This window comes from Chelmon rostratus, chromosome 4, assembly GCF_017976325.1.
Source record: "Chelmon rostratus isolate fCheRos1 chromosome 4, fCheRos1.pri, whole genome shotgun sequence".
Lineage (NCBI taxonomy): Eukaryota > Metazoa > Chordata > Actinopteri > Chaetodontiformes > Chaetodontidae > Chelmon > Chelmon rostratus.
The window spans coordinates 20,078,876-20,221,408 of NC_055661.1; the positions used below are offsets into that span (position 1 = coordinate 20,078,876).

General features: G+C 43.6%; 7 protein-coding genes across 10 annotated transcripts in view; 3 read left to right on the top strand and 4 right to left on the bottom strand.

Moving 5' to 3' along the window:
- Positions 1 to 7,212: 7,212 nt before the first annotated feature.
- On the bottom strand, positions 7,213 to 72,232 carry trabd2b (TraB domain containing 2B). Of its 2 annotated transcripts, XM_041935566.1 has the most exons (8): positions 72,140 to 72,232; positions 71,803 to 72,010; positions 68,707 to 69,276; positions 33,893 to 34,039; positions 27,850 to 28,024; positions 11,433 to 11,529; positions 8,662 to 8,937; positions 7,213 to 8,088 (listed from the first exon to the last, which is right to left on the bottom strand). In XM_041935566.1, the coding sequence occupies exons 2-8, from the start codon at positions 71,914 to 71,916 to the stop codon at positions 7,854 to 7,856; spliced, it is 1,614 nt and encodes a 537-aa protein (XP_041791500.1). In that variant the 5' UTR covers positions 71,917 to 72,010; positions 72,140 to 72,232; the 3' UTR covers positions 7,213 to 7,853. The 2 variants fall into 2 exon arrangements, with proteins under 2 accessions (XP_041791500.1, XP_041791501.1); XM_041935567.1 differs by lacking the exon at positions 71,803 to 72,010 and having other exon boundaries at positions 72,042 to 72,205.
- Positions 72,233 to 88,374: 16,142 nt separating this feature from the next.
- On the bottom strand, positions 88,375 to 98,566 carry lpxn (leupaxin). Of its 2 annotated transcripts, none has more exons than XM_041935036.1 (9): positions 98,439 to 98,566; positions 96,147 to 96,232; positions 95,877 to 95,944; positions 95,369 to 95,465; positions 94,855 to 95,109; positions 94,503 to 94,676; positions 93,975 to 94,056; positions 93,710 to 93,858; positions 88,375 to 90,711 (listed from the first exon to the last, which is right to left on the bottom strand). In XM_041935036.1, exons 1-9 carry the CDS (start codon positions 98,446 to 98,448, stop codon positions 90,445 to 90,447), a joined length of 1,188 nt encoding a protein of 395 aa, XP_041790970.1. In that variant the 5' UTR covers positions 98,449 to 98,566; the 3' UTR covers positions 88,375 to 90,444. The 2 variants fall into 2 exon arrangements, with proteins under 2 accessions (XP_041790970.1, XP_041790969.1); XM_041935035.1 differs by lacking the exon at positions 98,439 to 98,566 and adding an exon at positions 97,291 to 97,364.
- Positions 98,567 to 98,907: 341 nt separating this feature from the next.
- On the top strand, positions 98,908 to 105,983 carry scyl3 (SCY1-like, kinase-like 3). The gene is made up of 14 exons (XM_041935876.1): positions 98,908 to 99,181; positions 99,315 to 99,499; positions 100,012 to 100,197; positions 100,433 to 100,546; positions 100,695 to 100,751; positions 100,845 to 100,947; positions 101,049 to 101,160; positions 101,255 to 101,332; positions 101,648 to 101,787; positions 101,889 to 102,079; positions 102,610 to 102,781; positions 102,957 to 103,127; positions 103,219 to 104,027; positions 104,799 to 105,983. The coding sequence occupies exons 2-14, from the start codon at positions 99,335 to 99,337 to the stop codon at positions 104,859 to 104,861; spliced, it is 2,361 nt and encodes a 786-aa protein (XP_041791810.1). The 5' UTR covers positions 98,908 to 99,181; positions 99,315 to 99,334; the 3' UTR covers positions 104,862 to 105,983.
- c4h1orf112 (chromosome 4 C1orf112 homolog) lies at positions 105,518 to 125,615 on the bottom strand. The gene is made up of 25 exons (XM_041935875.1): positions 125,478 to 125,615; positions 125,104 to 125,232; positions 124,748 to 124,787; positions 124,568 to 124,656; positions 124,119 to 124,223; positions 123,839 to 123,979; positions 122,949 to 123,111; positions 122,740 to 122,824; positions 122,476 to 122,614; positions 121,889 to 121,978; positions 121,711 to 121,775; positions 121,457 to 121,605; positions 120,688 to 120,817; positions 118,373 to 118,559; positions 116,645 to 116,727; positions 116,420 to 116,471; positions 109,796 to 109,885; positions 108,889 to 109,074; positions 107,822 to 107,941; positions 107,633 to 107,728; positions 107,427 to 107,540; positions 106,902 to 107,006; positions 106,726 to 106,806; positions 106,516 to 106,650; positions 105,518 to 105,916 (listed from the first exon to the last, which is right to left on the bottom strand). Exons 2-25 carry the CDS (start codon positions 125,197 to 125,199, stop codon positions 105,707 to 105,709), a joined length of 2,751 nt encoding a protein of 916 aa, XP_041791809.1. The 5' UTR covers positions 125,200 to 125,232; positions 125,478 to 125,615; the 3' UTR covers positions 105,518 to 105,706.
- A 4,221-nt stretch (positions 125,616 to 129,836) lies between these two features.
- Positions 129,837 to 130,820, bottom strand: si:dkey-51e6.1 (uncharacterized protein LOC558617 homolog). The gene is made up of 3 exons (XM_041935883.1): positions 130,613 to 130,820; positions 130,135 to 130,259; positions 129,837 to 130,054 (listed from the first exon to the last, which is right to left on the bottom strand). The coding sequence occupies exons 1-3, from the start codon at positions 130,818 to 130,820 to the stop codon at positions 129,962 to 129,964; spliced, it is 426 nt and encodes a 141-aa protein (XP_041791817.1). The 3' UTR covers positions 129,837 to 129,961.
- A 3,084-nt stretch (positions 130,821 to 133,904) lies between these two features.
- The window catches only part of LOC121605442, a 15,066-nt gene continuing 6,437 nt past the window's right edge, over positions 133,905 to 142,533 (top strand). The window contains exons 1-14 of the mRNA XM_041935354.1: positions 133,905 to 134,156; positions 134,281 to 134,359; positions 134,463 to 134,867; positions 135,054 to 135,158; positions 135,264 to 135,455; positions 135,573 to 135,761; positions 135,882 to 136,070; positions 136,222 to 136,428; positions 136,560 to 136,739; positions 136,847 to 136,976; positions 137,078 to 137,127; positions 138,926 to 139,321; positions 140,892 to 141,071; positions 141,718 to 141,746. Coding sequence (XP_041791288.1) covers positions 134,154 to 134,156; positions 134,281 to 134,359; positions 134,463 to 134,867; positions 135,054 to 135,158; positions 135,264 to 135,455; positions 135,573 to 135,761; positions 135,882 to 136,070; positions 136,222 to 136,428; positions 136,560 to 136,739; positions 136,847 to 136,976; positions 137,078 to 137,127; positions 138,926 to 139,321; positions 140,892 to 141,071; positions 141,718 to 141,746 — 2,334 coding nt within the window. The 5' untranslated portion in view covers positions 133,905 to 134,153. The remainder of the gene's footprint in view (positions 134,157 to 134,280; positions 134,360 to 134,462; positions 134,868 to 135,053; positions 135,159 to 135,263; positions 135,456 to 135,572; positions 135,762 to 135,881; positions 136,071 to 136,221; positions 136,429 to 136,559; positions 136,740 to 136,846; positions 136,977 to 137,077; positions 137,128 to 138,925; positions 139,322 to 140,891; positions 141,072 to 141,717; positions 141,747 to 142,533) is intronic.
- Positions 138,516 to 142,026, top strand: LOC121605633 (L-selectin-like). Of its 2 annotated transcripts, XM_041935629.1 has the most exons (9): positions 138,516 to 138,652; positions 138,737 to 138,789; positions 138,926 to 139,321; positions 139,405 to 139,509; positions 139,736 to 139,840; positions 140,892 to 141,071; positions 141,297 to 141,386; positions 141,487 to 141,508; positions 141,718 to 142,026. In XM_041935629.1, the coding sequence occupies exons 2-9, from the start codon at positions 138,762 to 138,764 to the stop codon at positions 141,761 to 141,763; spliced, it is 972 nt and encodes a 323-aa protein (XP_041791563.1). In that variant the 5' UTR covers positions 138,516 to 138,652; positions 138,737 to 138,761; the 3' UTR covers positions 141,764 to 142,026. The 2 variants fall into 2 exon arrangements, with proteins under 2 accessions (XP_041791563.1, XP_041791564.1); XM_041935630.1 differs by lacking the exon at positions 139,736 to 139,840.

Consider the following 142,533-nt stretch of genomic DNA (forward strand, 5'->3'; position numbering starts at 1 on the left):
TCTGAGCGGCCACGGTCTGCCCCCAAAACTCCATCTGTCTGTCTACTGTGCCACGACTGCTGGCGCCCACACACCCCCCGCCTATCTGTCTGTCTGCCCGCCTGTCTGTATGTCTGTCTGACTGTGATCTAATAAAGCCAAGTTGTCTCAGCAGTTTCATCAGCTTAAGCTTCTATATGCTGCTCGGCCACCCTGTCCTCCCTGCACGCAGGCACACTTCAAGATTTCAGGCAGGTGGTTTGCTGATAGTGATGGGTAGGAAAATATTTGATGTCCCCGGCTTGGCCATTTAACATTCTCACCCTGCGCTCTGACCTTAAAGAGTGTGCATGCATGCATACAGCGTGCATGGGTTTGTGTGTGTGTGTGTGTATTTGTCTGTGTGTATTTTGTGCTCTTGTGGATCAGCACAGTGCATCTCTGTGTGTTTGTTCGCTTAGCTTTTAGCCCCAGTTAGCCGGTCAGACCCCCACACCCATTTTCAGACCCACACACACACACACACATACCGTCCTATTAGTGGGACTCATCAGAGCCCATTTGACCTCCACCTTCTCCCTGACCTCTAGGAGGTTTAGGTCTCCATCCCTTGAGAGAGCGGGTCAGCGAGGCGAAAGTGTGTGTGTGTGTGTGAGTGTGACAGGATGGGGGGGCTGCCCTGCTGTCTGACTGTGAGCAAACACTGATGGTCAAACACATGGCCTCCTCCACCCCTCGTATTCTCTGCCCCTCTTTCCATCCTCCTTCTCAGCGACTTCACCTGTTTTAGTGTGCCAAGTGTCCAAGCAAATGCAATCTATGTTAATGTGGACATGGGATGCAGCATTGTGATAAAAACTCAAGATGCTAACAAAAAACAAAACAAAAAAGGCACTCTGTGGCGTTGTATGCCTACAAATGTTTACTGTTCTCAGCTGTAGGTAAAACCAGATCACATTTTCTGCCAAGAATCCTATTTTAGCAACTGAATGCTGGTAAATATGTCATGAGATTTCATTCTGCTTGACAAAAAATGGCAACTGAAAGTGGTTTATGACCATGTAAACTCCTCCCAGCCTCCTGTAATATTTACCCTGACGGGATCCGCTCCCAGCCATGCCTTGCTCTTCACATCCGTCCGCCATGCCACCTCTTCTCCCTGTTGCTCTCTGCTGTCTCCCTCCAGGTTACTCTCATGGGATGTCTCTGTCTTTATCTGCAGAGAGACCACTAGGACTCCAAAGCATAAATTGTACCTCATTCATCTCCACCGAACCCGCTGCCAAATTTACCATCCATCCAAATCCGCCCCACTCACCATCTTCCAGCACAATCATGCAACCATTTCCGTTTTCAAAAAGGGGAACTGACGATGTGTCAAGCTGCGGCCCCCCTCTTGTGAACTTTGATTTGTTTCTCTGGGTAATACAGTATCTGGCACTGTTGGAGCTTGACTGGAAAATGCAAGCATATTGCTCAAATTTCCATTGTGTAAACTTTAAACATAATACTTTCCTTTAAATCTCTTACCTCCCACAATCAAGTTACCAGTTTTTCCACAAATGGGACTTCTGTGGCGTTCGATAGAGCCAAGTGTTTGTGCTGCGGAGTTAGCTTTGCAGTCCAGATTGGGTGAATTTCAAATCCGGAAGAAAATATCTGCAGCTGCGAAGAAAGCTGTTAGAGCAACAGAGCACAGCACGTAGAGCAGTCTCTTAGGAGGTCTTTTTTTTTTCCACACTCCTCCATCCTGTGTTCTCCAGCAGACAGGGTCTTCTATTGAAAGGGAACAATAGGGTTCTTAATCAGCAGACCTTTCCCCCCTCGCCAGTTCCTGGGTCAACTGATTGCCCATGCTGCTTTGTAGCAAGTGAACAGCAGAAAATATATGTTTATGAAAAGGAGAATTAATCACACTAGGTATCTTTGGATAAAGTCATATTTGTTGTTTTTTTTTTTTATACCCTTTCTCCAGCTCTGTCTAGGAGGGCTTTCATGTGGCTGTAATTACCATATTTCATTAGCGTGTGGAGTGTCACCGCTGGAGCATCAAAGCGGTTGGCTCTTCGCATGTGCGGCAACCACTGCCAGGGAAGTACACAACTATCTGTTTTTTTCCCAGAATAAATTCGCCCGCGCCTGTTTTTGAGTGCACTCTCTCCCTCAAGCTGCTGTCGATATCAAAGAGAACCCATTCCGCATGTGAAGTGCCCCTTGTGCAGAATAATAAAGCAGTGCATCATGGCAAAAAACTGTGAAACACAACACTCTCACCGCCATCTTTCAATGCACACACAAGGACACACATGCACGTATACACATGGACACACAAGCACACATGGTATTCCTCTCTCCTTTGTAGCTACTTTACTCTCCTTGGTACACATTCACTCCCTCTACCTCTGCACTCAAAAACAAACTATTTTGCCCTACTGTATGTTGAAATACAGGAGCGGCAGAGCAGCATAGCTGGATTTACTCTTCTCCCACCATAATTACAAGTTTATTTCCAAAGCAGCAATGCATGCAATTTTCATTTGCTACAGTACATGAATTGGGGATGAGGTTGGGATTATCGTTTTATTGTCACAATTACAGCCTGTTCATCGTAATGAAAGTATAAGTCACCCGATGCACCGGTATGGCCCTGTTATGCGTGTTAATGGTTTCTGGATAAGATTGGAAGTTATATGGCATGGAATTACAATAATTGTTAATAAAAATGAATTGTTGGTTTTGGTATCTTCAGGGGTTTGATACGAATAAAATAACATCATCTTATTCTTGAATTATTGCCCCTTGTTCCATTTTTAAATCAAGTTTTAATCATCAAGAGGAGGCTCACTGACACAATGAATGCAACTAAGCAATATCAGAACTACACAGTATAATATGGCCGCTTTATTATGGGCAGAGCTTTGATACACCTTCACCAGACGCCGTCCTGCCTGGGAGACTTGCACCTGACCTGCGTCAAGGCACTACAAGGCCACAGGGCTCAATCCTACGGCTCAAAGCCACACATCTTCAATAGGACTCTGGACAATGGGAGAGAATAATGTCTCAACCAGCACAAACACAGATGAGCCGTGAGTTAGCAGAGCTCACCAAACAGCACCGCTTCGCCTCTCACTATCAGCAGGATTATCTAGAGGGAGAAGAGCTATCTGCCCCGGGGCTAAACACACTTTTGTTTTCCCAAAGCTTTATGGCTTCCCTCGGCTAGACAGAGAATCAAAGCTTTCAGCGAAATATGTGGTAACGGTCACCACACAGGACATGGTTAGGGTAGACAGACGTTCCCTGTAGCACACAATTACAGATCTGGAGTTAAAAACAAACAAACAAACAAAAAAAACAGACATTTTGAAAACATCCTTCGGCAACTGCCCAACAAAGCCGCCGCTCCTTGCGTGGCTTTCAGAGCCTACGTGTGTTACTACAATAGATATGATAAGCTGAGAGACAACAATGCGTTGTGTTGGCTGAGTGATAACAAACTCGTGTGTTATTGCTGTGATCGGTGTGCGACCTGCAGCTCAACAATCAAAGCAGCGCACACTTGAAATGCTCTTAACAGCTCCAGCTGCTGGAGATCGATGTTCACCTTGGCTCCGGTGACTTTCCCTCTCTGAGCTATTGATCAAAGATGAGGCCACAGTGCTGAAATGTGAAAACACTACACACGGTTCCTTTCACTATTGTACATTTCTTTTCTTCTTCTTTTGTTCCAGCTATTTACTGCGCCACATTTGTCATATACATTGTAAAGTATATGTCAATAGAAGAAGCTTCTAGGTCCAAGACCTTGAGAGAAGTTAACAAACGATCCCTTATCTTGCTTCTATTTCTTCCTCCCATCACTTCAGCGACACGCTGTGAGCACCTTAATGTCCTGTCAAGGCAAACACATGCAGTTTGATTCTTAATCCTTTTACCAGAGTGGATTTTTAACAACTTCCTGGTCTCCTTTCAGTCAAGTCAATGGGTCTGAAGCCTGATCTACTGCAGAGGCTTCCTCAGGCCCAGTAAGCTTTAACCTTGGAGCCCCCCACTCCCCAAGAGGCCCGGGCCAACAGGGAAGGAGACTTGGGGGGGAAGGCAGGCCGGAGGTGTGTGGAGAAACCAAGGGCCTGCCACATTATATGCTTTAACATGACTGGCAAATCCACCACGGTTAAACAAACTTAACCTTCATTTGTGAAACGGTGCAAATCAAAGGGCAAAAAACGACTTGTGCAAGTAATTACCACCGGGGGAGAGCAACAGGGCAAAGGAAGGATGGAGGGGAGAGAGGTGGGAGGGATGGGACGAGGCAGCGGTGGTGGGGTCGTGGGGGTGGGGTGGTCGGTCTCAGGGACAGCTAGGCGTTAACAGGTTGAATGGAAGGAAATGGGAATCATTTAAGGTGAGGGGCATTTTTAATGAGTTTGCTCAGAAATTGATTTTTCCACTGTAATCTTTTATTTATATGCGGCTGGCGGCGTGTCCCCGGCAGAGTGAGGGTCAGCCCTCGGAGCGCCCTGTCAAGGCCCCCACTCCTTCAAACAACACCCCAAAGTCCAGGGAAAATGGTATTCTAGCTAAGGCAAATATTGTCCTGTCTTGGCTTAAGGGGCGAAAAAGCTGTTTGTTCTAAAAAACTTGCTCTTCACCGTTTAAGAGGAGACTGTTTAAGAGGGGAAGGCTCTCTCCGAAGATAAGTGTTCAGTTAAAATTGAAGCAAAATTTGCTGTGTAATTATTTATTCTGTTCAATTAATATTGATTAGAAGCATTTAATTTAAACATCTTAAGAGGATTTCGTACCATTACCGGTTCAAAGCTATATCAAAATGAAACTTAATGTACTTTAGACATTAACCTACATATTTGGCTCATTTCACTTCATTTTTACTCTTAAGTGTCCAATAAGTGTCCTTACAAGTTAAATCTGTGGGATATGTTTTTCTTATGGGGTTGGAGACATTTACTTACTCTGCTTTTTTTTTAAATATCGACATAGATCTTTTAATTCTTTATTTTGTGAATAAGTTTGCATATCACAGCCACACATTGTAGTCAGTAAAATAGATTTTAATAATGCTAAACTTTTAATGCATAAATATCAACTGAGGGTAAACAGAAACGATTAAAAACAAGCCATAATGTTTCTTCCATTTTATTATTATTTTATGATTATTGCGTGATCAAATATAAAATAATATTTCTTGTTCTGAAGAGACATGAGCTGAATTGGGATGCCATACAATATATCTTAGAAATATTTACCATCTTTAAAATTTTCTTGCAAAAGCACAAACTGAAACAATAAATAAGTTTTTGTTTTGTTTTCTTTGATATTTTCTGACCTTGATAATGTGTTAAATATCCGAAAAAGCATGTGGTTAATTAAAACACTTTTTTTAATTTAGAAATATTTGCAAGTACACTTATGTCTGTATTTTTGTAACGATTTAAAAATACAGTATGATCAGTATCTTCTCTGAAGTGTGTGGACTGCCAAGACTAAGTCAGACCAGACGGAGCAGTTTTCATCGGCTTATCTAAACTGTACAATGAAATATTATTTATTGGATTAATTATTACCTGACATATGTTGTTTATTTTTGGGTTAAAATGCGTCTGCATGCAGATTCAGTATTCATGTATGGTATTCAGAAATCAATGCCTACCTCTGTTTCTGCATGTCTTCAGTCTCAGGTCTGGTTATGAGGCCTTTAAACAGTACTTTGCACCATTTGAGCTGTTGCTGAAGATCTTTTGTGACTGTGGCGCCACTTAGTGGTTAAAGTGCTAATTACAGCAGTGCAACAGTTACTTTGTGTGTTTTCAAAATAACCACTTGTGTTTTATATATGAATTGTCTGAGTGGTGAGGGACTCTATGTTGACACTACAACGTATTTATTCATTTCTAATGCTGAACACATGGATTGATTCTATACAACCAAAATATTCTGCCTTTCGTCACTAAGCAGTTCAACTGGAGCATCTTGGGGTCAAGAGTCTTGCTCAAGGGCAGCTGGATGACACTTGTAAGTGGAGAGCATTCATCTTTCACTTTACTGTACTTTCCTGCGGACACTTGAACAGAGACAGCTACTCTCCACCTTTGTGCTGCTTGTAGGCTGACTAGTCAATGCGGATGTTTTGTTGTTCTTTGCCACATTTCTGTGGCTACTTTTACAGTAGACACATCATCTCTTTTACCTTAAAGAGTGCTGCCGTGTTTATGCAATGTGAAGCATCAGAGCAAAAACTGTGGAATCGGATTGGCCTCAATATTAATGTATGTGCACAGAAAGATTCAGAAATGCATTTTGTGATGTATATATAAATCACTCTCTCCACAAAAGTATTTCAAATGCAGATAAAATATTTATTGTTGTATAGAAATATAGATATAATAGATGGTCCATGATTTAATATGTCTGAGTTATGATGATATAGTGATGTGGCATTTATCACTAGCGTTAGCTAACAAGTTAGCTATGTAATGCTAATAGACAACCTAAGGTCCTCGGCCATTTTTAGTTAACTGAAATCTGGAATTTGAAATCATCCTTTTTCTAGTAATGAACTTTCCCTGAGACACAAGAATGTACAAACAAACTTCATCATAAATATATTGCTTACAATGAAATTCATCATCAGACGTTCAGTTGTCAGACAGAATAATCTTACAACATGTCTCACAGTCCTCTCTGTCCTAGCTCTCTAATGCGACTATAGCAGAGGCAGAAAGTGAGTGGTGGTTTCTTATTTTAGCCAGCAGGTGGCAGATTGAGATCACCTGTTGCACATGTTTCCTCTTCTGCGCTTATGTTCAACTAAAATGCTAAATAACATCCAACGTATGTTTTCAGTATATCATTAATGGGTATTTACGCATCTTAAACTTCATAATCTGCCAATTTGTCATGCACACATGCCACTAAATTCAGCCTAACATTGGCACTTTTACCCTTTGGTTCATGATTTTTTCATTGTGCTTGTCAAATAAATAAATAAATGAATAATTGATGCCACATGATCCAGGGAGAGCTTGCTGTAATTACTCAATATTAACATAAATTCTATAATCTCACAAATAGTAAGAATTTACATGGAAAGCATGTTTATGCTGTTGATTTATTCTATTTGATTCTGTTTTTCCTCCAAGACTTCGCCGTGAACGCCCCGTGAAAATGATCTGGAGAAATGAATCTTGAAACGTTTTGACAGTTTTCAAGTTTATTTTTTCATTCGTCTTCAAAAAGCAAGAAAATATACTCTTTTCTTCCAGAAATAATAAATATACAATATTTCTTTATGAACAAAATGCACAATTTACAAAAAGTGGCAACTGAGTGCTCCACCTCCTACACAGTACTGTCTGACTGTATGCATTCAACTCATTTATCACAGAGTTACAACAGTTATTAGTATGTTCTATTCTCATTATTAGTGTCAGTCTTATTTTTCTATACAGTATTACAGTTTTTTTTATTAGGTAGACGATTCCACGCTTCAAAATTACAGGTCTTCAATGTGGTATGAGTTTGTTGGTCTACCATCATACTTGCATTAGGTTTGAAGACCCCACCCTTTAAAGTCCAACGCACTTGTTGCTTGTGTCATGGCTGAGAGCTTATTCCACACATTTTGAGACGTGACAAGTTTGTGAAGACTTTGCATTGCGGCAGGCTGGAGGTGATCGATCCCTGTTGGTGGAGGCCGACAGCAGGATCGTCCTGCCTCAGGACGTCGTGTCCTCCATCTCTTTTCTGCTTGTGCTGACGGTCATTCCTTGTTTATCAGGTACATTCCACTGCTCCGGTGTGGACGCAGCGGTGTCTTGAGTGTTTGTCTGTGCGATGACGCTGTCCTGTGGTCAGGAGGTGAACAGCATGTGTGATAACAGCCAGGTTAAAATACAAGACAGCGTGAGCGTGCTGTGGACTAAGGCTGGCTGGGCTGAGCTGGGGTTAGGCGGAGTGGAGGAAGCCGGACTGGGTCGTCGCTCTGTGGTGTAGATCTTCATCTGTCTGCGCTGCTCTTGATGGGTCAGCGGAGGCTCCACTGTCACGTAGCCATTAATGATCCTCACACTAGGTGGTGGAGTAGTGCTGGAATAGAGAGGACACAAGAAATGTCATTTTTAAACAAAAAATGCCCCAAATTCTCTGGTTCCAGCTTCTCGAATGCAAACATTTGATAATTGTCTTTGGCTAATATGATGTGATATGATACTGAACGCTCATCAGGACATCTGGAAACTGTCTGTGTGTCTATAAAGGTGTTGTTATTCAAACATCTTTTGCAGGGAAACTTCAGTTTAACTATAGTTAAATGCAAAAAAACACTAATATCAGAAGATGATGTTTGTATTAATCTATAATGACCTGAATCATACATCAAAAATAGATGCCAGACATGTGGTTGCCACGTTTTCTACAAGTGCTCCAACATATCTATTAAATTTTAAGGCAACGAACCCCATAATGATCCCTCAAACACTTATTTTAAATTAAATACTCGTAAAGCACATTTTTAATCAAATATCTATGTCTTTGTTGATCTTAAAGTCACTCAGCAGCTACTTCCCAAAAATCCTAACACCTAAGGCTACTTTATAGAACTGAATACCTTTAAAAGAGCTGAAAATCACTATAATAAATGGATCATAACAGATATCTCACCTATCCCCAATGCGAACCCACAGGTCACTGAAGAGGCGGGGTCTGCCATGGCCGCGGTGAGCTTTGCGGGGCCTTTTGTGTCGTCCGAATTCCTCCAGCTGGCTCAGGCTGTCGGGGAGCAGCATGTGGGGCAGCTCCTCGTCTCCGAGGCCGGGCATGATGTCTGGTTCCTCCAGCTCCAGCTCCGCGTCCGGTGGACCGGTGAGCCAGCTGGTGGGAGACGTGTCAGGGTTCTCCTCGCTGGACCCTGCTGCAGGCTCCTCAGCTGGTTTACCCCTGGAGCAGGAAAAAACAGATGGACAGGATGTGGAGGATATGGAATTATTCTTCTGACCATATAAGTCCTTGGTGTGCTGAACGGTATCTCTCTTAAAGATAGGAAAGAAGCTTTTTGTGAATCTGAGCTGATCATTATTGAAAATACAGGACTGCTTGGCTTGTCTAAGCTTTCAGAGTGGCTGCTGGCGAATGTTATTGTTTGTGGTTCCTGACCACTGTATTGCTTTCCACTTACAGCTCTTGACTTCAATCAAGGACACGAACACCACATAGGGCGCCTTGCCCTATAAACGCTGTACTGAGTGGCAGAAATACCCAGCAGGCAGCATTACAGGAAGTTGTAACTCTTGTGGCCGTACTGTTGCGTCAAAACTGACATCTGCCCAAAGCAGACCACCCAGAATCACCGGCCTCTCCTTGAGAGCATTTGCCATGCTCCTCTTTCTTCCACTCATTACTCATACTTTCTCTTCTCGTTCCTGTCGAAATGGCTCTCATGCGACTTTGTGTTTCAAGGTGGAACGTCAGACAGAACCCACTGCACACATCACGCAAGGGTGCTGCGCCGAAACAAGCAGAAGAAAATCAAAACGTGCAGCGAGTCAGAGTTTGAGATCACGGACTCAGATTTCTGAACATGATATAATGGATTGTATGATGGATCTTACTCATGATTTCCACTGCTCACTCATAATTAGTTTTGTCTGTCCGGTCATCATAAATTTGATGTCTGTACTTCTACTCTTACAGGCTTGAACCCCCCCCCTCGGTCATGGTGATGATAGCTCCAGGCCCGCGGTCAAGCTACTGTGGAGCCAAACCCAGCTGCTCTGTCTGTCAGTCATATAATCGCTCTTGAAGACCCTTTGCCAATTGACTCTGGTCTGAGGCTAACGGCTTTCATAAACACCTCTCATTCAGCCATCCTGTGGTGTTTTTGCTCGCCTGTCATGTCACCTTGTATCAGGGTGCAAAAAGTGTCTGAGTGCGTGCACACGTGTGAGTGTGTGGTTGGGCGTGTGTGTGTGTGCAGAGTGTTTTGTGACCACAGTAAGTCAGTCCACTTGTCAGCTTAGAAAACCAGAACCACTGGCTAAAGCCCGCAGCTCTGCAAACAGGGCGGAGGGAGATAGAGAGGCTGCGTTTACAGTTCGCAGTGAGACGTTTGTAGTGTCCCTGGCTGGACGGACGGACGGATGCTGATGTCTTCGCTGCTCTTGAAGAGATGCCCTTTGTTTTGCCTTGTTTTTCCCCTTTTCACCCTGATAAAAGTGGCTTTTGTTGCTATTTTATGGGCACATGGATCAGCCCCCGTGGTGAGAGGGGAGCTGCTCTGTGCCAAGGAATGGGGGTGTACACACACACACACACACACACACAGATATTAAGAGGGATTGTAGAAAATGCTGCAGGATGCCAAGCCTCTGTGTGAGTTTGAGTGTGTGTGCAACCTTGGCACCGTGCATCGCTTCACCTCCCCCACGCATGCACATGTGTACGTGTGTGCGTTTGTGTTGACCGTGGCACCAGCGGCTGCTGAGAGCAGGGCCGAAACACCACTGGAAGCTCGCCTTTGGCAGCCAGGAACGAGAGGGAGAGAGGAAGGAAGGGAGGCAGCAAGGGAGGAAGGTGAGGGAGTTGATGAGGTATCAAAGGATTCCTGCATAGCTGAGCTTTATTTGTTACAGAGCAAAATTTGGACCGTATCTGTACTGCGCTTCAATAAATCTACTGAGGTTAAATAGCTCCACTCCAGTGGGAATAAGATGGAAGCGGGCTGGCTGAGTTGTTTCTTTCTTTCTTTCTCTGTTTGAAGGGCTCTGTTGATGTATGTCCACGTGTATCTGCACGCCTGCCAAACACCAAGAGTGTGAAAATGCTCTGTTTTGTGGCCGTATTATCACAACATAATAGCGCGGATGCTCGTCCTCTTCCATTTATTATCTTGTCAGGTTAACGGGATCTCGAGGTTTCAAGTGTGACCTGAGACTGATTGCCCACACGAAACTGGAATCATCCAGTGCTCATAGTTTAATTACAGTGGAAGTGTTTAGCCTCGTGCCATGTGTTATTATCATCTACGCCCTTGGGAGAATCAGTCATATCAAACGATTACTGGAATCAATGTTGTGCATGAACCTGCTGAAAGATTGTGTTCACTTGTTTGAGCTCTTGTTTTTGTGAACTGAGCGTTTGCATCACTCGACTGCGTTGTAGGAAATCTGCAGCCTTTAAAAAAAAGGAGATGTAAATGTGAACTATTTCCTTTTTTTGGGACTGTGAACTTGTGTGAACTTTGAACTGGCTCTCGTGATGTGTGAACCTGCACAGCACCGACTGTAATTCTGTCATCAGATGTATGCTGTTAGTAACCCGAGCAATCGTCCGCTTTTTCTGTTTTTAAACAACAGATTTTCTGTTTGTTTCTTTGTAACCACAGTGCTTTAATCAAATTACATGCTCTGTCATCTGTTTTGGCTCTGCTTACTCACTCTGTGACTGGCTCTTGGTGATCGGCGGACATGTGGACAATCTCGTAGCCCTCCTGTCTCAGGATGTCCAGCACGCTGTGGTTTCCCAGGAAGTGGCCTGAAAGTAGACAGAAAGCCAAAAGTCAGGAGGGATCCATGAGAAGCAACGTGAAAACCAGAAGAAGAGTCAAAACCAGTTCTGTGCTGCAGAGCATGCATTTTGTCTGTATGACTGGTGTTTCATAGAAATGAAAAGCAAAAAAACATGTTGATGCCGATAACAGCAACGTAAAGAATATTAAAAAACACAGTTACGTTGGAAGATATCCGCTTCATACGTCTAACTCCAGCTGAAGTCTCTAATTAACTTCAGCTGAAAAACATTTAAATCGCTTTAGGAAGAGATCTCTTTACTGAAAGTATTGAAAGGTAGAACAGAGGCCAGGGGCTCCAGGGATGGCAATGGTCCAAACATTGCATTGTCCTTGTGAACAAGTTTGCATGCTAAAGTTAGCATTTAGCTTAAAGTAACACTTTCCCTAGGTCGCCTCTGGGCTCCAAAGTGGTTATGCTTTTGTAGGTTTGTCGGTTTGTTTGTTTGTCAGCAAGATAATGGAAAAACTACTGGCCCAGATTTTATGAAACTTGGTGGAAGGGTGTAGCATGGACCAAGGAAGAATCCATTACATTTTAAAGCAGACCTGAATCACAGGGCAGATAGACAGCTTTCATGGTCATTGCGAGACAGGGCTTGTGGTCTTTGCAGAATTAATGCTGTACACCTTAAACTATGTGGCAGTAAACTTCAGTAGTGACGAAACGTGGCCAACTGCAGAAATGCGATGCCTCCGTATCACAATCCACATCACGGAAATGAGTCACCCTCTGGTATAACCGAAACATGTCGCTGCTCAAACTTCATACGGAAAGCAGCTGTCCTGGAGTCCTGTGGGACAGTGGTGTCATGGGATAATTACAGTGCTTGTTTCTCAAACTGGGGCGTGCCTGTGGAGATGTAAATACACGCATATCATGCAACTCATTATATTCTTCCTTTCAACCAAATGTGGATCTGCAATAAATTCCACCTGAGATATTAAGGAAAAAGGTTTACTCAACTCAACTTGATGCACATTCTTAGAAAAGAAATCTCAGATACCCTCTAACATTGGACCCAGTAACGACCCTGGATATGCCCGACAAGCGGTCGACCCCCCCCACCAAAGAGACTTGTTTTATGGCAGCTACAGTCCCCCTGTAGACAGAAGCAAGAACAGGACTGTAGAGCATCTGTGAGATAACGAGGGCTCACTTTTCATCTACTGGGCCCACTTGTTGCTCCGTAATGACCCCATATTGTCGGCACTCAACCTCCTGCCTCCTCTCCGCCCCTCTCCCTCTTTCCCTCACCTTGTGTATGATTCCTTCAGACTAACATCAAACATGCGGGCCCCAGCCCCACGCTGATAAAAGCTTTTTTTTTTATTCCTCCCATCAGCCGATAATCCTGCGTGTCACTCAACCCAGCAATAAGATGTAATGTAGCCTGACATCACCCCCGCTACACACACACACACACGGCTTAACAGAAGAACCCATGTTTGTGCTCACACATATACACAAACCTGCACATGCCAACATTTGCACACACGCAGGAATTCACACACAGCTCAGCTCTCTCCTGCAGCTTATTAACAACACGTTGACAATATTCGAGCCTCTCGCTCGCTTTTTGTCAGGGCCTTCTGCTCCCACTCAGCTCCTCACCCCCTGCCAATTTTATCATTATAATGTTCCTGATCATTCCTGAAAGTCAAAGAAAGAGGCACGCGGTGTTACACTTTCTTGGCAGCCGAGTTCAAAGGCAGCGCTGGGATAGGCTGCGGAGTGAAAGGAGGCTTCTAACAACAGAGTGTCGGCGAGATCAGATGGGATTACACAGAGGGGAGAGTGTGAGTTTTTGTCTGGTTGGAGGTGGGTGTATGTATTTATGTGTGTATGTGTGTGTGTTCTAGATTTGCTATACTTATGCAGACTAAATGTCCTCACAGTTTACAGAAGTGAGGATGTATTTCACATCCTTGTTTCTTTAAGAACTTTCTCAGGGTTATGAGTGTGTGACAAGTGATCTTGTCACTGCTGTATAAAATCTACACACAGAAGAGTTCATAATAGATCCCTTTAATGAAAAAGATATAAGCTATAAAACAAGGTATTTTTTTTTCAGCCACATTAGTCCACACCTTTGGTTATAATATCTCACCAACTATTGGATGGACTGACAGGAAATGCTGCACAGATAGTCAGGATATGAATGAATCCTAATGACTTTGGTGAACTTTTGTGTCTACTGCCACCAGTTTGTCAAGATTTCCACTTATCAAGTGAAATATCTCAACACGTACTGGACGCATTGGCACAAAGTTTTGGACAGACATTCATGGTTCCCAGTCGACTCACGACGCACCTTGATCTGTGAGATCACGCAGCGCGAGAATCCATCTTGCCCGGCTTCAAGTTATGTGCTTGGGGCTGAAGCACAAGCTGGTTTAGACCAATCGGCGTCGTGTGAGGAACTACTGGCAGCTACGGGCATGCTTGTGTCATGTTTGTTCGAAAACAACAATGGCCGCTCCTAAAGAGATTAGATGCTGCTATAGCATCTATCAGAACTGGAGAGTATTTCTTCATTGAAAGATGTGAAAAGAACAGCACTGAAGGCTTTTCTACATGGAAAAGACGTTTTCACTCTTCTCCTGACTGGCTTTGGCAAGAGTTTCACTCTCCCGCTGAGTCATATGGTCCGTTGATCTGATTGGTTGAAGTTAGCCATGGACAGACTGTGATAGATGGTTTATCCAATCACATGCCAAGAGTTTTTTTTTTTTTTTTTTTTTTTTTAAAGTAACTGCCCTTTTCCAAACAGTTTTCATGGTCCGCTTCCCAGACGGGGCGGTCGTTTTTCAGAGTATCACCCATCAACTGTTAGGTGGATTGCCATGAAATTTGATACAGACATTCATGTTCACCTCAAGATGAATTGTAGTAATAACTTTGGTGATCCATTAATGTTTTCTTTAGCGACATCGTAACATCAAATTTTCTATTTGCCCAATACTTTGTTTCATGACTAAATATCTGCTAAACTGTACTTGGTGTTTAGTGCTAATGATTAAATGTTATCCTGATGCTGAACATGATAAACGTTATATATGATTAGCATACTATTGTGAGCATGCTAGCATGCCGGTGCTAGCATTTAGCTCAACATGTCTTAGTACAGCCTCACAGAGCTGTTAGCAAATCTGCTCTTAGTCTTGTTAAAAGGTTAAAATTTGTCCCATTTGGCAAATTTACTTTATGGAGAAACTGCATGAGAAGTAGCTATGGATGATTTATTTTACAACATGACATATACGGTAGCTAGCAGCCTGCAACACTGAACTTAAAACAGAATTATATTTGAGAAAATCGCTGCTGAAATGCACACACTCAAAAAAGTCCCACTACACAAATACCTGCTAAATTACTGCCAAGAATAATTCTTTCCCTCTACATTCTACATTCTTCTCTCTTTTCTTTCATCCCTTTCTCCTAACAAGGCGCAGCGGCCAAAGTCAGCTCATTCAGTGACTGCATGCTGACAGATTCAACCACCCTCATATCTGTGTCAAGCAGCTATTTCATTAATTTCTGCAGGCTGAGGGCAGAGAAGAACACCTCCTGTGTGTTCTGCCGGGTGTGAGGTCAAGCTGACTGTTTGATGTGCTGACTTGATTTCCTCTGCTATGCTGTCATGCATAACACACCCAGACAGAGCAGTGTACGTGTGTGTGTGTGTGTGTGTGTGTGTTTGTTTGCATGATGAAATTGTAGTTTTCCTTCACAACCAGCAGACGACCACATGTTTTCAATTCCTAAGACACACCTGCTGTAAATCTGCCATTCTTTTAAACATTCAAATCTGCTGAGTGTTCTTTTCAGTATAGCCCATTTGTTGTTTCCAGGCTCTCGTAAACATGCACCCACTCCTTAAACAACCTACTGTACACACAAACAAACAGGCAGGCAATGCAAACACTTGTGTCTGCAATGAAGGGCTAAAAGAATAAACTGCAAACAGCTACAAACATACACTTATGCACACGCGCTCGCACACACACACAAACAAACTGTCGTTCTCATTGTGAAAACCGCCATTTCTCAAAATTTGGTAAATTCCCTGTTTGAACTTAAATTGAGGGATTGCACAGTTCCCCATGAGCTGGCACAATTTGTCAAACAAACAAAAATGTTTGTCAGAGGTCCTCAACATGTGGGCTTTCGGAAAAAGCTTATTCACAAGCTTTTCATCTGACAATAGCGGCATGTGTATTGTTTGTTTCTGTGTGTTTTTGTGGTTCGTCCCTTCGTGTGGGCGAGCGACCGACTGGGTACAGAGATAATCGCTCTTTCCAGTGCACGTAACCGTGCGCGTGAGTGTGTTTGCGCGAGGATGGGCTAGTGTGTTTGTTTGTGGAGTATCTAGACAGTAAACAGTGTGGTGCTCGTGAAGCGGAGAGCAGGCCCAGCAAACAGCTCCATTAGCCAAGACGTAATGAGAGGTCAGCTGACTCCTAACCGCTCCCCCGCTGCGTGTTGTGCTCGCAGGTTGACTGCACCGGCAGTACACTGCAAAACATGCTGCTAAACATGCTGCAAAACATGCTGCTGCTGTGGGAAATTCTTACAAGTGACTGATAACATATATGACATTTTGTATCCAAGTAATGAGAAACAGCAACACGGGTCGGTCTGAAATGAATAAAAGAGGAACAATGGAAGTCACGGTGAGCAAAGCAAATTGCAACGTACAGAAACTTGCTGTGTTCAAATGCCATTCTATGTACTGTATTTCTCTGTTTCCAGACATTAACAGAAAATGGACCACATGAGTTTGGAAGGCCACCACCAATTAAACTTAACAATGAGAAAAGAAAATGTTATTCCAAAGATTTAATTCTTCTTCCTCTTCTTTTTTCCCCCCCTTTCTGCTGTATCACCGCCGTTCACATGTTGTTTTGATGTTTTACAGCTGTGAGCGGCTCCTCCATTTCCACGATTAATGTTTTTATGGTTATATTCAGGCACCCATTCGGAGAAGGTTAGGGAAAGATCGCGGTTAAACGTTTAAAAAAGTCAAAAGTGACTTGAAGCATGAGACAGGATGTGTTTACTCGCTCATTAACGTTTAATCAAAACCAAAATCTTTCTGTAACCTTAATCAAAGAGGCTGCGTTGGCTAAACCTCACCACAGGCTGGACTGCACTGCGTAGGCCCACCATTCACCCGAAACGGCCTCTTTATATCTTTATCACGTGCATCTGAACATAATCCAGCAGTGGTTATGTTTTCCCTGAGAAATATAAAGCAAAACAAATGTGTAACATATATACTGTATATATGTCATTTCCAGGAGACCAGGTCGATGAGATGGTAGTTAAAAGGGACAAAACATCAGCAGCGCACTCAAAATCTGTAAGTACTCAAGTTTTTTAATATATTTAATAATCTATACTTGCCTACAATTAATATGTTGCATGGAATTGGGACACAGCTTCAGTCTTTATCATCAGTTACGTCACAGTGTTTAATCTGCCAAGTGATCTGTGGCTTAGGCCGAGACACAAGCAATGTAAGCTGTGGTAATGTGGCTTCCAACCACTTTCAACCACTTTCACATATCACCGAGCCGCCGGCCTTTCTTCCCGCTCTGCTGTCATCACTCTAATAAAGCAGATATGCCTTAAATATGTTCATTGCTTGGGGAAAAAAAAGATTCAGTTTTAAGTGGAAGCAACCGTGACTTTTTGCAGTGTGTACACTACCTTGCAGGGTGTTTCCCCTCCTGTGGCTCCCGAGAGCCGACTTAATGACCCAGTTAGTCCTCTGTTTAATAACCTCTCCATCCTGATTTCCACTTACAGTAGCGACTTGATGTACTCCGCCTCTCCCTCTGTCTGTGTTTACTGTAGCAGCCTCTTGTCTCAGCACTATCTCTTCATCTGTCTGGTATTCCGGACTGAATCGTGTCGCTGTGAAGCATCTGTGCTCGTCTGGTTGTCTTCCATCCTCTGTTTGTTTATTTGCTACTTCTCTCTCCATTGCAAGTCTGTGTATGTTGCAAACAACACATTAGTGTGTGTTGCAGACAGAGGCGTTGCAGCATGTCTCTCTCTGGTTGCCAACCAGGCTCGACTCCAGCCGTGTCAGCACCACCTTACTCACACCAGCCTGGGCCTGCGCCTCTCCCCTGCACTCCATCACAGCCCCAGACTCACCGTGCCTCCCTTCGTGTCTATTCATCCTTTCCTCTCTACATCCTTCTGGACAACCTCCAAAGTACAAAGGCCAGCTGTTAGTAGTGCAGGAGGAGAATGGAAACTGAGATTGATCCAAAAATGAAGAAAACTCACAGGAAGGGAATTATGTTATTTTTAAGCTTTGCACAAACAAATGTGTTTGCAATTATACTGTGTAAACAACGGATCAACTGATGCACACTAGTGGTTTTAAGAAAAAATCCCACATGGCTTACAAGCAGACCACCTCATATGAAAACTGCAATCAGAGCACAAACTGTGAGGAAATGAAGAGAGAGGGGAGTAAAGTAGACAGTTTAGTGGTGGGTTGAGTGCATAAAAAGAGAAAGGTCGCAGACAGGGTAGATGGAGGCCGGATTGTTGGAGTGGATGGAGGTGATGAAGGAGAAGGGCGAGAAGGATGTACATCCTCCACCCAGCCAGAATGCACGCTGGGTGCCGTTGCTACATTTTGATCTAAACAAACACAAGCTGTTGCCCCCAGTGAGGTGAGAAAGAGGAAAAATAAAATCTACCCCATTACTTTATAGTTGACAGGGGTGTGTTCCTCTGTCGAGCTGTTTGGAAATGTGTTCCCCTGCGAGTGTGTACGCAGGCTGACATGACGGGGGAAATTTCCTCTCATTGCCACATGTTTGCGACTGTATGCGTAGGTGTCAAATGGATGACAAATGAAAGGAAAAACTAACATGCGAGGTGTTGGACCACCGTGAGCCACCTGAAAAGCATCAGTGCTGCTCTCTGAACTCTGCTGGACATTTCTGTCATGAAATAATCCTGCATGTGGCATCACAGTCGGTCCAAAATCTCTGTAGCTGTTTAACTGACCATTTCTTCAACCCCGCCCCCAAACGGAGATCGTCCAGTCGTAGCTTCGCAAGTGAATCTCGTCACAGCAGGCCTGCTTTGGAGCTCACCACAAGAAACAGTTTGAATGATACTTGATTTGGAGGGTGGTGTCATATTTAAAGCAATACTTGAGCCAACAAAATCGATGGCCATAGGTTAGAAATAAGAGGCCTGGGTTTGTGTGCCTCTGTGTGAAACTGAAGACCCGTTATTTAAAGAGTTACTGAGAATTGTGAGCGGTGAGTCAATTTTTTAAGTAATTTTTTATTTATATAGCCAAGTATGACAGATTACAACTTGCCACAAGGGGCTCTAAACCTGCCACTGTCATCACTGCACGTGTGCCATGAGACAAGTCTGACAGGACAGTGGGGAGTCAGCTGGGTTGAGATCTGGTGGATACAAAAGCTACATCATTTTCATTCTCGTGAAACAGTTCAGTGACACCTCATCTCTTGTTTAGAAGCATCTTTTGTTTTGTTATGATTCTGTTCAATTTGCCACCTGCTAACCAACCAGTGTATATTTTCTGCTTGTGCATACTTGTGTACCTGCATGTGGGGAAAGTCTCTCTCTCTTTCCCTCTCTGACTTATCCTTCACCACGCTTTCCTTCAACAACACATGAGTAATGCAACAAAGATTTTAACAAGCCCAGCATCCCCGCGCCTTGCTGTGCATTTCCATTTACAGTTTTACAGTACTGGGATCCCTCTATAAATCACACAGCAGCCTTTGGATTAACGGAGCGGAGCCGGAGAAACAACTACCCACGGCACTTCAGAAATACTTGAACCATTGCCTTGAAAACAGAGCACCGCTTTCACTTGATGTGTAACTCTAAAAAAAAAAAAAAAGGCAGGATGGTAAATTCCACCTCTCAGCCCGGCTCTGAGTTTGTTGAAGGGGAATAACGGCAGTCTTTTCCCTCGCCCTCCCTCATCTCTTGCTCATTCCTCATCTCCATAATGACTTCACTTCCTATGCATGCGGCACGACGTCTGTATGTCTCCCTGCACCATACCGAGGCGTTATGAGTGACAGCTGCTGACGGGGCAGTTCGCGTCCAAGCTCTGGTTGACGTTCCGGTCAAATGCGGAGATCAAGGGAGTTGTGGGGGATCAGATCCCGAGGCTGAGTGCTGCGTGCGGTGGGCCAGACACCGCTCCATGTCAGAAAGGCTGGAGGGCGTGCTCCGTGGCGCAGCGTTGGACGCTTCAAAGTGACTCCCCACATTTAAATATTTAGACTGCGCGAGCTTCCCACTGCAGTCTGCAAAGCTCTAATGGAGAGAAGAGGGAAGGTGAAGAAAGTGGGCGAGGCGAGGGAAAAACAGAAGGCTGCAGAGAGGGAGAGAGAGACAGTTGGAGGAGGAATACAAAGGCACACAGAAATAAAGAGAGGAAGGGAGGTGAGCTGAGCTGAGGCAAGTGGAGCTATCAAAATTAGGTGAAAATTGCTCCTGTTGTTTGTTTTTGTTCCTGTCAGCTGTGCTCTTTACCGTCTCTCCCTGCTCGGAGCATTGGGAGCAGCTGGTCAGTGCTGGAGAAAGACTTCTTTCTTATGGTCACACACATATGTGATGGAGGAAGCCTCGGCATCCTCGTGGAGCTCTGTCTCGCTGCGGCCTTTATCTTTCTCATCTCATTCTTGCACCGTCGCTTCATTTCCTCCCCTCCGCCCCTCAGTTGAAGTTGCACAAAAAAGCACAATGAGTTTTCATGCAAGCAGGTAGAAAATAATCACACATTTCCTGTCATTACAAAATACAAACGCTTGTGTGCATGTTGTCCTGTGTATGTGTTTTAACCGAGCGCATATTTGTGTGTGTGTGTGTGTGTGTGTTGCTGGCATACATTACACAGACATGCTGCCCAGCAGGCATGAGGTCAGAGATAAAAGTAAGTGTGTAGGTATGTGATTGTGTACGCAGCCCACGGTATGCACAGTATGTGCATGCTTGTGTCTGACTTTCTCAGGACCAGAGGCCTGGTTTTCATTCTTACCATTTAATCAGGATCTGATTTACACCTGGAACACCAGGTGAATGCAATTAACTACCAAGTAGGAAAACCAGCAGTACTACAGGTTTCAAGAAGGGAACCTTTGTATTCTTTTGGCTGAGCAGTTTTTGCCGTGGTGCATGTAGGGTAATGATGCAAATGCTCAAAAGATCAAAGCGAGAAAGACTAAAGCATCCATGTGTTTATGAAATGTAGCATTAGGCTTATTGGCTCTAAAAAGGCTAAGAGACTTTCTTTCAGTTGCTAATGAAGTGTGTAATCCTCGACCAAGCTAATGAGCTGCACTGAATTAATTAGAGGTAGGAATCCAACCAGTGTAGTTAAGAGTTACCATAAGACGTTTTCAAAGTTACATTCCTGAACGTTTAAAAGAAGAAATAACCTTACATAGGTGCCACAGCAGAGCTAATGCTGTTGCTATAGTGATTAAAAAGGTATGTGTGCTAACTTTTCAAGTCATCTTTGCTTATATGGTGCACTAACTACAATGTTAGGCTGTGGTTTGTCAATTTCATTTCAAATACTTGTGCACAACAAAGATAGTGGGGCTGCTAAAAAGTATACAGCAAGTAACAAGTGTAAAAGTACATGCAAAATTCAGTAAGATAGTTTAAAGTTACATTGTTGTATGCACTGTAAACGTACTGTAGGAGCAGACATAGTAGAGAATAACATATTTGTATGTTTTAATTTCTGTTACGTGGATGGAACTCATCAAGCAGAAAAAACGTTTTTTGTACTTTTATTTTGATAAAGAGTGTTTTGGGATAAGTGATACTTACAGAAGGGTTACTAAGACAAGCATGTGTGTGTATTTGTGTGTGTGAGTGGGACGGGTGCAGCGCTGCTGGGTAGAACATTTTCACCATAGTGGCAGGACAAAAGTAGCCCTGTCTTGGACTAAAGCCCTACACACTATACACTGACACACATACACTGTCACCCTGCAGCAAATAACACTGGCTTGTAGGCCAAGCCGCACTCCTTTTAGAAATAAATTGAAATGTGTGTTAAGCCCAAACTGTCAGTAGGAAAGCACTAATAATATCTCTCTATCTCTGCCTTCTCTGCTGAGAACATGACGCACATAGATGGCATCTGTCACTTCATAAAATGCTTCTGCACTATGCAGAGGGGGAGATGGCATGAGGAGGCAGAGCTAGGCAGCATAGAGGGAGGCCATCCGTTTAATAAAGGCGAGACAGCAGAAAATGTATAAGACTGAGTAGGACGAACCAGTAAGACAGCGGCTTAAGGGAGATAGACTGGAATTAGAGTCAAAGACAAATTGGAGTGCAGGCGGAAATGTAAATGAAAAAAAAAAAGGCTGAGAAAAGCAGATATGCGCTAAGACAGGAAGAGCCACGGAGACAAAGTGACATGCACGCCAAGCAGACTCCCTCCCTCAGTCATCACTTCAACACCGCAACACCACAAACGACTGCAAAACACATGGGCCTGCTCTGCCTGCACAATGGACTATTATAGGCCTGTGCAGCAGAACATGCACACAAAAATCAACTTTCTGCAAACAAATCCAAAGTGGAACAGACTTCAAAACAAACACTACGACATACATGGACATTTTTGACGGCAGCTCCTCTTTTTGGAGCTGAATATCTCTGCTGATCACATGACTTTTGTGTCGCTAGCGTACACAGACACACGTGAAAGTGTGTGCGTGCGTGCGTGTGAAGTGTCTAGGCCGTGGCAGCGTCAGGAAATTCCATGGGATGTTTTCAATAAGGCCGGGCAGCGGCAGCCAGAGAACTGGCAAATGAAAACCTGCTGAAGCACACCACAGAGCTCCAGCTACACACTGCCCCTACGCTCCCAGCACTCGCACACAGACCAAATGATAACTGCCTGCGCTTGTGTATAAAAAATGACTGCGTGTGTTTATTGTTTGCGTGTGATCGAGACGGCGGGCGAATGAGAATGCATATTTTGCCGTGTGAGTGATGGAAAAAAAAGCGCATTGAGGCTCGGATGTGTTTACATTAGCAACAGAACAAGTGTGCAACGAGCGCGCCTTCCCTTTACTGCTATCATCTGGCGTTGCTGTGTCATTCCGTCCGAGGGGAAACAGTGATGCGTTCACTTGGCCTCACACAGAACGCTAACGTCATGCTACAGTGGGTGCCTATGATTGGTCCCAATTACATAATGCTGATAGTAATGGTGAACAGCAGTGACCACAGTGGTGTAAAGGAACAGGATGAGAGACTGCGAGGAGACAGGGGGAAAGAAAATGGAAAAGCTGAATAGCAATTTTAGATAAATATTCAATCAGAAACACAATGTTGCTCGTGTCAGCCAAAAAGAAATAGCTTGACATTTTCCCCTCATTTCCTGCCTTTATGCTAAGCTAGCTCACTGGCTGCCAGCTGTAGGGTCACATTCGGGAGACAGCTACGAGCGTGGGATCAATCTTCTCATCCGTCTCTCAGCAGGAAAGCAAATTGGCTTATTTTGCAGAATGTCAAACAAGGTGACAGATGCACAGCCTAGCATATTATCACATTACAGAGTTGTTGATAGCTAGCGTGTTAGCCAACAGCTGCCTCACACATCCAGCAGACACAGACACGTTTAATTTGGCGTTGTGTTTCTAGTAGCCTCAGAATTGTCAGTGAAAGTCAAATATTCAGTCCTTTTAGCTCTGGTTTGCCTTCTACTGGCTAACTCCTGACAAAAACGGCTTCAGCTGCCAGCTTTCCTCACTAGCTAATCGCTAACTTTGTCTGTCTTAATGTTGCTAACCTGTTAACATACTGAAGACACTGCTGAAACTGCTTGAAAAAGGGGTATTGTGAGACTATGTAACATATGGATCAGCGAGACTGAACCGTATGTTATGTTTTTGGGGCTTGAGACTATAAACCGAATTAACCATCTACTGTAAATTAGGCCGAATAGCTTCCTGGAGTTGAGCAGTTAGGTGAAAAAGTTCATGAATGCGAGTGACATCACATGTAGTCACTTGGATACGATGGCAATAAAAAAAAACTGATTAGCTGAGCTTTGCTGATGTATTGTAGGCTTGCGGTAACGTAAGCTCACTGGATAAGAATTCAGCGATTCAAAATATATCCCGAATTACTGACTGAAACGGAGAGCCTCAAGTTGACTGAGGTGCTTCTGTGGACCATCAATATCATCAAATCTTGGCCCAACATGGAGCTGCTCAGTCCGTCTCTTTTATACTGCCTGGGGTAATTCAATTATTCCTACTGGAGCTCTTTTAGCTCCCTAATTTGTATTAATAACCTGTTGGTGAAAGTGAGGAAAATATAGAATGTCTGCTGCAACATGTGTGCAGGAGGGAAGAAAAGGAAAGAAAGAAACTGCTTTAGCAAGTACAAAAGCATACATTTTGCACATAAAAGCACTTGCGCTGCAGGAAGGTGTAGGTGTACAGCGAGAGGAAGCGGGGAGGCTGGACGGTAAGGTGCTGAGCTGAGCAGAGATGGATTTCCTGCCCGAACCACTTTATATACACGCCGTATAGTTTAATTGCCCTGTGAAAAAACCCCTGGATGGGACTACGACATCGGTAACTCTAGAGGGCCTTGACCTGAGCGCTGCCCCGGCTCTTTCCCGACAGTCCTGTTTTCCTTCTGCTGCTCTGGACGGGCTTCAGACTGGAAGTGAGGGGTCCAAGGGAAAGGCGGCGAGAGGGGTCATTAATATTTATCTCTTTTATGGCACAAATGCGACCTGATAAACGCAAAAACAGCCACTTGACACACACATAAATAGACACAAACAAAGGATTATAGCAACAGGGAGAGCTCCCTGGCCAGTCAGACAAACAGCGCCAGGAGCACGTTATGATTATTCCATTTTATAATCCACAAGAATAAGCCATGTGCTCTGAGCCCGCAGTTACACACGTCATGTTAATGTGATTTTCGAGATCTGACCATAAAGATTGGATTTTATGTGATCACATTATTGTACGCCCACATTTGGCCTGAAAAGGGGCTGTTCTACATCTCCCCAGACTGTATTTATTTTAAAATACGTCTGGACAATCTTAACCCTCACACCTCCTGCCCCCTTTATTTTTCTTTATTACTCAAAATACGCATTGCGGTGAGATTGTAATCAGACTATAAGCAGAACTCCTTTCACAAAGCAAGCCTGACCACTTCCACAACTACTTTTTTTTTTTTTTTCTCAAGGAGCTGCGTGAGCAAAGTCTGGGAGTCCAGGCCATCACTTAATACATCCTGGCATCATTGGATGATAAAATTTCATGGCTGGTTACGGCCAAAGAGAAACGGGGACCAGCAGGAACAGTTACAGGACCGTAAAGACGTGAGTCAGCGTCCAAAAGACGAAGGAAGCTTTGTGATTAGAGCATGGGAGAGGCTGATTTATTAAGCCTCTTGCGTCTTGTTTTTGGTAAATCAGCCCAGTTTGTCATCTGAGAGACAACATGTGTCTCATCAGCAAATTTCATCTCTCTCTTTTTTACATACAGGAGCAGAAAAACTGCTGGTCGGAGACATGACGGATGTTCGGCTGGATTAAGAGTAGGAGTAGCTACACATTTCTGCTGCTATGTAATGGAAACAGTTGAGCCTGTATTCAATACAATTCTGCAGTGAATTAGTTACAAGTTTTAACTCTGTGGTCTTGAAATTTTAATTTGACGTTGATTGTGCTGACATTACACTTTGGCACTGGCGAGAGACACATCGCAGTGGGTGGCTTACATCTTTTGAGGAGCCTTCTCTTCTTGGGGTTTGTTTGAGTTTCCATGAGTTTCTTTTTTATTCCCATACAAGTGCATTGAACTGACTTCCGAAGCCGTTATAAACCTTACTAAAATTATCTTTTGATCAGCATTTTTTTTCCAGTAATAGTTTAATTGCAGCCTTTATAAATGTTTTGAAATACCCCTAGCATGCTGTAACTCATGTATGTATTTTTTTTATTACTAGTGTTTGATTTCAATCTTGAGCTCCGAAGTTCTCCTTGAATGAACCTATAAGGCCGCCCCAGTAACTAGTTTTGTAATTAGCCTCTGCCGTAGTAAATCAGACGCTAATTACATGCAGATTGTGAGTGCAAAATTGGATGAACGTGCAGCATGAATTTTCCCTGCTCTTTCATGTAAATCTGGCCCTCATTCGCTGCTATCTGCTCTGCCTTCTTGAGGCCTTCACTGAGACGTCTGTGTTTACTGTATGTGTGTGTGTGTGTGTGTGTGTGTGTGCCCAGCAGGCTATAACTGTAATGGTTCCTATCACCTCACACTAGCTGTCAGATCTCTCACACACGGCGCTGCAGCTGGTGGGCGACCCGACACACATGTTCACCTCCAGTTTACCCAGGCTAGGTTGGACACGGGGCAGCTTGCACGCGGCTGCCTCGCTGATGTGCTGACATTTAACAGAGGGCAGCGATTTTAATGCTAACGAGCGCAAAACACGGCGCAACATGTTGGTTCCCTTAAATATCCCCAAATGACAAAAAATCACAGTGCAAGTAGCAGAGAGGGATGAAAACGTCAGTTTTATCTAGACCAGTGATGAAGACTCAGCCACAGACACAGTCCCAAATTAATCCGCAGAAGATTTCTTGGCTGAACACCATCCTTTTAGCAAGGGAGTTCAGGCACAAGTGCCTCAGCTGTAGTGCGTTCAGACTTGGGAAAACAGTTTCTTTCACTGTCTTTATCTCCTGGGATTCAGACATTTAATCACCTAACTCCTACTCACAAGTCCAGCTTAATGTTTGCTCTCTGCCCTCTGTGCTTTCGCTTGAACTCAGCTCTCACACAGCAGCACAGTGCTCCATCAAAGCTACAGCTTCGCCTTGTTGGTATACAAATGATGCAGATGTTATCCTGTAAATGATCAAATGCAGCTATAAAGTAACACCTCCCTGATCTTAAAATTACTACTCTGTAGTTTAAGGATATTTTGACAAAACCCAAAAATACTGTCTCCCAGCTGTCAGTCTTACTGCCTTAGAAAAATGTTGTCATCTCCCATCCAGCCCTGTGCATGTATTAAACATAGAAAACATGGCTGTTTTTTCTTTACTTCCTTGCTACTCTGTAGTACAAGTCGTCAGTGCTTTTTTTAGCCAGGTTTGTTGGCATTGTGAGGTTCACACGACTTTCACTGTTTCATAAACACTGTGTGCAACAGGAGAGGGATGCATGCAGAGAAACACCACTTATTTAAGAACTATTACACAAATTCTTTCCTCCATCACAGTCTTAGCACATATGTTAGCTTACAGTGCTCAGTCCATGCACACACACACACATACACGTGCACTGGCACACACATGGCAGCTGGATGGGGCAACGGCAGCCTTGTCCAAACAGCACAAAGAGCAGAGGGAGAAGAAATGCTCAGAGGAAGGACCCAGGCATTCAGCATTAATCATACACTGTTGCACACACACACTTGCATGCACTCACACACAAACACACACACACACACACACACACAAACCCTAGAGGTAGTACCACCCATTTTCAGATGCACAAGCACAGACACACAGTCATACAGTAAACAGACACCCGCCCACCACCTGCTTTTGTGGGCAAACAAACTTTTGCGTATGTTGATGCACACACACACACTCGCACAAACACAGATACAAACACTTCCCTCAGGACACACTACACCATTCAGGAAACATTAGCAGCATTAGCCAGGAATGCTAATTGAAACAAACAGCTCATGGTTTCTTCATTTCTGAGGTGGGAGCTGGCTGTAATTGAGACTTCTGTGTGTATGTGTGTATGAGTGTGTGTACGTGTATAGAGACACAGTTCTCATGCCAGAGATCTGGGAACCATTGTGCACTATTATTGTCCTGCTTTTTCTCCAGTTTTGCTTTCAAACACGAAAGAGAGCAAATTGTTCACCATAAACACACATTAGTGCTGACAGGATCAGAGTTCCAAACCAAAGCAAACCTGATCTCTCTTTCACTTCACAATTACATGCAAACACACACTCTCAGCTCCAATCAGAATGTATTTGGAAAGACCTCATTTGATGCAAAATAGAGATTCAGCTTGGAGCTGCTGGAATGATGGATGCTCATACTGTTTGGCTTGCGGTTTAGAGAGGCATCCCGTAACCAGCGGGTTAAAGGTCAACTGTTGTGGCCAGGCTGAGAAACACTTCACCCTTAGCATCCCCCATGCAGCATCTGAGACATCCTTACCTGCGCCAAAAGCAAAAAAGAACGTCTGGTTGGGATTTCTCTGCAGCAAGGCGGACACGCGGCGAGCCATCCGTTCGTTGCGCTTGTAGATGAGCTCCTGGCGGAAGTAGCTGTCTATCTGCAGGGCCGTCGTGCGGTCGTGAGCCGGCAGGGAGCTGTTGATGAAGTGAGGCAGCTGAGAGGACGAGGGAGGCGGAGAGAAAATTTGAGTTTAAAACCCTTCGTGGCGAAAAATCAAAAGCAGAATATAACGATCATTTACATCAAACACACAAGAAGAAAGAAGTCAAAGAAGCTGAGAGTGACAGAAAATGACGTGGATGAAAGAGGAGGTCTCAGTGGGGTTGCTGGTGACAACTTGGCAAATGCGCGCGCCCATGTGAGTGTGAGACCTGGCAACCAGGAGAGTGTGTGACGCTCAGCTATATGTAGGGTGGTTTTTAAACGAGAAAGCAGAGAAGGAACAGAAAAAGTGTGAACACCATGAGTTGTTGGAGCACAGTTTTTATGCCACTGTGCACACTAATGTGTTTATATATATATGTGTGTGTGTGTGTACCTGAGCGGGCGCACGTACACTATGTGCACCGGCGTGAGTGTGTGTTTAATTGCTGTGTGTGATTTATTTCGAGCCAGAAAGGCAGAGACAGACCACTCTGGCTCCCTTCCACTCTTGGCTGCACCAGTGGATTCAGCAGGCTGTTCATCTGTGAGGATGAGCGGGGGGTCGGCGGTGGGGGTAGCCAGGGTTTGGCGTTGGGGTCTTTGCTGTCCGACTCAGACGCGCACACAGTCTCACTTTCTCTGTCTTTAGTTCTTCCACTTCCTGTCAGAGTATCGCTGTACCTGTATTTGACTTTTTCTGGCTCCTTCTCTTGATATATATGCAATAAAATATGAAATATTGGAGATAGGTGAAATCCCAATACACCAGAGTACGTCCATTTGGTCTGTTCCCTCTTCCTGGCATGCTGTTTGCTGCCAGTAATAAATACGTCTTTTCTTAACTGAGGGCTGTTTATGCTATTGTGGAGCGGGAATTCTTTTCCATATGTTGTACTTTTCATTTTGGACTTGAAAAGATTGACTTTGATCTTTTATCTAGATTTCAGGTTTATACTTTTGTCCAATGCACTTTGTCTTTACATTACTTTAAAAATATCTCGTTTTTTAATCATTATTTTTTTTTATTCCTGTGTTTCCTTATGCACATGGCATACACATGCTTTAGAGATCTGGAAAAGCTCAATATAACGCACAAAAAGTTTCAGAGTGGATTGGTTCTCTAACTGCAATGAGGGTGCAATGGGCCTCATTTCACTCTGTGTTTTTTATCATCCAAACTGACCTCTGAACAGCCCTCCTCTCCCTGTTAATACTCCACTTCCACTTCACGGGTCTGGCTTGTGCAACCAGGAGTACACCTGAGGCTACCCAGCTTCCAGTCTTTCTTCCCGAGTTGGACGGAAAGATTTGGGTTTTAGTGTTACAGTATGTTTTTGTGTCTCCATGTGTGTCAGAGTGCACACGTGCAGATGTGTTTGATCTGGAATTGTATTTGATTGTGACAAGAACACACATTTATATGTACAGTTGCTGTCTGAAGCTGAGTTACAAGTTGACACTACAGTGGAACAGCTGCAAATGGGCATAAATCAGTGTGTGTGTGTCTGTGTGTGTGTGAGAGAGAGAGAGAGTGAGAGAGAACACTGAATGCATGCATGGATTTATTGTACCACATGTGAAAAAGGTGCTGCTCTCCAGCATCCATCCAGAATCTGTATCTGACACATTTTCTTTCATTCCCCCGGCTGCTCTTCCTTCAGTCTGTTTCACATAATGGTTGAAAGGTTCTGTTTCACACCTTCATATTTATCTGTTTCATTTGCGATGTGCGTTAAAGGGGAACTCCATCGATTTTACGCATAGTTTACCGGTCCGGAGCAGCACTACTGCGTGTGTGAGAAAATGTTGTGGAAAGCTTTTTGCGTCTCCAGAGGGAGCTGCGTGAAGGCTGATAAACTGCCTCAAGTGATGTCACTTTGGAGGGATTTAAAGACAAGTTTGAAAATGTGGAGGTGTGGAGTTAGAAAGAAGTGAGGTCATCAGACATCTGTAGCCTGTTCCTCATTTCTGCTTCGAGGCTAGCACGAATCTCTGAAACAAACTGCTGGTGCATGAGTGCATTGTGGGTAATGTAGGCCCCATGTTTTCACTTGGGAGAAGAATGTGTGGAATAAAAACAGATGATATCTGTGCCTCTGCTGCATTTTTTAGACTTTTTTCCCAAAACTGTCCATCGTAACTCGGACAATGTTCTAAAACTGCGAGGCTGCATCATCAAACATCCTCAAATGTGCAGTCAGGTAATGCCAGTGTGTAGGGAGGTGACTTTTTGTCATATAGTCGTGGGTAGAATAGATTATCCCAGTTCTCCTGTATTATTTGCTTGAAATATACCACAAATCTCAGAGTTTTGTGGAATTTTTGGACATTTTTGATTTTTATGACGAGCTTCTGCAATTTGCAAGACAGAAGTAGACAGATTCTTTTTGAATTATCTGTGATCATAATCAAAACTGCTTAACGTTTAACTTTTGTTTCTAATCACAAACCAAATGCAATGAAAAATGGTGTGTTTTTTTTCAATGTTAGCCACAAACTATAACCAGACTAAGTAATGGATGAACAGCACAAACCTTTAGCAGAAAAAGAACCGTGACTTCAGTACAAACATGATGTTATCTGCCGCAGTTATTTTTACTCACATTTGGATGGTTGTTAATTTTAAGATCTAATCAAATCCAAATGATTTTGACATAAGACACATTGCTCACTTTTTTCTACATATAGTTACTCATTGATGAAAGAAAGCCAGAAAGAAAGAAAAGTTACATTCACACAGACATCTGTAGCCTGAAGCCTTGTATCGTCTATCTGTGTTTTTTCAGCGTAAATGACCCGAGTTCATCCGGATTGACGGGCCGTGGTTCATGATTCACTGGTAAAGCAGAGTTGGATGAATATGGAGGAATAAGTTAAAGAGAGAGGGAGAGGTGGAGTGCTTCATCATTACTCTGATGAGCGAAGGACTGCATGAGTGTTTCGCGACAAGAGTAAAAAAGTGTTCGGTCGGAGAGGGGTCAAGATGGGAGTGTCGCGGTGAATGCAGATAACTTATCGCAGCAAAGGCCATTAGCTGCTTTGCATCCCAACCTGCACAGGAAATGTGGAGTGACAGGGAGATATTTCCTCCCTTCCTCACTACCGGTATCGCTCCGTGCTCACTTGCTCAGTCCATCCTGCCAGCAACTTACTCTCGTCTGTTCTTTCTTCATGATTTGGCTCTTTAAAGTCGCTTTTTTTCCCTCTTCCATTCCCGTCTGTTATTCTTTACTGTCATTTCTTTTACATTTCTTTTCATTTCCTTTCTTGTTCTGTCTTTTTCCTTTTCCTGAAGCAGCATCAATTCCTATTCAAATATCAGAATAATCAGGAGTGGAGTTTTTTTAATCTAAACCTTTCTGTTCTTTCTTATCTGTCTCTTTCTCCCTGTCTGTCTGTGACTGTTCATCCCTGAGAGACATGGGACCATTTGAATGTTGAAGAGCGATGACCTGTCCTGCACCCTTCTGCCGGGCTCTGCTCCGGGGGCCCATCATCAGCCTCTTTCTAATGTGATAAAGATTGAACTGGTAGAGCATCAGGGGTGTTGGAGGCCTCTATATTGCATCCTAATCTATCAAAAAACACTTGCGTTTTTTAATGACCCTGAACGTTCACGCACACACACACACACGCATACACGCACACACACACACACACACACACACACACACACACACACACACACACCCAAACCTGCTATAGATCACCAGGAAGCAGGCACCAGTCAGGCATCTGATTGCTCTAGCATGTGCTGGGGAATGTTAATACATGTTATTATGACATGAGGAGCAGGGGTGAACTGGTGTGATTTAATCACTGGAGACGACTGTAGCCTCCACTGCAGGTGAATCTGTGGCTAGCAAGCCCTACATGGCCCCCAGAGAGAAGGAGACGGATGGACAGAGACAGCGAGGGAGACGGGATGAGAAAAAATGGGAAGCGTCTGAACAGTGAGTTTGCATGTGCGTACTTTCTCGTACTTCGTGTGCCTGTGGTGTGAACGATGTGGAATCTCTGCAGTTGAGCGTTGAGTTGAGGTTACATGGTGTGTTGGATTTAATGAGACTTGAGGATCAGCGAGGGAGGTTGACACAGCATAATTGACTTACGAGGAGGGCTTTCGAGTAAATCTGCATGCGAGGTTGGAGATGGAGCGAGAGCTACTGCGCGCTGTGCCCACGTCTGTGCGCCTGCTACGTATTGAGTGGTCTTTTGACAGCTAGCGGAGCTGGGCGTGATGGCTGATGAGGAGGCCAACACTGAAGGAGCAGAGGCTATGTTCGGAAACACAAAGTTAGAGGAGGTCGGATGGTGTATTTACGGCTGAGTCCAGGGCTATTAATGTGTCAGACTATCAAGTAACTTGAGGTTGAGAGGGGATTAAGATGGCAATGTGCAGTTTTGTGGAATTGATGTATAAGCCTAAAAGTTTGAAGTGACGATAGCGTAATGGCAGAGGAGTGGTTATGAGAGGGTCGGCAACTCAAATCGAGGCTCTGACAGGTTTGGGTTATTGAATAGCATTACCAATGTTTTTGGATTAAAGCTTCAAGATGGCAATTTCAGTGAATATTTTACGATTTCAGAAATTTTACCATCATTTTGTCCAACAAAACAAAGATTGGAGTGAAAAAAAGTATACTAAAGCAGACTTGGTTGACCCTGTAAAGTGAATAGAAGAGGGAAAATATTGTTTTATATGATACCAAAGGAGCTGAAGTTTTTCGACACCCAATGTGTCAGATTAGGTGATGACTGAGAGACACGGCAAGCAGAGTTTGCCCCGACCAATCATAGCTGGTCATGTTTTACAACCAGGAACCTTCTTCACTGTCCCAACACACAACACCAACAACACATGTCTACAGTACGCTGACATGTTTTATTAATAAAAAGTCAACCTGGAACCGTTTATTAGTTGATAGTCTGTGATTTCAATGCTGCTGGAAAGAAAGAGGGTGAATGTGTGGGTGCACACACAATGTGCACGGGATGACGCCGTTGGAGCATATATGTTCCCAGGATCCTATGTTTCTCAGTTCAATATTCTGTTAACACCCACTAACCCTAACCCTAACCCCGGGAACATAGGACCCTGGGAGAGCACATAAGTACAACTGGGGATCATAGGACCGTGGGAACATAGGAAGACTCTGACGTCGCCCCTACAGGTGTGATTAATTTGGTATAATCCTCCCGAACCGCATGTCAGGCTTATGTGATGTTTTATTTCACCGAAGTGAAATAAAACATAGTCTTTCTTTCAACTTGCCATGTGTACACGCACATCTCTTCCTTGCTCCAAGTTCCTCTTTAAACCTACACGCACACAAAAAGGTCTCAACTACAAAGTGACCAAACATCCAAAATGTTGACGACTAATGTTGAGTGTTTAAAGAGGGAGTGGGAGGAAGGATTAATGTTACCCAGCACCTGCAAAAAAGGTGTGTATAATGTATAATATATAATGATGTAAATGATGATGACTGCCCTTTTGTTACTGACACCCTCCGCCTGTCAGGCCATTATAAGGCTGATATCGTGTTGTCTGACCCTCACGTGAAAGTAACTTAATGTCTTATCTTTTAGTTTCGGCATACTGAGGCTCAAGAAACTCTTGGGAGTTTAAAGCCAGCAAGACCTTTCCAGCAGATTACTGTTGGAAAACTTTATAAGCCGGAAAATATGCAATGAATATGCTATGAAATAGTTTGGATTTCTGGGAAAGTACTATAATGGCATCAGATCAGTTGTATTTTGCTGAGCAAGCAGTTCATATGGTCTTCATGTTGCCCCATTTTGAAAGCAGCTGTTTGAACTGACATGAAACATTCCTGCAAGTGAGGCCGTCTAAAATCTAAAGGGAGAGGCCAACCTGCGAGGTGTCGTGGTTGAAGATGATGGAGCTGAGGTCTCCACAGTTGTAGTGGGTGATGAGGTCCTCAGTGGTGTAGGAGCCCTGCAGGCTGCCTGCTCGGACGCCCTCGTGCTGCAGCAGCGTCTGGTTCAAGGCGAACAGCACCTGCAGGGAGGGAGAGACAGAGGGACAGGAAGGGTGCTGTTACTTTCTGCATCCACAAACTAAGTTCTCTCCGCTCTGCACGCAAGAGGAATTTGCCGTGAAGGGGGAGAAATCGTGCAAGCACGGCCAGTCTTCCTCTTTAAAAAATATAATGTGGCCTTAATATACAATGAAGCCGTTATTCCTGAGTGTCGGTGAAATGTAAGTTCTTTTGCAGGGTTTTCATTTCGTTCAGGATATTTTCATACACTTTCCATACAGGCTGACTCCAGGTAAAAGCAGACCACAAAAGACATGGCAAAACTCCACAGACTTTCCTCTGAAGGAGGCAGAAAACAGGGCAAGAAAGAGAGAGCTGAAGCAGGAGAAAGAGAAAGAGACCCTTTAAAAATAACCCGTCTTTCTCTTTCACCAGGCCAGGGTGCCGTAAATTTACAGCACCCATTAAAATCAAAAGTAAACCCTCTTTAGAGGGAATTTATAGCGTGCAGCCGCCAGCCAGCCCAATGACTCCACAGCTGTCCTAGACACGAGGAGTTAACCTCCCTGCTCCCGCCCTCTACAATCCCACGCCACCGCTGACTGGCCTCGCAACTGGGACTGAGTTGTCAATCACCTTTAAGCTCTCTTACAGGAACCAGAGGTGTGTTATAGGAGAAGCTTTTTTTTTTTTTTTTTTGTTCTTTCTGCAGACAGCAGATTTAACACAGTTCTACATTGCACCCAGTAGGACAGTTTCAGTTGACTTGATTAGAACAAGTGACTCCACTCATCATATCTTCAACCCACACCAGTCTGATGCATGACTATGATCCTAATTACCAAGAAACCTGACTAGAGCTTCGGGAAAATACTGCAGCGAGGACGTCAGCATCCGAGCCCAGATGATTTGTGGAGCAGCTTAAGGCCGATACAGCTGCACAACTGATTGAGCCCGATGTCAAAAGTCTGCATCGTAATTCACGCAATTAAGTCATGTTTTCACAATCATAAATGCCCATATCGTGCATATTGAATGTTTCAACTCCAGGTAACCTTTACGCTGGGATAATCACAACCAAGCTCTAAGCTGAGCCTTGTGATTCTCTCTCTCGCTCCCTCTCCTCTCTGAGGTCATTGTGTTCGCTAACAAGTCTCGTCGGCTTGTTTTGGCTTTTGCGTGCTTTTTTCATAATGCAAAGAGACAACGGATGAGCTAACGGCATATATTACACTCTCATACACCGCTCTTGTTCCACTTTCGCTTCAGAAGAGTGTCCGTCCTCCCCTCGTCTCTCTGCCAGCGTGGGATCCCGAGCCTTTCCTCTCACCGTGCAACCATGAGCCTAGTCTGATCTTATTTATTATTTTCCACGTTTAATCGAGCGGATTTTATGCCGCGCTCAGCGCTGTCGCCTCGCCAGCATCCAGGAATGGGTCTCAATCAAACCTGTGACCATTTCAAAATATGACTTTCATGCTTTTCTCAGCTTATATAGCCTTCCCAAACCCAGAAGCCCCCTGCTGTTTGAGTAATGACACTATACCTCACTTTGGTTTCTATTCCCATCTCACGAGAGATTCTTTTATTGCTCTGAACTTGAGGTCATGTCGAGGTGTGATGCCAGGCCCAGAGAGGCTAATACCTGTCTGATGGCTAGCTAGCCACAGTAGCTAATTCTGCTTCTGCAGATGCCAATTCTGTGCCAGTAAGTTGCCACTGCCCCCAAGCCTTGACCCACAGGGCTCTCTGCCATGTCTCAAGGGTTTTTCCAAGAGAAACACCAGAGCAGGGCCTGGGCAGAGTCAGGGTCTGGAGCTGGCAGAGCGCACACACCTGCCAGGCGGTTTGTAATGCTGCCAGCTCCAGTAGTTTCCTTTACATGGCAAGCTGTGCCAGACACGTCAGACCGAGGGTGAGTGCAGCAGAGGATGCATGGTAAGAAGGGAGGGTCTGTGTGTGTGTGTGTGTGTGTGTGTGTGTGGTTGGTTGTGTTGTTAAGGGAGTTGTTATTTCAATATTGTCTGTCTCCCGGGGAAAGAACATCTCTTCAGCTGTAACCATGACGCCGGAGTTTGTGCTTGGCTGAATGAAAGAGCATGTCAATCACTTTGGGAGAGGCAGAGGGGGGGAGGAAAAATGCAAACATTCCCTGTGTGTGTGCTTGTGTGTGCGCTTGCATGTATATGCATACGTGTGAATATGTGTGTGTGCACGCACGCATGCAAGTGGAGTGACAGAGTGGGTGTTCTCATGCTGAAGTGGTCCACTCACTCCGACCGACTGGCTCTTTTACAACCAGGCCCTTCCAAAGTAACTAACACTGACACCGTTTACCACATAGTTTACTGCTGCAGGTCTCTCCTCTCACTTCTTTCCCCGTCTCATCTAATACATGCGTGAGAAACTCCCATTGTAATTAAATAAAAGCTTTATAAGAACAAAGCTGGAAGGAGCGGAGCACTCGGATGGGCTTGGAACCTGCGCTCCGAGCGCAGCCCTCCAAAAATTCATTAGTGAGTGCTGGAAGGAAAACAGAAAAAAAGGGGTAGGGCAGGAGTGGGAGCAATATAAAAAAACAGAAATCAGAGAGATCTTTTATGTTTCAGAAAATGTCATTTATCAACATGTGTGTGCATTGCAGCAATTGACCTTGAAGTGCGTTAAATCCTGGCTGTTTGCTAGCAATAGTGTTAGCTTGTTTGAAGGTTTTACAGGTCTGAAGCGTGAGTAGGTGCCGATGACAAGGTGCTGGAACCGAGAGGGCTCGCTCTTGTCGACTACATCACTCCCCCATTATACCTCCTTAAATCTGAATCGGAGAATGTGAGTGATGGATAGAGCTAAAGGGCTTCGGGCTGTGATACAACAGAAGGAAGTGTCAAACTGTGGAGGCCAAAAGCTGAACTCTGGCAAAGAGGAGAAACTGTAATACTCAGGATTACTTTTTACTCGACAGCCGGAGGAGCCGGTAAAAGCAGACGTGCTTCGTTAGCCGTTAATTAAAAGCACACATCATCAACAACAGCATCTAATACACAGATCAAGGAAAAACAAAACACTGTCATGTATCAGCGCTGTTGGCTTTGATCTTTTTCCCTCCCTCGTGTCCACTTTCTCCAGGCTACCCTTTTAATTTCTCTGTACATTACTCACTTTTCTCTAACTTGTAATAAAACAATGAGAAACTATTGCACAGTGAAAGAAGAAAGAAAGAACAAAGGAGGGGGGGTATTAGCAGGAGGAAGACAGAGCAGAGAACAAAAGCCGGAGAGAGTTGAAAGTGTGAAAGAATGGTATAAGACAAATAAAGCCTTGTTCTCTATGAGAGGAGCATGTGTTGCGCAGATGGAGGTGATTCCTTTCGCAATTGTGCAGCGGAGAGTTCATGCTAGGTTGTATACACAGTGTATGGGTATAGGCCCTGGCACGGGTGCTGGGTATAACCAGGCAGTCAGGTGCAAGAAAGCATGGCGGCGCCTGCCAGCATGAGGCAGGAGATCTGAGTGCGTTTCTCCCCTCGCACACCCTCCTCTTCCTCCCGGCTTCACTCAGTTCTCTCAGCAGAGCTGTCCGTCTCTTTTCTTCTGCATGTTTTGTTCATTCAGTTTTGACATCGTAACAGTAATTATCGTCACGTTGGCTGCCAATAGGAAAGCAGATGGATTGCTTTACTGCAATGCTTGACAAACTTTTTGGTTTTGTGACCTTTTGATGCAATGCAGTGATGAAGCACTGTCTATTTTTCAACTTTTAACTTAACTTTTATGTTTCTTCTGTCTTGCACTTGGTTCATTGTAATTTTTTTTTTGCTGTAAAGCGCTTTAAGCTGCATTTCTTGTATGGATGGTGCCCTACAAGTAAAGTGTTTTTATGTGGGACCCCTGGCCACATGTCTGTGAGTTGTGAGCAGGTGATTTTCCCCTCTTTAAACTTTTCAGATTGCTTCATTTGAATCGCGAAGCTATAATTATGCACAGTGGTGCTTTGAACTATATGCTAACATTGGCATGCTAACATTATCTTTGTGACAGAAAGCACTTTTCCTTCTTCTCCTGGGAAGTGTGGTGGTAATTTCCAAAACAAAACAAAACAAAACAAACAGTAAAGATGAAATAGAAGCTATCAATTGAAACATAGTTCTGTGTTTTTGATAATTGCTGCCAGACATATAAATGAGTTTATCAGCAGTCGGTTAATTCTTTAAAAGCCTGGCAGCAGCCCTGAATGCAGACCATCCAAACAGGATGGTAACTGAGCTTTTCTGTGTCTTTATCTCTGGTCATTTAATCAGCCCCTGAATAAGAAAACAGTACAAACAGTTTCAGGGTGGTGCGTTCCCCTTGGCCGCTCTCGTCTCCCTGAGAGCCACTTGTGTTTCATCGCCCAAGAAAGAGAAGAGCTGGACCCCTGACCCGGGACACGCACTGCTGCGTTCCACCGGGCCGAGCCAGCGTCCCCCCTTGGGCTCCGGCTACAGACGACGAGAGGGGATTGGGTTCACAGCACCCTGGGGTGACCGAAGGGAAGGAGGTAGAGAGTTGAAATAACATCCAGGGCGACCCAAGAATAGGAGAAGCGCGATAGCTCATCCCCTTTCCCCACGGAGCAGACCCAAAAAAGGGCGGGTGCCAATTTGTGCAAGTGTGTTCCCCCTTCCTGACCATAAAAGAATTCATTAAAAAACACCTTTGTGTCCATTTTCTTTTAACCTGTGCTCTCTCAGTATGACTTCATGCTTGACTGTACATATAGCAGAGGCTCGGGTATTTTAAAAGCCTGCTGTTGTCTGACCTTTGAGTCCACGCTAGCTCTGAAAAGCACCTTGAATACATTAGGGTGGAAAGATGGTGTCACACAAGACCACATCAAAGTTGTCTGGGCAGCCTCACATGATAGCTAGCTGTTGTCTCCTACAGTTTTATCAACAAGATCCCCTTTCTTTTTTTTTCTCTCAGAGGGAATCATGTAACCTGTCAGGGGCTTTAAAGGCAACATTCGAGCGTAAAAATGCCTCAAACGCGACCTCCAACGTCGGAGCATTGCCAAAATAGTTTTACAGCCCTTCGGCGCCTTTCTGCGTGTATCGTTTGCTTATTTGAAGGTGAGCAGCACTTTCAACTCATCACATCTGGCAGGAGCTGCAGCAAGCCAGAGCTCTGCTTTCTTCCAACTCCTTATCCCTGTTAATACCCACGATACACACACACACACACACACAGGCCTGCACGCTCACAAACACATATACACCCACCCATGAGCACACACGCTTATAATTATACACACCACATTCCTCTTTGAGCAATACCTGTATACAAAACACATATTGTCGAAAATGAAAGAGAAGACATTTCAGATCTTTTCCACTCAGCACAGCCTCATTATTTTGAATATTGTTTCTCTTTTGTCTCTGCAGCTCTTTCTCTTCCTACTTCCTTTCTCTCTCCTCTCATTCGCTCTCTCTCTCTCTATCTCTCTCTCTCTCTCTGCCTCTATAAGTCTCTCACCCTGCCTGGTCTACCTCCTGTCTCATCCTAGGAAATCCAGGGATTACCAGAGGAACAATCCCAGTGGCAGAGGCCTGCTGCTCCCAGCTTCTGCAGAAAGCCTCCTATTCTCCCCCCTCCTTCTTCCTTCCGTCCTGTCTTATTTCCTTTCTGAGGCAGGGGGTCAAGTGATGGGAGATATCCCTCTCTGGGCTTGGAATTGTACAAAAAGAACCTCCAAACATCCACCCGGTCCTTCTTTTTTTCTGTCCTTCTGAACAAAGTTCATTCTCTCCATTTCCACTACTCTCCTCCTTTCTCTGCTTGCTCTTCTCCACTTGTTTATCTTCTGTCCTCCAATAAAACCAGACCTATAGACACCCATATACAATCATACTGTATACACCCCTCCAGTCCCGAGGGCCTCCTCTGTCTCTCCTTAATAAAAGTCTCCAGTGATTGGGGGGGTGTCGCCCCTACACTTGTCCACAAATAAACCCTGCTGTTTGACTTGGCAGCGCTGCCGCTGGGCCAGTCATCCCGGCTTTCCTGCCTGCCCAGAAAACAGAGAAAATAATAAAGTATCACTTGATCCGGAGTGAAAAAACGCACAGCTGGTCCCTCGCCGTGAATGCCCACAAGCAGAGGGTGTGGGGTGTGAAAGAGTGGTGGAAAATTATAGAGGGAAATTCTGCTAATTTTTGTTTTCTTTCAACATCAAGGACCCAGGGTTGTGGAACTGGAAGAAGTCTGTGTGTCGATATATGAGGACAACACAGCTGAAGATTACAGGAGTAATGTAGGTAAAGGTGACCGGTGGAGAGGGGAAAATCAGTTGCAACTGATTTCTGACTAAAGTACTAAAAAAAAAAGCACATGAAAACACAATGCTTGATAAAAGGCGGTAAATTAAAGCTGCGTAGATCAATATTTTCATGTCAGCAGTGAATCAAATGACTCTATACTTTGAAAGGTATCCCTGTGACAAGCCCACAGAGAATTGTCACTAAAGAGCTCTGCACCCAACAGCAGACAAAGTCAGCTTGAGCTGGTGAGTGGTGAATGCTGAGTCAAAGTTTATAGCCTGTTGCACTGCCTCGAAGTGGCCAAAAAAATCCCAATTAATTCAAAATAGTAATAATAAACTTAATTTGTTTAGCACCTTTCATACAAGAAATGCCGCTCAAAGTAATTTACAACAAAGACATTTTATGCACCAAGTGCTTCACATACAAAGTACATTGTAAAATGAGCATAAAAACAGGGATAGAAAACTAATGTGAAATAACATGGAGAATAAAGTCAACTTTATAATAATAATAGTAAAAAATAGGATAAAAATAAGGATGAACATGGAATACAGAGAATCAAAAAGATAGAAAGTAAAGCCCCCTGAATATTATTGTAAAATGAAATTAAGAATAGAGTACAGAGAATGCATAAAATCACAGAAAATACAACATTTTAAAAGTAGTGCAGCAGTGCCAAGTCCAAAGCCCAAAAAAATTTCAGGCCTGTTATCAGGAGAGTCATAGCTGGTTTAAAGCTAAAGTGACAAAGTTTTGCTGTTATTTAGTGAGCTGGCTTACCTGATATCTACAAGTAGTGTGTTCCAGAACTTTAGGGTATAACTGAGAAAAGCTGCCTCCCTGATTGGGTTACTGTACTTAAGGTGTTTGGGATGGTAAAATCTCCTTTGAATCAGTGAGAACTGAAGAAAAACACCATATGTTGGTTTCATAAAGCTTTGCTGTGGTGTGACGTGCTTTGTTTCAAGACACTGTTTTATTTTTCTACGGGATCACTGATGTAAATAAGCTGCACCTGAAGCGAATGACATGATCTCACTCACCATCAGATCCACCAGATTTCTTCACTTGTTTTAGGGAAAATAAGCTTAAAGGACTTTGTACACTAGATCAGGTCACTCCAACCTTATCTCCCTCAAAGATCGGCGTCCACCTCTAACATCGTGGCCTCCGCTAATCCCAACACATTTCACAGCGTGCTTTTCACATTTCCAAGGGAAGAACTCTCGTTGAATTCCATCGGATTTATCCCACTCCCATTATGATGTGTGATGCTATCCAAAACAGATGAGCTGGGTCTTCTCCACGGCATGAGAAAGGAGCAGGCAGAAAACAGCCGAGTATGTTTAAAACATGCCTCCCCAGCCCCAAACCAGGACCTGACCACTCTCTCTTATCTCCCCCGGTCTGCTTTGGTTAGACTAATGGCTTTAGACAGAATAATTCCCAAAGAATGATTTGTCCTTTGCAAAGTTCACATCTGAGGTCCGGCAGAAACATGAGAGCTGCACATAATCTCCTGCATGAACATAAATTGTGTAATGGAGGAAAAACCGGATCCAGATTGAGAAACAGCAAGTGTCCAAACAGTTGAGTGAATTCATTCCTTTTAAAGAGAGGAATCCTTGCAGAAATTTCTGTGTGCGTGCAAGTCAAGCACGCTTGCAGCCTTCAATCATAACACATCGTTCTGCTGATACTCAGATGATGCAGTGCCAACTTGAGTCAAACTCTTTTTTTTTTCCTCAAATAAACCACAATTTCGGTTCAGGTTTGTATGTGCACCTAAGCCAGCATCCAAGACTGAATTGTTCTTGTTTGCACTAATTGACAGCCGGATTGGATTTCCCCTGCAGAGTAGTGGACACTTTAGTAGCACGGGGTAATGCAGCAGAACATAGCTATAAAAGAAAGCATACTTTAATATCAAAGGGGTATGATTGAGATGTTTTTATGTATGAGTTAACATCTGCATGTTGTGCATATGTGTTTTAGTAGGGTGTGTGTCAGCAGAGGAGCAGAAGGTAAATGAAGGAGGAGGAGAGAAAAAATGAAGTGAGAGAGAGGGAATATAGTGAGAGATGGCATGAGAAGGAACAAATGGAGAAAGCGAGAAGAAGAAGAAGTGGAAGAGAGACAGCGGGGGGTGTAATGTAAAAATCTGTAAGAGACAAAAAGAGAGACAAAAAGGACAGATGTTTACAGTTAACCAGGAGAGGTAGAGAGAAGAGAGGCGGCAACAGACCTACTGCCCCTCTCCTCCTCCTCCTCCTCCTCCTCTAACAGGTCTGGAGCACAGCTGGGCAGTTGTGTCCTCCACCATTTCCCTTCATCATCCTCCCAAAGCCCTTCCATCCCTGTCCCCATCCCTCCAAAAACAACTCATGTCTCTTCATCTCCCATCAATTCTCAAACCCTCAATCACCACCCCTCCTCCCTTTCCCCACCCAGGTTATGCGCTCTCAGTGACAAATCTCAAGATTATACAGTTCAGCAACAGCCCTTCATCCCTCTCCCACCCATCCCTCTTGGTCCCATTCTCCTTATTCTTTCATTTGATGGCGGCTCTCCTTCCACCACTGTCACCGATCTCTGTTTATTTAGCTTTCATCTCCTTCCTCCTTCCTGTGCTCCACTTCGTACACGCTCAGCATGTGTGCATGAGCATGCACTTGTAACTCAATGCTTGTGTGCACATGTGCACGCATGTGGGTACTGTTTGCGTTTCCACATGTGTCTGTCTTCACTGCAGAGTTTGTCCGAATTGCACAGTGCTCTGACTGTCTAATAGACTGGAGCAGCAGAAGAAGGAGTAAATGGACCACACTTCCTCTCCCCTCCTCTACTCCCCTCAGTCACGGCTCTATTAGACTCGATGCTGAAGCTAACGCGGCGTAATCCCACACAAGCACACCATTTCACGGCAAATCAGCAGAAGAAATGTTCAATTTCATGCAAGCATATTCAGCCTGCAGAAAAACAGACAGAGACAGAGCAAGATTGTAATGTATACCTTTGAGGCACAAAAGAGACACAGGCGGTGAAGAGGCAGTATGTGTGTGTGAGTGGGTGTTAAATAAGGGTTTTCAGGGGTTGGGAAATCACAATATGAATGAGAGTCACGCCGCTCTGTCATTTCAAAACGTTGTGTCAGCATGTCCATGAGGAAGCAGAGTCCAAATCACCTCCCCCTGAGAGCGAGCTGCCTTAAATGAAGCACGGAAAGGGACACACAAACACGCAAATGAGTTCAACCTCCCCAACTATTGGCAATAGTTGGGACCACCAGAGAGACTTTTTATGTGTCTGACAGATATCAAAAGTATTTTTTAAGTCCTTGAAAATGTTTATTGGCAGCATCTTCTCTTACACTGAGAGGAAGATCAACCCTGTGCAATGCCACAGTCTGTCCTTCATAATTTTACAAGTGCGTGTGTGTAATTTTGTCTCTGTGCATTGGGAGGCCGGTCCAGGACATGTTCTTAACTTTCTGCCAGAAGAGGAGGAATGCACCTTCCAGTAACTCCTTCATTGTCCTTTTTTTTGTAAGTTTTCTTCTTAGCTGGCTAGTTAGCCGCTGACGTTCAGAGTTGGATGGTGTGTGAACCCACCAAACTGTAGGGTGGCTGCTTGTTTTCGATTTCCCTACACGTGTCCTGTATGTTGAATACAGAATGTAGCGTTACGTATCAAACCACTGTTTGTCACATACAAACACTGACATGCGTGCACACCAGATGAGACATCATGCAGCCTTCTGCGTTCCCTCCTTCTCTCTGTCTCCTCTGTTTCACTCTCTTTCTATGTGAATGAAAAGCAGGCCGACACTCAGTCTGCAAGGCTTCGTGTGCTGGACTGACCGGGAAACCTTGGTACACTTTTTAATCCGCTTCCACGGTGTCTGATCACACGGAGAGATATTGCACACTCACGGACATATATACAGCACACACCCACATAAAATAAAAGCCATCCTCACAGAGGCCTTTAAGTGGCAGCCAACAACCTTCACAGGGGAGTGAAAGGCTGCAGCTGGTGATTGAGACCAAACTAGAGAAGGAAAAGTAAGAAGAAACATAAAATGAGAGCTGAGGGAAAAAATGTGTGAGTGTGTAAAACTGAAAATGAGGTATAAAGAAGTGGCGTAATAGGGATTCCTGATGTTATTAAGTGTTTCACTTATCCATACATACATGGGAAAGTCAGTTGTTGAAAAGTGTTGCCTGCAAGAGCTGTATTGTATGAAAAATGCAATCCAGAAGGCAAAAAAAAGAAAAAAAAAAACCCTGGATGCTCTGAAAAGGACCGTTTTTGGTTAACTCCTGCATGAAGAGGTTGTAATGGGGTTGTAGTATTAGGTGAGGTAATTTGTTGAGATGGGCTAAAACCTGCAAAAGCATGGTGCTTAATATGGTTCCCTCTGGAATGTAATAAAAAAAAAACATTTCAGAAAGTAACTGAAAGATGCAAGAGTTTACTGATAGCACATTTTCATTTAAAAAAGCTTTCAAAGCAGACAAACCAGCAAAATTCTGTAAGTGTTCTGACCTTTGTATCTGGTGTAATGGCCCGTTTTCTTAAATACTCAGTGAGCATCAATAAACTTGACCTCCCTTGATCACAAAATGTTAAGCAGTTGAGATTTTGGGGGGGGGGGGGGGGGGGGGACATTAATGAGATTTATGAAGTTAGGACGTCAGCCAAGAGGCTTCTAAAGTGCTACTCTTAATTACTGCGGTTCAGTTTTGGCCTCGCCACACTGCAGTTAATTAAGAACCTGTTCATACTGACAGCTGAAGCAGACGTCAGGCCTGTGCCGAAAATTGAAATGAGGAGGAATTAATCAAGTTTACGAGCAGCCCGTGAATGAGTCTGTCTGCATCATCAGGGCAACCAATCACTGTTGCAGGAGGGAGAGTTGGATTTGTGCAAGTGTGTTTGCTTGTGTTTGTGTACGAGAGACAGCATTTGCACGTCTATGTGGGAGTTTGATGGAGGACAGAGACAGAGGCAGCAAAGCCAACATAGAGACAGAGCAAAACAGACAAACAAACAGACAGGAAAGCTCACAGAAGCACCAAGTGGGAGGCGGTGAAGGGGGAGAGAGCCCAGTGATAGGATATGGGAAATAACTCCTCTATGCTGCCAGTGGTTTGGGGGTGGAAGGCAGAGTCCTGGCGGCATGTGGTGGAGGGTTTACAGTAACACTGGCCATAGATTAGTAGCTCTTCCTCTCGCTGGCCTTGACTAGGAGCGGTGCTGGCCGTCACATCAGAGACGGGGCATTTAACTGCCCTCATAAGACTCTCATTATTTCATAAATCTGCAGTTTAGGCGCTCAGCTCTGTTGATTTGAGCCCACGCCAAGACTTAGAGAATGTTTTTACAATCTCCCTAATTTATTTACAACCTTGATTTGTTTCTGTGTGTCTGCGCACGTGTGTGTGTCTGTGCGTGTGTGTGTGTGTGAGAGAGAGAGAAAGAAGCCGAGAAAGTCAGAGAAAGGTGGCGGATGCAGAGAGATCCAGGTGAAAGTTATAGAGCTCGTTCTTTGTTCGCTCGTTGCTTGCTTGGCTGCTTTATGCATAGTGTGTGTGTGTGTGTGTGAGAGAGAGAGAGAGATCTAATGTGATAATTCTAGCATAGCGCCAACTGGGAATTAAATTTCACCACGTCTGGAGCTCATGAATTTATTCCTTCATGAATCAGCAACATATATTTCTATTACCAGGTCTTAGTTTGCTTTGTCACATTCTTGGCTGTTCCTTTATCTCTGGATTGTCTTTGTAATTGGGTCTCTGGTGCTGTTACTGTATGCTTTAAGTCTGACCTGAAGCCTCTCAGTCTCTGGACCACTGCACCACTATCCTCAAAACCTTGCATATACATAAACACAGATATAGACTTTTAGTATATCAATGCATAAATGCATCTATGCATGTGTGTTTATGCTCCTGTATGAACCACACCATATTTCTATTGGAATGAAATATGCTATTGCAAAGCAACCCTTTCTTTTATGGCTTTCTTTCTTGGTTGAGATGCACATGCACCCACACACACTTCCATATTCATCCAACCTCCAACCACCCAGAGCTCTCAGCCCTGTAGCCTCCCAGGGAAAGTGCTTGGTATGAAGAAATCCAATATGATTAAGACTATGATTGCTGCCTCTAATAGTTTTAGCACCCATACCCTCTATTAAGGAAAACATTGGGTTTGGACCACAGCTCAGCACAGGCTTCTGACAGAGGAGATCAGCCTGTGGGAAAGACCCGTAATTCAGTGTTTGGGAGTGTGTGTGAGTGTTTATATGTGTGTGTACAGGAAGTGTGAGTGGTACATATGTGGGCACATACATCTGTCTACGTGTGTCAGTGCTTTCTCCTTCTGTGTGCCTGTCGGTGGGTGTTTTTGTGCAGCCCACAGTGGCCCAAGGGCAGACTTGGTCAGCCAAGCTGAGGGTTCGCGGTCACCCCGACCGACAGATCACAGGATTGTGGCTTTAAATGGGCCGCAAATCATCAAACAGGCCACACGGATGGAGAGGAATGCCGAAGCAGGCAGGAGGAGTACTGGATAAACAAGATTACAACTTATGCAACTTGTCTTCACTTTGGAAGAAACAGCCAGCAGCAGAAGTAGCAGAGATCAGTACAATGTTTAGTGTGTTATTCAACAACATGCTCCATCATATTTGTTCACGACAGAAACTATTCTGTGACATGCAGGAAAAGGTTTCTTCAATAAATATACTCAGCTCCCCCTTTTCCCCATTTTTGGAAGGCAAATTCAGATATTTTGAGCTGTTAAGCTATAAAGTATTTTGTTTAAAGTGTTTTTAACTTTTAAAGAGAGTTTTAAACTTTCAAAAACTTAAAGTGTGTTTTTTTTAGTTGTTTATCATCTTAGTTTCATCTTCAGCTTCTTCCATTTTGGACTGTCTGCCAAAATGCCACATAAACAAATCCTCTGACTGTGGCATTTCCACTGGAACGAACTGAATCCGCCACAAGATTTAGACATTTGAAGTATTGGTGTGAGCAGTACTTAGAGACTGAGAGTACAGGATTGCAAGTTTACTCTTGGCTACATGTGGACAACTTCCAAATCTAAGTCGGAAAACTGATGCTTGTGTTGTGTTATAGGAAAACACTGATTAAGGGCTTGAGGTGCAGTTCTTTTCAGAAGCCAATCTGATGGTGCCTAGACACAGAACAGTTGTCTGGATGGATGGAAGTGACCGAACATATGCAGCACACCACAACACACTTCATGTGAAGATAGACAGTGCCTATATGCACACACCCTAGAAGGCACATCATCATATTTTCTCCACTGAAGGGCACCCCAGTCATCATGTTTTCTCCACTGAAGGTTACCCTAGAGCAGGCATGTCCAAACTATTCCATAAAGGGCCGTGTGGCTGCAGGTTTTCATTCCAACCAAGGAGGAGCACACCAGGCCAACCAATTAACATCAAGGGATCCCTTAGTTATCAGCTGAAAAAGGAGATCAGCTGATTAAATTAGTCCAGCCTGGTGCGCTCCTCCTTGGTTGGAACGAAAACCTGCAGCCACACGGCCCTTTATGGAATAGTTTGGACATGGCTGCCCTAGAGGGTGCTTCATCATGTTTTCTCCACTGAAGGGTACCCTAGAGGGCACCTCATCATGTCTTCTCAGGTACCCTAGAGGGTACTTCATCCTGTTTTCTCCCATGAAGGGCACCCTAGAGGGCACTTTTTCTCCACTGAAGGGGACCCCAGAGGGCACTTCATCATTTTTTCTCGACTGAAGGGCACCCTAGAGGGCACTTCATCATGTTTTCTTAGGTACCCTAGAGGGTACTTCATCATGTTTTTACGGGTACCCTAGAGGGCACTTCATTTTCCTGGGTACCCTAGAGGGTACTTCATCATTTTTTCTCCACTGAAGGGCACCCTAGAGAGCACCTCATCATGTTTTCTTGGGTACTCTAGAGGGCACTTCATGTTTTCTTGGGTACCCTAGAGGGCACTTCATCATGTTTTCTCCACTGAAGGGCACCCTGGAGGGCACTTCATCATATTTCCTGAGGTACCCTGGAGGGCACTTCATCACATTTTCGCCACTGAACTGCACCCTACAGGGCACATAATCACATTTTGTCAAATGAAACGTACCCCAAAGCACACTTTGTCATGTTTTCTCCACTGACCTGCACTCTACGGGTCACCTCATCACATTTTCTCCTCTGAAGACAGCCCAGAGGGCCCTTCTTTAATCTTCTCGCACACTGGGTCTATGAGAGGTCACTTTATCATGTTATATACCACAGAGGCATCTAAGAGGGCACTTTTGCAACATTTTTCGAACATGGGTCACCAGGGGGGGCAACTGCCACTGATTACCACCCCCTCCACCAGTGCACACACTGCTTCTTTGTGACCCTGGCCTAACCTTAGTGTTATCGCTCTCCTGATCGCTGCCTGAGACTGCGGGCCAACTGTCTGCCTGAACTGGCTCTGGAGCCACAGACACACAAACAAACACAAACACATTTTCACAGTCTCACACACACACACACCTCATCTTAATGGGCCAAGTCTCACCACAGAGGAAATCATTTCCTATCAAAGCTGCTGTGAGTTTCCAGAGCTGTTTATTTAGTCTTTATTGTACAAAGTGATATGCCTTCTATGTTCTGAGCTATAAAATAGAGCATTCTTTCACCAAGTGTTTGGTCTGAGCCTAATCTTTGTGCATTAACATGGCTGAATTGCTTCGCTATGCCCTTGTCTATTTATATGAGTATTACTGGTGGTATTGTCTAAACATACAAGAGGGTTTTTTTTTCCACACCAGTTTCCGTCTCACCACACTCCCTGCTGGGCCAAAGCCTATCTTAATTAACACTGGGATTTTACTAGATCACTGTTGGTTTAATACCAGCTACACATCTTCTTTGACAGTAATTAAGTGCTGAAGTTGAGGCTGCAGTGTGTTACTTAAAATGTTTCGTGTCTTTAAACACACACACACACACACACACACACACACACACACACACACAGACATGACGTTATTGACTTGAGGGTCACTGAAAACAATATCTGTCAAAGTCGATTGAGTAGAAGTGGAGCCACATCAAGCAGTGCCACAGTCTGTGTGTGTGTGTGTCTCTGTGAGTGTTTATGTGTTCCCCTGCATGCATGAGTGTGTGCCAGTGACCCAATCGTCAGGGTGTGGTTACGGGTGAGTAGCCGTGGTTTCAATGGCTACACACACACACACACACACTCACAGAGGGGCTTGCTGACAGATGCCTTACACAGTTCAGGGTTACAACAGAAGAATGGAAAAGAGTGATTGTACTCTGTAGCTCCCGAAAAATAAATACTCTGTCCACCACAGCCATTGTTGTGAAAATACCATAAAAGAAGTAACACACAATCAAACACACACTGGTATAAACATGCATACACATGCAAACATAAAAGGGCATAAAAGATTTTTAAAAAGCCGACGGAAACGCGATGGTGTTTGCAGTCTATAGGGATGGTAAATTTTGAACAACAGAAACGAGCTCAAGAATGTTTACGCCGCCAAAACAAAACTCTTCATTTCTCTTCTCTCTTCCCTTTTTCTCAGGTCACCGTCCCTTTCTCTCGTCCTCATTTCCTCTCCTTCGCTGACCCCCTGCTCTCTCCGTCCACACCCCCCACCCCCATCCTCATCAACACCCCCACCTGGTTCATTTCAGGCCAGAGTGGCAGTGGCCATGGCAACACTCCAGGAAGGTGGGTGAGTCAACAGAGAGCCACAGAGGCCCTTCTCTCAACCGCCCGTCTCTGGGGGGGTGCAGTGAGGGGACCTCAAATTTTACTGCAACGGTCCCGGAATGACTAAATGAGAGGCGGAGAGGGGAAAGGAGGAAGTGGGAGGAAAAGTGCAGAAGATAGACAAAATAATGTAAACACTTCAGAAAAAAGAAATGTGACGTCTTGATCTCAACAGCAAACACTCCGACACATGTGAGTCATATTAGCTTGGATGCCAGTAGCACTCGCGCTATAAAAGACGTCTGGAAATCCAAACTGTTATGTTATTCTAATGTAGGCTCATGCTGCTCTGAAATTTTAAAGCAGCGTGAGCCGACCAATAAAGCTCCAAAGAGGCCAAGTCGTCTGAAATTGTAATTTATTTAATAAGTTTGGAGAAAGATCTCAGATAGTGTGACAAACAAACAAAGGTTTGGTGGAATCGCCATAATTGAGGATTAAATCGCAGAGGAACAGTACATTTGTGCTATGCTTTTGTGTTGGGGGAGGGGCCCTAGCCAGACTAGAACCAGGGATGGTGCATTTACATGGTATGCATATAGACCCCTGATGTCTTGAAATTTGCACCATTAGCTGCAAACCATCTTGTCTGTGCCAAGTCCAAAATAGCCAGTAGCCATCACAGAAGCAGTGTCTTGCAAGCTCTCACTGCGCTCAAGTGTTCAAGATGTGTTGTCCACTCCCGAGGACGTAAGTGAGCAGCAAGCTGGAAGGCAGGTGAGGACAGGCCTGAGGGAGCAAAGAGGCGTAGAGAGGAAGAGGAGATGCAACGCTTTGCTATCTGGCTCTGGTGTTGCGTTTAGGGTGTGATGGCTTGTGTCAGTTAGCGCTCGCGCGGTACGTCTCTCCTTCCGTTGCCAAAATGGTGGACGAGGTGTCTGTGTGTGTGTGTAAGTGTGTGTCATCATCTGCGCTGTCAGTGTCAGGAGTCAGAGTGTCTCTAACTGTGAAGACACACACACACATAAATAGCACAGAGAGTCCTGGGATGGATGACACAGACACATGTTTATCATTGAGGAGATTGGCTGGATTCCTTTCATCTGAAAATGGCCGACTGTTCCCTCGCTCCCAGCCTGACCCCTCGGCTGCCTTTATCTCCCTCTCGCCCTCACTTTCTCCTTAGCTCTCTCTCTCACTCTCTGTCTCTGTGACCTGTGTGATTTGTATGTGCCTTCTCTCTCTCTTTCTCCCCGGAAGGTTTCTCTTAAGCACTTTCTCTCCTGTCTGGCTCCGACCCCTCGTCCTTCATGTGACTTTACACCCATTTTATCCCTCCTCGTGTCGTTCTTTCTGTCTCTCTTTCGCTACCCTCTGACCCATCTGCTTTTCATCTGAGCCCACATCGACAGAGCGGGGAAAGCTGGCGGTTGATGGAGTTAGGTGGGGATGGGGGAGACACATCCTTTATTGCTGACTGATTGATGCGTGTGGACCGGCTGTGTGTTTGTGTGCGGCGGAACGCCCGTCGTCACGTGTGTTTATGCGGGTGCATTCCTGCATGCGCGCGTGTGAAAAAATAAGTGCGTTATTAAGCTTCACCGGGGATGTTTGCCTTCTCATAGTAAATGCACACAGATATTTGGCACACTCTGACACCAACCCCCCAACCCTCACACACACATATACACACAGCAGTTCTCAGTGCGATGAGCTGTCAGTCCCTGTTAGGCTTGGCATTCTCGTTAGCACGCGGTTTGGATCCGCTTTCAGAGGAACTGAACTCAGGACCTTTTCCCCCTCTGTATTCCAGAGAGCAGCGAACAAGAACGAGAGACAGACAGGAAGTGAGAGCCAAGGACCTTTCATGATATCGGAGAGCTTGTGTTTAATCATGTGTTGAAATATGCTGCGTGAGTTTTAAAATTCACAGTGCTCCTAAACAATGTCAAAGCCCGTGCCCGAGCTCGAATAATTGTATCATCATCGAAACTGCTGCGGGATCACCCTCGGGTATATCAAAGGCCAGCTGCGGGACAGACGAATCAAGCTTAGCGAAGCACATTTACCTTATGAATAACTTTACCTTAAAGTTTCAATTGCATTCCTTCCAAATGAGCCCCCAAAGAACCCACGGCTGATTAAAAGGAATTTATTTGTGTTTCTCTGGGAGAGAAATTGAGTTGCTTTTTACAAGAGCCAGATCAGCAGGTCCTCCTGGGTGGGCAGTGCTTCCCCAGAAAAGCTGAACCCAAACCAGACATCGTTCAAAATGATTTCATCCGCAATCACGGCCGCACTGACGACTGCAGCCCATCCAAGATAAGCACTCGGTTTTTTTTTTAAGAAGAGTGAGAAAATTGCTTGAAGCGGAGGGGATTGTTCACCATTTCAAGACACAATTTCTCCAAAACTTGGCGGCCTCCCAACCGAAAAACTCCCGCCTCTGCGGTCTGCGCCATCCCAGGTTAGCCCGAGTGAAGACGGATGGAATTCCTGGAACATCTTGCAGACTTAAACCAGACTTCACACTTTCTGAATTCTTTTTGTTTTCCGTCAGAGACGCTGCTGATGGTTTTGACAAATAATCCGTCCGTCCTGGGGGAGTGTGGTTGGGGTGCGAGTGTAGGTGAGGTGTAAAGAAGAGCAGCTTAAATGCCGTGTTTGGTGCCACGGGGTTTAGCGGTTTGGGGGCCTTGGGGGCATTCAGTGATTCAGGGTTTGGTCTCTCCATACAGACAGACCACTACAGGTTTGAATGAATGAGTAAAAAAATGCTTGACTTGAATATCGGTTCTGCTTTTTTTTTTGAGTCAAATTTAAGATTTCTGTCTTTGCTGAATGAATTGCCTGATGTGATGCAGCCATAGCAAACATTTCATGATCAATTAGTGATACTTTTTTTGCCAAGCTTTGGGGTGTGTTCACTTCAATGCCCAGAGTGACTGCTTTAGCAAATTCTACATGGTACTTCCTACCATACACAAGTAACAGAGAGAGTGAAACTTTCAAAGAATTAAATATGCATAAGTCTTTTAAAGATACATATGAAAGTAACACAAACACACACAAAAGAAATACCCAAGTCACAACTCATACAGTCCGACACTACAGATTGGACAAAGTGAAGAGACGCTACAAGACTGTTTGTTTTACTCTTTGAAAATTATGAAAAAGCACTTTTTAATCCCTCCATTTGTTTTTCTTTCTCCCCTTTCACTACCTCCTGTAATTTCGTTCTTTCTCTTTCCCCTCCTCATCATTCTCATCTTCTCTTCCCATGGTTTCCAGGGAGCCGTCCAGCTTTTGTTTGAGTCAGGGGCCGTTTTGTGTAAACAGCAGCCGGGTTGAGGTAAGATAGTGAAGTTCTTGTGGTTTATATGACCTGACCAGTTTCTTACATCAGTATTCCTCCTCTGACAAACACGATGGAAATGGATTCATGCTCTCTGTGGTTTTTCATATATATATATATATATATATACACACACACACACACACAGTATGTGAACTGATGCAGTACATCGCTATTCATTACATATGCTATTTTTATGACACCAAATTCAATGAACTGATCTATAAAATCCTTTGCTGTTCAGTCAAAGAGTAAGTGCTCATTTATTGAAACCTTTTGGACGCACAAGTTTGACTTCTCCAGCAGCCACAATAGACTGCCTTTATTTGGCTTAACTTGCCTCCTTGGCAATGCAGCACAAACCTAATCCATTACATGCGAGTGACAGAACACACAAATTACATTCTGTGCTATTTGTAGAGCTAGCATTCCATTTTTTATTATGAAAACCTATTAGTGGAGGTCAAAGGTCGTGGCTTTTTATAAATACGATAAATGGTTCTCGTAGGCAGGCTCAGCAGTCGTATACTTAGAAGCACAAATGTAGAGAAATGGACACACACACTCTGTTTTTTTTTTTGGTTTTTTTTGCCATTAGTCTTTTAAATCGCTGATGTTCACAGTAAACAGTCATATCATGTGTCTCCAGAAACTGGTCAGACGACCAAACAATGAAAGTAATTTTGTGATCATTGCACTCCTACGCTGGGCAAGGCAGAGCTATTGTGGTGGATGGCTTTTGTCTTGAGGCAGCTGTAGGAAAATGTAAATCAGTGCTGCAGTCATGATCAGCTTTGTCAAGGCCAAGACCAAACAAAAGTCAAGGCCAAGTCAGTGCAAAAACAAGCCAATACCCTCCTTCTGACACTGCCACAATGTGGGGTGCAAATTTGCAAGGATTGTTATTGAGAGTGTATTGGACTTTTTATTATGCTTGTTTTGGACGGCATTCCTCAACAGCATATAAATTGAATTTGAGTGAGTGCATAATCAATAGCCAGCTGGACATCCATCTATAGATAGTGGAGCAATAAAGGCAATTACGCCTGTGATTTCCACATAATTGAGACTTCATTTGTGTCAGTCTCGGGAAAAATAACAAGACCTCAAGAAAAATATGGAGACGCGACCAAGATAAATGAGGCTGGAGACAGAGGAAAGACCGCAGCTTTAAAAGCTGCGATCGGTAACAGCAAGAACCCCAGACTGCGCTCGAGTCTGCAGAGAGGGGAGTGGTGTTGCAGTAGTGGTCAGCTGGGACCTCGCGTCCAAACATTGTCGTCACTCTCATCCTTTCTCCATCCCTCCCATCCTTCACCATAACCCTTCATCCATCCCAATAAATACCCCGGCTGTTAGCAGGCATTAAAAAGCCATTCGCACTGCTCTCGAGTGCTTGGGTTGGCCGTCACCAGAGCTGACTACAGAGGCTTTGAGGTGGCCTCTCTCTCTCCATCTCTCTCTCTCTCTGCGTCTCTCATGCGCTCCCCCCTTTGCATCTTGGCAAGCTGATAAAATAGACTTGTGTTTCCATTCCAATACTCACTCACTCTCCGTGAGCTCTGCACAAAGATCTAGCTTTTGGCTGTCAACAACGGCACGCATGCCTGCGCTGTCTGTCTATCAGGCCTCCGTCAGCCGCCCGAGGTGCTGACACTATTACCTGAGAGAATCGACAGCAGAAAAATCCATCAAAAACATGGGATTTGTTCACGTCGATCTAGAACAAGGCTTGGCCCGCTCTGCGCGCAGTCCATATTTTTCATATTATCAGATTCTGTAAAATTGCAGCGTGACATGAGACGCCGAGGGCCACATCCGTTAGAGACCAGTGGCAGGGAAACATCTCTCTGGAGCCCTCTCACCACTGGCGAAAACACACCATCACAATAAAGTCTGGAAGAACAGGGACAGATGCCATGCATGACAAAACCACATTCCACTGTGAACTATGAGGACGCAGCCAGACAAAACCAGTGGAAAAGTGACCTCTTAAAAAGTGATTTGCAGATGCTACAGGACCTTGATTTAAAGTAAGAACATCTTCTTTGGTTTATTATTTGATGTCTTTGAAGCACCAGTGGTCTGACACTGCGGCCAACCCCTCAGACAAAACTGAGACAACTGCTCCCTATGTATAATGTACTCTATGATTGAGTCAGTTATTTACTTTAGTTCTTGAGCCCTGTTTTTTTTTTTTTTTTTAGCTTATATTAGTTTACTTTTTGGCCAATTCGCAATGTTAAATTAGCTATTAGCTTTTTGCAATGTACCTATAGATGCACAGACAACTATCACTGGATTACATTGACACTACGCATTGGAGATATCCTCCAAAAGTCAATTGGTCCTTAATGGCAGCTTACACTGCAAGCATTTCTCTCCATATGCAAGAGAAAATCAGTGTGAATATGAAGAATTATTTGGTTGCACTGTGGCTGACACAGTTATGACACCTAGGTTGGCAGAATACTTGAATTTTTTGAACTTCAGCGAAAACAGAGGTGTTATCTCTCCTCTCTTGTTAGCGAAAAACGAAAACGTTGCAGCATTGAGTCACATCAGCTGCAACTGATTAATGCTAATTCTTTGAGTAAGTTGACGGCCGGCCAAAATACAGCTTGGCTGTTGTCTTGTTTGTCTGTGGCCGGTGTCTCTTCTCTTGCTAAGATGGTTCCTAAGGTAAAAAAAGCATCACACAGTGACACTTCTGCACAGCCACGAGTGGACCAAGTGGTTCTGTAGTTCTCACATCTCACAGAGTGATTCGCCTTCTCTCCAGCTGCTTGTCTCAGGGGTTGCATTCCTCCAGTTAAACTTTCATTCACATCGTATCAATTTATAGTTTTGAATCAGGACACTCAATTGTCAGATACATATTTCAACATTTGAGTACGGACTCTGTATCAGCATATACCCAACATTAGAGGATTTGGATAGTGATCAGATTTCTCTGAGTTTTGACTTTCTGAAGGTTTGCGGATTTTGCCACAAACTGCAGCTCATGTTTCACATCTCCCCAGGGGGGCGCCTGACAGTCTGAAAACCTTGACTGTAGACCTTCTACATGCCAACCAACAAGCATTCTCCATCCTTCTCCCCTTCACAACTCCTCAGTATCGGATGCTTTAGTTTTTTTGTTTTTTTTTTACAGTGTTCTAGTTATGTACAGAGTTGATGTACAGACATGATTCCAAAACCCTCAAAATATAAAGCTAAAGTCAAGGCTGCCATATCAGTAAATGCTACCAGAAAACCAAGAAACACTAAAAATGTGATTAAGATATTTCTATCCTGTGCTAGAACGTGATACATATGTGCAGAGCATAAAGGGGTTGGAGTATTTCAGGGCAAAACATGGTTGCCATCCACACTGGGTGGTATATTACAGGATACTGTTAGTACTCCGTGGCAGGTGGTTTGGCACGGAGCTGTCAGGGGCATCAGAAACCAATAACTGTGTCTGCTTACACACCGACTTTCTTCTGCCAAGTTAAACTTACATATCTTTCTGTTCGCAGAGTCAATTTCAGCCGAGAACACTACTGTGCTTTAGCATAATGACACAGCTTCTTTTCTGTATTTAAACCGTATAATGACATTTTAACAATGAAGATGTGGGTTGCTATTTGTGTCAATTTTCTATTTCAAAATGTGATTATTTTTTGATGAAAATACTGTCTTTTCAGAATACCTTGAAAAATCCTCACAGGAATCTCAGGAAGAAAAGAAGTCTGATGTTTTGGGAAATCCACTTATTTTTCGCTTTTTCCGTTGGTTGTCTGGCAACATCAAGGTGAGGCCAAGACTCCAAAAAGTCACTCCTCCCAGCCAAGAAATAGTCTGGCGTACAACCCCCCGTGAAAACCAAAAATTATTGTATTGTTTACTTTTTCACACTCAAACGTGACACAAATGAGGTATAACGTGTTAGTTAGTGAGCTTTAGAGCCAGGCTGGATGTTTCCCTCATTTCCAGTGTAAGCTAAGCTGATTGGTGCTGACTGTAGTTTAAAAGTGAATGAGTGTATTTCCTTTTAAAACTATATGGACACCCCTTATAACATGAAAAAGGTGTAAGCTGGTGTGTGTGAGCTTCACACTTGCGAGAAGTTTTAGAAATACCAGTGTGATCACACAGTGAGCTTCAGTTGCGCGTGTGCAGTGGTGCAGCACAGCCAGGCTTTATGGCAGAAACCAACACTTGTATCCTCAAGTGTCCTCAAACCGCACTGAACCTCTGGAATATATGAGCAGAGCGCAAACATGATTTAATTTAGCGAATGCAAATGAAGCATTGAAAGTCTGTCTGTCGATGAATGTGTCTGCATTCAGTGTGCGTAACTGCACAGAAAGGCTCGAGCTCTAGACGTTCCCCGCGTGCCCACGAGAACAAATTTGTCTGCGACAAAGTCAACTTCCCCACCTGTTCACCATTAATATAGGTTTTACTCCATCAAGCCATTTCCCACACAATCCCACATCTGTGATTCGCACAACACACACATTCACCTCTGCAGGCCCTCAGGCTGACATGTTTCCCTGCTAATCTGTTTGCACAACTCTGGTGTGACCACAGGCCCATTACACATCGTCACATGATGCACACCCACAAGAGAGAACGAGGAAGAAAAATGAGAAAAGAGCCACCCACTGAGAGCCCCGCTTTCTTAATTTCTCCCCACCTCACCCCTCTTTTCTCCCCCACGGACTCTCTCCCCCTTTCTCCCTCTCCTCCTGGCTCTCTTACTTATCCCATCCCCTCCGTCTCCAGCCCTCCCACTCAGTTTGTGGCTGTAATTACAGCTGCCCATCATTTAGGCTCTCCCTAAACAACAGCACCCCTCAGAGACCACGGTCCTGCTACGACTCTCTAAGCAAATTTGATTTCTCATCTCATTTACATTCCATAAACTCCGCCATATGTTTGATATTACATTTAAACTGCTCCAGTGGACGCCAAGAGAGTGTGTGTCTTGGGAAAGGTGGAGGAACCGTGTTGGAAAAACTGCACTGCTGAATGACAGGTGAAATTGGTCATGATGTGAGAGGGCAGGAGGGGGGAAAAGAGAGAAAAGAGAGAAACTTCACAGCAGCATCCCTTTTTTTTATTGTTGTCTTTTTTATTTTGGCACAGAGGAAACTGTCGAGTGGATCAAGTGGAAGGTTTCCTGTGTTATTGTTGCTTTTGCTCTCTCCCAGTACCACCAAATTGAACAATTTTATTTTCCTCTCCTCCTCTTTCCTGTCTTGCCTGGGTGGCGTGGGGGTTACTCCGCCGCTCCCCCACCCTTTGCTTGTCCCTGTTCCTCCACTTCTCTTTCTCATAATCCCTTTTTATGTTTCTTTTTTTTTCTTTTGGTCCTTTCTCTCGTGGTAGGGATTGACCAGGTCACACGTCAACGGCAGGGCAGCCAATTTTAGCATTATTTTTTATCCTTTTTACGTGCCAGATGGATGGGAATTTTCACAAAGGTCCATAGAAACAGTGCCAAATAGTTACAATAATGTACTTTTCCCTCACTGTCCTGATATACTCATCTTAAAGTGCAAAAAAAAACCCTAAAAATAATCTCCAACCATCCATGCATTTGCTAAACCGCTTATCTCGTTAAAACCGAATTTGCAAAGACTAATTGACTCAGGCCTGTGTCATTACATTGAACTGAAGAAGTCATGTTCAACAGCAGTGCAGAGGGGAGTTGGGGAGGGGGCTGCTGGGGCTTTAGCCAAAGGGATGAGGTCATCCAGAGGGCAGGGACGAGGGCAACCGGCTCCCTCAGTCAATCCGGCTCAGGGAAAATTCTGGGAACTCTAATTTGAAAGGTGAAACAAAGGCCTGACTGCACAAATGCCTGAAATCCCCTGAGCTACTGAGGGGACATGGAGGTAAAACAAATTTATTGACCAGGAGCTGAAGGATTTTCATGAAGGCTGCAGTAACATGAGACCTATTGCCCATGCAGGTGGTCAGCTGCTGGTTTTAAAATGTGGGTCCAATTTGTTGCTGTTTTAATCCACATGAACCTACTCTGGCATTGTGGTACAGCATCCACATCTAGGTTTGTTTCATGGAGACAGGCTCATACATACAGTCAAGAAACAGATCCTTCTGTCACAGGGAGGAAGAAGAACAAAGAGGATTGTGACTCTGAACAGGTCTGCAGTGGGAGGATGAAAGTATGTGCAGGCAGTAACATTTTTCAGATCGGTGACTCGCCTCAGTTTGATCTGTGAAGTTCTGTGTTTGTGCTTTCACTTATCTCTGTAATCTATCCCTGCACAACTGTTTGTGCTGGTACCAGAGCATCTGTGTCCCAAGTCTTGGTAATGGCACCGGAGCCTGTCTCCTGCCGCTTGTCTGTCTGATTGTCTGCCTCACCTCCTGCCTGCTTAATTACCCAGTGATGCTTAGTGTTAGCGCTTGCTTCACTTCTCACCAGCCTGTCTCTCTGCTGGTTTAGCTGTCTGCCTCCTGCACCCGGTAAATTACTGGGATAACCTTTCAGGCACTGCTAATGATTTTTACTAATCACACATGCAGCTACATTCAGGCACATGCCATGGCTTTGCTGGAATAGATGGGACGAGGTGTAGATGGTGGTAATGTGACAGTTATGGATGCCAACTGGCATAAAAGCCATAAACAAGTCACGAATTGCAATACGTCACCAGAGGAGTCCTGTTATTTGTTCACTCCACATGAAATTGTCTTTTATCAGACCGATGTAGCCCTTTACGTGCTTGTCGATGCTACTGCTCTCATTCACAACGCAATTCACTCAAAAGCTATATGCTAGAGTTCGTCCTAACCAGATTAATCTCCATACACGTCAACTTTGCAAGTAGGATGTTAGACCCATATTTGCATTTATTGCTTAGGTGGCCTCTAGTGGCCATAGTAATTATGACAGGAGCAAAGGAGGAGGTCACGTGACATAGCATAAAGAGCAAGAAAGTCTGCATGTGGAGGATGATAATGGGTTAAACAGGCCTAGGAGACCTCAGTTCATGACCAGTGTGAAACTGAAAGTCAATGGGGACCCATTTTAAGTCATGTGTCTGTGTTACATAGGTCACAGTAACATACTTATTTTAACGCATGATCCAAGTAGTTTTGGTGCCTAAACCCAAGCAGACTGCAAACACCTCACAACTTTTGTAATATCAGGACTAAGGTCGCTGGTACTCTCCGTTTTGGGAGTCATTTTCAATTGACCTACTCCATCATTTAGGTAGGATGTGTTGGCTAACATTTTCCCTGGAATGTTACTTCGTCTTCAGTTGGGAAACTGGCAGTACGGATCTCCCTGAATATCGATCCCTGCTCCCATTCACATGAGCCCATGGAGGAAATGTTCCAGAACATTTCAGGGGTAGACTGCATGTGTGAAAGGCGCTTTAGCTGGAGAGGTGTGTAATGGCCCTCGCTCCACCCAGCTGGGGGGAGATAGGACAAATGACAGGATTTATGTGCTCCATAATAAAGTTTACTAGTGGAGCCTTGTGTAAAGAGGTCCAACTGGCAGTTTTCACGTTTGTGAGGGAGTTGGGGACCAGCTTCAGGGCTCAGTCATGCACGCTCAGCTAGTGGTGGAGGTATCTTTCTGCATTAAGGTAGCTGTGTTTCTGAGTAAGCAGGAAAACATTTGTTTTCAAGGCCAAGCAGGATGATCGAGTGCTTCCTGACAAAGAAAGTATAATGTACATGTAATGCAACTCCAGCTCACCTCCTTCACATTTAGAGAGGTGTTTTACTTTGGGCCAGTTATGTCAGTAGTTTAGGCCTTAATGATGCTGGGAATACTGATCATGGACCACGACATAAAAAGAACATGCCATTCCTTGTTGTTCTTCTTCTCAGCTCTCCTGTTTGACAATCACCGACCATCTCGACTCCACACAAACACTGCTACTCAGTGTCCTATTGTTTAATCATGAATAACCTACATTTGACCCAAATCAGCACTTTTTATATGAGACTAGAATCAAAGTGTTCTCATGCAAGACAGATGCTCGACTGTGTGAATGTGTGACACGCAGTATTGCCAAAAAAGATGACGTAAATGTTCCAGACAAGTCTGACTGGATAAATAAACATAAAAAAGCACAACTAAAACATTATTATTCCACTTGCAGGATTAACGCAAGTGAATGGTGTGAAAGTGAAAATGAGCGTGAACGTGCAGGTTTTTGGAGAGGGGGTGGTGTAGGGAGGTGAGATGTGTAAGCAGAGCTGAAGTGCTCCACTGGGTTGTGTATAATGGGGACAGGGCAGAGGGGCCAAGAGAAGACGCATGGGTCACATTAAAACCAGGTTCAGTGAGAGGGCTCCACTAATGCTACCTAATCCCCGACAAGCCCGGCTCACACAACACACACACATGCACGCAGTTGTTCTCTGCTGGCACCTATTTATGACTGTTGGCCAGTGGTGTGTGTGAGGTGTGGTAGTATGTGTGGCTGATGTCACAGGCAGGCAGGGACGCTGAGTTCATCTCGGACCACCGAGCGTCCGACATGGAAAGTTGCATGCCATGGCGTTCTGGCGTTCTTTTTTCCATGTCCGCCTATGCCGGGCGATATTGATACGCTGCATTGTCTGGTCAATGTTGGCTGCTGCTCCTTCACTCTGTGTTTGTTTGTGCTATAAACAGTATTATTATGGCTGCTGTGTGTCGGTGCTCACACTCTGCTGCTTTGTCCCATTTAGCTCCAATTGTCTGTGTCTGTTTATGGGTGAAATTCTTGCTACTGCACTCCCGAGGAAGAGGAACTAAAAACCACCAAAGCAGCACATGCGTGGAACAAAATGAAGAATTATTCAGTCGGTCCTTCAAAATGGCAGCATCAGTTGTTTCAGCCATTGCCTTGAAAGAGATATATGTTTAAATTCAAGTTACAAAGCCCTCTGAAGGATGTAGAAAGCATGGCTGTTGTCCATTAGAAGAAAATAGTGTGATAATGTGAAATGCTCCAAAAACACCTGTTTGGATCATTCCACAGGTAAACAGGTTGATTGGTAACAGGTGATATTATCATGATTGGGTATGAAAGGAGCATCCTGGAAAGGCTCAGTCGTTCACAAGCAGGGATGGAGCGAGGTTCACCACTTTGTGAAACTATTGTCACAGTTCATTTGCAAATGACTGCATTCAGTTTTTGTTTGTTTTACACAGCGTCCCAACTTTTATTGTAATCAGGGTTGTGTTATAGATAGATAAAGGTTAAAGGCTGCATTCCTAACTGCAAAAAATAGTTTGAACACCTGATACAAAGACAACACATATGCAGAAAATGTTCTTTCCAAACGGCCGCGCTGCATTTAAGCCCCATCTTTAAGTCAAAATTGAATAAAACAGATCTAACTGAAGAATGTAATTATGGGCGATGGCGTCCAGAGAAAAGAAGGAACTCCTTCACATCGCAGTGATCCTTGGTCTCAGCAGGGGCTAACCTGGTTAAACAAAGGTTATAAAACAACGTCGTCCCAAAAGACAACAACATTCCAGAGGGGCCAAGTGGGTCTCTGAGGAAATCAGTCAGTCACATTCCTGTCTGTGATCAATCAGCCTCTGGCCCAGACAACCTGAGATTAACCTCCGTCTTCCTGGAAACTACCTGCCCTTCCCACAGAAAACAACCTCCAGCTCCGTACAATTTACCGCAGTTTCCCCTGTTGTGACGAGCAAATGTGTAATATAGAAATATAATGTGTGTGTGTGTCTTTGAGACTACCTGCCTGCAGGGAAACACGCTCAAACACCATTCACTTCACTGCAATTTCCACTGCTAGGATGACAAAATAATTATACAGAAACAGAGTGCAGTTTAGGTGTGTGTGTGTGCTGGTGTAGGCGTGTGCTCAGCAGCTTTGGTCCTCATTTGAAGATGACGATGTGCAGTGAAGATGGATCCACAGTGTGATGTGAGGCTGCTGCAATTGAAGCAGAAAGGAACGCTCATTTTCTCCACCAAAGGGAGAACGTGGGCGAAGGAAGGAGGGAAGGATTTGGCACACCGAACTCCGAAGTATGGAAGAGCGCTCCGACCTGCCACGCTTAACTCACTACCTCAGCGGCACTCAGCTCAGTGACAATGTGGTGGAGTCATTACTGCAGGTCTCTCAGGTACGGAGAGGAGGGATGTGACCGCCGCTGGATTCACTGAATGGAGGCAATGCAGTGGGTTTTTAGAGGAGCACTTGGCTTCCAGTGATGTTAATATTTCACTGTTGATTAATCAAGTGAAAAAATGGAATAAAGCAAAAAAAAATCTGCCATTCTTAGCTTTATTTTAATTAGTTATCATGATATCAGTGTCGACTCAAGCTTTTTTCCAGTTATGAAAGCTACAAGCTAAAATTGTGGCACTTTAAGTGGAACATTTCTTGTAGCTGCACCGTACCTGGTTCCTGTCAGCTCTTGTCTGAAGTTTTTTTTCCTCCCAAACTATGAATCCGGTAAAAGAAATTTTGATTTAATCAAGTGCACAGCGCCCCTGTTTTGTCAGCGTCCGTATCCAGCCTCTGTACCTCGCTCCATCTCGCCGTCAGCCCGCAGTGTTCTGGCCAGCACATAATTGTCTAAGTGCTTCTGGATGGCGGCGGGCTATTTGGTCATTAAAGGGCCTATTAAGTCATTAGTGCAACAGTGGGACTGCCGTCTGCCTGCCGACGGGACCAGATGATCGGCCTGATACGTGTTGCCTCGCAGTTTTCCACATATTTGCGCAGGTAATTACAGCTTAGATGTGAAACACCCTCAGATGTCACGCTTAAAGAGGGGATACACGTCGCCAGCTCACTTTAAAGGTAATCTCCTCCTCCCCTTCTCCTCCTCCTCCGCCTCTTTTTCCACTCGGGGTGTGTGCATGTGTGGATGAGCAGTGGGTTAGCGATGGGACAGCCGGAGCCTCGGGACATGTCAGGCAGAGAGAAAGATAGGGAGCGAGAACGAGGGAGCACAATGAGTGAGGAGGTCAGAGAGAAGAGGAGCAGAGTGCAGACGAAGAATCGCTTTTTTTTTCCAGCAGTCAGCCTCTGCGGCCGACGCGTCCCGTCAAACCCACACGCCTGTCACATAATGTAAATATTTGGATATGAGCGAGGTTGGATGTTACTTAATTCCTCTATTTAAAGATGTCCTGTTTAGGTGAACACGGGCCAAAGAACACAGGGAAAAGTATTCTGCATGATTTGATACGACGCATGAGAATCGTATTTTGATTTCGGCACTGCTGTTGCCCTTAGCAACCCTTGCCCGGCCTTCGGAGACATTCCCTTCTCTGGGCTCACAACATCATGTTCTCCGCTCACCATAAATGCTCATCAAAAAATGCACAGCCAGAAGCCTCTGGATCTGCACGGAGAGAGACATTCCTCCCAGATATGTGCTGTGCTGTATTTTACTTTTACTGTTTTTAAATCATCTTCAAATTGCTGATCTGTATCCTCGAGCTGTGTACTTTCTGACGTCCAATCTGAATTGGAAAACCAAACACAAACACAAATCAAATTTAATATCATATAAAATAATACCGACTTACGGGAAACAGACTGTGTGGGTCTAAACCCAGTTAAGTGTAATGTCTCTGGCCCAGACAGACACTTTATGACCACTGTGTGTAAATTCAGTGGTTGCTGTCCTAGCACCGTGCACTTTTCATTATATATTTTCATGTATGTATTGGAAAAACTCAGTGTCATCACATTTCTTGTTATTTTGCCATGAAGAAGTACCTTACTTTAGCCACATCCCCCGGCCTGAAAATGCCCCACTGTGACCGCAGCATGTGTGAAACTGTCGTGTCAGCACAACAGAAACCCCAGCCTGACGGCCTGTCCAGCAGAGGGATGGCACTCGTGGTTCACTGATTGAAATATAAATGTCAGATTGTCACTGAGGCTGTAAATAGAGCTCACCAAGAGGAGGACGCCCCGCTGAGAGGAAACCAGATTCTGTCACCTACCACCCTCCCATCCGTTAAAACCTTCACCCGGTCCCCTCTTCAGCCCTGGCGTGGCAGCGGCACTCAGCCCCCTCTCTCTCTCTCTCTCTGCTGCTGGAAACTCAGCCTGGTCAGAGGTTGGGCCAGGTACTCTATCAGATTGGGCGCTGCCTGCCTGCTCAGCAGTGCCCAGACTGACCCCAGCAGACTGCCAGTCTCCTTACCGCTCTGCTGCTCCGCGGCTCCACTACCACCTCCCGCCGTGACCCTTGACCCTTGCCCAGGAGACAGGCGCCACCGATATGATGTAATTTCTCTCCGACATGGGCCAGTGGCCTGGGCTGCAACGCGACCCAGGGAAAATAAATATGGGTGTTTATTTGGTGGGAGTGTGAGAGGCCCACAGGCTGGAGCCTGCCCTCGTGTTTCCCAAAAGCAGCTTTGCACCAGGGGCGTTTTTGTTCCACATCTTAACTCCAACTACATACAGTATCGAGGTGAAAATAAGCCATTGTGTTTGGTTTTGTGCACCATCAAGACAATGAAGCGTTGTGATGCTGAGACTGCTGACCAGGGCCTGCTCTGCTGCTGTTTCTCAATTTCAATCATTTTGTCTTTTGATTTATTATTTCTATAGATGGCAGATGCATTTGCGATTGTTTAATACCTGATGCATCATGATGGTAATTCATTGATCCGCCCGTGAGGGAGGACAGTGTATAGGTGGAGCTGTGATTGCGCAGCTCGCACCCTCTGACCCAACTAAGCTTCCTCCAGCCGTTTCCACTCAGCACTCAAAGCATTCATAAAGACTTTGGTGCTGGCCTACCCGCCCAGCTGTCAACCCACATCGGCCTCCAAAGAACTGGAGAAGAACCATGCACCATCCACCTTTGTTTCCACGACCTCTAAACTCCCTCTCACAGAGACATCCACACCTCTCTGTGATCCAAAGAGACCATAGAGAGGTCCCAGACAGACAGACACGGCTCTTGTTAGACCACAACGGTCTAAAGAGGGCTCTGGTGCACTTAACATCCCTCAGTCTCTCCCACGCTACCGCCAACATCACCACTGCAAACAGGAGATAGCTGCGTTAAAACTGAGAGAAGTAGCTCTTTTCATCCAAAAACAACTTCCTCCAAGGACCGCTGCCTCAAAACCACCCCTCTGCCGGCGATGCTAGCCCCACTGCACTGGCACCGCTGGGACCAGGCGCCTATGAGAAGCCTACAGTGTGACAGATGATGAATCACCGGCGTTCACGTTTCTAAGAGCCTCTTGTTGAAATCAAAGTTACAGGATATTGTAAGCAACTACTTTTATTGGGAACAAATAATATGTGGGCCGTCAGGGTTTGGAACCGTTCCCAACTCAGATCTCCCTTTAAGGATTGCTCATGTTTCAGATTAGCGTTAGTCGTGAGACAACGCACATCAGTCTCGCTGCATTTTCAGCCCTTTGCACTTTTTCTGGTCCCCAGTCAGTCTCTATCTCTGCCTTTGTCTCTCCGTGTCTCGCCTCTCTTTCTTCTGACTCCCACCCACACATTTTCTCTCTGACTCGTTCTCTATCCATCCTTCTGACCTCATTCTTGTTACAGTCAAGCGTGGAGGAAATCAATCAACCATAGTGTTCAGATTAAATCACAAATTATTATAATTGAGAATAATGGTTTCCATGTCAGTTTCAGTTCGGCTCTGGATTGTTCTCATACATATCTGGAAACGAGGGGGCTGGAAGCTCAGACGTCCAACGGTGCTTGTGCTCTGGTGGGGTGAAATTGAAGTGATCCATGATCCAATTTTGACTGAATTTCCTTGCCAATGTAACTCCTATCTGAATTTGAACACCTGTCTTGTAAAAAATTTACCATGCCTTGTAAATTCAGTGCATTCTGCCTATTCCTTTCTCTGAAAAACAATAGATTATGCTCATTCAAAGTGGAATAGAAGTTCTCAGGAAACGTAAACACTGCTTTCTAAAGTTGAACACTGTACTGCTGCTCAACCCTATTAGATGTAATTTAAAACAGTGTTGTTTTTAGGGGCAACTACTGTGCCTGCCACACTAAATACAAATCAGTGTTAGGGACAGTTAAACTGAGACTACTTTATAGATGACAAAGACAAGAGGCGTGAATCCCTTTAAGATAACAAGAAAACAGCACGGGACGTAACAGGCTGCACAAATCGCAAAGCCAACGGCAAGCACCTCTCCTCTTCATTGCTGAGAAGCACGGTGTGCCTTGCCGAGCTTATTTCTAGGGGCAGTAAAGCTCCCAGGCATGTGGAGGGCACGCAGTGCGACTTTGACAGCGTAGTTAGGAGGTGCTGATGAAAGCGGAGAGGCTAGGAGCCCACTGCCTCTCAAATTAGCCCCAGAGCCCTCCGACCTGTCACATGAAGGCGTGGGCCCTCACAGATTCTGTTGCACTGCACCGCCGAAGTGCATGTATGGAGCTTTTGCGTGCATACAGCGTGCCTTCGTGTGTGGTGTACCCTGCATGCATAGCACATGTGTCTGGTTGGGAGTACTGCATAAATACACATACTGAGATGTTTTTTTCCCTCCTTAATGCAGAACAAAGGTGGTATTAGAACGTAAATTAGAACAGAGCATCTCCCTCATGCTGCTGAGGCTCATCACAGATTTCTGTGCGACCTCCCACAGTCTGAAAAATGGTCTCCAGCTTAGGTGACCTCCAACTGATTCAGTCTTTGAATAGATGCATGTTCCCTTCATCTCTATACCGTCAGACATGAAACTGAAGATGGATATACTCCCCATCCTCTGCTCATCAAGTAATTAGGTTATTTCGCTCATCTGGCAGTCTCCGATTACAGTGCGAGTCTTACAGTGCAGCAGAGAGCCAGACAGACAGTCTGCATTAATGAAAGAGAGAGCCCTCCGCTCTTCTCACCTTCTCTAATCTGTTCTGCATGTGCATTGCTCAGGCTGACACCCTTTCTGCAGATTCAGCTGATGAGTGTGTTTGTTCAGTGAGGTGCAGGGACATCCATAATCGTAAAGCTGTCTCCAGCAGAAAGGTTTTTATCGCTTTTTTTCCTTCTTGTATTGTCTTTTCTCACATTCTCTGACTGTGTCTCTCAGAGAGGGTGCAACACCCAGAATCTGTACACACACACACTCGACTTTTACTGTGGATGGAGCTCAGTCTGCTCGTCTTCAGAGCAACTTAATGCACAGTCTTACATCTACTCATGCCCCCTCTAGGCCTGGCTTGTCCTTGCAATTTCTCAAGGTATTCCTACACACAGGGACTGCAGGAAGGAGGAAAAGAAACTCCTCCTCCCTTCTCTTACCTGAGAGAAGTTGAGCCCGTTGAGGGGGTGACACTGCTCCTCCACCCGCTCCACTGCCCCTGTCGTCTTTCCCATCCTCTCAGCCTCTTGAGCCAAGAACAGGTCCAGCACAGGCGTCCCCCTGGACCGAACGTCCCACTCCGTCAACGAGTTCACCATCAGCATCACCCACACGGGCCTTTTCCTCTCCCAGTTTCCCGCAATGGCGTTGAACAGGTAGTCAGCATACAGGCCGCGGCCACGCTGGTCAGCAGTCATCCAGTAAGGCATCATGTGTTTGACGTAGTCCAGGTGGCGTTTGAGGCGGCGGTACAGGTCTCGAGGGAGCAGGGTCTGCAGGTTCTCCCCGTGGGGCAGCAGCTGGCAGCTGGTCAGCTTGGAGATGGTCAGAGGGTCGGTGAGGTCCAGCTCGAAGAAAACATTGTGGCTGCTGTGGAAAGCCTGCTTGGACCTGTCTGGGATGAAGTCCCAGACTCGAGTGTAGGGCACGTGGATGGTCCCAAATAAGTAAGAAGGTGGGTGAGGAGGCGCACGCTTGATCCTCCACAGGAAAGAGTTCATGTCGCTTTGCTGTCGAAGACGCAGAGGAAAGAGGGAAGGAGAGAAAGTAAGAAGGAGGTAAAGATTTTGAGAGCAAAAAATACCAGAGCCATCATGTTAGAATAATTCAGCTTGCCTCAAAACTAAAGCTGACACTTTTTTCCTCTATTGTGGTTTACTGGCTCATAGGCTCGGGTCAACAAGTTAAAGATTGAAATGCCATTTTTAAGATGACGGCAGGGGAAGCATGAAGTCTAGTCAGCTCGGGGCTGGGCTGCGAGGGCTTGCTGCTGTGGTGCAGGCAGCGGGTTTATAGAGAGGCCTTCTGGGCTGTAAACAGACCCCCGTGTATTGTTGAGGTGCATACCTCGGTTGCCAAAGCCTCTTTCGGCCTGGGAAGCATTTTGAAGGCTGCAGTGCAAATATACTGCGCTGGAGCTCATAAAAGCCAAAAGCTGAAAGAAACCTGCTCTCCGTTCTGACCCCGCTGTGATACTTTTGTTTGTGAATTTTTTCTACACCAGACAGGGAGATCTGGTGCTGACAGCCTCAAGTACAACACTGTTTCTGTCCTCCACGCTTCATATAAGGGGAAGTGTTTGTCTGCTGTGGTTATCTTCATACAAAACAATGTCACAATGGAAATGAAATAATCACAGCCACTCTCAACGAGCATACAGCCGCACTGCATTTAAAATATGTTTCTTGTTAGGCGCTCTGCGAATGTGCTGTGCATGTGCTGCGACTTTGATGTTGGCATTATTCAAATACGAAAAAAGAATTAGCTTCTATAAACAATATCAAAACTCTGGCTTCTGAGACACGTTGTAATCAGGCATTTGGGGGATGAAACCCATTACTGTAAAATAAAGTTATTCTTAGAAAATGTTTACTTCTAAAAATTTAATCAAGGTTTCCTTCAGCTGTGTTCCAATTACGCTGCGCGCTGCCAAAGCTGCCTTTGTCGTATAAAACTCGTCAAAGCGAGCGGGATGGTCTGTTATCATCACAATTAACTGCAACGAGCAGAATTTCTGGCACAATCTGGTCCTTTCTCTGACAAAATAAATCAAAAGTGCTAGGCCCGTGTAATTTCAGAGCCGCGTTTCTCTCCCCTCAGCTGAAATGTTTGAGCGGTTTGTTTGGGTACTAACTCGATTTTCACATTGGCAGAGTCCGGCCGACACTGCAGCCTGACGGGAAAGCTTTGGACGGCATTAGACGCATTAGTGCGTCCTCCATCATAGTTTTCAGACACGGAAACATATACTTTTTTTTTAGTTCTTTTTTTTTTTTTTTTTTTGCATGTGCAGCATTTCGGGCCTGACGCATAGCTACACGAGGGCTCTTCAACATGGAAAGTGTTGCGGTCGCGTCCTGCGGAGAGGCGAGATCCCCTCTCTCCGCTGAGGCTGCGTGGACTTTTCTGGAGAGCCTCGACGCGCGGGGCTCACGTTTTATGGGGGTAATTACTCTTAACAGAAAACAGAGACCACTGTACTGACGCATTACAAATCACACGAAGCCAAGGAGCGCGGAGCCGTCAGTGATCGCTGACAGCGGATCCATTGTGCGCGTGATGCACTGATGAAACCAAAGTCTGTGATCTCCAAAACGACTCCCTAACGACATCCGCGCGCGCAGCCAAGTGTCACGTTTAAAGATGTCTCTGAGGGAAGCGTGCTGGGTGTGATGCTTGATTGCTTCTCCTTCGTGTCGAGGATGCACTCGCAGTGGGAGGCGGACTGTCAGACAGTACAGGACCCGGAGCTGCGGCTCCTCACGGTGACACGTCCACAACCGTACCAATATGCCCTGTAAGTGTTTTAAAAGGCGTTGCGCTGAAACGTGATCGCGTCTGAAAGGTCAAGGAGACTTTTTTTTTCTCCAAATGAAGGCGAGTCACCCGTGGGTGTTCCCCGCGCGTTTGTCACATAAACAGCCGTGAATTTGGCCAGCGGGAGTGATTTCTTTTGGCAAATGCTTTCTTTCGGTTCCAAGGCCCCTGATCTCTTCTTGGAGTTTAATGTACGGGGCAGTTCAGAAACAGCCTACCTGAGCTTCACATGCCTGAAGATAAGGCACAGTGTTCATTATTATTATTATTATTATTATTATTATTATTATTATAGCCAGTAATTTAATCATGCACATTCACAATTCCATCCCTTTTTTTCTTTTAATCATTGCACATCAGTTTATTTATTATTGATAACAGGTATTCAGATACGTCACCTTTGACCTCGTTGCAGAGCAGCTATAATAATTGATAAACCACGTGACGTGTGGTTGCCCTCCTGTCGTCATAGTATAAAAGTGTAAAATGCTGTAAAACAATACAGTTAAGTTTCACTTTTATTCCTCCACCTAGAAGTTACCAAGAAAGAGCACTTTAGGGTGACAAGTGTCACCATCTCTAACTGTGTCTCTCACTGTGGGCTGAGTAGAACGGACTCGTCGGACCGGGTTAAATGTTATGTATCACATTAGACACGCGTCTGTCTCGGGAGAAACAGGCTGATCCCTGACTCGATCGAGTGCCCCGACGCGACTCACCGACTTCGGAGCGTCGCACTGCCTCGGTCTGTCCGGTCGCTGTGCGCCCCAGGGCGCCACAGTGTGCAGCAGGGCGCTCAGGAAGACCCAGCTAAGTCCCGGCAGACAGACCATCGTGTCGAGGTGACAGGACACTTCTGACGGTCAGCTCTCGGAGACTTTTCTGTCTGTCCTGTGTGCTCTCTTCTCACTGCCCTGTCCTCGTCTCCTTTTGAAATTAAAAAAAAAAAAAAAGTTACCGGTGGCCTCTTGGCTCACATGTGCCGCTCGGCTGGAGGACCATTCCGCCCCTTCGCCGTTCCCGACGCTCTCCGCGGCTCAGCTAAGCTGTTTCTACCTGAAACTTTTCTCCCGGCTCCTTCCAGTCGGCGCGGTTCCCGAAGCAGGAGCTGAAAACTCTTTGGAGAGTTTCCGCGGTGCGCTCCGAAAGTTTGGAGCGTCTTGACTGGGAGAGAGGGAGGTGGGACGATTTGAGTAGCCCCCCTACCCCACCCTAATACACACACAACACACACACACACAGGCACACACACATCCCCGAGTCTGGGAGGAGGAGGGAGCGCAGGTTCAGAGAGGGATGCAGGTTTGCGTGAGTAAAGCCCCACAAGATAGACCCCAAAAGAGAGCGGAGTGGTGACTGAATGTTCCTATAATGATCTTACAGCGTCCTGCAGTGTGAGCCTGGACATGACTCTGGCTTATAGAATCTGTGTCATGCTTAAAAGTGAGTTTAAATGGTTGCTTTTTGATGCATAATTGTATGAGTTTTTTAATTACGCTAATTAAGCAGTTAATTGATTTATATGCAGCTTGATTAGATTTATTTTGTATTCCATTCCTGCAGGGTTATTATTTGTCAAACTTTTGCAGCTTCAAGATCATAAAAAATATGTCTATAGTTAGAAAAAAAAACAAAGTCCACATACTACATTTTCCAGGTCTTTCAGCCTCATCTCTCAGTGTTCCTCTGCAGATGGAAGGTCTGATGTCTAAAATCACATTTTCTGGCATCAGTCTCACCACCGTGCTGTGACATCTGTGTGAGATCTTTTCTAAAATGTCGAGTACAATCGAGTTTCTGTAGCCCTTCACATTAAAGAGACCTGCAGAGCCAGGAAGTCAGGTGGCAAACCCAGAGGTTTGTTTGGTTTGCTTTTCAACACAGTCATTACAAAGAAGTAAATGAACAATATTTCATATGTTGTCATATGCTTCCTCTTCAGGAGGGCTGCATTTATCTCTGTCTTTTTCTGTTTGACAACCCTGCAGCGTTACATATGTATGAGGGTCTTGTTGCAGCAGGGAGCTTCAGTCCTTATATCTGTGATTAATGGTCACAAATAAACAGGTCCGAGTAAAGACAACTGTGAGAAGTGCTTTATTTATTTTCAGTGCAGCGCTCTTCTTGAGATGTATTAGTCATGATGTTGCGCCGAAGGATCTGAAATAAACGCCGGCACTGAGAGAAAGTGGCCCCTCTCTCTGCAGGCCGCCGTGTCACTGCTTCGCTGCTCTGCTGTGACCTCAGTTATTGTCCAAGTGGCAGACAGTGTGAGAGAGTCAAGTAGTGGGAAATTTATCACGGGGACCCCTCCAACAAGTGGCACCGGGCCCCTCCCTGCAGGCCAGCGGCGCACAGACCTCGGACAAGCAGCCCTTTGTCCTCGGCCATGTTCTCCCCTCCTCTCCACTCCTCTTCTCACCACTCCGTGCTCACTTCTGTTCCTCGGCAGCTTTGTCGGCGGCCGACTGTCCCTGTACGCTCATTGTATTTTCCGTTCAGATGAGGCAGATTGGGCGTTTCTGTGGAGTGTCTTTGATCAGCTTGTCTTTTAACACAGTCTCACGTTGTAAAACTGTGACACTTCTGCCCTTTGACCCTTTGACTTCTTTTATTGGGCACCATTCATCAAGCTTTTAGAATCTGAAAGGCTGGAAAGTCAATATTTCTTTGTTTCATGCAGCTGCACAATGGCCTACTTGAACGCAGCCTCAGATGGTTTTAGATTCATGAAGGCATCATATAAAGGAATCACACAATAGAACCATGTTGATCTGATCTAATCTTTTTATCCTTGCTACTCTGTTTCTCCCCTTTGCTCTGAGACAGGTGTGGGATTTCAGTTAGCGGTTTCATCTGCTCTAATATGTCCACCTGTGGACTCAGGTACTTGCTTCAATCACACCTTGCAGAGGGCTTCTCTTTGAAGGAGCTTTTCACATTCTTGGCCGGTTAGAAGAGGGCTTATGAGCGGCTGGCTGCAGGAGATTCCTGGACGGGGGCCAGCGCTTACAGCATAGCACACATATAGCCGGGGACGAAAGAAGACTTTAAAGTTAATGTTCTGTTAGCAGACCGCAGAAACGCTCACTTACAGGACGCACATCTGGGGAGGCGTTAGAGAGAGAGGAAGGCGGGTTTTAAAACGCTAAACAAAGTATATATGCGGCAGAACACTGATGCTTTCACTTTCATTGACATATTTTTCTTGAATGTGTCCATTATGCACACCCCATGTGGACAGACAGGGAGAAGTGGGGAGCAGGAAAAGAAAGAGTGAGGAGGCCTTGTTAATGTTCGTGGCCCTGCAGCTCTGAGGATCCTGTGTCTACTTGTCCTTGTGGCTCCGCGGCTGCCTGTCGGTCTGATGTTGTGCAGAAGTCCTGCCACAAAACCCCAACATTAACTCACTGCCTCTGCCTCAGCATCATTACTTGTCTATCAGTATGTAATGACAGAGGTGCTGCTTCTGTTACATCTACTACCACTGCTGCTACACCACATGAAAAGGAAAATATGAACTATCACAGGGAAGCAGGAACTGAGGCTGGAGGTGTTTCTTTGTTATGCACACAGGGACCCCTAGTGGTGTGAGGAGGAATTTAAGATGATGCACGGTGTGGACAAAGGTGAGGACGCAGAGAGACGGTTGACCCGAGGGCAGAGAGATAGTGCTTCAAAGAAAATGGGAGTATGATGGATATGAAGGAGTGGCTCATAGCTTTAGGCAGCCATACTTCAGAGACTGACTGTCAGACTGGCTGCGAAGGCCACACTGAACACCCTCTTCGTCTCTGTCTGTTGTCTCTGCTCACAGCTGGACTACACACACACACACACACACACACACACATACACACACACACACACACACTCCACCCGTCTCTTGCTCGGGCTCCAATATCCTCTTTCCCGCTTTGAAGATGTCGAGGAATAATATTGACTGAGTCTCTGGTGAAATGTTATTGTGGTTTCCCTTTCCGGACGTCCTGGGGAAAAGGGGGGTAAAAGGATGGGATAGGCGTTAGTAGAGGAGGAGGAGGGTAGTGTTGGTGGGTGGAATATGTCAAAGAATGTCAGAAGGGGGTTCAACATGAATCTGTTTAAGTCAGACAGAGATAAGGGGGGGAGTAAGTCTAAATCTGAACCTCTTCAGCTCATGTTTGGTTTGTGCCTGAGACTTTCGCACAGTGTTTGTGGAAAAGCAGTTGCTGATTTAGATAGTGTTTAGTGACAACAGGCCTGTATAAAGTGCTTTTCTGCACATTCTCTGCAGTGACGTCCCCTGTGGCGTGTCGACACATGCAAGGGGATGGTTATCTGTCTATCTTCATCATCCTGAATGAGCAAAAGCAGGAGGGGAAAGATGAGAGGAAGAGATAAAGTGACAGGGTCATGGTCAGGGTTGTTTTTCTGGAAGCAATGTCTCATATGTTTTGTTTTTTTTTACTCATTTTATTCATTGTTCTGGGGAGTAAGGAAAGAGGAACATGGATACATAGCTTATTATTTACAGTACGTGATAAAAGTATTTCAGTTTAGTCAGAGCAGAGGCAGTTTTATATCAGGGTGATGGGGCACTTTATCATCATAGACTGTGAAATTCAAGCACAGCTTTATCTCCATGAAAGCAGCTGCAAGACAAACAGACGGCAGCAGGTCTTGTTGTTGAACCTTAAACATTTTAATATAGTCCCAGACATCCAAATATCCGTGCATTTTCACACTTTGGTTTATGATTGAACAAAGAAGACATAACTTGTTAGTAAGTTAGCTTTAGAGGTTCTGGTAGGTGGATTTTTTTAAACTTTGGACAGTCAGGCTAGCTGTTTCCCTCTGTTTCCAGTCTTTGTGCTAAGCTAAGCTGGCTACTGGCTGTATTCCAATTTAATGGACAGACATGAGAGTGGTATCCATCTTCTCATCTAACATCCCAAAATGTTGAGGCAGGAAAAAGATTTGGCTGCCTGAGGATGATTTGAATCATCATCATCTCAACCCAGTGACACACCTGTGGCTGATTTTGGACGGACTTGTTGGACGACACCATCATCAAAACCCCAAATGAGGTTTGAAATGAGGATTTGGAAGAAAGCCGTTCGTCCATCCACCTGAGACCCAGAAACTCGTTACGAAGTCGCATTGAAGTTGTTCTGGAGGCTTGTGGTGGCACTTGCACTCGAACACAACCACTTTATGTTGAGCTTTTCTCTAACACATCAACCACCTGTGGATGACTTTCCATTTAAAGGCAAAGGCGTTTTCTCTTGTTAGTTGCAAACATCACACACAGGCATTGTAAAGATGGCTCCCGTCCTGAGGTTTTAGTCCAGCAACAGTTTTGATCACAGTGTTTATTTTTTCGCTCCTTTAGCACATATACACACATACTTACTTTCAGAGATCCATATCTAGTATTTACTTTCTAGAGCTTATAATGCTCTCACATCAAAGGCTTGGCTGCCAAAGTCACCCCATGATGCATTGCTTCTCTCCCACTGATTACTGGCATTGGGAGTAATTGTACTATTCATATCGCCAACCCCCCTGCTGTCTTCTCTCTCATTCTGTCCCATTTACCCCTGAGAGCCAAAGCAGGGGAGGTGGAGGAGTGAAAAGACCCCTCCTGCTGTTCAGCAGATCTACCTTTTGGCTATTCGAATGGTCAAAGAATAAGATATGGAGGAATAATGATGTGTCCCCTGTTGTCATTTCAGCAACCACTGTGACGCCGCTGCAAATCTCAGCACTGGACAAAAGATGTATTCATATCATAATATTATGGTAATGCGATATATATAGATATATATACCTAATGCTGGCCTGTATAATACTTTTGGCGTTCATTGTCAATGTCCTGTTTGTGTTCTATCTAAGCAGGGGTTCAACAGAGGCTGCCAGTGCCAAATAAGGCCTTTTGCGTTGACTGGGGAGCACAGTATAAACAGCATGTGTTATGATACCATTAAATCAAAGCCTCTCGTCTGCATTGGTGTGCAGGAACCACACATGAATTCCAGCCCATAGGATCAGATGAGCTCTTCTTTAAGTTGACAAAAATCTGGATTTGGACTTGACCTTCTTTTGAAGACGGTCATCTGCTCTAATGGGGTTCTTTGAAGATTATCTTATTGTCCAAGGTTCTTTTAAGTCACATGTATACTAAATTCATGGCATCAAAGCTCGCCTCGGTGAAAAGATATGCTTGAAGATCAACAGAGATGGGGAACCATTGCTTTTGCTGCTGTCTGCCCACATTGTTTTCGTGCACGGTGCTCCTCCTTGCTTGTGTAACGTGAGTTTACAGGACCGACTAGAGAAAGCAAAGCCTGGCCCTGTGTCTGAGTCAGTGCAGTCTCCGTCTGCTTGGATGTAAAAAGTTTGGTTTTGTGGCAGTGAAGCTCTAACCGTGTTTATCCTGCGTTTATTCAGGTTTTATTTGGTGCATGTCTTGCACATCTCTGTCTGGGGTGGTATCGTATCCCGTCTGCTGTGGTCTGCCTGGATGTGACTGTGTTTGAGGGGGCAGTCTTAGTCATAGGCCGTCTTGAGATTTGTTTACCCACATCTGTGAGGCCAGGTGTCCAATATGTCACACAGCATGCGCCTGCATTTCAGCAGATACCCAGCACAAAAATGGCCGGTGTCTGTGGTTGTTTTAGGGGCCCACAGTCTGCATAAAAAATGATGGACATCACGTCACCGATGGTGACTGTTGCTGTTTGGAAGCCTCGAGTTTGGCATTATGGCCATCACCATCTTGGTTTTTTGAAGCCAAAAGTGACGAGGGTGGAGCTGGGGAGGATGCACATTGCTATCCTGACTGGATCTGGCTGAGAACCCGAGGACACAGACCAGGAGCAACTTGTGAATCTTAAGGTAGCCACGGCCTAAAGCATACGCTGCTTTATGGTCCATTTTACTCTAAATGGGACCATAATTTTCTAAATGAACATCATGCTGTATTGATGGAGATTTAAAACTAGCAATTTAAATCATAATCTAATTTGTAAACAGTTTACTGAGGTACTAAATCAAGTTCTTTTTGCAGCTACAAGTGTCGCCCCCTGCTGGTCATTAGAAATAAAGTAGATTTAAGGCATTTCCTTGTTGGTGTATCATTTTTGACCCAGGGGTTCAGTCCATGTCTGTGGGAGAGAGATGTGGCTTGAACATGACTATAAAGTCCTGTATATCGGTCAGTGTGGACTCACAGAAATAGGCACAGGAGGGCAAACATCTTGACTCAGCTGCCCTATCAAAGAAAGACATATGATGCCTTCACAAGCCCTTCAGTCTCTGTGATTAATAACGCTGGACTCCAGCAGTGAGATCAGTCCCAGTGTAAGGCCGTGGGAGAGGGGGGCTTCCACTATGCATGTAATGTTGTTTTGGTAACACAATATGACATTTCATGCTTCCTCTCCATCATCTGCTCTGTTCAGAGTCTGAGACTTTTTCCCCCCACATCTCCTTTGGTTTTCAGCTCTGTTTATTTTCAAGATCAATGCGCAGTTCTGTAGCACTTGGCTGGTCTGCCCTCTCAAACCCAAAGACTTGAGTTCATGTGTCGTTGTGGATATGCATTCGTCTAAATATCAGACATGAAGGGAGTAGAGAGAGCGCAGGAAAAATGAAAAGAAAAGAGACACAAAAAGGGAAATGTGGCAATGGAAAGCAATTGATGTGAAGCGACACAGACGATTAGCTCTGATTAATGACTCTGTGCTGATTACAACGCGGATGTAATTTATTGCATATCTCAAGTGTCTAGAGTGAATGGCTAGTAGAGAAAAAGGGCAGAAGAGGAGGAGGCGGGAGCTTTCGAGATCTGTCTCCGTCATAACAACCTGGCCGTGGAGTCTGATAATCACACAGACACACATAGACAGCGACGCAGGGACACACAAAATGTGCACACACACGCTCCAGACCTCTTTCTGCTGTCCGGGCATCGCTCCTACAGCTACTCTTCACTCACACATAGAGCTGTTCTCGTGCTTGACAGGGAGCAGAGGAGCTGTCAACAGGCCCGGAGCCTGTCAAGAAGCAGACTGTGCTACCACGCTACACTGCTACACACACACACACAGACAGATATAAACACAGATCCATACATGCGCACCCAGTTGAAACGTGTCAAACAGCACGGCTATGACAAAACACACACAAACACACACGCACGCTGGGGAGAGACGCACTAAACGGCTGAATACACAAACACACACGCAGAGACAAATACACAAACAGTCTGCCCAGGAACGGGCTAGAGAGGTAATTTTCTGCTCCTTCAGCTGATCCTGAACATGTGTCAGGGTTTATACTGTAATCTACAGTAAGAGACTGAGAAAAGAAAATACACCAACTTCGCCTCTCCTTTCATTCCTACATTTATTTATGGTCATGCCCGAAGGTCCGTTTGGGCTGCCACAGGACGTCTGTGTTGTGCTGCCGGGATGATCTCCTTAAGCACTCATCATGACTTGTATTAACTACTTCGCTGCATCAGGCAGATATTAAACATTACTGAAGATCGGCTCGCTGGACGTCATCATCTTATGGAGTGGAGATTTCCCCGGTGTAAACGTGCTTTTGTTTCAGCAAGCCAAGCTGAGTAGTTCAGTTCCTTGTTCCGAGTGCGACCCATCAATAACATGACAGCCTTTAATTCTACCTGGCCCCACAGAAGATGAATTACAGCCTGAATCTGACCGAACACTGAAGCTCAGGTCAATTTGGAGGGCATGCTGGGAGCCTTAATGCCTCACCAGGGAGGCCAATAATAGATAGGAGCAGTACAGATGTGATATCGCTGTACCAGTAGACGCATATATACTGTAACATGTTTCATGTGGACAGAGAAATTGGACATGAATCAGCGATTCAGTTCCTGCAGTTTTTCAATTATCATCAAGACTATATAGCAACAGCAGTGATGCTTGAACAGAGGCTGCATCCTCCAACAAGGCTAAAAGTCGACAGCTACACTAGTAGCAGCTCTGTGAGGCTGTACTAAGTAGGCACAGATGTGCTTTGAGCTAAATGCTAAGGGCAGCATGCTAACATGCTCATGATGACAACACAGTCATACTGATGTCTGGAGGTGTTATGTTTACCGTGTTCACCATCTCAGTTTAGTGAATGAGCATGCTAACATTTGCTAATCAGCACAAAACTCAAAGTACAGCTGAGGCTGATGGGACTGTCCATACTGTTGCAGGTATTGGTCGTAAATGGCAAATTAAAGGTTTGTCCTGATTAGTTGATCAATGCAATGCAATGCAAGTACAGGTCTTCCTGAGGGGGACATGAACATCTGTCTATGGTGTGGACCAAATGTCATTGGCAATGTACCCAATAGCTGTTGAGACATTTCAGTCAAAACTGCAAATGTGAACCTCTTGGCAGCTCTAGTGGAAAAGTCGGGGGTGGGATCGCCAAGACATTATCTGGGAACCATGAATGCTGTTTGTGCCAATCTATCTAGTAGATGTTGAAATATTTCATCGGATAAGTGAAATCCTTGACATGCTGAAGTCTCTTTATAAACTTGGAGGATCAAGAAAGTCATTAGGATTCATCCTCTGGACACTATTAATGTTTGACACAATTTCATAGCAATCCTGCCAATAGCTGTTGAGGTATTTCAGTCTCGACCATAGTGGCAGACTGGACTTGTTCCAGCTATTGCGTTGGTGTCAGGTTTAATCCTTTCATTTAGTTAATTTTGCAGTATATGAACTTTGAAAGCCTGCAGTCAGTAACTGAATTGATGGTTATCAATGATCAGTCAAGCAGTGTGACTTCATCTGCCGTTGATAATCTAGTTTTAAAATTTCTTGCATACCTAACGCAGCTTCTTCCGTCCTCTGTAAAACACAGAGAAAATGCTTTCAACGGAATGGTGAAACATCTGCGCTCCTGCTGTTCCATCCGGTACCTGCTGACAAACACCAGCCGCAAACAGTGCAGCCAATGAGCTGACTGACAAAAGGGAGGCTCCGGCAGCGACCCCGCTGACCGCCGTGGTTATACGGAGGCCTGAAAAGAGCAGCCCGCTCTCGCTGCAGAAGGTTAAAACATACATTACGCTCTGGGGAGTTCAGAACTCTGCAGCCGACTCAGTGAGACAGTCGGTTGATTTATGAGCCGAAGCTGAGCCCGGCGCAGTCTGCTGGGTCGAGGCACGGCACCGTGATTGAAAGTCATATCCAAGCCAATGTCCCGGCCGCTCACTCACCACAGTGCAGACGCCCAGAGATAACCGTGCTCTGTTTTGATATCGTAGGCTCCCAAATGAAGTTGACAGATTAGCATTTACAAAGTAATTTGAGCACACAGGATACAGGGTCTACTGTTCTTGTGAAGTGGTGTTTGAATTTTATCCCTCGTAAGTTTCTCTCTCCCTCCCTTCCCCCTATTTGCTGCCATTCTACCTTTGCCTCCCCCTCGCTTCACCCTTCGCTATCCCATCCCTGCATCCATTCGATTAGATACACTGAACACACTTTTTGTATTACAGTGATTCAATATCAGATGATGCAGACAGGAAGCTGGAGAAATTCTGTCTGCTCACATTCGTACATCACGTAGTGGTGACGTCTGGCCCTCTAAACTTAGCTTTTTGGCTGCGCTAACGGCAATGCCGCTCTGTGGGTGGGTCTGACAGTCGGTCTGTCCATCCACCACTGGTCCAGACTAAAATATCTCAATAACTATTGGTTGGATTGCCATGAAATTTGATACAGCGTTTAACTCAAAGCACCTCTGTGCCGAATGCCACATTCACTGTCATATCAGAGTAATCAGAATTATGAGTTTCCGACTTGTGGATAGCATTCAGATCATTTTCAGAGTTGCAATTACGACTGGGAAACTTCTTCTGAAAGCTCTGATTATCCAACTTCTCCAACAAATAATACAATGATCAAACATGGAAGCCTCACAGAAGCCAAAATGTGACTTAACACAAATTTACTGGATATGGTCTTATATAGTCAATAAACAGTATTTTAATCACAATCAACTCCATAATTACGCTACAGCCGTATTGATGACATGAACGCTCCAAGTTGTCAGCATGTAAATCTTTTCCATTTCTACCATCCATCCCATAAGAAATACTGAAAGCACTGCACTCACTGCACTCACTGCTGATACGAACATCCTGCTCCTGATCACAACATATGCTCACCCTCATCCCCACAGGGAGCTCATGTTGTGTTTGGATGTGGCAGCGGCAGGTCATAACCGGAGTCAGCCAACAGCATCTTAACCGGCTATCAGCAGTCTACAGTGATAGCATCTCAGAAGATAGTAAATGGGGCATGGCATGTTGTCAGCCATGCGGTTTGGCAGACAGAAGATAACAATAGCTGGGCGATGCAGGCTTCAGCAAACCACTCACACTGCAAGCAGACCGATCCAAAAGCAAATATTTTGCAACAACGGTGACCAAAATGAGCCTCCTGTTGTGTCGTCGGTGGTTAGGAGCTCAGGACTGTGCTGAGCAGATGTAACTTCAGTGAAGTTACACTGGTCATTTATAGCAATATTGTTCGATTCAGCTCGAAAGCTTTGTAGGAGTTTTTATATTAAAGCAATAATTGCAGAACAATTCCCTAAATAAGAACTGGGTCAGAGAGTAAATAATATTGTAAGTTAAAGACTGTTTACATGGGAGAAATAAATCTGGATTAACTGAAAGTAGGTCACTCATAGAGAAAAAAAATTATATTCACTGTCATGACTGACTTTACAGTTCAGTTATATTCATGTTACATTTGCTTTATTATTCTGTCCTCAGTTCAGTCCTCAGTGTGTAATGAAGGTAATTAAATACATTCACGACTGCCATTTGGTGTTTTACTAATGTAACTTTACTACTTGTAGTGCTGCACTACAGCCAGCCAGTTTTCCACAGCACTGGTTTCACACAGTATCTCATGGAAATCGGTAATTTCTTCCTACTATCTTATACGGTTCTTGCCTTTCACATCCTCTGTGTGTTGTAACATCAAACGTTACACATAAAAGCGTCTCCATGCATGGCGCTGGAAAGAGTCTCTCTCTTTAAAATGTGTTTCTCATTTCATGCTATTATCATATCACTGGACATGTCCACATGCAACTTTTGTTTTGAAGACTGTGGATTCACAGAGTAAATGAGCCACAGAGTCAGTAATTTGAGCTCTAATCCCACCGTAAGCCCTCGCGGAGACTCAACTGTTTAGTGGAAACATTTCCGAAGCCAGGCATCATTCAGTGAAGGAGAGTGAAGAAGATGTCGATTCAAATGACTGAAAAATCCTTGAGTTCCTGTTTGTCTTGGCTTTGTCGGTTGCTATGTGAAAATGGTGTGTGTGAGAGGGAGAGGAAGAGAGAGAGTGAGTTTCTGGTGTAAGGGGAAAGAGAATGTTAGGAGTTTCTGCTTACGTACTGTCAAAAAACTCTTGTATCATAGAAGGATCCTGTCATGAATCTGCTCTCCTAAACTCAACTATTTTATTCTTTAAATAAAATACACTTTTAAACCTAAAGAGTAATCTAAAGATTTAATAATTAATCCAAATATTCATCATTGAAACTAACCAAAAAAAGGGATTTATGAGTAAATTTGCATCACTGCATTTGTTTAATTAAATTCAACAAATGTAATATAAAAATACATATAAATACATACAAAAATATGTATAATTAACAGGGGCGGCTCAATTATGTCTCACATAGCGTATCTCCGTTTAAAGTAATGTCACTTCTAACAAACTAATTTAGCCGCATTCTGATCAAACGCGTTTGTTTCAGTCCATTGGCAGTTCACTCCATGTTAAAGGAAGCGAGATTTCTTAAATTTAATATTGCATTTTAAGAACTTGATGTTTTTTGGATTGCGGTTGATCCTCGGAGAGAACTTTTTTCTGTAAAAGGCTTCGCCGCCTTTACAGATGAATGGAACGGGAAGCACCGAAGCTACAGGATTGCAGAAATGAAGAAGTAATCCTTATGATGAAAGCAATGCGGCAGTATTGAATTACTGCACACTAAATCATTTTTATGCAAAGAGGTAACTCCAGCTCCATCATCACATAGCTGTGGAGGAGCCCTGGGCTCAGACAAGGGCTTATGAGTGCATCGTAATGGGTTTAGTGGGAACGGGGTGTCACAGAAAATACTGGGGTATTAGTGATTAGAAAAATGTCTCGCGAGCTGCTAATGTGTGCTTAAGCGAAGCAAACCTGAATCCTTGCAGTCTAATTTAAATGGATGTTCTGTCCAACACGCCAGAGCTGAGGTGCTGGAAAATGGACACCTGCTAATGAAATTACTGTGAAACCCAGTTGGAGCTGCCAGGGTGAAATTAGTGTGCAAGCATGTTTCACTATTAAACTCATTATTGATGAGATTATAGGCCTCTGCATGTGTGTCTGTTGCTGTCTGTGGGTGTGCGGTTCTACACAATGTTTCCCACAGCAGGCCTGTTTGACTAGAGGCCGGCCTTGTGGGCTCCCCCTGCAGCGGCTGGGATTTATCAAGCAACCAGTCCTGATCTGCTCCTCGTCCAGCCCTCAACAAACCTCCACGAGCTTGTCTAAACCCAGGAGGCCATTCGGCTCTCAGGCAACCGGGCCATATTGCGGTTAACCATCACTCTTTAAAACAAATCTTATAATGATCCATGCTGCGGCTGCTACAGTGGCGGTGGATTTGGATTAGAGCCATATTACCAATTGGCCCCGTCCCAGTCCCAGAGCCACTTTGCTCAGTGTCTGACCCCTGGTCCAAGCCTCAGCCCTACCACCTAGGCTGAGCCAAGAGCTAACCATGTACCATACAAACAATGCAGGGCAGTAATGGAGATCCAAGTCCGAACAACCTCAACCTCCACTCCAGTGTCGAATTCCCATCCGTAGCCCAATTTTAACCCTTCTGAAATCCTGGTCTGAACCTCAGCTTTTCAAAACCAGTGTCCTGTGATCTCAAGGAGCTCAGCCAAATCATTACAGGCTTGCCCACCGTACAAACATGTTCTAACAATTACTCTAGGGGTGAGCTCCACTGGTCACAAGAATAGTTTCCCTGAATATATCACAGACTGCACCGCTCTGGCACAATGTACCGTACACCCACACATGGACACAATGAGGCAGCATAATGAAACCATCTATCTTCTTGACACTAAAGGCTAGCATACAGAAGGAGCTTACTGTCTTATAAATCTTCCTCATAACCCCGGCCAGTTTGGTCTGTGCCGTTATTGGGATCCAGATAAAATTCACCGTGTTCTTTTTCTCCCGCTCCTTCCTCCGCGTTGAGCACGGAGGTCCGGCTGAGAGACTTGGCAGGAGTTGTGAGGGAGATGAGGCAAAGGCATGCAGCGGAGGAAGAGGAGACCAAGTGTTTTGAAGTTGTCTTGAGAGCCTCCCGTATAAGCATCCCCCTCAGGAGCTGCCTCCATTTAACCCATAAAACTGGAGACCTCGAGTTCACTTGGTTAAGGATCAGCAAGCACACAGAGGAGGCAGTGGTGCTCGCACAGATACGCTTTGTGTCAGCCAGACCCGAGAAGACCATCGTTTTCTTGGCTGTGCATGTGTGTGTGTGTGTGTGAGAGAGAGAGAGACAAACTCATAAATATTATTTATATGTTTATGTGTGTGCATGTGTTTTGAATCTGTGTGTGCGTGATACTGTTCACCAAACCCATCAATAGCGTGCATATGTTGAATTGATGTGTGTGCATGCGTATGTATTTTGACGTGTGTGGTAAGCTGAAGCTATTTGTATTAACATGTTTTTGCGTCTGTGCATGTCTGCGCATGTGATCGTGCAGCCCAAGACAGCATGACTAAAAAATCCACAAATATTATTTTCAAGTTTGTTGGGCATGTGTGTGTGTGCGCGCCCGCCTGCTGAGAGAGTGTGAGATAGCAGCGAGCACTCAGTGTTCGGCCAAGGACAACAAGAGGCTCCTATTGGACAGAGGGCCTAGTCATGAATCAGGTGTGATACCTGCACCCAGCATCAGCAGAACGCCAAAACAAACACACCCAGAAGTGGAGCTCCAGCTCAACTTCTTTCTGTGTGGAAGTAATTACTGAGGTGTTGAAGTTGTCACTTTTCCCCTGCTGTTAAAAACACATTCATTTGAACTCTCGCACAGGAACGCTCTATTTCGCTGAAGACTTTACCTTCTAAACAGGCTCCGTAGGCTCGCCTTTGTGGAGCACTAAAAGTCGCATATGCTTGTTTGGCCGATATCGATGGACGCGCCAACTGCTTCCGGTTCAGTCAAATTCAGTTCTTCGCACAATGTTTGGATTGTTTGCTCATTCAAGTCGCACTAAAATTCCGCTCTCGCCTCTGCCGGCTGACTACAGTTCAACCTCATGTACGACAGTTTCTTGATATGTAATGAAGTCGGTAAAACATTCGGCAAACAAGCTAAAATTCATTACTTTCCACTTGTTTTCCAGTCTGCGTCAAAGCACTGACACTGTTGAATGTAGTCATGACAATGAACTCGCCGAGTTTTTGAAAACCTGTGCAAAAGAATCACAACACAAAGATGGCTTCCTGGGAATGACAGGTGCTCGTGCTGGGTTTGTGTCATCACATTTGAACTGTAGTTACTCTCAACCGAGTCAGAGAAGCTGTTTACATCAGCTCCTCAGCTTTAATTCAGATTTATTTCACAGTCAAACATTAGAGCACTAATACGGTCAGTTCACCAATATTTGTTTGAAACTGGTTTCACTTAACAACTCAACCAATCGCTCCAAATATGCAACACTGCAAATGTTCGATGCGTCTGACGATGTGTCAGCAAGGCAACAGTGGACGTCATCATCAAGGAAAAATGCATGAACGCATCTAAATCAGAATGACGGGAGGTTTTCGTTCTGCCGGGGATGCGTGAGTGGCAGTACTCATCGACGCCATCTTTGTTGGGGTCAAGGAACTGTGATGCTTCATGTGAAGGACACCCGTTCATTGTACACTGAGGGAATAGGAGTCTTTGACGATAGTGGGCATGTCTTCAGAAACTTTTTTGAAGTTTTGTTAAAGGACCTCACAGGATTTTCCACCCATTTTATGTTTGACACAAGCAGCGGCTTCTTTAATTCATTCATCCCTGCATATGTGATGAAACTGTAAAAATAATGAGTAACCTATCAACTTGAAAAAAGTGCAACAAATTCACATTTGTCTCTCTTTGGTTCAGAGAAACGTACCCGCGTTCACTTCTGTTGCTCGTCGACGCAGTGACCTGTTAAGTTCATCAGTACATGCGAACATGGACATGCGGTGATGTTAGAGTAATCCGACCCACCCATGTTTTACTGCGCCTACTGGAGCTGTGATTTCACATCGTCTGCACTGATTTGCAACTGGAGTTGTCTCCAGATGGCGTTTCCATGGATGTGTGTCCATGAGCAAATGTACTGATTAATGAGTGAGTCTGCACCTACGACCTGTCTGACAGTTATGGGTTCAAAGCCGATGTGAACTGCTGGGTTTACAGGGTAGGGCAGCACCAGCCGGGCGTGACCCGCTGTGGCGCTGAATCGGTCCCGGACAGGCGGCTCTACCGTCCCCATCAGGGGTGGCCGAGCGGACACGGCCATTTTACAGGAGAGGAGGTAAGTGTTGGGTTTCAGTGTCACACAGGGGTAACTCTTGCAACTACACTCGTCAACCCCTGCCCTCGTCACCCTGCCTCCCTCAGCACCAGTATCCATTATGTCCCAGTGTGTGCCTCACTCCTTTTCCCTCCCCCATTGAGCTCGAGCTGCCATCATGGCCCAGTGCGCTCCCAGACCGTTCGTACTCTGTTTCACTGCTGTAAATGTCACCTGAGTTACACTCTCTCCGCTTTCCACAGACGGCCCTTTATTCGCCACCCTTTTAAAAAGACCCCCGCTCACATTTCATGTTTTCTCATTTTTACTACGTGCCAGAGAACCCTTTTCCTCCCTACTCACTCAGCCATACGATAACATTCATATTTTTTCCGTGAATGCCACAGTTTCTTTCCCCGCGTCATATTTTTGTTCTCTGCTTTTCAGCTGGAGATTTTGCAAAGCTTTGGTGTTGTCTGCATTTAACTAAATATGCTCGCCTGTTCGGGTGAGCATTCCCATGTGCGTCTGAGGTTTTTTGCTAATCTAAATTTAAGCTATCGGCTAGTTTAGGCACTTTGATGTAGGAAAGCGGCCATTAAACAAGTCTCACCACTTATAAGTCAGTTTTGGAAAGTCTGCTCATAAACAGCATGCAGTTGTGACAGTGAATGGTGCAGAAAGAAACATTTTTATTACTAGAGTAAACATAATCGCCCCTCAATCATGAAGTCACATGACGCGGTTTCACATCAGACCCAACTTGATATTGTTCCATGTCGGAAAGTGAAATTCCTATTGCATCTTACAACACAATGCAAATCTCTGAGGTGTAAAATTGAACATTACAGTATATCTTTGAGTTCGGTAGGAATCTGGGCACAAGGCCGTCACATCATTAAACACTTACGATCTTGGACTTTGACCGAGCACGATACATTTGCACTTCTTCCATGATGCAAGGCCCATATTCTGCAGAGGCTACGAGAGGCCTGGTCTGACGGTGATGACAGCATGATTAATGCTCACCTCCGCTCCCACTCACACGCTAACTTCACACACGGCGAGCCTAAGTGACTTGAAGAAAAGCTGAGGAAAGCTGCCTCTACGGCCCAACAAAGAGTGGCCAGTGTTCATCTGAACATAAGAAACTGTTTGACAAGATACAGACTGACGTTGGTCAGAATTTTGTATTCTGCAGAGGTGGGTACCAAGAAAATTTAGGCAAGTGTGGTTAGCTTTAGTATTTTACAGATTATCCCTGTGATGTTCAGTCCTTTGCAAAAGTTCTTCACACTTTTTTCATTTCATACCTTCCATTGGTTATTTAAAATCAGCTGCAGAGATTTAAAACATCTTGAATGCTGAAGTTAGTCATTTAACAATTGTCACATGGTCCTTGATGCCGTGTCCAAGGACATGTAGATCTTGCAGGAAAATCACACATAAGGCAAGCAAAAATGGAGCACGTACATCATGAAGAGGTTAATGTGAATTTTGTTGCTTCACGCGTAACTCTGCTTCAGTTAAAGATCCACCACAGTAGATGACAGAATCGTTGTCACCTCTGAGTAAGGAAAAAACTAAATGAATTCAAGAGCTTGTTGCAATTAATGCAATTTTGAAATTGCAGTTTGTGTTGGTGCAAAACATTGATTTTGTTATGTGATTCTGCACTGACAACATCTTACATTTAAATAGATAAGACATTTCCTCTCATACATCTTAACTGTGCCGCATTTCATCCGTTATCAGTGGGGGTGAACAAAAATGTGTAAGGCAACAAGAAAGCCTGGCCCAGACATGAAAGGTACATCACCAAAAGTAAATGTACTCTAAAACACTTTGTGGTTGATCCATCCCTCAACAGTCAGAGTGAGTTGCTGAAGAGATGCAGTGATGTGTAGGAGCTCCCTCTGAACCCGCCTTTGTTCACCTCACCACCTTCATTAATCTTCCATAGGCGGCTATAAAGCAGCCTGTGTGGAGAATGAAGAGGTTGTTTGAATCCAGTGCATGCCAGGGGCCAAATGGTAAGTCAGAGTAAGAGGAAACTCAGGTTGGCACGCCGATTCCATGCCAGCCACTGCCAATACAAGCTATCAGACCACATAGACAAGCCCCTTGACGAACCGCTCCACACTGCCAGAGAGTATCTCTGGACTGCCAAGTCTTATGGCATACTGAGGATAGCTCAATGGAAACCACGGATTAAAACTGCACCTCTGTCTTTTTCTTTCTCCATTTATACATTTTATGTCACCATGATATATGAAATCCTGTATAATTTACTCAACTCAGCAACACACCTTGTAGAACCATCCAAACTTCACATATGTTAAATGTTTCCTCAGTGTTTTTATCATGGGAAAGACATGTTTTTCTTGTGTTTTACAACCGTGTCATTAATTATGTTACAGTGTTAGCATTTCTCCCTTGATATTATTTACATAATCTATAAATAATTTGTGCCACATTTCATGTTTGACACTCTTTTGTTTGTCTGTTTGTTTGTTTGTAATTAAATTCCAGAACAACTTAAAATTTCACATACCTCAGTTGGTCATGAAGTACTGGAAGATGAAACGTGTTCTGCACCATTGCAAACACAGTCTTGTAATGTAATGTGCTCTAATGTAAGAATAATATACTTGTCTCATTTTAATTTAATCAAATTATTGGAAATTACAATCTCGGCATTGACAGCGATACAATGACTGTGAGTGTTATGCATCATATGTCTCACACAAACAGTTTGTTAAAGCAAGCCGCGCAGTATGGCTTCCCTTTCTGCTCTTTAAAGATGCCTTGGCTGAGCTGCCGCAGACAGAAGGCGCACACAAAGTGCTCGGGGTGAAACTTGCGGTCGAGAGCAGAGATGCAGCGGCCCGTGATGGGCTCGCTACAGCTGCCGCACAGAGTGCCCTGCCGGGAGTGGAAGTGCAGTGAGCAGAGGGGTCGACCGTCCAGCTCCATGAAACAGCCACCAGCGAAGGGCTTCAGACAGTCCTGGATGTAAGAACAGAAGAGAAGCATGGGGAAAGTGAGGTGAGAAAAGATGGACAAGAGGACGGAGGATAAAGAGAGATAGAACAAAGGTGGTAACGAGGTGGATGAAGGATAATAGTGTGAAATATGGATAGGAATGTTTGATTTTAGAGGGCCATGCCAGTGATATTTTCATGATCTCAGATAAATGCTGAGACTTTCCAAACCATACCAAAGCTTTAGTGCTGTATGAAGAGTAACTGTTTTGGAACTGGAAATCCATTATTTATTTATGTTTAGATTAGATTGTCAAAATATGGAAATATATTCCAAACTTGACCCTTCGTGGTGTGTTCAAGGACAGCTGATATTAGCTATTTGAAGGCTGGCTGCAGGAAAAGCGTTCTCAAGCTGTCTTGTTGCTAAATCAAATATATAAGATGAGCAAATGGGGAATATAAATGTCAAGAAAAGGATAATGTGAATTTTATAGCTACATGCATTTAGTGGCTGCTGTTTGGCAGCAGACTCTGAAATCCTGGATGCCAGAGTTCCCTTGGTTGACTAATAAGGGAAGCTTTGAGTGTAATTTCAAATTAGACCATGCTCAACACTGTATTACCATGCAATGGCAATGTAACATGTGACTGTGATGGATTGACTCTATCATCAATTTCAAATTTCTGTAATTTGATGATCTGCAGAAATGAATGAAGATCAAAGTCTTCCTGGAAGTTACCTACAGTATAAACCTTTGGTATTCCCTGCGATACTCTCAATTGTAATGTAAAGTATAGCTACAAAATCTGCAGAATCACTGACATGGGCCATTAATATGTTAAGAAGAGAAGGCTGATGGGAATGTCATTAGTACATTTGTTCATAAACCAAAGACCAGATGATGGCCTGAGATCAAAGTTATTACAATTCCTCCTCTGGGAACAATGAATTTCTGCAATAAATTTCACAGCAAACCATCTAATAGTTGTGATAATCCAATAAAGAAAATATCTCAACCTCATGGTGGTTCTGGAGGAAATGTCAGAGGATCACCAAAGTCAGTAAAATGTATCTCCTGGGGACCATGAATGTCTGTACGAAATGTCAACGCAATCCATCCAATAGTAGTTGAGATATTTCGGTCCAGATCAAAGTGGCGGTCCGATCGAATGACTGACTAACTGACGGACTGACAGTCATCGCTAGAGCCATGCCGCTAGCATGACTACAACTGTTTGTAGCCTCTGTGTCATCGGTTACAGTCATGGAACATGCAGCTTGCCGGGTCTTCATTACTTAGGACGTGGAGCGAGTGGATGTTGCAAATGATCCAGTGGATGATTGCACACATTTCTCTTGGCGGACATTTTGACTTGTCATAAAATCACAGGTGTAACTTTTAGCATTAGTGGTGGCTCTTTTCCATTCATGTGTGCCAGTAAGCCATGACAGTGCGCCAACATGCGCACCAGGTCTTTGGCAAAGGAACACCTGAATGGAAAAATCCATTAATGACATTAGTAACACCTGTGTTTAACAAGGAAAGGTCTTTTTGCTCAGTGTCGGTGACGACTGTTTCTTTATGTTTGATGACGTTAACTCACTCTCATATAGACTATAATGACTACCAACACTTGTTAAGAACACCTTGGTGCAACTTTGTACGGTATTGTACCCATTTAGCGTAATTTTTCAAAGTGCAGGGTTCAGGGTCACGTTAGCGATAACAAATATGCAACTTACAGTTAGATTTTGAAAATAATTGCTGAGAACAATGAGAAACACGTGAAAATGTTGAACTTTAGTTAGGTTTAGGCACCAAAACTACTTGGTTAGTTTAGGAAAAGATCATGGTTTTGCTTAAAATAAGTACGTTAATTACGTACATTGCTACATACATTACTCCACTTACAAAAGAAATCAGCCTTCATTTTTGGTTTCACAGGTGTCTGTCCCATCCAACCACCCCACCTTCCTCCTAATGTCCATCGCTTAGCACATTGGGAGTGAGACCGAGCTGTCTATAGAACTCTTTCGGGCCACCCTGCACATTAAAAAATGATGGTAAAGGGCTATCCAGTTCCTTAAAAAGTGACGCCAAGGGGTCCTGTCCAAGCGTCCATATGTGATGTGTTTGGAAGTGGCAACAGGTTGGGTTTTCTCATGTTTATGTCCCATAAAATGTCTGACCATGACTATACTTGCTTGTATCTGTGCAAAGTTTGTCACTAGAGAAGTCTTTTCACGTTCCTCTGCGGAAGGAATCTGAGATGCAAACATATGCTGGGCAAAATCAAAAGCCAATCACTGTCGAATATGAAACTACTGCCAATGAGCCAGTTCCCAGGTAAACTTGTCTGGCTTTCAAGATGCATAGAAATTACACCTAAGATAAAATTCTGTCCTTGTTAAAGCGGCTCGGCCACTTATGGGTGTCCACTTCATCCTCTTAGTGGAGTGTTTGACCTCCTTCCCTTCTGGAGTTATATCTAGGTTAGGCCTTGCTCATAATGACTCTATATCAAACAATGTGAGTTGCTTCTTGTCATCTTACTTGTATTTATGGGATTTTGAGTGTTAGGTTTTAAGAGCAATGTATTTTATGTATTTCATGTTGGGTTTTTAAACATGAAGAAACTTTTCTTTAGGGACCATGACATATGTAAAGTTGGAGCTGCTACCTTCTGTCAAGACGTCTCTACTGAGAGCATTTTATCTTTAACAACCGCTCGTGGCAGAGTAAAGCAGAAGTGGAGCTGCACGCTGAACCGTTTTCGACCAGATGCTGCGTACAGAAGTAGGGTTGAAGGGAATGTAAAAGATACCCACACTGAGGAATATGGTTTCCTTGATTTATTTGCATCATTTCAACCGCAGCGTATTCATCAGGCATAAGGTTTTCATCAGCCTTGTGGTCAAAATGTTGCAAATAAAGCAAATGTGTGGGTATCTTTCTCATTCATTCCCGGGCCTGTGTGCGAGCCAGAGCCGTGTGTGTGGTCTGAGGTAAGAGGCTCACCGAGCAGACGAAGCACTCTGGATGCCAGGTGCCATTGGCTGCAGTCAGGTAGTTCTCCCTTACTGTCTCCCCACAGCCTGAGCACTTGGGAGCAAAGAGGTTGTAGAAGTCCTTGCAACAATATGGCTTCCCATCCTTTTCTAGGAAGCCTGGGACAAGAATAAGACATGCCAGATTAATTCTGAGCGATAACGGATAGAATTGATAACCTTTTAGCTGAAGTTGTGGATTCCGGTGGAGAGAAATGAGTGCACAAGCCCCTCACCTTCAGGTCCGAACAGGCCTCCACAGTGTGTACAGAAGAAGTGCTCGGGGTGCCAGGTCTGGTCCAGAGCTGTCAGGATGTTCTGGTAAACCAGCCAGACATAGAAGTATTACATCACGCTTTTACTTCCCTAAAGGATTAGTAAGGTCTGCCTCATCTCACATGTTCAGATGTCAGGAAGCAAAAATATGATGATTGTGAACCACATAAAGTGAATCAGAGGAGAAGTTGCATTAGTTTCTGATAAATGACTTTGGTCTGCAGCATAAGCCCAGACTGAAGAATCCCAGTATGGTTTTGTGCTTTATTTATTAGGATGACATGTGGGATATGTCCAGAAAAATTAACTACATACTACTGTATGTCATCATCCCATCTTCAGAAGATTATTGTTGAACAAATTAAGAGTATAAATCCAGAAACAAAGGCAAGTGCGTGCTTTACCTGAACGACAGGAGGGCTGAATAGTTCGAAAATTATTTATTTTTACATCGTCAATACGCAGTAGACAAAAATATGCTTCCTCACCTGCATGATGGGCCCCTTGCAGTATGCACAGCGAGGAGCGAAGAGCTGATGGTAGTCCTTGTCACAGTACGGCTGCCCCTCTCTTTCAAAGAAGCCTGTGGTGCTCAGCTCCATTTTACACGCCACGCACACAAAGTGTTCAGGGTGCCACACTTCGCCCAGCGCCGTGATCATCTGCAGAATAGGAAAATAATAAGAAATGAAAGAACAAAAAGAGGGTTTTATCTCTTTCATCAAGTTTGACTTTTTTGTTCTGTGGGTTCAGGCTGACTTTACATCTTGGTTTTTGTCATGCAGATTAAAAACACATTGATTTCAATGAGTGCCCACTAGTTTATGTAACTTATTTCACCTTTCCCACAATGCATTTGTTGCAGGAAGCACAGTGGCCCTTGGCTGTAGTGCGTACGCCAATCTTCTCCAGGTCAGAGCTCAGGCCTCCCAGCAGGTCATCTATAGTATCTGTTTTCTTGTTCGTGGTCGAGGCCTCTGCATCTGAAGCTGCTACGCTGCTGCTGCTCTCCTTGTTCTCCTGCTGCCCACCTTCTGTTTTCCTTTTTGACTGTTCCTGTGTAAGCGGTGGTGGGCTCATTGAAGGCTCTTGATCCTAAATAATAAGCACAGATATCTATCGTTTTTAGCATTTCATTTGATGCATGTGTGTTTTAAAGGTTGGTGTTTATCAGTGCTCCTGCACTGAAATTTTATTACTCGAGGCTGTGCAGTGTCGACATTAGTGCAATGCTGCCCCCTGCAGTTTAACCTGGTTAAATATTTGCTGTGAATTGTGCCTAACATGTCGAAATAGATCAATATTGACAAGTTCCAGTGCTTCTGAGACATGTGCATGCAGACACTGTACTGACCCCTTGTCCCAGACTCATCAGATCCTGCAAGATGGAGTCCAGCTCCTCGTTGAGTGAGCTGGAGTCTGGGGAAGCTGCCACGGGAGCTGGCAGATCACTGAAAGCCAGAGACGAGCACATTAGAAAGCATAATATCTCAATCTTCAAGCACACTAACCACCCCTTTCTGTACAAATTCATACTGAGGGAAAACTCTGTCTCTGGACATTGTCTGAGGTCCTGGGTGATGTTTTCCAATAATGTCATCGGGAGTTATAAACTGATGGAAAACCTAGAAAACTTCACTAGTTGTGCAAATACAAGGGTTGTAATATAGTGGATATATGCTGATATGTCTGGGGTGAGATCTGAAAAAAAATCTGGCACTGAAAGTAAGTTAAATGTAGACTAAGTACTAAGATTGCTGTGCACATTAAGATGCTTTGAAAGTAGAAGATCTTATGCTTAAAACACACACATAGTTTACATAATGATAATGTGCATCAGGGCTCAACAGCTTGTGCTTCACCTGTAGACATTTGCGCAGACTGAACCTTTGTCATTCCTGGTAAATCCTGCATAATCTGAACCTGGCACCTGTGGACACACAACCAAAAATATAGTGGAGTTTCTGTGGCTGGAGTACCAGAATTACAAGTTGACCTGATCATCTGATCTAAATGCAGGTCTTAACTTGTCAACTGGTTGGTTGAGAATAACTTTAGGTTCAGCTACAGCCGAAGTAGATGATAATTAAGAATGTTATGATACAGTGTGAGTTTGGGGACTTTATCTTCACCTCCCCATCAGCTGGATCGCTGCTCCTGCTCGCATCGACACTCTGTGAAGCTGCTGAACTGAAGGCCAGCTCCTCCAACAGCAAATCTGTGGCAGGGTACATACCATAAATCATCTAACCACACGAACATGAATACATATGTGTACAGCATTCACACCAGGCAACCACTGGCACACACTGATTGTCCTTTCTGTGTGTCTGCTCTTGAGCCAGAGTGTGTGTCATTTGCACTTGTGAAATGTTTCCTGCGAAGTTTCCTGTGAGTGCACCTCAGTGTTCTGATCAAGGTGCTGGCAGATCATATCGAGGTTGCTTCATGCAAGTCAGCTTCCTCAGGAAATGACAGCAGGCACGTTGCAGAAGTGAAACTTGTGATAATGTTGCAAGACTGTGGTGACAAATATTACACCAAATTCAACTCTCTCCTCACACAATTAGGTGAAATCTAAGAAAATGGGAAAATACTTAAATGAAAGTCTGTTTGTGGAAGTAGACAGCATGGCTGTTAAAAAAGAACAAATGTTTAGTTTTTAGCACTGTTGTCTTTGACGATTGATCAGTCTGCCTCTTCTGTATCTTCCCATCTCAGAAAAACTCACACATCCTTTCATTTATTTTTAGGACACAGTAAAATTAAATCGAATTGTTGTATGTTTTTGTATGTTTGATTTGTGAAACATAGCTTGCATATTTTGATGACCGGTGAAGCCCACTCTTTTCTTGGATTTTGCCTGTTTAAGCTTAATTTTTTGCCATGATGCTCTGCTGAGATAATATCTCTTTCCTGTCAAAATGGCAGCGTAGTTTACAAGCTATAAACAGCATGATTGAAATTACAGGGCAAAAATAATACACAGTGTTATTCAAATAATTACACGCTGAATTGCATTTAAAAGTACAGTATATAATATACAGTGCTTGTATACTGTACTTGTTGTGAGTCACACAATACGTACAGTAAAAGCTTTCGTCTTACTCCATGATCAGTTCTTCTCTTCATTTCTATTGTCTACACCAGTTATAAATCATAGCATCTTACACTGAATATCTTAGAATTACAATATTCAGTCAATATCTAACAATCTGTCCACGGATCAGTTTGAGGATGATCAACTATGTAAAGCATGACAGACAGTTGTCTTACCGAGCTCTTCCATGCTGTTTCCTGCTCTCACTGCTCAAGTGTGAATGTGTTTTTTTCAGCTGGTTAGTTACTAAGGTAACCGGCCCAATTTCTCATCTGGTCAAAATCGTCACTTCCTCAGGTTTGTTTTCGGCTGGTACTGGGTTACGAACTGTCATTGGTTAGAATGAGGTGTTGCTGTTTTCTTGTGAAGAGGAAACCAAGAACAGTTTCTGAACAGTGTGTGCTCAGTTTGTAAGTGTGTCTAAGTCTGATGAAACCATATTTTTTGTGCTTTTATGTACACAACATATGTATATAATATGTAGATGTGGTCTAGGACAGTATGGTAATACACTAACAATACTGGAAACATCTCTGCTTAAGAATACTGTAAGTATAAGGCAAGGTCTTTATTTGTATATTTTCAGACACAGTGGTGATTCAAACTGCTTTACATGAGTCTAGCGCAATTAAGTGGAAAACCAAAACAATTTAAGTACAATGACAATGAAATATAGGCCTAATGAAATAAAAAGCAAAAAGCAGACAAAAAAAACTTGTGATCGGAAGGTCGCCGGTTCGATTCCCCCACCGGACTGGCAGAAAAAATGTGGGTGTGGTGGAGTATCTCCCTCCATTAGCCGGCTGATGTGCCCTTGAGCAAGGCACTTGACCCTCAATATGCTCCCCAGGCGCTTGAATGCAGCAAACTGCTCCTGTGTGTTTCACTGCTTGTGTTGCATGTTGCATGTATGTGTTTCAATCAGTGATGGATTAAATGCAGAGAAGTAATTTCCCAGTTTGGGATCAATAAAGTAAATAAAAAATAATAATAATAACTTCTTCAATACACACATAAAACACTAACAAAACACACAAAATGTAACAGTAACACAGTTATCCCTGTATGATCAAAAGTCTACACATAATAGTAAGAGTATCCTGGTAGTAAACTCCATTCACAAAAGCAGATAAAAAATGAGAGAAGCAGTGTTTTCATTAGTATTTTGATAAAGCCAGAAACAATCAGCAGAATGCTTCACATAATTGTCTCTTCACTTGTAATATTGCACTAGTGTTCACAGACTGGGCTGGATATAATTACTAGCCACAGCTTCAGGCATTGAAACCAGCGTTATAATAACGCAGAATTATAAGAACTGTACCTTTAATCATCACGTGGCGTTCATGACACCTGCTGTGGACACGGTTTTAATTTATTCCAGTGTTCCTGAATAGCTTCATCATGTGGTGACGCCAGCAGAGACACACAGAGGACCACATACTCTCACTTCCCAAAACCAACGCAGACCAAAGACTTCTGCGTTTTTAGACACATTCTGTCAGTTTCTAATTTGACTTTGGTCACCATATGGTAGTCACCTGCGCTATCTCACACCACTTAGGTCGCAACCATTACCTTTCAGGGAAGGGCTGCTACTGGTTGTGGCGTTTTGTTAAAGTTACATTTAAGCCGATTAATGCAGGATTTTAAGCTTAATTACTATAAGCCTCGTTCCTAATGACAATAATTTTGTGAACTTAGGTTAACAAGCCTCAGTGACTAATTGTAATATTTGTGAAAGTGACGTCGTCCCCTGCCGTGTAGTTTCGTCCTTTACCGGAAGAGTCCGTGTTTACAGCGCAGCTTCAGGCTCCACGCTAGCATCGTTGATTTGACGAGAAGTGACTTATCTTGTGCTGTTGTAACTAACAGTTTGATAATTTGGTAAAATCATTTAGTTTTGCGCCGCATCGCGATTAGCATGATTGCTTGGAGGCGGAAGTGCTGCCTACAAGCATAGCAATGTCGAGCTGGCTAACGCAGCGCCGTGGTTAGCCAGCTAGGCAACTAACAACACAAGCTAACTTCTCACACAGGAGCGGTACATCCAACACAGTGAAACAGGTATCAGTATGTCAGCGTCGCTCTGTAATAAGTGTTTGTATTTGCATGGTTAACGACTGACAATTTTGCATTGCCACACACAACGTTTGGCTTGTGTGGTTTACGTCCAGCTGTCCCCGTCATTGCCCTCCAGGTCCAGGAATAAGTGCGGCCATGGGCGCGGAAAGCAGCGCGGTGCGGAGTTGTACCCTGGAGGAGCCACTCCTGACCCTGCCCTCCGGACTCACCATGTACTCAGCGATGCTCCAGGATGGAAAACCCGCTTCCGTGTTTGTTCACAAGCGGGGCAACGAGGACAAAGTCAACAAAGCTGCCAAGGTAGTTATGCTGAATCCTCGTCCTGACCATATCGAACTGGCTGCCTCACATTAGCTGTTGTTGTAGTAGTACAGTACAGTGTTTAAGTGTCTTGCACGTTCAGGTACCCAGCCCACGTGGACTTACGTGAAACCAAAGCAGCATTGCTGTAGTGCAGCAGTATTTATCAGTAAAGTCATATTGCAAACAAAGAACCACATGTGTAAATGACGTAGTTCCCAGAGGAAAATATAATTGGACTGCAGCATAGTCTGTACACTCATTCTGCTCTCTCGGGAGTCCCACCACCAGATTCACTCACATCGTAGGTAATAAGTATTTCATCATACAAGCAAAGTACTCTACACTTGTATAGAATCAGGGCAAGAAAAAGATGTATTCATGCTGTCCAGTCACAGCCGTCGCAGCTTTTTTGGCTCATCAGGCTGCATATTTAGTTCCTACTCATGGATTCTCCATTGGCTGCATGACATTCGCTTTTTAAAACAAGTAAACACTTTCATTTCCTGCAGCACCTGAAGACCTTGAGGCATCCATGTCTGCTGCGCTTCCTGTCCTGCTCAGTGCAGGACGGCGGCATCCACCTGGTGACGGAGCGTGTGCAGCCCCTGGAGCTGCTGCTAGACAGCCTCTCCCCAGAGGAAATCTGCGCCGGCATCTACGACCTCCTGCAGGCACTTGTCTTTCTGCACGAGAGGGTGAGCTGAAAGGCGCATGGAGGGGTTGCTCTGGATGCAAGTGGTCCCTGCACAATTATCTAAATGAATGATAGAAAGAAAAACAAGTTGCCCTGAAAGTATTATTCTAAAAAGTAACAAATAAGGTGCTGTTTCATGTTTCACAGTAGTCATAGGCTGTTTGGTGTCTGTCTGTTGTTTTGACTGTGTTGAACATGCATGGATACATTCCTAACCTGTCTTCCTCAACCACCAGGGTAAATCAAGCCACAACAATGTCTGCATTTCATCTGTATTCGTCAGTGAAGACGGTCATTGGAAACTGGGAGGAATGGAGACCGTCTGCAAGTTCTCTGAGGCAACACCAGAGGTAAGAGACTGAATAATTGGTAGTATTTCCATGATACTGACTCTGTGTGTGTGTGTTTTCTTTTCTGTCCAAAACTATGTAGGTCAGACGTTTGAAAACTCACTTAAATTTTTTGTGTTTTCATTTTCAATTTTCTTCAACTCCTCAGTTTCTCTCGAACATTCAGAGTGTGAGAGAAGCCAGCTGCATTCCTCCAGAGGAGCAGGTAAGCACATCAAAGCTCATGATGGAAAAATGTTAAAAAAAAAACCCAACTTCTCTTTTGTTCACAAGTTCTAATGGAACATGTGGTTGACAGGTTGAAGGCTTTAAAATGCTTCCGGAGAAAAATGCTCACTCTCGGGACTGTTACTCTTTTGGCATGATGGTGGAGACCCTCATCTCTCTGCTGAATGGCTATGGTGAGTAGCGTGATGGCTTTATAATGTTTACAGCTGTGTTTGCCTCAACTGAGATGTTGCATCTCGTCATCCATCATCCATCTTTCCTCTGTTGTTTTAAGTGTCACAGGAGCTGTCTGACAGCCTGAAGAAGACCCTGCAGGTGGGCCTGCTGAACTCTGACCCCTTGTCTCGACCTCCACTCAGCTCCCTGCTGACTCATGACTTTTTCAGGTAAATGTTGTTATGTTTGCTTTTACTGTTATCAGTTCATACTGAAAATTATCAAACATTTTTTCAAACACTTCATGAATTTGTCCATGAATAGGAATGACTTTCTGGAAGTGATGAATTTTCTGAAGAGCCTGACCTTGAAGACGGAGGAGGAGAAGAATGAATTCTTTAAGTGAGAAACAATATGGTCTTCATTTACATATGGTCCACTTTCTGCTTGTATAAATGAGTGTGTTGTGTTCGTGCTGTGCAGAGTAGCCTAAACATGTCACTAAACTTCCAAAGCAGTCCACACTTTCAGATGTTCAGTTGGATATAATTCTCAGAATTGTGTTGATGATAATAATTGATCTGTAGGTTGATGATAACTACAATTTGAAATATAGAATAGCGTTTCTTATATACACCCTCAATTTAACAAATGCTTGATTTCAGCAACACCTTATTTTACCAAAGATATCCTTAGTATGCTTTTTTATGTCTTCAGGTTTCTTCTAGACCGGGTCCAGAGTCTCCCTGAAGAGCTGATCGCTGCACGTCTCGTCCCCACACTCCTCAACTCTCTGGTTTTTGCAGAACCCATGGCTGTCAAAAGCTTCCTGCCTCATCTTCTGAGGCCAAAGAAGGGTAAGATGCTGCTTAATCCCCTATCAAAGAGAAAGAAGCGACCTGTAGCAGTCAGATGTAACTCTGATTGTTTCTCATCTTTATTTCATCTGTGTGGACAGACTCCAGTGGTGGTGGTTGCGGTGAAGAATGCCTGCTGTCTGTGTCCCTTTACCGTAAACATGTGATCGCTCAGCTGCTCAAGCTCTTCAAGGTCAACGAAGAACACGTCCGGATTGTGTTGCTGGCACACATCCACATCTTCGCTGAGTTCTTCTCCCATGACGAACTCAAAAACCAGATCCTACCTCAGGTGGAGTGTTAACATAGTACCAGAATTTTTCTAGAATCATACATAACAAGAACTTCCATTTCACCCAAAAAATACACGTAATATCTTTTTATAAAGTTCCTTCAATGTTGGCACTACATATATTATTTGAGTGTGGACAGACATGAAGGTAAACTGCAGCTAGACTGGTTGGTGGAGGAATGCATGTGTGAGGTGGTAATTCTAGTTTAACAGAGAGTTGGAAACCACTCCCATGTCTGAGCATTACTGATGGAGCTAGAGCTAAGCAGAGATTGTCTTAGTTTAGCATAAAGACTGGAAGCAGGGGCAAACAGCTAGCCAGGATTATTAAAAAAAAATGAATTACTCCTTCAATATCCAAAAGTGATTTTGATATATAAGATCTCTGGGGTGCTTTTTATCTGGAAATTACATTTGAATTGAAAGTAGCTGTCTTTCATTTCAGGTTAGATGTAATTACATGCCATTATGTAATTTTGTCCTAGTTACATAATGTTTTTTTTTGTGTTTTGTTTTGTTCCTGGCTGCAGGTTTTGTTGGGAATGAGAGACACCAACGATTCTCTGGTTGCCATGACGCTGCAGAGTCTGGCGGTGTTGGTGCCCTTGCTGGGGGCTCAAGTGGTGGTTGGTGGAGAGAGAACCAAGGTCTTTAAACGCACCACACCCAACTTCACCAAGTCTACAGAGGTCACCCCTGAAAGTAAGCAACACTGAGAACAGTGACAGTGAAAGCTGCTGTATCACAGTTCATATTTATTTATGTATAGCCCAAACTTTATTGTTTATGTTTGTTAAAGTTTGAGAAACAGGTTTTCTCAGTGTACCAGTTCAAACTACAAAACCTAGGTTTAAAATGAACTTTACTTCCTCTTTAGCTTCGCCTGTCCATATTGTTGGAAGCTCCCACCCTCAGATGGCCCAGCCTTCGAAAGTCTTGAATTTGTTCCCGAGACCATCTGGGACTGAAAGCCTGGTCCTGGATCACATGGGTAGCTTAGCGGATAGTAAGGAGACTCCAAGAAGTTACCCTCTGCCATCAAAATCAGGTATGACCCCATTCTACCCTCACACTAATATTTTTAATTCACAGTTTGACGTTCTTGTGTCTGAAGCTCTGACTGTCTGTCTGTGTTTCAGATGTCAGTAGACAGATGTCTCTCCCTTTGAATGGCTTTCGTCAGGATCGCGAGTTGGAGCCACTGTCATACAGCCCAGAGCAGGCTGACCAACTAGAAGGCCCAGTGGAAGACTGGCCTGACTGGAGCGACCCTGAAGAGAGCGAGAACAGAGATGGCCAGTCAGTCCAGATCCACATTCAGGCCTCAGAGAGACATGATCCAGTAGACAGCAGACTGCAACCCTCACACCCAAACGTAGAAGAGGAGCCGTGGGACGACTTCGAGGACACTGAACCTACCTCAGATCTCTCCCCGACCGCTCCTCTACCAGATCCAGTTGTACTCACTCCTCCCAGAGGGGGCACTGCTACACCTGTACAACACGCTTCTGAATCACTGAGGCTGGGTTCCTCCAAACCCCTCAAACTGACGTCAACACTGCGACAATCCACACAGAGCAAGACCACTTCCTCATGGGACGATGGCTGGGCTCAGGAAGAGAGAGACTCAGAGAAATCACCCAGCCCGTTAACCACCAAGCCCAAACCTACAGTGCCACAAAAGAATGGTGGAATAGGAGGTCTGGGGGAGGAGTTCACCATTAAGGTGAAGAAAAAGGTGGAGCAAGACCCAGAGCTGGATTTGTTTGCGGACATGGTGCCAGACATCAAACTGTCCTCTCCAGCTCTGCTGCCGCTGGACGAGAGCAGCGTGAGTGATGCTGGACTGTGTGCAGCCTCTTCAGAAAACACTAAGTCTCTGCAGGGCGACTCGTCCATCGATACTGTAACACTCACTGCCAAGTTCGCAGCTGCCAGTCTGACTGAGGTGAGTGTGTGGTGGTGTGTGTGGGGGGGAGGGTCAAGTTTTATTTCCTGGGATTTTGACTGGATCACGTTTATATGGTGGAAGGAGAGCCAATTAATGTGCTTCAATACTGTTCAAAGTTTGGGTTAGGACAAACACTAGTAAATGAACTTTTCTTGAATGGCTGTATAGACATCTGTGGGAGAGTATTTCTCTCAGGGCTGTACCAGGCTCAATTTAATCAATCAGTCGGATTTGGCTGTTCAATAGTAAGATTTGTTCCCTTTTTTTACCCGTATAGACTGCCAATCAATATCAGCCTACATGAGTCTCATATTTCAATGCCTGTCTCCATCATCTGTTATCTGAAAATGTCAGATTTCCACTCGGTCAGACAAAGTAAAAGTGTGTGTGTCTGCTCATAGTTCAGTTATAAAATCTTTGCTCCCGGGGTGCCGTCAGCGGAACAGACAGTCACAGTGGACGGCAGTAGTGGAGGTTGTAAAAGTAGTTTAGCTAACTTCATTGACAGTCATTTCTTTATCAGAGCAGACTGGAGTCATGCTGATCATTGTTTTTTTTTTTTATATATATATCTTGTGGTTAGTTCACAGCCTGCCATGCTGTTGCTCTTGATCTGTACAATGGCACAGCTAAAAGACTAAAGTGCTGACAAAATGCAAGTCGCTTCAGGGTCTCGACTAATAACTCAAATCGTCGGGGCAGCCCTGATCTCTCCGTTTACAAACATACCTCTTGATGATAACTGCTTTCTTTCTTTTCCTTCCAAAGACTGAAACAGACGGCTGGGGAGATGGAGATGACCTGAACTGGGAGGATGAAAATGTCTGGTGATGCCATTTGATCAATCAGCTTCATCTGAAGCAAAAGACTGAAACCCTCAAATGCAGCATCTCAAAGAACCTTGTAAGCTACAAGTTGCTCCAGATCTCACTTAACAGCATGATGCAGTAAGAATAATGATGGGATGACACTTTTTGTATCCTATTCTGTTGGTTCCTGGACATTTACGGTCAGTCTTGCTTTTGAACTTGAAGGACGTGGACAAATGAAGCCATTCTTTATTTTTTTTTTTTGCCAACTGATACTAGTCACCTCAAGATGAATGAGGATCTTAATCACAGGTAAATGTCATCCTGTTTTCATCAGCTTCTTTACTTTTTATTTTAATGTGCCAACTACTGGCATGAAGATTAAGGTACACATTTGGAGAGACAGAACTTGTCCAAAATGTGTTAGGTTTGATTTACAGAAGGCTTGCACTTTGAATGAATGTGAACTAGAAATGAAATAATTTATTAGTAGCTTTTTGGGTGCTGGTGAAGTAAAGATTTTACGGTATCAAATATGGCTCTGTTCTGTTTTATAAGAGTTAATTAGTTTTACTTTAGAAAGCGATTATGCACGTTTGGGGCTAGTGACAGCAAGTACGTTGTACGGTGCAATTTCAATAACTTAGTTAAATGAAAGCAACTGAGCAATGCTTTGTATTCAAACACGTTTAATTAACAGTAATCGTAAACATCAATCAAGACTGACCACAGAAAGGTTTAAAAAGTGAAGAGGAGCTTTCAGCAGCAGCAAAGGGTACACAGCCTTCCACAGGCCCAGACTGTGACTTTCATAGTTTTTCTGTACACAAAGTAAATAATCTGAGGCTAGAAAGCAAACTGGAGCAGCTAGGTTGTGTGCCTGGCTGTGCTGATGTGCGTTATGAGGGTCTGCAGCTCCTGCAGTCTGGATTCCAACCACTGTGGAGGTGGTGCAGTAGTGTTGGCTTTACCCTCGGTGAGAGCCTGAAGGGCTTTCAAAGCACTCTCAGCCGTCTGGATGTAGCGGCTGTACTCCTCCTCTGCACTGGTCTCCTGCCGAGCTCTCTTTGGGCATGGCTGAGAGGAGGGATAATTACAGGGAAAATATCTTTTCATGAATTAAGTTCTCACTCACAATACATGTTTGAATTTTATGTCAGACGCAAGTCTTGCTGATACAAATTAAATGTTGACTTGCTGAGCAGGGCATAATGTAATAGTTTTTAATCAAGTATTTTGCTGAATATATAATTTTACAATACTTGTGTTATTATTAAGGTAAGTTTGGACTGAGCTATTAAAAATATATTAAATATTAGGATTGCAAACACTTAAATGTCACAAAGTGGATACATTTCTAAACAATAAATATGACTGGGTCATGGAAAGCAACACCAGTGGAAATCATATTAATTTTCAGTCAGGAACTTCAATAATATTATCATCTTTCTCTCTTTTCAAGTGTTTTCTGCCAACTATCAACTTAAAATAAATAAAACTAAAATAGATAATATGAAATATAATACAATAATCATTACTAATAGCCTGGTTAATATTACTTCATGTACACTAGGAGGTAGTGTTGTACTGGCCATCTTCCACTCAATGACTGGGAAAGTATGAATGTAAAGCAAAGCTGTGATCAGGTTTTAAATTAACTTACTGACATTACTAACCTCTGAATCAGCAGATGGTTTGTTAGATGCATTTTCTTTGCTGTTCTCCAGCTTCTCATTGTGTTGCTCAATAACTGCCGTCTCCAGCTTGATCCTCTGCAGCCGTGACTCCACATCTTCCTGTGAATTCACAGTCTACGACAAAGCCCACCTGTTTACATCTGTTTTATCTCAGGTTGATCTTCATGGCAGTGCGTTGGCATCCCTTACCTTGCTAAGATAGTTGACCACCTTTGTCTTGGTATGTTCTTCACACAAACTCTGTGAAATGACCTCTTCGTGGTTTGTAATCTTTAATACCAAAAAGACACACAAAGTTTATGATATAAACAGTATCTGGGATTACATCTGGAACATTAGTAAAACCTGTTGAGTTCCTGCTGTACCTCTGCAAAGTGAGAAAAGGCCTCCAGGGCGTGCTGATGTAGCAGCCAGGATCTGTCAGACAGCAGGACTCCAAACAGGCTGCTCAGCCTCGGCAGAATTTGATTCTGTGGAACAAAAAAAAAATTTGACATGAAAGAGAAAATATTTGAGAAGATGTTTACATCATGGACTTCAGAATTAAAATCTCTTACAGTTTCAGTGAATGATTACGGATTTAGTTTTTTTTCTTCGATAAAATAGATTCTTCCTCTAGCCTAGGAAGTGTCAAAAGATGCAAGAACCTAAATTGGTGTTCAAACTGCATACTTGGCAACAAAGAAGTATGAACTTCACCAGAAATAAATCAGTGAACAGCAAGTTTTGTTTGATTTTGTTTTTACGCATCGACTCACTTGTGGGTTTTGCGAGGTCAGAGATGTTAACGGCAACTTCCAATGAGAACAGGAGTCCTCATGCAACAGTAAGTAAGGAGTGCAAGGAACTAAAGAGCAAAATCGTCATTAGTCATAGTCTGCTTTCAATACCTGGATGTCAGGAGGGACAAAGATCTTTCCCAAGGAGGAGAGGAACTCCAGAGCAGCCAGCAGCAGCTGATCTGCACACTCCTGAGACACCACAGCACCCACACACAGCAGAGCCTGTGACACACACACACATACACACACAGAATCAACAAATTGTTCTCCAGTTTTCATCTGCTTCACGTGAACTGTGAAAATTAACTTCATACCTGAAGAATGACTTGATGTTCAATGTTTTTCACTAATATGGCTGATATTGACAGCAGCAGCTGCAGAGTACACTGCAGCACAGGGTGGGTCTGCACCTGGAGTATGACAGGTTACAGGGTTATAGTCGTGCATTTACACTAAATCTGTGTGTGTGTGTGTGTGTGTGTGTGTGTGTATTTGGATCGTACCTGGTGTGGACTCATTCGCAACCAGAGCTGTGTGATTATCCTCATCGTAGACGACACACACTGTTCCTCAGGAGACGACTGCCCCCAAACCACCACTAGGAGGGATAACAGCACCACATTCTGGACACAGGAGGGACTGAGTAAATACATTTCAAATCTCCCCACCAGGCTTCCTTGCATTGTTTTCTTCACTGATTTAACAATTTCTGTCAAGAATCTGACTGATGGTAGCTGGGCAAAGTGACAGCAACACCCTGAAGCAGATATTTATTCAAGGTGGATGGAAGGAAAGATTGTTCATGTATCACAACTAAACTGAATCAAAGACATGCCAGTTTGTCTGCAAAGGCCAAATTCTCACCACAATCTGAGCTGAGCAGCTTTTGATCAACTGCAGCTACCCGTTACAATCACGTTTTTCATCGTGCACGAAGTCCCAGGAGGGCCATGTCCTGTGTCGAGCCCTAGCCCTCGGTCAAGTGTGTATTTTCATCTGCCTGCCTGAATGATTGCTCGTGGTCAGAACGCCAGCTTTTTTGGGGGGTAACCATGGCAACGAGCCTGCTTGGTGATAGAAAAGTGTCTCCCATGATACTATGTGACGCACGGAGATTTCACAGAACAACAAAGAAGAGAGGTCACCAGCAATCTTATCAGTCGCCTGTTTTTAACCATGTTAAGAAGCTTATCTACTCTCTTGAAATCACTTGTGATCATTTGTTATCTATCCACTCTCTGAAGTGCACAAGGACAGAAACTTGGCTGCAGCCCTGCCCTTGAGGTTTGCACTACCCCTTTTCTCTCCATGTATTCAGTGTCACAGTCATTACAATTTACTTGTTACCTTCAGGGGTAAAATGGAGAGTAACAGCACATTAAATTTACCTCCGTCTCACTATGCAGCGTTTGCATGCCTGATCTTTCCCCACTTCCTCACAACACAAAGCAGACATCAACCCACCACTCATTCAGTCAAACAGACTCTCCTCAAAGAAACACTGACTGATTACTTGAGTCAGACAGATGGTTACACCCTCACTACAACCTATATCTGAGGTTGTCCTCACCACTTTGTCCACTTGTCCTAGTTTGTACCCTCCATTCTGCCAGTCGGTCAGAGCTTTCTGAGTGAGGCCAATGATGTCTGTCTCTACACGGTGACGGGCATCTTGTGAAAGAGCTCTGAGGAGGACATGTCGCCACACTGGAAGGTTTTTCACATCCGAGGGTGGGAGACGCACCACCAGCTCCATCTGGAAGAACAAACACATAACAAACATCAAGGTTATGATCTTGTAAAGTCAAGTGTTTTTATGGTTCGATTAGCATAAAAAATGATCATATGCTGCACTGTGGCCTTGGCCATAACAAGAGAAAACAAGCTCTTGAAGCACAAAATTTACTCCACGCTGATGTTTTCAGAACTCAATTCTGAGTCTGAGGCCAGGAACACACAGAAGGCAGAAGCGCTGCGATAGGTCAATTCTCACACGAGCATCAGCCTGGCTGTTCACACCAGAAGCGCATTTCTCAAGGCTGGCCACAAGCGAATCTCCTCTGCTCTTCTCTAATCATGTAGAGCTGATCTTCTATAACCTAAACTTTTTAATGGTTTCTGGATAAGCGGGGTGTCTCTTCTTCATCTTTAAAGGAAGATCGTCTTGTGATAATATGCTGAGAGGGGCTTCTCTCCTGCCTTCACGGCGCTTCTGCCTCTGTGTGTCTTTGGCGTTTAGACGTAAATCCAATATAGTCAACACAATTTAATTTTTTAAGTCACTCGTCCAATGTTTTCTCCATCTTTCATCTCATTTGGCCTCTACATGTTCACAAGTATTTACTGAACTGTCAGATGTGATGGTACTGTGCGTACTCTGAATTTCAATACAGAACTGTTACAAAATATATTTGCGCTGACTGTCTTGAGCAATTTGTGAGTTCAAAAAATTCATATCAGTTACCAGTGTTTCTAACCTGGTGGTTCGGCGTCATGAGGAAAACCATGCGTTTGAGCAGCAGGCCCAGGTGGAACGACTGGTAGCACTCAGCGGTGCAAGCTTTCACCTGTAGGAGAAGGAGGAGCAGAGAGGAGGTGAGGGACAGCGTGAGTGTCAGTGTGAAAGCTCAGGAGGAGTAAAATCACCAGGGCATCAGAGGTGAAGAAAGGTGAAGAACTGAAGGACGTGTATGGAAATGAGCGGGATCCAGCTTAATCTGATGACATGATGACCCAACAGGTTATGAAAAGGTGGCCTCATGGTCCAACAACAGCAATTGTCACCTCTGTTGGGGTGCCACAGAAAACACAGAGGACCCCATACTAATACATAAGCCTACAGAGAGAGATTAAGGGGATTTAGAGTTATTTTAGAAAGCGCTCAGGAAGAGGTCACAGACATGGAGCCACATCCATGACCTTGTGGCATCTATCAACCACAGTGAGAGCCAAGATTTCAGAAGTTAGAATGAGATCCTGTAAACCGTTTACAGGATCTCATCCTAACTTCTGAAATGCACTATAACTGTTTTTTAAAACCGATACCGATAACCGATAACACACACATATACCTAACATCATGACATCAATACCACGAACAAAACCAAAATCAGTTTTGACTCTTTAAATGAAGAGATATTTATTTTTCCAATGAAAAACTATTTGTAAGCCTCTCAAACATGTTCTTAAAGCTATCAAACAAACCTATTTGATATCTCACATCAATTTAAATAAGGTGCATTACTTGCCCCTTGAAATGATGCAAATACATGCATCAGGATTACAAACTGAAAAAGTGTATTCCAGAAGTTTACAAAAAATAAATATACATAGAAAATGCACTGGCACAAGTTAGAGTCAAACATTTCTATTTAAACAAACTGAAAAAGTGCATTCCTCAATGACAACAAAAATAATGCACAGTGCATATGGTACTGACAGAAGTTAGAAGACGGCACTCTTAAATACTCAATTCTGATTGGTCAATCGCGAAAATTCAGCGGCGTTCCTAACAGTCACAGACTAAAGGGGCAATCCCTTAATGTACCAAGCTCAATAACACATTGCCAGCTGATTTGAGAGGCAAAATATGGAGCATTTTCCGTGCATTATTTTTAATTTGTTTGGAGAGGACCTGGAGAATGATGTCCCCAGCAAAAAAGACGAGAAAAGTAACAACGCTGGACCGACAGCAGGAGCGATATTAAGACACAAAAAACTTGAGGACGCAGTGGAGACAAAACTGGAGTCAGATTTTTTTAATGTCTGACGCTGAAAGCAGAAATAAGCTGATGCAGGACTTTTATCCATCAGTCCGAAAAAATAGCGGTAAACCAAACACTGTCTCCAGCTACGTCTCTCTCGGGTCTGGGATATCCCGTCACTTCTCCACATTTGACATGATTTCGCTGAATATCTGTAAAGAAATAAGTTTTCCTGCCGGCCTGCGCACAGTGAGAGGCGGTTGCTAGGCAACGTACGTGTTTACTTTCAGAGCCGCTGCGCAGTGAGAGCGGTGACAGGCGAGAGTAGACTCATTTTAAATCAATAAAATATGTTTTAATCAGTATTTTGTGTCACACTATTGAATGCATTGACGCGGGATAACGTATAGTGAGCAGTTTCCTACGGAGAAGCGTCGCGTCGGGCTTCTGTGTCATCCTGAAGGAAGATACATGATCCCTTACTTAGACTTATCTATGTAAACAAACTGAAGAAGGGCAGTCCATAGTAAGTCAAGCACCATCACGTCCATGATTAAATCTTCAATAACCTGAGCCCGTGGGTCATCTTTGGCAAATTTCTTGGGACTTTTCGAAAGCCTCGCCGTCGCGTAAGTCCCGGTGGCTTCTGTGCGGCTGTCTTGCTAACGTTAGCGTCTTTAGCAGGCCAGGCGTCCTCATACGCTTTCCAAACTCCGTCAAAGCGGTGGTTATGTTTCAGGTGACTGATCAGGTCTGATCACACACTGACATCACACTGTGACATCACATCACACACTGACATCACACAGTGACATCACACACTGACGTCACCCGGTGACGTCACACACGGTGACGTCACACACTGACATCACACACGGTGACGTCACACACTGACATCACACGCTGACATCACACGCTGACATCACATCACACTGACATCACACGGTGACATCACAAAGTGACATCACACTGTGACATCACACACTGACATCACACTGTGACATCTCACACTGACATCACAGACAACACTGTGACATCACAGATCACACTGAGTAACCACTGTAACAGGGTTTAACATGAAATATTTCCAGTTTATCAGAAGTGAAAACTGACAGGAAGTGGTTGTAACTTCTTTACATTTGATCTAACAGCTAATTTCTGTTTCTGTAACTCTGCCTCCAAGTAATCAAAGTAAAAAATGAAGTGCTTCTTTTCCAACATGTTAAAATAATCCTTCTGGACGCTGCGGCTTCACATCAGAATTAAAAACTGATTCAGATTCACTTTGTTCATTCAGGTTTGGTAAACAAACAGCTGTGAGCTCAACAACACCAACATGCAGAATGTGTATTTTCCCTGAACGCCGCAGCGTTCGAGTGATGGTGGGTCTCTGTAGTTTCTGCTCAGTCCAGTTAACCGATGGTTGAACCAAACACTGAAACGTCTGTAAATCCAGTTTTTGATCAGCGTGTGTGTTACTGACTGCCCGATTAAAACCAGTAAAAGCCACTCACCAATTAGCGATGCTGAAAACAGGATAGTTGTGTTGGTGTCCTCTAGAGGCAGCTGGGTTCATTACAGCGCCCGATCATTCAGATCTCCAGGGTTCATCCTCTGAGGAGTAAGATCCGCCTCACTGGCTTTGTTAACATGCTGATGTTTAGCAGCTACGTCTAATGTTTACCACGTCCATCTTAGCTTAGCTTTTTAAGACTGCATGCTAATATTTAGCTGATTAGCAAAAGGTGCAGCTGAGGCTGATGGGAGTGTCTTTTGCTCCCTAGCACTTTGGCTTATGAGCACTAAAACACTGACCTGATGGTGGCGCTGATGAGGTGAGATGAGATGAAAAGGATCAATTCACTTATTAATATTCATCTTGAGGGGAACATGAACTTCTGAACCACATTTATTAGTCATCAAACATCTGCTGAGATGCTTCAGTTGTTTCCATGGCGGCAGCCCGGCGCTCTGAAACTTCACCATCGACACCTTCTGTCAACCTGTGTCTGTCCCTCGGCTCTTTGACCTTTCCTCGTGAAGCAACAGGAAGTCTTTCTGCTGACATCGGTGACGTCAGACACACAAAAACGACGAGAGAGACCTTGTCATCTGCTCGGCTTGTTTCTTTCCAAACATGGCCGATGCGCTCCGGGCAATCCCAAGGACGCTGGCTGACCTGAGAAAACTTCGTCAGGTAAACGAGTGAAGATCTGCTCAAAGATGAAAAGGTGACTCTCGTTAATGTTTCATTACGCTGTCGGCAGCACAATGTTCGCCTCCACCCTCTGCTGCAGCTTTCCCTCCATCATCTCCATCACCACTCAACACAGAGGCCATCTGCAACACAAGCTTCCTCAGGTCAGGTGCAGGTCCTGGTCTCTGACAGGTGGGTGGGGCCTCAGAGCAGAGACTGCAGCCTGTGGTTGGTTGACAGTTTTCTGACTGACTGACAGATGAGAGACTCCGTCTCAGAGCAGCCTGATAAAATGCATCTGCAGGAAATGACAGCTAGCTTAGCTTAGCTAGGTTAGCTTAGCATGACCTCTGAACGGATGCTTCATGTGAGTGACTGAACCACATGCATGAAGGCAGCTTCCTGAGTTCAGCAGAGGAAAGTCAATGAGATGATTCAGAGCTGCTGCTGTTCACTGTCAGAAACCTGACCTGAGGTCAGTTCTGCTGCAGGACACCGAGCTCGTCTTCAGATTCCAGCCGGATCAAACTGTTCCTGCGCTCGATGAGACCTCTGCCTCACTGAACCAGTGAAGGCACTGCTGTGACTTCAGCTCGTTCAGGCTCTGGTCTGTCGGGATGGCGGATTCATCCAGAAACCGGGTCGACTCAGTCAGAACATATGACAGCACAAAAGCAGGAAGCCAGAGAGCTCGTACAGCTATGAGCTGCTGCCCCCTGCTGTCAGGAAGCTACAGGAAGACCAGCAGACTGCGATCAGGCAAAGGAAGCAGCACATGAACGGCTGGGCTAACTGAGACGAGCTAAAGGTTCTGCTAATGTTTGCTGCTTTCATTCTATTTGTTTTGTTGGACACTAAAGTGCTGCCCAGCTCAAATTTATCACATATGTGACATCTGTGCTGCTGTTATGTTTAGGTTATATCCAGATAATTATTGATCCAATCAGACACTCCCACAACTGAGCTTTGAAGACCTGAAGCTGCAGGACGCTGTTTCAGCTTCTGCTGCCCCACAATGCATCACTCCACAGGGAAAAAGAAGAGAAAAGATGCTTTGAAAACTAAACTGTCGATGAATTAATGTTTGAGAAAACATTTCAGCCACAGGGGTCGGAGGTCGACAAAGAAGCAGGGACACAAGCAGTCAGTTCAGCCTATCACACATTACGTCACACACGACCAGCTCGTCCCTCCGGGCCGTAGAGAAACTATTTGTAAGCCTCTCAAACATATTCTTAAAGCTATCAAACAAACCTATTTGATATCTCACATCAAGTTAAATAAGGTGCATTACTTACTGATATAAAAAATAAAGGCCCCTTGAAATGATGCAAATACATGCATCAGGATTACAAACTGAAAAAGTGTATTCCAGAAGTTTACAAAAAATAAATATACATAGAAAATTAATGCACTGGCACAAGTTAGAGTCAAACATTTCTATTTAAACAAACTGAAAAAGTGCATTCCTCAATGACAACAAAAATAATGCACAGTGCATATGGTACTGACAGAAGTTAGAAGACGGCACTCTTAAATACTCAATTCTGATTGGTCAATCGCGAAAATTCAGCGGCGTTCCTAACAGTCACAGACTAAAGGGGCAATCCCTTAATGTACCAAGCTCAATAACACATTGCCAGCTGATTTGAGAGGCAAAATATGGAGCATTTTCCGTGCATTATTTTTAATTTGTTTGGAGAGGACCTGGAGAATGATGTCCCCAGCAAAAAAGACGAGAAAAGTAAAGAACAACGCTGGACCGACAGCAGGAGCGATATTAAGACACAAAAGACTTGAGGACGCAGTGGAGACAAAACTGGAGTCAGATTTTTTTAATGTCTGACGCTGAAAGCAGAAATCAGCTGATGCAGGACTTTTATCCATCAGTCCGAAAAAATAGCGGTAAACCAAACTCTGTCTCCAGCTACGTCTCTCTCAGGTCTGGGATATCCCGTCACTTCTCCACATTTGACATGATGTCGCTGAATATCTACAAAGAAATAAGCTTTCCTGCCGGCCTGCGCACAGTGAGAGGCGGTTGCTAGGCAACGTACGTGTTTACTTTCAGAGCCGCTGCGCAGTGAGAGCGGTCACAGGCGAGAGTAGACTCATTTTAAATCAATAAAATATGTTTTAATCAGTATTTTGTGTCACACTATTGAATGCTTTAGTAGTAAGCCGTGTCCTAAGCGGGATAACGTATAGTGAGCAGTTTCCTACGGAGAAGCGTCGCGTCGGGCTTCTGTGTCATCCTGAAGGAAGATACATGATCCCTTACTTAGACTTATCTATGTAAACAAACTGAAGAAGGGCAGTCTTTTCGAAAGCCTCGCCGACGCGTAAGTCCTGGTGGCTTCTTTGCAGCTGGCTTGCTAACGTTAGCGTCTTTAGCAGGCCGGGCGTCCTCATACGCTTTCCAAACTCCGTCAAAACGGTGGTTATGTTTCAGGTGACTGATCAAGTATTAAAGCTTGTGCCATTTCTCGCTCCTAGTGGAACTCGCTTGGAACATTTTTTACGAATAATCAGCGAACTGTCTCCTTCGGAAACTTTGAAGAAATCTGAACTCTGTTTTCTTAATCACGCTGTACCGCATGCTGCATTCAAGGTGTAACGTACATTCCCCGTTCCCTCGTTTGCCAGTCATTCTTTCGGCCTATTTAAGTTCATGTTTCTATTTTTTGTGTGTAACATGTGAAGAAATACTGCGAATGTTAACTCAAGTCAGCAACTAGCAAAATTATGACCGAGTTAACGAGTTGTTTTCGGGCATGAGGGGGTATTCTTGATTTTTCCCAGTGAGAAAGAGTTTTTGTGATTATGCTAACGTCACTTGAACGCAGCATTCACTGCAGGCCATTCTGGTCTCATAGTGGGAGCGAGGCACTGCCGTGCTGACAAAAACACATATGTTATCGGGGCTGTTCGTCATGATATGGGACTTATCGGAATGATGTCATAATTTCCTGTTATCGGCCCGATAACTATCGGCCCAATAATTATCGTGCATCCCTTTACAGTAAACGTCGTTTACAGTAAACGTCATCAATATGACGGTCTACTGAGAATATTTATGATTCACGTCTGAAAATGAGTTGTAAAGTGGCGTTTGCTTTTGTTTCAAATCAACAGAAAACCACAAGACCACAAAATATACTCTCTCCATTGTACTGCGTGTTTTCCTGGTTTCTACCTACCAGCTGAGCAATGAGAAGGACATGATGTAGACAAAGTTCTGCTGTCCCATACCTGTGAGCACACAAGACAAAATCAGCAGTGGGTCCAGCAAAGTACGGTAAGAAAAGTGTAAAAAAAAAAAATAAATACAGCAGCATGACACAGAGAGGGACAGAAGTATATGACCCCAATCAAAACACACTGTGTACGCCTTTGTTTTTAATGCAATGTGCACATGCTCTCACCGCGCTGTAAAGCACCACACATCTGTTGCCAGCAGAGCTGTCGGCGTGTCAGCCTGCAGTACAGCATCGACCAAACAACGCTCCTGAAAGAGCGAGATAAAGGACAGGGAAAGCCAGGGAGACAGGAGGAGGGGGAGGAGAGCGATAAGTAAACAGAGGAAAACGCAGCAGGGCAAAAACACAAAGTGTCACGAAAATGAACAGAAACAGAGTAAATGAAAGTGAAAGAATAACTTGCATTAAATGACGGGAAATCCTGAAGCATAACACAGCTAATCTCCAGAATGTGATAAGTTATCTAAAATAAACAAAACCATCCAAACCAAGTCATTCTTCTGTTTTGATAACTATCCAGGGTTCCAACACATTTACAGTGATGATCTAGCTGGGTTGACTGTCTTACACTAATATGTTCCTCTCTGTAGAAGTCTGATTAAAAGAGTGCGTGGGCATAACCTTTAGATGTTTTTAATTTTAGATGTTTACTACCATCTCGTGTGATTGTTTTTTTCCATTTCTTTCCTTGTTTTACTGCTCTGTTTTAATGTTGTCATTATATATATATATTTTTTTTTCAGTATTCCGTCTTTTTCCATCATTGTTTTTATTTGGAAAGCCCTTCGGGGTCTATGCTTGGCAAGTGCTATATATAAAAAAAAAAAACTTTTAATCACTATTAATGTTTTAACCTGAATCTCTTTTTTCTAATGAATTATATCGACCATTGGTACATGAACACCAATAACACAAACAGTGGCCTACAAACAAATCTAGACTTTAAATACCTAAACATACAATCAAAGGTTGCTGAGTTTGCTAGGATCATCAATTGCCACTAACTCTTATCATTATATCACACCACACTTTAGCCCCATTACAGCTTATCCCAAATAAGTTTGTCCATACACTACTATTTGAACATTTCTATGATCCTGAACATAACTGATAGACAGCCTGTCAGCCTTGTAGTTCATTCTTAACTGAAGGAAAACAGGAGAATGTTGAAAGAAATTTCCTGGACAACACAAGATTTTCCAGGACACTTCACTTTTCTCTTTTGGTATATTTGCCACAATATTTGCCAGTATCTGGGACAAACAGTATCCGGGATAAACTAAAACTGGCCAATGACAACCTCCAACATATTGTTTTTTTTTTTTGGACAAAGACAACACCAGTTATCATTAGTAAAAGAACAAAGAAAGTGATAAAATCAAAGTCAAGGCAAGCACACATGTACAGATGGGTTTGAAGTCAGGTCAGGTCCAAGTGAGACTCAAGACAAATTGACACATCTTGGCAAGTTTAATCGTAACCCTGCTGTGAGAAGGTTGGACCTCATTGTTCCAAAACACCACACCCACAACTGGGACAAATCCTGTTTGTGTTATTTGCAAGGCTGATTACCAATCTGCTTCCTCTGGTCAATGAAAATAAGATGGTTCTGCCACATCGATACTTGAGTGAGGCTCAGTGATATCTACCACTATTACTATTACATTTTTTTAAGGAAGCTGCACAAAATTCTTTCTGGAGCTTGGAAGATAAAACACAAAGGCAGGACCGAAGATAACTTAAGGACATAAGAGACCTTAAAAACTAGAAGTTATTTTATCAAACTAACGTCCACTATTGTGGAAAAAAAGTAAAAGTAAAAGTAAACATTATTACTATTTCTATTGATGCTGCATATGATACAGTATATGTGGATATGTGTATAGACCTCACCAGCACAGAGAAGTAGACTGGAGGAAGTGCAGCCACGCTGGCACAGAGCTGCACACAGATATGGTGGTGCAGAGTGACGTGGACCTGGGCCTGACCCTTCATCATCACCCCTGGCAACAGCACCGGTACCTGACGCTCAATATAGCATCGCCTGAAACTCGTAAACAAGGCCTGGAAGAGAGGAAGCCTGGAGGAAGAGGGGATGGAAAAAGCTTCAGAGGCATTTTAAACATATCTACACTAGGGATGTGGAGATTCACCGATTCATATCGGTGGTCCGATACAAACGTTTGCGATGCGACTGCACCGGTAGAATGAACGCGCATCGGATATAATTTACGGGTGAATTCGCGGTGCATCTCTTCTAGCCTGTCTACACCGGCAAATCCCATTGTAAAATCGACTATTTCTATCTATGTTCTAGGATTTTCAAGGCAAATTGAATGCACCATCGCGTCCCCAGGCAGTGACGCAAGCAGGTGTTGTACACAACAGACAAACGAGGCAAACGAGAAAGACGATAGCCGCAACGAGATATTTAATGCACCAAAAAAGACACATTAATCAAACGTGTGGCAATATTTTGTTTTTTTTTTAAGCGGGGGGTCAGCTAGACAAGACGCACGCAATTTGCAAACAATGCCGTTCGGCTATCAAGTACGTCGGCAGCACGACGCAACAAGCGTTCCTTCTGAACGAGTGTTCAGTACCGCTGGTGACATAGTAGTAATAATAATACATTTTATTTGGACGCGCCTTTCAGAACACTCAAGGACACTTTACAGTGCGGGTAAAACACAAATAACACAAGATAAATACAAGCAGAATAAAAAAAAAAATAGTGACTGCTCAGCGCAGTTTGCTATTCCCAGAACATGTAGACCAGTTAATATTTCTAAAGAAAAACCTGAAACTAAGCCATATGAGGTAAATCAGTGAGGTGTTTGCAGTAAATGGCATTGTTTGATTGCCAGTAGTTGATGTTTTTTGCTTACATTGTGAGCAGTTAAGAAAGACTTGTTAGGAAATGTTATTTATTTACATGTTCAATTTCTTATAGAAATTACACCAATACGTTTTCCTCCTAATACACAGGAGCACTATGGACATTGCACTTTGGAATGAAATACCTCTATTTGAGCCCCTTGGTGAGAGTATTGTTTACAGCAGCTGTTACTGGCTGCCAGTTATAGTTTTATTTTTTTTACACTTGATTCTGTAAAACATTGTTATTTGATTTTCATTCTTTGTAAGAAATCAGTCAACTTACTGAAACAAGCACATCATTCTGGCAGACAGTAGTATGTGTTGCTGGTCATGTTATTTGCACTATTCACATGGTTAATACTGAGCTTTCTGAAACTGTTTAACTGTGAAGTTTTATACATTTTGTATGATTATAGAGACAGAGAACATAATTGGGAGTTAGGAGTGCTAATTATAAAGACAATTGAATGCTCTGTCTACTGAAATATGTCTTTTTTAAAATATGATTTATTGGTTACTCCTTAAAAAAACAAATATTAAATACATCCCTCAAATCGATACAGAGAGTAAAGCAGAATTGTGCTATTGAGGTAAAAAACCTGATGTTACTGTTACTCTCTCATACTGCAACTAACTGTATTGAATGATCACATCATATCGAAACATCCTTTTATAGTTAAGTCATATTGTTATCAAATCATTTTTGAATCGCATCGTATCGTGAGCAGGAGTGAATCGTATCGCATTGTATCGATGGGAGCTTCAGTGTATCGTAACTGTATCGTATCGGTGTCAGCGCATCGAGATGCATATCGAATCGGCCTCAGTGGTGGAGATATACAACCCTAATCTACACATGATCTTAAATACATAACAGAATAGTACTATACTACTACTACTTTACAACTTTACTATTTTTCAGGACTGCTGAGTGATACATACATACAAAGTAAAAGTCTCCCTTATCGCTAAAACATTTCAATTTTGTTATTATTTAATATAATCTAATTATATTATATAGTCATTGTAATACTTATTCAGAATGCAATCTAAAAATCTGATTTAAAAAACACATTTAATCTGTTATGATGGGGCTGAAATTATCTCACTCACTGTAAAATAGGAAAGCTAAATTTTAAACTGTGAATTAAAAAAAAAACAATCAATAATCCATCAGTATCAATAACCAATATCCCTGCCACTTTGGTAACCAAGAGGTGCATGCATGGTGCATGTTTGGTGTGTGTGTGTTTCCCCAGCGATGGGTTAAAAGCAGAGAAGTAATTTCCCAGTCTTGGGATCAATAAAGTAAATAAACTTAAACTTACCTGGGAGTGTCTTCTGAGAACTGGCTGCCAGTGTACCAAAGCTGCAGCACCTCCTCTGATTGGGAGGTGAGCTGACGCAGGACGTTCGCCAGCAAAAGACAGTGAGGGAGCTCATGTTCTGGACTTAACCCTGCAGACAACAAAGACAAGGGTCTTTATAGGGCAAACATTCAGTAAGAATGGTAAGCATTTTCCCAGAAATACCACAAACAGTCAGAGATGTTAGTCTTCAGTTGATCAGACTTGGTGTATTCCTACTATATACCAACGCTGACAAGTTTTGAGTTGTATGTTCACACCAGGAAAAATGACCAGATTAATTAAACATTACACTGTCAGCATTAAAAATATTAATGTGCAGACTAAAATCACTTTAATGAACCTAACAGATGTTATCATTTGTGCCAAAAAGTTGTTCCATTTGTTATCCCTGGACAGAAGTTATATAAAAATGAAAATAATAACAGTTACTTACACAGATGAGAGAAAAAAAATAGAAAAATAACAAGGCCTCCATAAATTCCTGTTACAATTACAATAAACACTTAAATACATTATTCAATGTGTAACACAGCCTAAGTAGTGCACATAATTAGTACATATTGTATGCTTTATGGCATTAGAATGGGGAATGGAATTGGCAGCAAGCTAATCACTCAAACCTTTATAAAACAACGTCTCCACTGCAAAGTAAGACGGTAAAGCATCTATCCACGGTGCCACAGCACCTGGGGAAAAAGAGCAAGCGGAGGACAAGCTTTAAACTCACGCAGGTCCTGCTGGAGGACAACTTCAGCAAAGGGCCTTAAAGGCAACAGCTGGTGCAGGAGGGCCTCCATAGGAACCAGGGCTGCTACATTCAACTCCTCAGACAGAGCCGAGGGCAGTGTTGGAGCACACGTGCTAGGAGGGAACTTACTGAAAGACAGCAGAATGTATGTTTAGCACACGGCTCAATAATTATCACCTAAAAGGACAAATCATAGTCTAAAACTGCAAACCACAGCCAAACCACACACATACCTGATGATCTGGAGGTAGAGCTGGTGAAAGCAGCTACAGTACTTAGACAGAAAAAACTTGAATTCCTGTTCAAATGACAAGGAATGAAGGTTAAGCTGCTTTGTATTTTGAAGAAGAAAATGAAAAACAGACATAGTGATAGCACAAGAGGGTTGCAAGAAGATCCTATTTTTAGTACCTTTATGTAATGAACCAAAGTGTTGGCGAAAAATCTGCACATCTTTGCAGTTTTCTGGAACAGCTTGTATTCCAGGCTTTGTGTTGCCTCCTTTAAAAAGGACAAAAGAGCATTAACACAAAAAGGTGACAAAGATCAAGTCTACCTTTGACCTTAAGCTAATTAACCAATGTGACATTCTTCTCTGAGGACAAAGGGGTACAAGACCGGAAAAGTCCATCATTCATTCTCTCTAGCATTAGACCTGCATCAGCACTGTGTGTGTGTGTGTGTGTGTGTGTGTGTGTGTGTGTGTGTGTGTGTGTGTGTATATATATATATATATATACACACTAACTACCATATAAATATCAACCATTGTGTGGACATTTTAATGTATTATATTGGCCTTGACTATTTCTCTAGTGAGCAAAAATAGCAAAGAAAAATAGGGTCATACCCTTTAACCTCCAACATAAAAGTGACACACTTCAAAGGTAAGAGATGCAGTAAATACCCATTTAATAGTCCTGCATCTCTAAAGCTGCAAAAAGCTATTAATTATACTTGTTTTATATTTTTTCTACTACTAATCAGACTTTTCCTACCTGCAGACCAGCATGTTTAATCTGATCAGCCAGCTCCACAGAGCTGTGGAAGGAGGCCAACAGGTTGTCACACAGGCTGCTGCTGATGTCGCCGTGATGTAGATGTTCCTCAACCAATGACTGGTACTTCAGACTCTGTCTGAACAGAGTGATGACTATTTAAAAAAAAAAACACTCACTACCCAAATTCATTACGAAATTCATCAAACTCTTATAACCAAGTGGTTCATCTAGTATGACAGACAACATGACATATATACTGACTTGATGAGGAATTTCCATGTGTTTGCATGCAATGCCATGTCCAGGTTGGAGATAATACAGCAAATATCCAGCAGGGTGTGAATCACTGAAGAAAGCAGAAAAACAACTTCAGAGAACTGAAGACTGCATTGAAGGTATGCAACAACTGAAAGGCTTTATAATAAAGAGGGACGCAGTGGAAACAGAGAGATGCATACACAAACACACACCTGTAACAATATCAGAGACTTCCTCCTCTGACGCACTGCTGTCGAGGGAGATTCTGTCCAGCAGCTCCAACAGGCCTTTCTGGAGGTTGTAGGCCTCCTTGAAGAGTCCCTGCAGCAGGTCAGCCACCAGGGACAGACGGCCACAGTAAACCTCCTCACTGTCCTGAGGACAACATGCAGAGTATGCTTCAACTCATCATTTTCATTTTTATAGATTTTTACTGCCCCTCTTTTTTTTTAGCAGATCATGATAGTTTACATTAATTTGTGACAGGATTTTACGTTAGGATAGTGGATGTTAGTGGTTGTGTTTCCTGCTGCAAGAAGATGCTTATCACAGCAGTTTCCAGTTACTGAAGTAGTCTTGAGCTGTTCACACCTTCTGGTAATTAAAGATTACAATGACAAGGAGGATGGACGTGCAAATGAGCAACTAAGTCTCTCGAGGGTTAATTTGTGCATTTTTCAAATCGCAACAATGAACGCCGAAAAATTCACAAATTTTTGATTCAAATAAAAACTGAAAATAATGAGTCCAATGTACAATCAAATCTTGCACATCTTCAGATCAGATGTGAACTCACTCTTCATGTTTTATCAGCAACAACTCAAATCACAACATTTCAACCATCCATTTTACTTTACCTATCTCGTGCACATAATGACAACAAAGTCATCTTATACATCTTTCAATTCATTCTGAGTAATAATAACATATTCTATTAATAATAATACAAATACCCCTCTAATTTTTCAGCCTACGTATAGTAATTATTGCACAGCATAATTTAAGATGTATAAAAAAAGAAAACATGCTTTACAGATTGAAAGTGACCTCTGCTCAGTTAAAATGTACCCATTACAGCCACTGGTTAGCTAAAGAGACCAACCTTGCAGTGCTGAAAGGTTTCCCTCAGGACTTTCAGGATACAAGTTGGTAACGAGCGTATAACATCAAGATCAGGGGCTTCCTCGAATGTGCCAACGTGACGCACACAGGTCGATAGTGCATCAATTATCTGCATCATTGCCTGAAAAAGGTGGCAGGATTTTGTCAATATATTATTTAGGAATGAAGGGAGAACAATTTTTTTCAGAAAATGTAGACATACCACAAATCTGCAAGGTGCTAATAGTACCATTTGAAATATACATTAATAATAATACTACCTGCAAAATGTTTCTTAGTGTGGAACACAGTTCAGTGTTTTGACTGGACAGCCCCCCAACCTGGTCCAAGATTTCCTTCATCATGTTGTCAAACATCATCACTGCCTGCAAGCGTTGGTGACGGATAGGGACAGAGACGTTCACACTGACAAATCAATGCATTTTTAAGGGAGGATGTAAACAATCTAGTAATTTGCAAAACAAGAACAACAGTTTTATCAACAAATCCTCTGATCACAAAAAAAAACAAATCCTTCATTTAACATTTAGTGTAGCCAATTTTGCAGAAAACCCACTGTCTGAATTAAAAGCGATTAAGGGTGTTGCCATCTGACATTGAAAATTGAACGTAATTGTTATAAAATGCCATATTAGCCATTTAAGATTTAACAAATGCTAGTGAAGGTATTCACATTATAGGTCCTGAAGACATTCACCATGATGTTTACCTTTGGTAAGACCTTGGAGAAGCACTCCTCTTCCAGCTCTGACAAACCAATATGAGGGAGGAACATTTCTGTAATTATCTTCAGGATACCTGCAGGGATGTTACGTTTTTAAGACAGTTCATACTTGCTCAATAGGCAGACAAACTTTGTAATTGCGAATTGTGCAATGAACAAACTTACGTATGTGATCATCCCAGCTCTCAGACTTATGATGCAAAGAGTGAAAACAGTCAAGGAAAACCAAAGCATTACAGCAAATTCATTTCTACTGTATAAACCTGTCAGAAGTGTCAGGATTGCAATGATAGTGCATCCTGAGAGGGTTTCATGACTTTAGTGTTCAACATGATTCACAACAATACGCATATATCCTCCACATCATTAAATAATTACATACCATAGATACTATGTATTTCAAACTACAAACCGAATCCCAAAGACTGTATTATTTTTCCATGCTTCTTTTGTGCATTTTAAACCAAGTCCTGGGACTCACTGGACTGGACCGAGTGAAACGTTTACGTTTAAGAGGATATGGTGAGTTCGGGCAGGACAGACTTGAGCTTCTGGCGGCAGGTTTCCTGACTCCACTGCACCACCTCGTCCAGAAGTGACGTGTTGGACTGGGACATGATGACAGTAGTCACCGGCGGAGGTCAGGACAACTGTCCCAACAACACAAAGTTTCAGAACAATGTTACCGAGTGAGTCACTCAGACTGACTCAACAGCACGATGGTTATTAGCATTTTTATCCTAAAAGCGGATGTTATTAAGAAGACTCTTACAGTTTTCACTAGAGATACTGAGACTAACGTTAGCTTATGTGTTTGCTATGGTATGTTTTCCTAAAGGAAACATTTCACGTTAGCATGGTAGTTCGTTTGAATAATACGCAGCGGTCTTCTTACCATAAATGCTACACTGTGTCTTCTGTTGAGAAACATAAAATCAAACAAACGTTTCCACGAGTTTGTTTCTCTTTACGGCACCATTAACATTTGTTCACCACTCAAATACGGAGCACGAACGAGGAAACGAGCAGCTCCTTAACGGTAGGGAAACATACCGCGCGCCGTTGATTGAGTCGGATGTGACGTTGTGAGAGAAGCGGCTCACCTGACTTCACTTTCATTGGTTGAAACATTAAACTTCAAATGTTTAGACCAATAAGTGAACTAAATGACTGCAATGCGCTGAAAATAACAACCATCACTCTGAAGGTACAGGACTCAAGTAAAAGGTTAAATATATGTATTTTATACCTATATTGAATATACATTTTCTATGAAGTGGAGCCTCAAATGCGTACTAATACTATACGTCTGTGAATAATATAAATATAAAGTAATTCATATTTTTAGACTTTCTAGAAATTTATATTGTGTGTGTCCCATTTAATTAAATCCTGTGACTAATAAAGCATAAATTTGATAACCTTTGCAAAATGAAGAACAATATGTCATATTCATAATGGTCACCATGTTATTCCTTACAACACTGTAGAGCCACAGAATTGGATCAGGCGGCCATGCCATTATAAAGCCATCTCATTTCGTCCTTGTAAAAGCCTTATTGTTTATGCGTTGTTGTAGTAAAGGAAATTTAATTAATTAAACTTAACTCTAAAAAGAAACGGGCAACGTTGAGGATCATAGACACAGTGGTTGGCCCAGGAAACTTAGTGCAGCAGATGGAAAACACATCAAGCTTATTTCCCTTTGAAATCTGAAGATGTCCAGCAGTGCCATCAGCTCAGAACTGACAGAAGCCAGTGGGACCAAGGTACCCCCATCTACTGTTTGGAGAAGCCTGCCCAGAAGTGGTCTTCATGGAAGAGTTGCAGCCAAAAAGCCATACCTCTGACAAAGGAAACAAGGCCAAGCGACTCAACTATGCACAAAAACATATGAACTGGGGTGCAGAAAAACGGCGGTAGGTGCTCTGGACTGATGAGTAAAAATTTTAAATATTTGACTGTAGCAGAAGGGCTGGAGAGCAGTATAATAATGAGTGTTTGCAGGCAACAGTAAAGCATGGTGGAGATTCCTTGCAAGCTTGTATTTCCACAAAAGGAGTTGGCGATTTGGTCAGGATTAATGGTGTCTTCAGTGCTGAGAAATACAGGCAGATATTTATCCATCATGTAATACCATCAGGAGGCGTATGATTGGCCCCAGATTTATTCTGCAGCAGGACAACGACCCCAAACATACAGCCAATTTCATTAAGAACTATCTTCAGCGTAAAGAAGAACAAAAAGTCCTGGAAGTGATGGTATGGCCCCCAAAGAGCCCTGATCTCAACATCATTGAGTCTGTCTGGGATTACATGAAGAGGTAGAAGGATTAGGGAAGCCTACATCCACAGAAGATCTGTGGTTAGTTCTCCCAGATGTTTGGAGCAACCTACCAGGCGAGCTCATTCAAAAACTGTATGCAAGTATACCTGGAAGAATTGATGCTGTTTTGAAGGCAAAGGGTGGTCACACTAAATATTGATTAAATTTAGAATGCCTTTGTTCATTCACTGGATTTTGTCAATAGATAAAAATAAACTGTTTACACTTCCATTTTTGAAAGCATTCTTAGTTTACTGCATTTTTTTCACACCTCCCTAAAACTTCTGCACAGTACTGTATACTTATATGTCTCTTTCCCAAGCAGTGTCAACCCTGTCCAACTGAGCAACACATTTTTTTTTAGAAATTTCACTCAAGGCTGCTTATCCATTGTAACCTGGTAGCAAATGCTGTGTCAGTGTTATCATAAAGCACATTACAGTTAATTATTTTGAAATCATGATCTCCTAGTTCCATTTTAGCGGCCACACACAGGATCAAACACCTGCCGAGACCATGCAGACAGGCAGAAAATGTTTAGGAATTTTTTGATTGTATTTAAATGAGTTAAGGGAAGGATGATATCTATCCTTTAGGAGTCTGGAATTTCTGCTGGCTCTGACCTGACTGTCTCCATAAAATAAGTACCTGGTAAGCTATTGTTTCACTGATAAGATCTCGAGCATTGAAGTAAACCGTCACGCTTTTGCTGCACCTTTGTTTCCCGACAGCCTGAGGTGTTAGCCGCAGTCGCTGCAGGAAGGGACTAACTTCTTGTTTAGGAAACAGGACTCCACATTGATGCTTATCTCTCATTGATTACAGTTTATTGTGGTGCTGCTTGCAGCGTACACATGCTTGGAAGGAAATATCAAAACACCCCCCCACTGAATCAAGTTGATCATCATTAATTCATTTCTAAAACAAATAGGTGTTGTTAAAATTCCTGTAGAATACATGAGTTTGGCTATCGCAAGGAAAAGCATGCTTCAGATTTTTTGTTGCTCCCCAGGGATAATTATTTTCACAAGGAGGTTGAAGTGTAGCATTTCTACAGTTTGTTTCAGCATCTTCACCAAGCGCACTTCAAAGCAGAGTTCGTCTTATCCAATTGTACAGTTATTTCCATCATTATAAGCAGATATCATCATTGCATTAGACCAAGTTGACCCCAAAAGATCTTCAACTTCAAATTTTCATTTTACAAAGTACGCGAAGTTACCCTATGTAACTATTTCAAAAGCAATGCACAGTCTACTATATAAACAGCCTACTATATAAACAGGGCAATTTTTTAGAAAATCTTAGCCTGTGGGTTATGTTCTGTGGAATTTTAGGGCTGAAGATTACAGCAAAGGCATCCGGTTAGATTATAGAATTTGCCCTTCTAAACACTACATGATGGCACCGACTGCTTACAGGTAAGCCTACCATTTCATGTAAAATCTCATTAAACCTTTACTGTAACACAGCTTCCAAGAAGAGGACTGAGTCTAACACAGTTTAAGACTTCTCCCTCCTGAGCTGACCTCCCTGTTTGCAGATAATAGAAAGGTTATCAGTTTACAGGAAACTGGCTCCGGATTTGGGATGGAAACCGGTAGGAAGAAGATGCCTTTTTGTTTTTCTTTTTTCGAGGTCACAAGGTAGCTAGCAGTCAGTATCATTGTCAAGTCCACTGATGAGGGTCAAGGTGAATGGAGCTCCCAGCAGCTAATTCTGTTCATAGTCTGCGGAGCTACACGCCACTCTTCCTCTTCATGTTTCCTCTATACCTTACCGGGTACATGGTGAGTCACAAGCACAAAAAGAAAGGCAAGAATGTGCTCTACTGCCGGATACAACATGTACCTTTAAAGACCCAGTCAACCTCATATGGGAAAAACCCAGAGAAAAAGGATGCAGACTCTTAATATGGATGGTGGAATCTCATGGGAATAAAGATGATATTTTGTGGTTAGTACCATTAAAATAGATGAACATCACCAAAGGAAAGATAAAACTGGATATCATGAGAGCAGATCAGTCTCCCCTTTAAAGTCACCTGGTGACTGATCAAATGGCAAGGCCCTGGCTTTTCCTCTGGTGCCAACAGCAAGTCAAAGTTTTCACTAATCCTGTGAAACTGCTATTCATAGTTCCCACATGAAAAATGACTTTGATGACCCTGATTTCCTCCAGCACCACCACAAGGTTCACTTTTGTGACTATAACAGCTGGACGTATTGCCCTGAAATTTGGTTCTTGCATCCATGTCCCCCTCAGGATGAATTGTAATAACTCTGCTGACCCCTTAAGTTTTTTTCTGTTGTGCCATCATCAGATCATAATTTCAGTTCCTCCAATATTTTGATTTATGATTTATGTATTGCATTGAGGGAGTATTCAAACTGTCTGCTTTAAGTATACTTCTAATTTTGTCACTTTTCCAGTGTTAACACATAACATACTAAACCTGCTTAGAATCACGTGTAGTGTGGATTTGGGACATGGTGTTTGTCCTGTTTTTCCTTGGACAGTGCAGATCACGGACTCCGCTACCACAGTCTAACTTTTACTACAGGGTTTTCCCTTCTTGGCTTTTGTTTATCATTATTGTCTGTAACGCCCTGTGGAATTTAGTTTGAACTTTATCATTGTCCAGAAATGAAAGCAAATTACCATGACGAAGGGTGAAAACCCCTCTAATCTGTGTCTGCTTATTTAAACAGCAAACTTTCCCTCAGAGTAACAGGATATGTAAGTGATTCAAACTGACTCTCCCCTTCCTGAATGGACTTCACAGTGCCAATCCTGATGAGGTCAACTAAACAGCAATTCTACTTATACCACATCCATTACATTTTAGGTGTCTGAAAACGATCACACCTGTGATCAAGAAACACCTGTGTGTCAGTTATTGTGCTTTCACAGAATCAGACGCAAACAGTGAAATGCAGAGTGGTGTATTTTGATTAAATGGTGGTTGTACAGAAAAGTCAATGCATTTTTATGTGGATTTTGTACTGGAACTGATAAATGCGCACACTTTAAATGCAGTGCAGGTTTACACTCTCATTTTTTGTCATCGGACCAGGTGATCTCATAGTCGCTGAAAGCACTCTTCAACTTCTCTGCAGACACAGAATGGTCCGCTTTACCAAACGCCTGAAAATGAATGAAAAAGAACGATATATTAATGAGTGTCTCATTCGCCTTTTAATGCCTTTCTGATGAAATGAACTTACAGTTGATTCTCCAAACACCCTTAGTTTTTTCTCCTGGCTGTTGTGCTCTATCTTCCCGCCTCCAAGGCATTTACACTCCATCCCCAAGGCCTCCATAGCTGGACTGACCTTCTCAAATATATGATCTGCAAATAATCGAAATCATTCCATCACTCAAAACATGCAATCTGGTCTAGTTACAGAGCAGTCAAAAACAGTGACAATTATAAGCAAGTTTGGCAATTTCTTAGTCTCATCTAATCCCCTTTGGAAGCTTTGTGCCACCAACATTTGCAATAAACATATATATTAAGGTTGGTAAGCATTTTCCTTGCATCTGCAGTATTTCTGCACGTTTGCATGTTGCACTAAAAGAAGCGTGTAAATGGGTCAAATCAGCCAATGCTGCAGTAGCACTACAGGTCACCTGCGTCTTGGTTTGCGCGTTATCTCTACGCATTTAACGCTCCTCTGCAGCAAAGCACTGCCATCAACTTACTGTGATACTCTGCACTTTTAGTGCCTCGGACTATGTCTTTATTCACATCGCCATCTTTCACTTTCACTCTGACCAGTATGTACTTAAAAGTTCCCTCAGGGTCGATCTCCACATCGGGGATTTTGGCCAGAGCGTCTGCCATGGCGACTGTAACTCTACGGACGGAACCGGAGAGCCTGTGTAGAGGTCTGCCAACAACTGAAAACATGGTGCGGTCTCACACATGCCTGTATTTGGATTAGGACGTCTGTTTCCTGTCTTAAAGAGACAGGCTATTTGCAGCCTGCAGCCATGACTGCACATGGCACGCTCGCACGCCAGCGACCCCATATGGCAGCAAAGGGGAATTGGCGTCGGTGCACGGCATGTTATACTGTATATATCAGTCTAATACAGCAAAGGGAAAAGATCAACAACATGTTCAACAGTGGCCTGTTTTCACCCAGGAGACTTTTTCTTTAATGGTTCTAACTGGTCTAACTGATATGTCCTTTCCTGTAGCCAGAGAAGATTTTCCGCTGGTGTCTGTCAGGAACGTGAGAGGTCAGAGTGGAATGGGGCTGTAGCTTTTGGTTCAAGAACACTTCAGCGGACAGCAGGATGGATGATCTTGCCATGCGTGTTTGAACCCCCACTCGATGGCCTGTTTAACCAGTAATCCATCCTGCAGCCTTTAATTTGGAGCCAAAAAACCTCTCCAAACCTCTCCTCAGGAAGGAGTTTATCACCGCAAAGGAGACAGTGATAAGACAGTGAAGGTTGCATGCTTTGATTTTCTGGAGTGGGTGTTTTATGAGTATATATACAGTACATATAGCAGTATACAGTAATTTTAATGTTGAAGTTGTGGTAATAAAAGTGATTAGTTTTCCATTGCCCGAGCCCGCTTCTCTAAACGTAGTATGAATTGGAAGAATAGATCTGCAGGGTGGGCTCAAGCAAGACCCCCAACCAGCTCATTTCTATGTGAGCACCTGTTTAGAATATTATTGTTAAAGCTGAAAATGAGTTTCTCCCTTGGGTCTTGCCCTGTATGAGTTAATTAGGGAATTTATATTAGCTTTTACTGTTTATATTTATTGTTGATTATATTTTAAGGGGAACGGGTGGAGGTTAAGAGGTGTTAAGCGACGGCAGCTACTGTCCAGCGCTTCTGGTCAGAGAGGAAGGATATGAACTGTCACTTCTGGAAACACAGGCAGCCAGCAGGCGCCTCTGCTCCCACACCATTCATTTCCTGTCCCTGGACGCTCAATAACAAATGCCAGTTAAGTGTTTGTTCGTTGCGATTGAGTTATTTCCAAGTCTTTTTTCTCTTCATGAGCATATCCTTTGACAGGACATGTCAATCCATTTATTTTTTAACTGTGACTGAAATGCATGTTTCAGTCTATGGATTGTCCGTCTGCACATTTTGTACTACTATTAATATGCATCACCTGAATGAATCATCACGCACACTCATGAAGCCTAGACTGGTCCAAATGGCTTTACAGACACAAAAGGGTCTCATTAGTGCGCCATGTGGTTTCATTTGTTGATAAATGTGTAAAGGATTCAAGTGAGAGGAAACAGTGGCCTTGTTTTTTGGCACTCTAAATCTCTCTCAGTCACTCTCTCATCAGCTCACAGGATTTCACAGCTTGCAAGACTGCAATTTCCTCCTTAGTCGCCTTTCACTGTGATACGTGCACCATAATGTGTGCTGCGTTTAATGCCCTCCCCAGGAAACATATCACTTTCTTATTTCATGCTATTTATTTTGTCTTTGTCTGTCCATGCAGTCATTTGTGATGTTTTACATTCGTACGTTATCAGTACATTAGCGAACACTTAGGCAAGGGGCTGATTCTTGTCCATCTCTGCCTCCTGTGAGGTAATCTTTCACATGGAAAAAGCTCGGAGAATGTGAGAATCACATTTTTTTAATTCTCCAGTGCTTTCACTACTATACAGCCACACTCCTGAGGGACAAGTTGGGCGCACAGGAGTGGACCACCACCTCACAGCATGGATCATGAACTACCTCACAAACCAACCACAGAATGCAAGGATACAGGACTGTGAATCCAACGTGGTTGTCAGCAGCACGAGGGCTCCCCAGGGAACAGCCCTCATCCTTTCAGCCACCTTCGAAAGTTCTCTGATGACGGCACTTGTCTGCCTCATCACAGATGGGGATAACAGGGAAAATGGAGAACTGACCGGCAGATTTGTAGATTGGTGCCAGGGGAACCGTCTCCAGATCAATGGAGAGAAAACTAAAGAGGTGGAGGTGGACGTCTGCAGGTGCAAACACTCTCCACCTACACCAGTGAACATCCAGGGAATGGACAATGACAAGCACCTCTCCTGAATAATAAACTGGACTGGACAGACAAAACAAATGCACTGTTTAAGAAAGGCAAGAGCAGATTACATCTGCTGAGGAGGTTCAGGTCTTTTGGAGTGCTGGGTGCACCCCTCGGGACCTTTTTTAATTCTGTGTCGGTACCAGCCGTCTTCTATGGAGTGGTCTGCTGGGGCAGCAGCATCTTGGCAGCTAGCAGGAAAAGACTTGACCTGCCGGTCAAGAGGGCCAGCCATGTCCTGGGATGCCCCCTCAGCCCGGTGGAGGTGCTGGGAGAAAGGAGGATGATGGCCAAGCTATCCTCCCTGATGGAGAACATGTCCCAAATCACGCGGGACACTCTGAGAGCACTGAGCAGCTCCTTCAGTCCTGCAGGTCATTCCTTTCTGCTGCTGTCAGACTTCACAATCAATACTGCTCCCAGTAGACAGCACATGCTGAAACTGACAATTCAATCATGTGTAATATAGGTGCATAATAAACTGGGCAATATCAATATTTCCTATGTAAAATAATGTGAATTCGACCACAGTTTTTTTTTTTCATATTATTTACTTACTGTATTGATCATATCCTGCTTTCTTACTATTGCTTCCCCTTTGCTGCTGTGTCACTGCAAATTTCCCTGCTGTGAGATTAATAAAGGATGATCTTTTTTTGTATTATAAGTTAGAATTGTTTTGGATGCAGATTCAAATCTTCAAAGTAATTTAAGATAAAAGTAACTATAGCTGTCAAATGAATATAGAGTCAAAAGTATTTAGGAGTAGAAGCATGAAAAAGCATAAAATGGAAATACTCAAATAACTTTGTCAAAACTGTATTTTATTGCACTACTTGAGTATAAACACTTACTTTCCAGTGAAACCATTATTTTGACATTTATGATAAAAGTACTATTATTAACAGGCAAGCCCTCCAAAAACAAAGGATTTTTTTCCTGGCTTTAAAGTGAGAAAGAGAAAGGAAAATTTCCAACGAACACCGCAGGGGAGTCATAGTGGGGGTGTGGGGATTTCCAGCAAAAAGCCTCGCTGTGATGAGTGCTTCCAGGAAAACCCATCCAGGCCAGTGGAGAGTATAAAAGCAGGCACCTCAGCACATAGACCCCATAATCACCTCATCCTTGGATGTGTTGAGACTAAAGACATACTAAGAGTCTTCTGTAGGTTGTCACACATCCCACTAAGAATGGTGAGTGTAAAGCTATCAGTTTAAATACAGTTCTCTTCAGTGCAGTTCCTTTATTGTTTGCTTGTGGTCAGAGATGCACCTATGGTGTAAATTCATCTTATCTTTTTTTACTTGATTTTTACAGGACTTCTGCTCTGGATTACTACAGACCCGTGGATCTAAGACCTCTGCCTCATGGATCAGCTTGACCTTTCTTTGCTCAAGTATGTAAATCTAATGCAAACAGAACTGTATTTTTTTCTCAATATGACTTTTTGAAATTCATCCTTATTGCTTATTCATGCTTATTACTTCCTCCATCCTCAGTGCTGTGCATGTGGACTAGTGTAGAATGCTGGTCATACTACTACTCTAACACCACCATGAATTGGGAAAAAGCGAGAGCCTGGTGTAGGGAGCACTACACAGACATGGTGGCCATCCAGAACAAGGAGGAGATCGAGCATCTCAACAGCTGGCTGCCCATGAAACCCAAGTACTACTGGATTGGGATCCGCAAGATCAATGACGTCTGGACCTGGGTAGGGACGAACAAGTCTCTGACAGAAGAAGCAACCAACTGGGCAGAAGGTGAACCAAACAATGGCAAGAGTGGACTTAGTACAGGGGTGAATGAGGATTGCGTGGAGATGTACATTAAAAGGAATATGCAGCCAGGCAAGTGGAATGACGAGAGGTGCGGGAAGTCGAAGACCGCTCTGTGCTACACAGGTGAGCAAAAGTTCGGGATGAGGACACAGCGTCTCATTTTAGCTGCCTCAATTTTCATCTTCTTGTTCATTATTAGCGAATCTCTTGTTTTAAATCATCTATTAATGGCATCTTAAAAATAAAAGCTCAGAGAAATGGTTATACTATTCTATGGAAGCTATATGAAAGTGCTTCTTCTTTCCTCAGCTGCCTGTAAGAAGGACTCGTGCCGCTATGGAGACTGCGTGGAAACCATCAACAACCACACGTGTGCTTGCTTTGGAGGCTTCTACGGCGAGCTGTGTGAGCATGGTAAGAGAATACTCACATGTCCTGTTTGTTTTCCAGTTTAAATTACTTCAAGTCACTTACAACCAGGACTGGTATTAAGCTGTGCCTTGTTTTCTTTATTGGCAGCTGTTAAGTGCAAGAAAGAGGAGGTGACCGTCCCAAATAAAGGAAGTGTACATTGCACTCATAAGTATGGAGACTTTTCCTATGACTCCTCATGCCAGTATTCCTGTGAGGAAGGATACCAGCTGAGCGTGTCAAGACCCCTGAGATGCAATGCCTCCGCAGAGTGGTCAGAGCAGCCTCCTACATGTGAATGTGAGTTGAGGTGTATTGCAAAGCAACAAAAAAATCAATAAAAGAATTGAACTTCAATTTCAAGTAACTATTATAGAGCCTGCTCTAATGTGTTTTTGATGGTCCTGTCGTCCACAGTGGTTCAGTGTCAGCAGCTGTCTCGTCCAGACAGGGGATCCATGAAGTGTTCCGACCCTCTGGGCCCCTCCAGCTACAAGTCCACCTGTGTGTTCACCTGCGACGAAGGCTATGTGCTCGCTTCCCCGTCTAACACTCTTGAATGTGGAGCGTCAGGATTTTGGAATTATTCACAACCGTTCTGTGTTGGTACGCCTGCATTTTATGTTTCTGTCTCTCTATTTAAGGCTGTCATTATGAGTTAAAAGCTTTATGATTCTTTTAAAAAGGCTTCTGTTGACCTCTTCCTTTCCATCCTCTGTTTTGCAGCTGTCCAGTGCCCCGCTCTCCGGGAGCTAGAGAATGGTGTCGCCAGCTGTGGAGACAATGCAGACATGAGGTTCAGCTATGGAAACACCTGCAGCTTCAGCTGCGACCCCGGCTACCACCTGGTGGGACCGAGCAGGGTGACGTGCACGTCAGCTGCTCAGTGGAGTGAGAGGATTCCTCGCTGTGAAGGTGAGGGCGCACACTAAATCTATCCCAATCACCTTCTGTAGGATTAAAAAGAGATTTATTGCTCACAGCACTGTTTGCATTTTCACAGTCTATTTGTACTCTGATTCATTCTATGTCCCAACATCTTATCATCTATTTTTTTTCTTTTTAGTAATAGGATGTCCTGCTCCTGAGATTCCAACAAATGTCCAGATCAGCTGCAGCCCCTCTCTGTCTTCACCTGCTTCCACTGTGACCCCCTATCCACCTGGTATGGTCTGCACTTATAGCTGTGACGAAGGCCATGTGCTGCATGGTGAACTCAGCATGGAGTGTGTGAATCCAGGCCAGTGGACATCTACACCACCAACCTGCACAGGTATACATGTGCCCATTTTACCTGCACTATTTGCAAAACTTTATGTGCTGTGTGTGTGTTGATACAGTGGCGTTGCTCCTTTATCAACGTGTGATCGTTAAAATCTAAATTCTTGCTGTCTTTTCCCACAGCAGTGAGATGCCCCTCGCTTGAGGAGCCTGAAAATGGCCACATCAACTGCTCAAACAGTGAGCTGGTGTACAACTCACAGTGCTCCTTCACATGCAAGCAAGATTACCTATTAGTCGGACATGAGCTGCTCACCTGTGATCGTCATGGCAATTGGACAGGAGAGAAACCCACCTGCCAAGGTAAAACAAGCAATAAAAGGATGAAATGCTAGAAGAAATTTACATGAAACATTAACACGTTAGAGTTTATAAGGTCAAATGATTCACATTTCATAATGTGTCTGCAGCTCCTCCATCTCAGATAGCTGGCATTGCATCCGGTGTGGCAGCAGGGGGCACTCTGTTATCTGGTCTGTCTCTGGCTGTTTGGATCCTGAAACGACTGAAGCAGAAAGCCACCAAGTTTGAGCTGAACAGGTTAGATAAACACTGGTCTCTCTTAAATCATACATTTTCTTTATATCAGATAGTTTTGTTGAATCGCAGTGCTCATCTTCTTCTTTTGTCTTTTCTTACAGCAACTCGGACATAGAGGTCCCTCCACAGGTCTACAAAAACAGCATTGACAGCCTCATATAGAACATAGTCATGTACTTCAGGGACAATTGTGTGTATCTTAAACATAACTGTTTGTCAATTATAAGTCATATCGATGTCAACAATATTGGTTCTTTGTACAGTATAACATTTGTTAATGAGAAAATCCAATGTTTGAGCTCTTAATAGTGAGAGGACAGGTTTTTGTTGAATTTCATGATATAATTTCACGATTTGCTCTGAAAAACATGTATTTCCTCCTAAGGGAGATTTATATTGAACATATTGTTCAACAGCTTCATGAGCATGCTGGAAAGGTGGCTCTGTCCATCTTACTGTAAATGTATATAATGTTGTGGGTGGATTGCCATGCCAACGCAGAACTGTGAATAATTTCCCTATATTGATTTTTGTATTTATGTCCTATTTATTTAACCAACTGGTTATGACATTTGAAATGTTACTACATGTTTCTGTATTTTTTCTATACATAATAAAACTGTCAAACTGTCATTTGCTATTGGTCCTTTTTATGCACCTTCCAGTATCATGAGCAAATATCTGTCAGTTTAAAAAAGTAAAAATATTGTCAGTTGTAACACTGCACTGATACACTGAGGTTCAGGCATCAACTCCTCAACTCCACACACAACACCACCCTGTTCCCACACTTTGAGCTTGGACATTTACGCTGACGCTGCAGGAAATCATGTGTTTTTGGTCCAAGAAAAACCTTTTTTTCCAAACTCAATGCATGGCTCTCGTCTGTTTCTGTGACCTGCGTTACAATGGTCGGGACGGAGATAAATGGTTGAATAACAGTGAGAGGCATGCGAGGGAGGATGTGCTATAATGCTGCAGTAATCTGTCAAACAGATCACCGCCATTGTTTTTTTTTTTTTTACCAAAATCTTTTATGTCAGCACTTCAGTGGAACCAGAAATAGATCCGATATCTTACTTTAGATTAAAGGTGACAGGGTGAGCACTCTCACTCAGAGAAGTGTCTCTGAAAACTGTCAGCTAGGATAATCAAAGATGTTAATTTTAGTAACAAGCAAAAAGCATGTTACCATTTTGTGCAAATCTTAGATTGTAATGCAAATGGAAACATGAAATTGGGGGGGGGGGACTCAATGTGTTTCAGTAATGACCCTCACGGTACTTTACTTTAATTTGAAATGTGTTTTTACTATTTGTATTCCCTTTTAATCCACCTTTGGGGATTAAAGGTGGGGTCTCCTCACCCTCAGAAACAGGTGGAATTTCCCAAAAGGTGACTAAAATCATTCGGTCAGTTATTCAGTCGTCACCTGCACTGGCTCTGTACAGTAAACATCCAGGTATTGTGCGATAATGTTGGATTGAATAGCGAAGAGAAATATAAAAGCCTCACACTGGCCCCTGCTCGCAACAAAACTGCAGTGCACTCACTGTGCTGCTGTGGTGTGATTTCTATGTTTGATATGATTAGAAAAACAAGGATTTAACTTTAGTAGCAAGCTTATTTCAAACAGCTTAGAAATTATTGTTCAGATATTGAAATACCAACTCTTGGTAAGTAAGCAACCTCTAATTCAGTTACTTTATATGTTGATGTCGTTCAATATTTTGCCTTCTCATAATTTTTTCTGTGGACAGACAACAGGTGTTTGTAGGACTGAAAATGAAGTGGACATTGATCTTCCTCCTTGGCGAGTATTAGTTTTAGCACAGAGGCAAAATGTATAACTGACGGTACCTGCTGTTGTGCATGAGCTCGTTCATATCCGATGATGAATTGTCACACTGGAATTGTCCTTAACCATTTTCTTTCCAACTGTATATTAGGTAGCTGTTTGGCTGAGACTGCCTTGGGCTGGACTTATCATTACTCAAACAAGACCATGAACTGGACCCAGGCCCGCCAGTGGTGCCAGACCACTTACACAGACATGGTGGTCATCCAAAACCAGAAAGAGAACGACTATCTGGTCTCGCAACTGCCAAACAGAACTAGGAGTCCATATTTTTGGATTGGAATCACTAAAAACCATAAGAATGAAACCTGGACCTGGATCGGGAATAACAGCACATGGATTGGTGAGCAGTCCTGGGCAGCAAACGAGCCCAACAACAACCACAGCACAGAGTTTTGTGTGGAGATCTACGTGAACGGGGGAGAAAACAGAGGGAAGTGGAATGACGAGAAATGCGGCAATCAAAAGTACCCGGTTTGTTATCAAGGTATGCACGCCTAATTGTTTCTGAAGGTTTTACAGTTTAAGAAGCAGTAGAGGGTGTTCTAGTATTGCACTTTTTCTTAACAGCCCAATGTAATGCAACATCATGCAGCAGAGGAACATGCCAGGAGACCATAAAAAACATAACCTGCCTCTGTGAGCCTGGCTTTGAAGGAGACAGGTGCCAAACAGGTGAGGAGAGAGTCAATAATTATTACAGTGGGTCATATTTATTTAAAGGATGGGTTCATTTTTTTTCAAGTTTATCTTAAAGCGACTGCCACATGTCCATACGCACTGATTTTGATTCTTGTGATTTTACAGTTTACAGTGATAAAGGTGGCAGATTTAACACGCAAGTTTGTTCCAGTTTCAGAGTGGGACAGGTTGTGTTAGTAAGCACTTTTTTTCCTGACAGCCAAATGTAATGCAGCATCATGCGGCAGAGGAAGATGCCAGGAGACCATAGGCAACATAACCTGCCTCTGTGAGCCTGGCTTTGAAGGAGACAGGTGCCAAACAGGTGAGGAGAGAGCTCAAACATTACTGTCTCTAATGTTTGTTGAAAGAACAGGTTCACATTTTTTCAAGTTTATCTTAAAACAATTCTTACATGTCCATATGAACACTGAAACAGTTTGCAGTCGCTGTAGTTTTACATGTTACAATATATATAAAGTCGGCCGATTTAACCCTCAGAATTCTTAGTTTGTCCGTACACAACATGTGCAAGCATATGCTGACCATAGTCCAAACCATCTAGTTATGGTTGCGAAGCTATGATTGGACAATGCATTTCGCCCGAAAAAGCGAAAAAGACAAAGTTTGCAACTTTAGTGTAAACAAAATTTCCCTCAGGAGTAGGTGGGGACCAAAAATAGAGCATAAAGGCGAACAAATATTGGACAGGTGGCCACAAACACGACCCCAAGCATGGCAACCATGCTAATGTTGCTCCATATATGTTGGCTGTGTAAACAGGCAGTTCTTTGCTACCATGTTTGCCGTATAAACTTAACAAAGTGATAATATCTGTGTTGTGTTGTTTCTGCTGCCACTAGCAGACAAAATCAGTTTTAACCAGGTTAAGATCAACATGATTTAATGTTGCTCATTCTCTCTGTAAAACAGTCAAAATGCCAGTCTCTTGTTCCATTAGAAGCCTTTTATTTTCCTGTCCCAGACTATTTGTGCATTTTTGTGGAGGCCTAGCTGAAAACTACTATGCTCAGCAAGGTCAGGTGTGACAGCAGTATGTTTGTATCTCATTACAAACTCACATTCCGATGTATGGACTTCCTTCCACAGAATGTCCTTTTGGATAGTTCATCGATTGTGCACTTCTTCAGAACATTGCATTTATTTTCTGGCAGACTTTTAACACAGTCACGAACCCCGCATCTGTTTCCTATGTTTCCTGAGAGGCCAGTTTGAGGATCACATTCAAATACCGATCAAAATACTCCCGTCAGCATGAATGTGCTATCAAAATGGCTTATGTTCAGAATAGAACGCTAGAGTAAGATGTTACATAACTGTATTGCTGTTAAACTTTAACCTATTTGTGCCTGCAGCCGTGGAATGCCCCCCTCTGTCTGAGCCTGATAACGGGTACCATAGCTGCTCGGGAGGAAGCCAGACATTCAACTCAACCTGTCAGTTTAACTGCAACTCAGGCTTCCGACTGATAGGCTCGCCAGGTGTTACCTGTGGGGTCACTGGGGTCTGGAGTGGCCCAAGACCTGCATGTGCAAGTATGTGTACGACGTTATAGAGAAATTGAAAAGATATTTTAAAGAGAGAATACAACAAAACCAAGGCTGGACATTCATTGCACTGGTTTTGCTGTTTCTAGTGAATCATTATTGTTAGTATACTGAGCTGCAGCAGTAACAGTTACTGCAGAAGTGACTCATTTAAAAAAGCAAATATTGCAGGGAATATAGTGTTTGACTCAGGATGAAAATGTATTTTCTCAGGCTACAAACAGGCTCTGCTGGCTGTAGCTGGGTGTGGAGCTGTCTCTGCCCTCTGCTGCATCTGTTTTTGCTGGATGAAACACAGAAAAAGTCAGTATTTCTCAATTGCACTCCATAGAAATAGTGATGCAATGCAGTGTTGTTGCAACGGACCTCCATAGTGATCTGTTTGTCTGTTAATTTCTCACAGGAAAGAAACTTTCCCAAGTAAGGTCAGTGTTGAAATGTGCTTGACCACAGCAGCTCCACCCATGCATGCACGTCTACTGTTTGCAAAATTAATTTTGCAAAATGTTGCAGTTTGTGCTGTTAAAAAGTATATTGCCTCCATTTCAAGTGATAAAATATCTCACTGTAACAGGGATTTATCTTAGGGAATGATTCAGTAATTGTCCCTTTAATGTCTGCTTGTTCTCCATAGGCAGCTTGAAGAGGCCACAAATCCAGCCAGTGAGTCACAGGGATGAAGGACAACTGGAGCCTCGTTCATGTCAAAATAGATCTATAATGACCCACACGTAGTTGCTCATATTAATATTAGTACATTGTCAATAAATAAAGTTAAGCAGTCACTGGCTGTACATGCTGTATGCAGTTCACTAAGAGTTTTGCCCAATATGCTGTATGTTTAAGATTAATTTGCGTTTATGAGGTTATCTGGTCAAGCATATGGAAACTTACAATTTCTGTGGTGTTTTCGTTTAAGATAAAGGTTATTGAATAAAATGGATTTTAGTCATTAATGAGTTTTTAAGAGTACTAGTGTGTGTGTGTGTGTGTGTGTGTGTGTGTGTGTGTGTGTCTTGTACGGCTATCTTTCTGAGAACCAATGTGAGTTTTTGGAGTGAGGCCATTTTTGGAAAGTGGGGACATGTTGGCCGGTCCTCTCGTTAGGACTGACCTTCAAAGGGCTGTTTGAGGGTTAAGACTTGTTTTTAAGGGTGAGGTTAGAACAGGGGCAGGCATTTATTCATGATAAGTTAAAGTGAGGGTAAGGGCCTAGGGAATGTGAACGAAGGTCCTTACAATGATAGAGGTATGTGTCTGTGTGGACATGTATTACTTTGGCACATAAACCTGGTTACACAGTCACATTGGGGGGGTCTCGTCTTCCTTTTGGGGTCAAAGCACAAGTCTCCATAAAGTAAATCACTAAAGACTTGGGTTGAAGTTCTGTTTAGGTTAAGGTTACAGTAGGCAAAGAGTAGTTAAGGTTATGGTTAAGGTAAGTCTTCAG

Bases quoted from the DNA above. Each gene is read 5' to 3' on its own strand.
- trabd2b (XM_041935566.1), bottom strand. From the start codon at position 71,916: ATGGTCTGTCTGCCGGGACTTAGCTGGGTCTTCCTGAGCGCCCTGCTG. The intron at 69,277-71,802 runs GTGAGTCGCGTC...CGTCTTCGACAG, and splicing joins AGTGCGACGCTCCGAAGTCG to CAAAGCGACATGAACTCTTT. The intron at 28,025-33,892 runs GTTGGCCTCTCC...TCGTCCTCTCAG, and splicing joins TCAACCACGACACCTCGCAG to CTGCCTCACTTCATCAACAG.
- lpxn (XM_041935035.1), bottom strand. The intron at 95,945-96,146 runs GTGAAGATAAAG...GTGTGTCCACAG, and splicing joins GCGATCCAGCTGATGGGGAG to GTGCCAGGTTCAGATTATGC. The intron at 93,859-93,974 runs GTGAGGGGCTTG...TTCTTGTCCCAG, and splicing joins AGGCCTGTTCGGACCTGAAG to GCTTCCTAGAAAAGGATGGG.
- scyl3 (XM_041935876.1), top strand. From the start codon at position 99,335: ATGGGCGCGGAAAGCAGCGCGGTGCGGAGTTGTACCCTGGAGGAGCCA. The intron at 100,198-100,432 runs GTGAGCTGAAAG...CTCAACCACCAG, and splicing joins TTGTCTTTCTGCACGAGAGG to GGTAAATCAAGCCACAACAA. The intron at 102,782-102,956 runs GTAAGCAACACT...CTTCCTCTTTAG, and splicing joins TACAGAGGTCACCCCTGAAA to CTTCGCCTGTCCATATTGTT.
- c4h1orf112 (XM_041935875.1), bottom strand. From the start codon at position 125,199: ATGTCCCAGTCCAACACGTCACTTCTGGACGAGGTGGTGCAGTGGAGT. The intron at 121,606-121,710 runs GTATGTGTGTGG...GCTGTCTTTCAG, and splicing joins CTCTACCTCCAGATCATCAG to TAAGTTCCCTCCTAGCACGT. The intron at 107,541-107,632 runs GTATGAAGTTAA...TGTGTGTCACAG, and splicing joins AACATCAAGTCATTCTTCAG to GCTCTGCTGTGTGTGGGTGC.
- si:dkey-51e6.1 (XM_041935883.1), bottom strand. From the start codon at position 130,820: ATGTTTTCAGTTGTTGGCAGACCTCTACACAGGCTCTCCGGTTCCGTC. The intron at 130,260-130,612 runs GTAAGTTGATGG...GATTATTTGCAG, and splicing joins TAAAAGTGCAGAGTATCACA to ATCATATATTTGAGAAGGTC. The intron at 130,055-130,134 runs GTAAGTTCATTT...ATTCATTTTCAG, and splicing joins GGGTGTTTGGAGAATCAACT to GCGTTTGGTAAAGCGGACCA.
- LOC121605633 (XM_041935629.1), top strand. From the start codon at position 138,762: ATGAAGTGGACATTGATCTTCCTCCTTG. The intron at 138,790-138,925 runs GCGAGTATTAGT...ACTGTATATTAG, and splicing joins GACATTGATCTTCCTCCTTG to GTAGCTGTTTGGCTGAGACT. The intron at 141,509-141,717 runs GTCAGTGTTGAA...TGTTCTCCATAG, and splicing joins AAGAAACTTTCCCAAGTAAG to GCAGCTTGAAGAGGCCACAA.